This window comes from Pipistrellus kuhlii, unplaced genomic scaffold (assembly GCF_014108245.1).
Source record: "Pipistrellus kuhlii isolate mPipKuh1 unplaced genomic scaffold, mPipKuh1.p scaffold_m20_p_15, whole genome shotgun sequence".
Taxonomy (NCBI): Eukaryota; Metazoa; Chordata; class Mammalia; order Chiroptera; family Vespertilionidae; genus Pipistrellus; species Pipistrellus kuhlii.
The window spans coordinates 37998528-38141548 of NW_023425460.1; the positions used below are offsets into that span (position 1 = coordinate 37998528).

At 47.7% G+C, this 143021-nt stretch overlaps 1 protein-coding gene and 1 non-coding gene across 2 annotated transcripts; both read left to right on the plus strand.

The window, feature by feature from the left end:
• The first annotated feature begins 4282 nt into the window (after positions 1-4282).
• Positions 4283-4394, plus strand: LOC118719649. The gene has a single exon (XR_004988214.1). It is a non-coding gene; the product is annotated as a U6 spliceosomal RNA (small nuclear RNA).
• Positions 4395-42746: 38352 nt separating this feature from the next.
• On the plus strand, positions 42747-119249 carry RBM20 (RNA binding motif protein 20). Its single transcript, XM_045582216.1, has 15 exons — positions 42747-42816; positions 43611-43716; positions 69051-70140; positions 71798-71859; positions 73572-73663; positions 74253-74350; positions 85829-85972; positions 88267-88398; positions 94462-94541; positions 96256-96925; positions 103179-103274; positions 104416-105076; positions 106679-106813; positions 112995-113116; positions 117485-119249. The coding sequence occupies exons 1-15, from the start codon at positions 42747-42749 to the stop codon at positions 117593-117595; spliced, it is 3669 nt and encodes a 1222-aa protein (XP_045438172.1). The 3' UTR covers positions 117596-119249.
• Positions 119250-143021: the final 23772 nt, after the last annotated feature.

Consider the following 143021-nt stretch of genomic DNA (forward strand, 5'->3'; position numbering starts at 1 on the left):
CACATTGTTTGTTAGCTTGCCATGAAGCTCACCCTACCCATGTGTGGCACTTCCTGTCTGAGAGCTCACTTCTTGCTGCCCCCTTGGATGCCATCGTGCTGGCAGTTTCCTGATCTCTGAGCCAGTCTGTTCCATATAACAGTCACACATCTGGTGCTGTAGATGAAGGTGGTTCCATGTAGCTGTCATCTACCTCACCTTTGTTTCCTCCTTGTCTGGCCCTCACCAGAACCAGAATCTTTTGCTCAAGTCTGACTCTTCTGAGAAGTCTTTACTGAGTATATCCCTTTAACTTGGGTCCTCCCTCCTCTGAAAGCCTATCACCATATTTCCCAGGCCACCAGCAATCCATTCTGTCCTTGACTTCCTCAGGTTAAAAAAGAAAAGGCCCACTGCTTAAGCTCAGTATTGCATTCCCTAAGAGTAGAGGCCTTGTCTTCTATTTCCTGACATTACCCTGCATGGTTCTGAGCATACAGCAGGCGCTTAGTAAATGGAGAAGAGGCAGTAAATGGCAGCACCTGGAGGCTAGGGTCAGAGAGGAAAGCACTGGAGATCAGTGCCAGCCTCCTCCCTGGGAGTCGCCTCCCTGGCAGATACCCTGCAGGGATCCTGCCTGTCTGCGAGGCCTAGCGTCCTTGTGAGAATGTTGACACCCTTCAAGGAGGCCACAGACACTCCAGCCACCAGGTCACAGGCATTCTGGGCAGAGTCATGTGAGGTGGCATCTGAGGTTCTCCCCTTACAGCCTGACACAGTGTCCCTGGGGTGCAGGAGAAGGATCGCTGAAGATAGCATGTGCTGGGATAAGAAAGGGTCATTTTGATGGCCTTTCCCTCAGCCTCTGCCATGGCCCCTTCATCCTGGGCTGCCTGCTCTGTCTCACTTTTCTTCCTGACTCAGTGATACCCATGGCTGAAGGCACCCTGATGGCAGGTCACCGCCCCACACCCGATATTGCCTCTTGGAAAGGTACCTTAGATGTTGGCACACCATGGTGACCTTCCTTTAGTGACTTCTGCTCCCAGCCCCGCTGACCAGACCATGGAGATGGAGATGGGAGAGGCCAGAAGAGCCTTTAGTTTAAGGTTCCTTTGGCAAAGAGCTGTCCCCTTTGCTAAGGTTCTGTTATATGTCACTTGGTGTGCAGGGTTCCAACAACTACTTGGCCTCTCGACAGGGAACATGATAGAATGTCAGAACCTAAGCTAATGCAGAATATGCTCTGCCTCGCCAAGTCATGCACAGCCCATGCAAGAAGCCCATCGGTCATCCACTCGTCTGCACCATGTGGCCACAGGGCTCCACTGGTGGGATTTAGCCTGTCCAGAGCCACGTGATGTGGGAGACCAGGCGCACAGAGGCTTCTTATTCAGAGCATGCTCATTTTGAAAAGCATGAGGGCATCCCTTAAAAAAATACACATTCTCAAAGGGCACTTGTTTCCTTTTTCCCCTTATATGTCTCCTTCCCCTTCTCCTCCTCCCTCCCCCCACATTTCTTTTTCTTTCCCTGTGTCTTTGTGTTTACCTATTGTGCCCTTGGCATCAACCCAGATCTCCAGGTGACAAGGCAGGCTGAAGTTGTAGGTGCTACATTCTGTTACTTAGGGGCTTCAGATTTAGATACCAGGACAAAGAGACCTACAGGCGTCATCCAAGTTTCAGCCTTGGGCCAGTTAGGGAAGCGACACTGGCAACTCCCATACAACTGTTGAGCAAAGTCAGTAAGAAGTTGTTGCTCCTAGAAAACAAATATTTTGTTGGCCTAAGTTCTACCAAAGAAGAAATGTTTGGCTGCCAACAGAAAACCCAACACACGCGGTTGAAACCAGCAGGATGTTTATCGTCTACTGAGCTAGAGGTCTGAAGCAGGTGCCCAGGGTTGGTTTAGTGGTTCGATGGGGTCTTCAGGGGCCCTGGGCCTTTCATCCCCAACCTGGCTATGTCCAATGTTGTGTCATTCTGTGGTCTCCTCTTCATAGGGCTGCTGGCATGGTTCCCGATCTCATGCATTTAATGCCAGCAGCCAAAAGGAGAAGTGCCGATGGAGGGTGGGCAACCCAAGAGTCTCTGTTTACTTCTCTCTCTATCTGGGAGCAGAACTTTTCGGGTCCTTGTTGCAAAGGAAATGCTGTTTCAGATGACCACTGACACACGGACCTGGGTTGTTTGGGGTTATCTGGGATAGAGTGAGCTGTGACTTCGTTTTCCTGCTCCTGACCCCATTCCCTGCTGTTCTTTCTTAAGATTACAGAATGTGAAGAACTTTATTTCCACCTAGTTTCCCGCAGCCTGGAGTTCATAGTGGGACTTAATTTTCATCAACTGCTGTGCCAACATATCTTGTTTTATTGCACCTCTCAGATGATGTGATTTTTTTTCTTCTTCTTTCATGTGCGGGCTATTTCTTTGTCTGCCCATGGTCTCTCTTTTCAGGATGTCTGGTTATGTGGTTTTCTTTCTCCTTTCCGTGGGTGATTGAAGAACTCCCTTGAATCCACGTGTTTGCGCCGATTGGGGCGTCACAGCTGCTTGATGGTCTCCTCTGCTGTGGGTTTTGATTTTTTTTTTTTCTCTTTCAAATTGAAGGCAAGATAATCTACCAGCAAAAAGGTTGTGACTCGCTTTATTGCAACACCTGCTTTATTGCGGTGGCCCGGGACCAAACCTGCAATATCTCCGAGACATGTCTGTAAGAAAGTCGAGCCCCTACTCCCCGGTATCCATTCCTTTAATTCTGAATGGTGCATCGTATCAGCCTGGACTGTGGGCAACATACTGTGAGCATCACTTAGCCAGAGCCCTCGTGATTAGTGCCCTGTGATTGGGAGTTTGTCTTGTGGAAGGTTTGGACCTAGTGCTCTTTTCATCCTTCCTAGCACTGATCCTTGGGCAATGATTTCTCCCTAAAATAACTTAGGTTTGTACACATTCAAACACATGCACGTACTCCAGCTCCAAGCCACTCCAGTGGGAAAAGCAGGCTGCGGTTTCATGGTAGTTGTCTTTTTGATGGATGTCCCCATGTCCACCCACAGGGCCGTGACATTCCTGCCGCCCCCCTCGATAATCTGAAAATCTCCCAAGCCAGATTGCCTTGCTATAGGTCTGCAACTCTAGAATGCCACATGGGTTCTGGGTTTCAGTCTCCGGGGCCTGCATTGGCCAGCATGTGGAGGAGTCTGTAGGCTTGAAACTGATAAGGGGGGGGGGGGGGGGGGGGGGGGAGCGAGCAGGGCCATTCCGGGAGTGCCAGAGAAGATACGGTGCACCCGGGATAGGGCCTGCGAGCAGGGCCAGGGGTGTGCGAAGCGTGACGCAATTACATGGTCTTGTCTCAGCTTTCCCCTTTCATCTGCTCCCAGATGCATTGTGCTGTGTAGGGCTCCTCACCCTTTCTTTCTGAAACGCTCTCCCGAATGTGCCCAACCATTTTCTCTGTTTTCCAGCCCCTTACTCTGTGCGAGTTGCTCTTAAGTGTTGGAAGTGTTTGCGCTCCCACCCAGGGGAAGGTTTTGCATTAGAATCTAATTCCTATAAAGTTGTTTACTTCCTTTGGTGTTGACAGCATGCGAAGGTCATGGTCAGCTTTATGATCCTAAGGGTGTATCATATGTTCAGCTTGCATTCTGGGAATCTTCTAGAAGAGCCGCTGTCAGGATTCAGGATCTAGTCTGCCTTGCAGCCTTCAGCCTTCAAGGGTGAAATGCAGAGATCACTAAGGGGAGAGTTCTGGATCTAGATTCCTGCCTTGGCATCAGACCCCGTCCATTAACTTACATGCTATGTGTCCTTTGGACAAGTTATTTGACCTCTCTGTACCTCAGTTTCTCCATCTGTAAAATGGGAATAATAGTACTACAGGCCACATATGGTTATTAGGAGGATTCAATGGATTAACATTTATGCTTAAAATGTTACCTGGCAGTTAGTAAGCACCATACAAGTATTTACTCGATAAATACATCTTACTAATTAGAGATACTTTTGCTGGCTTACTACTCTGCTAACTGAAAGTTTTGTTGCAATCATGGTAGATTCGAATGCAGTTGTGAGAAATAATACAGAGAGTTCCCCTCCTTTTATTCAGTTTCCCCCCAGTGATAACATTTTGCAAAACTGTAGTACAGTATGGCAACCAGGATATTTACATTGATTTCCCCAGTGTTACGTGCACTCATTTGTCTGTGTGTGCATTTAGCACATTCGTCTGTGCGAATGCAATTTTATCACGTGTAGGTTCACATTTACACCACGGCAGTCAAAATGTTAATCAGTTCGTGTTTGCTTCGGCAGCACACATACTAAAATTGTAATTAGAGAATACAGAGAAGATTAACATGGCTCCTGAGCAAGGATGACACACAAATGTGTGAAGCATTCCATATAGAAAAAGGAAAAGATGCTAACCAGTTCCATCATCACAAGGATCCCTCCTGTTGCCCTTTTATAATTATACCCATATCCCTCCCTTTCCCAGAAACCCCTGGCAATGACTAATCTGTTCCCCATTTCTAAAATGTTGTCACTTAAAATATGCTATATAAATGGAATCATACAGTTTGCGACTTTTGAGATTAGCTTCATTCTTTCAGCATAATTTTCCTAGAGACGTTCCCAAGTTGTTGAGCGTATCGTAGTTCATTCCGTTTTCTTATTGGATAGTATTCCATGATATGTGTGTGCCACTGTTTGTTTAACCATTCGCCTAGTGAAGGACATCTTGGCTTTTCCTGATAGCTGGTATTGCAAGTGGAGCTGCTATGAACACGTGTGTACAGGTTTTTATATGAACATGTTTTCTTTCTCTGAGATAAAAGCCCAAGAGTGTGATTGTTGGGCTCTGTGGTAATTACATGTTTAGGTTTACTCCTATAATGGGTATTATGATTTGTTATTTAAATTTGTACCTCCCAACAATAAACTTATGTTCAATTCTTTGACCTATAGTAAGTATTGTTTTCATTCTTGCTAAATAAATTTAAAGGGATTTTATAATGTATCCAGGACTGTGTCAAGAGGTTGGGGAAAGAAGGAGATTTAAGTGACATGATGATGGTATTTGTCTTCAAGAATGTTTCGTCTGGGTCTGGGAACTGAGTAGTTGGAAATAAGAGCTGACATAGATGGTGTGCTGTCAGGTTATAGAAAGCTTGAAGAAGTCCAGTGGACAGCTGGGTGAGAGGGGCAGGATAGGGAGAGAGTGGAGGTGTTTGGTTTTTTTTTGTTTTGTTGTTGTTTTAATTCATTTGAATGGATTTTAGAGGAAGCGAGAGGGAGGGAGAAAGAAACATTAAGGGTGAGAGAGAATCATTGATTGGCTGCCTCCTGCATGCCCCCCTGCTGCGATGGAACCTACAATTCAGGCACGTGACCCAACCAGGAATTAACCTATGACCTCCTGATGCTCAACCTTGATGCTCAACCACTGAGCCACGCTGGCCCGGGGGAGAGAGTGGAGGTTTGAGAAAGGTTGTCACGGTTGGTGCCACCGGTGCCTGAGATTGGGAATTTGATGGTCTTTTGTATTTGAGAAGAATTTGGAATTACTTGAATTTGAAGAAAAGCATCCATTTTGCATGGAGTATGTGGCAAAATTTGGGTCAAAGGTAGGGATCATTATAGAAGCATACATTCTTTCATAGGGGTGTCCTTAACTTACAAGGACAGAACTGAAGCATGACATTTCTGGGAAACCAGCTGGATTTATTTTTAAAGATTTTATATATATATTTTGATGAGGGCAACATCTATCAGCTGCCTTCTGCGTGCCCTCCTTCTGGGAATCCCGGAAAATCCGGGTATGTGCCCTGACCAGAATCGAGCTGGTGACCTCTCAGTGTATGGCATGACACTCAATGATCCGAGCCACACAGACCTGGGCAAAACCAGCTGGACTGAATGCTGCACCACCGTGGCCGAAGAGTTAGTCTCTCGGCCAGGTCCCGCTCCGGCCTGCCAGGTCCTGGCCGATGCGGCGTCTTCCTGTGCATTGGGGTCAGTGTAATGGAGCGCAGGGGCGGCTCACCTGGAGCAGATGCTTTTCCACATTCCTCTCCTCTGGAAGGCAACATTATTTTCAGTCAAAATCATGTAATGAGCAGTCATTATTTTCTTGATCATCTCCCTCCCCCCTCCCCCCCGCCGCCCCTTGCAAAGAAGGATTGAAAAAGAAAACATTTGTTTTAAAGATACTACTTAAATACGATCAAATATTTTATATCTGGATTAAAGTTTGTGTTTACCAAGCAAAATTGTTACATCTTGCAGTTTGCTGTTATAAATTTGACCCACACACACAGAATGCCCAAGGGGTGACAGGGTGGCTGCATGGAAATAAGTTCTGTTTCTTCGCTTTACAATCACTATGATATCACTTAAAAAACAATTTGTTTCAACATTGGAGAATATGGAACCGCAGGGATCGGACACAGGAACTGTGTCCGAAGTGGAATCAAATCTAACCCATTCCAGATTTATTTTTGATATCCGTATAAGTCTCAGTTTGCATGTGTCAAAGCCAGGCGTGCTTCAGATTACCCCCTCATGTCAACATAATACTTATCAAATGATTGGTAATGCAATTATGCTGATTTGAAGTTTACATGTATATTATCATTCAAACACAATAGTCACTGCAGGAATTGTATAGCGCTTGAGCCAGCAAAATATTTTTGTTTTCTAGGAGGAATAACTTCTTACTGATATTGTTTAGAATCGCTGGTGCTTGGTGAAAAGGAAAAGACTTTTAGTGGCTTTATTTTGGTTTTAAACTTTTGGAAGACAAAGCCCTCCCTCCTTGCCGGCACTGGTTTTGGAAGTTTGGTTGACTTGAATTTGAAGCCCAGCCTTACCCTATGATTGAGCAAATTACCTTACTAGCCATAGTCAGCTTCCTTATCTGCAGAATGGTAAGCTTTTGTTGGGTTAATAATATAATCTCCCCAGGGGGACTGGAATTGGTTCTGGCGTGCAGAAGGGTCTTAAGAAATGTGAGTTGTGGCCCTGGCCAGTGTGGTTCAGTTGGTTGGAGCATTGTCCTGTGCACTTGAAGGGTCCTGGGTTTGATTCCCAGTCAGGGCATATGTCCAGGTTGCAGATTTGATTCTTGGTCAGGGCAAGTACTAGGGACAGTGCTCCCTCTCCCCCTCCCTCTCCCCCTTCCTATCCCCCCTGCCCCTCTCCTCTGTCTCTCAAATCATAAAAATCAACAACTTATCCTCGAGTGAGGATTTAAAAGAAAAGTGAGCTGTGTTCCTTTCTCCATCAGGAAGGAGGGCTAGCCCTGGACTCTGAGAAGAGCTCAGGCTGACCAGTTAGAGTCGCCTCCCTTTTCATCCTCTCTGACCTCCGTCAGGAAAAGCAGCGGTTCTGGTTAAGCAGCATGGCATTGAGTGACTATGTCGAACCCCAAGGCAAACTTGGACAAACTGCCCGGGTTCTGAGATGTGTCCGTCAGAATGCCGGCTTGGGTAAGGAAAATGATTCTGGCCGCTCCGGGGCGGTGCGGGTGGGGGATTTCAGGGCGATGTGATCAGCTTGTCTGTCAGAGGCTGAACCTCGGGGACAAAAGCCACTGTCCTTTGCTTCGGAGGGAAGAGATCCTGCAGCAGTTTCTCCGATGGAAGAGGCTTGGTTATCGGCAAGGCCTTCTGCCCGCCGCTTTCCTCTCTTTCTCTGCCTCCTCCTCATACTGATAATTGCCAAGAAATGTGGTCCAGGCCTTTTGCTGGCTTTTGCAAGCCTTTTATAGCAGCTTAGAAGGAATCCTTGGTATTCTTCTCATGTGTTAAAGATCAGGCTATTCTTATACGTAACCCAGATCATGTTAAACACAGAAACACATTTAAGTGACCCAGGGAGGTTCTAAGGAGACTACTTTATTTAGCTTTTTTTTTTTTTTTTTTGGTCATAAAAAGAACCTGTTGCACTTTAAAGGCGCTAAAGAGAATTCTTAATTTTATACAGTTTGATCTGACAAATGGTAGGTTTCCTTTTCCTTTACTTTTAAGGGAGCTCTATGTAGTGACACTTACTGGAGGACAAGGGAAGGAAGCACATTGTTTGTTATTAAAAAAGAAAAAAAACACGTATTATAAAATTTATCCTAAGAAACGACTCACGTTGTAAATAATCTCAGATGTAGATTTTTGGATGTGAAATAGAGCTTAAGGTTTTATTCTTGAATGTTTTTTATTTCTACCATGCTAACCGCTTAGCTAATTCATTTCAACTGGAAAGTACATCAGAAAACATATAACTTAATCAAGAACAAGTGGAAAAATATACTGGTTTTTACAACACTTTTTTCCTGGCCTTCTTCTCATCCTGTCAGTGTATTGCTTAAACCTGAGCATTTTTAGAAAACATAATGCATGGTCTCAAAGTCAAATATGGTGGGTCTGAAGCCTTCAGAACACAAAGAAAGCCCTCGGTAACCACATGGTTACGTAAATGGATGTGTAGGCAGGGCCGGCATCTCGAGGGTGTCTGTGCAGTCACACAGACCCCGTGCTCAGACGGGCCCATGTTCTGTCGTCACCATTTAGAAATTCTTTTAAACCTTTATGGTTGAAAGTATTAAATAAGTTCTTCCCCACCCCCCCGCCCCCATTAACCACTTCCAGCCCACTTGAAATTTTAATACTTTTTGAACAAAGGGCTTCAGATTTTCATTTTTGCACCGAGCTCCCCAAGCTATGTAGTTGGTCTTGGGTACTATCGTAGCTACCTGGTAATTCAGCTTTGACTAGTTTTGGGCTTTTGAGTTTCCAGATTAATGAACTAGACATTGATCAACCTCCTCCCCCGCCCCCCATCTCTACATGAACTTGTGAGACCCTCCGAATAGCCTTTTATTTAGATACTAGAGGCCCGATGCATGAAATTCATGCAAGGGGCTCAGCCCTTGCAGCCGTGGCAGCTTGCCTCATTCCTTGCAGCCCAGCTTCATCCAGAAAGCCATCTGTAAGATCGTTCAGCTGTCCAGTCTGATTCGTATATTCTGCTTTTATTATTATAGACATTTCTTTTCAACTACTTCAACTCTTGTTTCTCAAATGATTAATAGTGGCAATTACCAGGTTTCTCAGAAGGCGTTCACTTTTTCAGTTGTATAGCTCTGAATGCTAGTTTCTGTAACAGGCAGGAGTTATTTTTGTAATTGGGAGAGGGGGCACCATACCAATGTAAGAAAAACTTCCTTTATTTGTTGTAACTTTTAAAAGAGGAGAAGCTTATATATATATATATATATATATATATATATATATATATATATATATATATATTTGATTTTTTAGAGAAGAAGAGAGAGGGATAGAAAGTTAGAAACATCGATGAGAGAGAATCATCGATCAGCTGTCTCCTGCACATCCCCCACTGGGGATGTGCCCGCAACCAAAGTACATGCCCTTGACAGGAATTGAACCTGGGACCTTTCAGTCCACAGGCTAACGCTCTATCTACCGAGCCAAACCAGTTTCGGCAGGAGCAGCTCATTTTGATGCTGGCAGGTAGCCTTATAGAGTTGCTGGGGTTTCCATTCCTGTGGGCAGTCGGTTCAGAGGGAGAAGTGGCTCGGAGGGAGCGTGGCTGAGAGTGGGTGGTACTATTTGTGGCAAAGACATTCAGTGTTTGTAAACTTGAGGGTAATCCGGGCCTGGCATTCAGCTTTTCTCGAGGCTCCAAGGGAATCTTATGCCATTTTAAGTCCTCGGCTATCAGTTGTTGTGTTCCTTTGTCTTTCTTGTTTTAAACACTCCTCTCACTCTTCAGCAGCAGATCAGAAATGTGGGGCTCTTGGCCAAAGCTGCAGCTTGCCTTTGAACCAGGACAGGGCTGTCCTCCCTCTGATGCGGGGTCAAGCTCAGTGTGAGATAAACAGCTTTGGCCTCTAAACCCTTGCTGACATCTCACCCTGCCGTGGCACTGTGGCACCCCTCAAGCCCTCCCGCCCCTGTGAATGGCCGGGATCTACTAGTACAGGCCGGTCCAGAGTAAAGGACCAGGGGATGACCCTGCTTTCCGGTGGACACCTGCCTCCCAGAGGGCAACCCCACTGGGGTGGAGAACTGGACAACCTGGGCCCCACTCCACTCCAGCCAGCTTCTGCCAGTCCCCCTGCTAAGGGGAATTTGTGCCCTGACGTGGGGTCAAGGGGAGCGGAGGTCATGTCTTCTTTCTCTGCCTGTGCTATCTGTGGGCAGAAATGCTTTGACCAAAGGCCTTGGCAAAAGGTGGATACTTTATCTCCTGGACTCAAATATATCTTTCTGTTTGGCAGACACAGTCTTTCCCCCCCCTCGCCCCCCTGTAATTCCCCAGCACATCTGTTACCATGTTTCTCTGAAAATAAGACCTAGCGCATGGAAAGATAAGACATCCCCTGAAAATAAGACCTAGCGCAACTTTGGGAGAAAAAATTAATATAAGACACTGTCTTATTTTCGGGGAAACAGGGTAGTACTGTGGTCGGCAAACTACGGCTCGTGAGCCAAATGCGGCCCTTTGGCCCCTTGAGTGTGGCTCTTTCCACAAAATACCACGGCCTGGGCGATTCTATTTTGAAGAAGTGGCATTAGAAGAAGTTTAAGTTTAAAAAATTTGGCTCTCAAAAGAAATTTCAATCGTTGTACTGTTGCTATTTGGCTCTGTTGATTAATAAGTTTGCCGACCACTGTGTTAGTACATCTACTGTGTTCTCTATCATACTCTCTTAAATGGCTGTAAGTCATCCTCACTTTGGCTTCCATATTCCAAGTCTTCTCTTTCTTCTCCGTTACTCCCTGCCTCAGTTTCCCCAGGCTGCCTCCTGGAATGTTCTTTTATTCTGCCATTGTCTTCCTCCTTGCTGTTCTTTTCTCTCTGCTCTTCATGTCTTTCAAGGTAAGAACCACCAAAGGTAAGCAGTTAATGCAGAGGCTGGACTAACAGGGCAGATGCAGAGAAACGGATTGACATGCACGCTCATGGGAAGAAGTCTGGACTCTTGGGTTCCGGGCCTGGCTGGGCCACGGTCCTGCTGGGCGGCCCAAGCAAGTCTCTGGCTCAGAGTAAAAAGCCACACGTGTTGGATAGCATGATAGCTTTTGTTGGTCATTAGTTAACCTTTCTGGGCCTCAGTTTCCTTCCCTGTCCAATGAGGGACTGGGATGATATAGCAAGTCCTCTCCACTCGCTTAGTACAGCCAGATTAAGTTGGATAATAACCCTGATGGGTGTAAATCACTAGGGAATGAGGATCAGGCATTCAATCTCTCTGGGTCGCTGTGATAATTTTCACACTAAGTGGGTGGAACAGTTGTTTAAAAGTTAGTACTACCCTCTGAATGTTTATGGCATCGATAAGGAATTTTTAAAAATATGTATTTTATTGATTTCTTACAGAGAAAGGGAGAGAGATAGAGAGTTAGAAACATCGGTCAGCTGCCTCTTGCACACCCCCTACTGGGGGTGTGCCCACAACCAAGGTACATACCTTTGACCTGAATCGAACCTGGGACCTTTCAGTCCACAGGCTGACGCTTTATCCACTGAGCCAAACCGGTTTCGGCAATAAGGAATTTTTATTTTTATTTAAAAAAATTTTTTAAAATATATTTTATTGATTTTTCACAGAGAGGAAGAGAGAGGGATAGAGAGTTAGAAACATTGATGAGAGAGAATAATCGATCAACTGCCTCTTGCACACCCCCTACTGGGAATGTGCCCGCAACCAAGGTACATGCCCTTGCCCGGAATCGAACCCGGGACCTTTCAGTCCGCAGGCCGACGCTCTAGCCACTGAGTCAAACCGGTTTCCGCAATAAGGAATTTTTAAAAAATCAATTAAATATATGCATTTCTTGCAAATAAAAGAATAAATGGACTAATACTGCTCAGCATTGTATAATGGTCTGGAAGAGCTTTCACATTCATTAATTCCATGCCAGTCTCTCAACTGTTCCCTACAGCAGCCAGAGCAGATCTAATGCCAGGTCACCAAGGCTTAGGGAGGAGGTTATTTCTCCTGGTTTCCAAGCTCCTGAGTGGCCACTCAGGAACCAGAACCCTGTGCCAGTGTATTTTCCAACTCATGGAGGGCTATCTCATTAGGCTGGTTAGGAGCAGTAAGAAATACTTCCGTGTGAAAACTGATGATCTTTAGCTACATTAACCCCTAGGAAGTGCCTGTCCCAGGATCCCTATTTCAGGATCGTCACCCAGGAAGGAATACCTGGAGGCCAGAGTGAGAATGACGCTTCCCACCTACAGTGGGGACCTGGGTTGAGCAGGTCCGGCCTGAGGTTAGAGTCCTGGAGGCGCTCCCAGTCCTGCAGATGGGATGTGGGAAGGGGAGCCTGAGACTTCTGCCACGTCCTCTGAGTAGACACGTAGGCCCTGGCACACCCAGGACTGAAGAAGAGACCCTCTTTAGAGAGATAGAATGTTCCCCGATTCAAGAGGCTCATGACCTTGGGTCTTGTCCATGCCAGGCAGCTAGAAATGTAACCATATCTGCAGTCCTTGGAGGGCAACGAGAAGGATTTGTGAAGGAGGAGTTCATGGCAGGTGTCTCCAGTGCCATGGTGGCAACAAGAAGGCTGGCCTAGCACGGTCCCTCTGGAGCAGTGCTTTCGGTGCCTGTATGCGTGCTGGCTTAGCCATCCAGGCTCCTAGGAGCTGCCGGAGGGGCAAGACACAGAGGATTCCACTCAATGATCACCTTGTCAGAGGCCTTCCCTGGCCCCGGTCTCAGCACCAGCCTCAGGCCTCCATCCCTTTCTGCCTCTTTTTCCTTTTTCAATTGTCCTCTTAGCCCTTGTCATTGCCTAACACTTGACACATTGATCTGTCTGTTTTTCGACCTTCCTGTCCTGGAATATCATTTCCCTGAGAAGAGAGGTTTTGCTTTGTTCCCTGCGGAACGAGTCTCTGGCACCCAGAGCCGTGTCCGGCATAGACAGGCCCCTCACCTATGGGCTGAGAGTGCAGACATGTCCAACCGGGACTCTCTGCTGAGGACCGAGCCTGCTGGAACCGGGGCTGCCTCCCCACAGTCAGCCCGGTGGGCAGTGTGAGTGCTTGCCCTTGTGAAGGCCCGGCCAGGACAGGCGGGCGAGTCTCGTGTGCCGTTCTCCCCACCCCAGCCCTGCCGGCTCCCCCCTCCCCTGCAGTAACTCAGGGCTGCTCAGACCAGGCCTTTTCATTGACCAAAGGGCACATCGGCGAGCTGCTCAGCAGCCTCCTCAATGGTGTCAACTTCACAAGCAGCCTGCGGTTTTGCTTGTGTAAGCGTCTCTCTCATGAAACATCTTAATGTAGCTGAGTATTTGGATTCCCTGCTCCTGCTCATTTTACCAAGCTATAAAACGAAGGCCTAAAAATAGGTGCGATATGCAGATTAAGGCAATTTACTGCAAAGTCCTCCCTCCTCCCCCCCCCCCCCTTCACCTGCAGCCCAGTGTGCGAGGCAGGAGGCCTCACTCTCTGGGGGAAATACGTCCCTGCGACTCAGGCACCTCAGGCTCAGGCATTGGGAGGAGATGTGGGTAGTTCTGTCTCTTCCTCAGCTGAGGAGGGGGGGGCTCCCCTGCACCCCAATTCTGCTGCTGCCTTTTCTCTGCTTTGATTAATTTGTCTGTGTGTGGTGGTGGTGGGGGAGATGCTGTAATTTGGAAATAAAGTTAATTGTATTAGAAATGACTGTTACTTTTGATGACTGCAACATCCTGGCTTTTAGCTGCTGTCAGTGTTTATTTATAGTTGTTAAGCCAGAGGATGTGAGATGGTTAACAGAAAGACATAGTACAAGCATAATAGCAGGCATTTAAAAAAATAAAATTTTAGTCACACAAGGACTATGTAAATGCATTCTGCTTTAAAATATGAAGACATTACATACAAAGTTAAAGTCTTTTTTCCCCCATCACTGTCAATCTCAGATTCTGTCCCAGAATCCATCACTGTTATCAATTCGCATCCGTCCCTCATGTCGGGAAACCTGGGGCTCAGGGTGATGGTACCAGTTCCACAGTGAGGGATGCTGACGAAGTCACTATAGGGCCAGGCGTGCACCAGGGCTACGCGGTGGAATCCTCCCAGCAGCCCCGTGAGGCAGGAGGCGGAGGTGGGCACCCTGTGGTTGGTAACAGCTAAGTCACATACGGTACAGCTCACCCCTTTCATGTGGACAGTTCGGTGGTTTACTGTACATTCACGGAGTTGGACACCCATCACCACCGTCTGACCTCCGACAGGCTCAGACCCTCAGAAAAGCCGCAGATGCATTGGCAGCCGCTCCTGTTCCTGCGTGAGCAGCACCCACGCCCACAGGGCCACCTGTGCGGGGCTGGGAGCTGAGCGCCAAAGCGGCCTCACAGCCTTTGGCCACTTCCCTGCGGAAGAATGGGTCTGAGTGTGTCTCACAGGCCCGTCTCCTCACTGGCTGCTGCTCAGGGTGAGGAATCAGGACTCCTTCATCCTGTTTCTGGGGTGGGGACGTGCGGCCATTGAGTGACATAGACTTTACCTTTGTATGTAATGGTCTTGGATCTTGGGCTTCTCTGCCCACATGGTGCTTTGTAACTTGTCATGCCCGCCAGTGTCCCTGCAGCCACCGGTGTGCTGGGTCATCATGTTGGCCGGCTGGCAGGGTGCACAGAGAGGGTACATCCTTTCTTTGTAGCCAGAGCAGGTGTTTTTGCTGCTTGTGAATCATCTCCGGAGTGAGAACCCTGGGCAAGGAGGACACGGTCGCATTCCACCAAAAAGCATTTATTGAGCACCTACTGCATGTGCCCCCGGTTTACCATGATGGGTGCCCTTGGTCCCCCCAGGAACTGGGCCTCTAGCATATCCAGTCTCTGTCGTCAGGAAGTTTTAAGCGTGGGTGGGAGAAGCACTGGGAACCATCACATCACGGCAAGGGGGATGGTGGTGAATAGCTACCGAGCTGCTAACAACGTGACAGGCACGCCCTGTGAACTCGGGCAGCCACTGCCCTTTCCCTCCGCCCGGCGGGCAATCATTCTTCCCCCGTTTAATTCACCGGATGTCTTGAGAATAAATGAGCTTGGGCGGGTGCCTGTTCTGAATGTGCGAGTCGCCCTAACGTTTTGGGGTCAGCGATCCCTGTAAGGAGCTGATGAAAGCTGTGGACTTGCACCTGAGAAAAATTACTCCGGAGCGCACACCCGCGAGATTTGCAGACAATTCCAGTTTCATGCTTTTTTGTGTGGACATCCTGAAACTCATCCGGGAATCTCTGCGGGGCTGTAGGTTCAAAACACCGATCTCAGAATGTATCCCCTCGAGGATGCTGAAAAATTTCCAGATGGCAATTCACATGGCTATGATTACGAATTCTGTTTTTCAGTTATTTCTGTGTTCAAAAAACAAAACCCTACACCTTTCTTTATAAAAAACATAATTCACTAAGAGTCCCTTAGGACTAGGTGTTAGATTCTGGAACGGCAAGTATAAAGCAAAAAAGCAAGGCATTCTGATGGCCAGGTTTTTCTTCCATTCTTGTGCAGGCGGCTAAAATAAAATAGCAAACAATAAAATAGCTCATCTTCAAAGAGCACACTTGAAGCAACAACAACAAACAAAGCGCAGACATCTTGCTGGGCTGTGACTCTGGGGACAGCAGAGTCCACAGAGCTGTTTAGGGGGGACGGTGTTCCATTTGTTGCTCTTGTAAAAGTATTGTTATGGCACATCGCGGGGGCAGCGTGTGTGTGTGTGTGTGTGTGTGTGTGGAGGGGAGGCATCGCCACACCAGGTTTCCTGAGACGAGGAGCCGGGATTGACAGGCACAGCTTGGCCTGCACGCTGGGGGGGAATCTGCTGCGTGTGCAGCCTCCTTCCTGCCCCTCCCCGGGCTGGCAGGCGGCGGTGCCGCGGCTGACACCAGCCCTGCCTGGGGGCAGATGTGCCATTGGCCGCCCCATCTGCCGCCTCCCGCCCGCGCCGCGCCTGACGCAGCCCTGGGTGGAATGTCCTGTCCTGGGAGGCATGACATCACTGCCCTCCCGGCTTCTGCTCCGAGGGCCGGTGTGGCTGACCATGAAAGGGCTGAGGTTTGGGTTTCAGGGCCGCCGGGGTGTCTGTGTCACAGGCGGAATGGGAAGGTCACCGTACCACCCAGCATCTGGACAGCCTGGTCGTTTTTGTTCCCACTGAAGCCCTTTCGGAGATCTCCCCTTACCCTCCGACGGCAGGGGTGCTGTTCAGAGCACAGCACGGAGCGAGGCTCTCTAGGCACCTGTCTGCAGTCTCAGGGTGGCAGGTCCAGCAGCTGGCGGCAGGGCCGCTGAGTGCCCAGGTGAGAGTTTCACCGATGCCGCAGCCTGGTGATGACCTCCAGTGCCCACCCGCTGGAGGTGGGACCGCAAGCAAGTGCTGGGCGCTGAGTGGCCCGCCTCCTGGTTGCTGAGGTGGGAATGACCACACGTGCTCCCTTCGGTGTATGTGGGGATGAAACGACAATGCAGAGGGACTACTACTTTGGGGGTCCCCGAGACCACCCTTGTGCCATAATTTGTTAGGAAGACGTACCGAACTGACTGTGAGGTGTCATCGTCACCGTTACTTTGAAAGGATGAGAATAGGATTATCCAAGGGGAAGAGGTGCACAGAGAGCTTCACGCAAGGAACTTCCCCTTGTCCTCTCCCTGTGGGACCCCCTAAGCTCCCTCTCTCTTGGCAACAGCAGATGACGGTGCACATGGAGTTTCTCTCCCCCGAACCTCCGGGAAGCTCACCTGAGCCTTGGGGTCCAGAGGTTTCACCGGGGCTCGGTCAGGTAGACGTGGTTGAGTGACCGCATTCCAGCCTCTCAGGAGGTTATGCTAACACCACCTGGTCCAGAGCTGCCACCATACATCACATTGGCAGTCCATCTACAGGGCCCAAGACCCCGGGTGAATGGACACTCTATCAGGCAGGACAGTCCAAGGGCCTGGAGGCTGCCTCCCAGAGGCAAGGGTGAGGAGGCCAGACCTCTTCCTGGGTGAGCTCCGTTCTTTACTGAGTGGTTGACAAGGTTCAGGGAATTGCAGTCAGCTCTCATTTTTATGCCCCAGCTCAAGTGAAGGAGAGTGGCTTTGACTTTTCCTCTTCCTCCTCCTCCTCCTCCTCCTTCTCCTCCTCCTCCTCCTCCTTTCCCTCCTCCTCCTCCTCCTCCTCCAATTCTTTATTGTTGAAATTATTACAGATGTCCACCTCTTTTTTCTCTACCTCTTCTCTTTATGTCCGTGGTCTTGGGGGGGTGGCACTCACCTTGCCTCTTTGAAGTTGGCATCAAGGTTTGTTTTACCAAATAATAATGCCTCTTGTACACGTGGTGCTTTAAACCTGCCGGCTCACCCGTGCTTGTCTGAACCTCACAACATGTTGAGGTAGGGAGGCAGGAGTTATTATCCCAGTTTTACAGGTGAGGCAATGGCGTCATAGGGAGCTTGCTGGGGGCCCAGGTCTCAGGACTACACGTAGGGATAAAGGCAGCGGCTCCTGGTGTCTTCCACCTCCGTCAGCTGACCCCCTGCATCCGCGGCTCTGGTTTCTGTGCACGGCCTTGAACCCGATGGGCCTGCGTTTGGATCTGCCCCTGTCAAGCTGAGGCCACATGATGGTGGGCAGATTGCATCACTGTTCCCCTGTCCAATAGGATTTCTGTCTGAATCACATGAGATCACGCATGTGAAGCACCAGCTCCTGATGCCGATGGCTGGTGTGGAATATTAGTGCTGAGGGTGACACGTATTCACACTTTTTACTACCACTGCAACGAGAGCAATACTAACTTGTTAAGCATTTTGCTAGGTGTGTAATCAATTCAGAATGAGAAGATACTTTGAATACAGAGAAGGCCATTTATGGTATAATCATCCTTCCTTTTTAGGTAATTGCCAAGCCTAGCCGATGTTGGCTCAGTGGTTGAGCATCAATCTCTTGTTGGATTCCTGGTCAGGGCACGTGCCTGGGCTGCTGGCTCAATCCCCGGTAGGGGCAAGCAAGAGGAAGCAGATGGATTGATGCTTCTAGCTCGTTCTCTCTCTCTCTCTCTCTCTCTCTCTCTCTCTCTCTCTCTCTCTCTCTTTCTCTCTCGCTCTCATTGACGTTTCTTTCTCTGTCTCTCCCTCTCTCTTCCTCTAACTCTAAAAATCAATGAAAAAATCTTAATAAAAAAATACAGCCAGAGGGAAGCTGGTAAGGCTCCCAAACTCAGCCTGAGGACATCGAGTTTTCGACTCCTTGCTTAGATCCTTCTTGGGACCTCTGTCCACTCTTCTGACCTCAGAACCGCTTCATGGAGTCTTAATTCTGTCCATACTTGCTCCACTCAGGCATTTCTTTAGGGCGGAATCAGTGACCCTCCCCCCCATCCTTCGCCCCTTGCTGGGATGCTCCTTGTGTAGGGTGAGTAGCAGTATGAGATGAGACCACGAAGCACGAGCCAGGTGTATGGCTGAGACAACCGTCCATGTGGCTTCCAAATGCCTTCCCAGGGGAGTGACTTTCGGAGGAGGCCGCCCCTGGATAAATGATCCCTGGACACACAGAGGAGCAGGCAGCGTGATTCGCGGTTACTATGAATAGAGCTGCCCAGGCAGGGCTCGCTCCTTGGTGCGCGCGCCTTGATTAAGGTCACGGCATATCAGGGGTGCAACCTTTTTTTTTTATGACCCTTGGGGATGTCGTCTGTGATTTCTGTTTAGCCTGAGACGTACTGGCCTTGCTCTGGCTGCCCATTTCCCACTCTTTGGTGACTCAGCACTTTCTGGCTGTCTTTGACCTGCCTGTGACTTTGCAGAATGCCCAAGAACTACTCGCTCGGCTACGTTGACCCTCACTTTAGAGATTATCGCCTCTCATGCAAGGTAATGGACGTATTTTATCCCCAGCGATCCAGTTCGCTCTTAGGGAGCACTTTCTCACAAGGATGGTCTTGCCTGTGAGAGACCAGCTAATCAGCTTGTGTGAGTGTGTTGTTTAACCAGGCTTGTCTTTGTCTTGACCTTTTCAATGCACCTGGGAGCCTCTGCTGAACCACATTCACTAGAATAATTCCTTCTCTATTTTTTAAATTCTTTTCTTTTTAAAAAAAAATATATTTTATTGACTTTTTACAGAGAGGAATAGAGAGGGATAGAGAGTTAGAAATACAAACGAGAGAATCATTGATCAGCTGCCTCTTGCACACCCCCTACTGGGGATGTGCCCATAGCCAAGGTACATGCCTTTGACTGGAATCGAACCTGGGACCTTTCAGTCCACAGGCCGACACTCTATCCACTGAGCCAAACCAGTTTTGGCTCCTTCTCTGTTTTCTTAAAAAGAAAGTCAACCCTTCCTTCTGTTAAACCAGGAGGTCCTTTTCATTGTTCACTGAAGGTCTACATTCTGTCTCAAATCACTGATGGTTGGGTAAAAACTTGAAAGAAGCATGCTTATTCAAAAATATTTTCTTGATCGATTTGGTTGTTGTAGTGTCATTGAGTGTGATGAGAGGGTCTCGTTTGTGCCCGCGGGAGTGACTCCAGGAGCTAGTCAGAGAAATGGGTTTGCACTCCTTTTGCTGCTGATCCACTCTGAGGATGCTGAGTAAAAGGGTGTTGAAATTGGGGGAGAGAAAAAGAAATGGAGAAGAGACCTGGACAAGGAAAGTTAGGGCCACCCATATTGCCTTGTCCGCGTAGAAATGAACTCCTGAGTTGGCTTCTGGAGCTCCTGCTCATTTGTGACTTTTAAATCATTTACTTTCAGATAATAGTTTTGAGGATTCGTTGAACTACAGGTATTATTGGAAATGAAGTTCTCTGTTCAGTCTCTTTCCCCCATCAACATTAGATTTGTATCTGCTTCTAATTTCATGTTTGGGCCTAACTTATTAAATCTTGGGGGTGAACTTATTGTCTACTATAAGCCAAGATGTTAAAATTTTGGTATAGACCATGGTTGGCAAATTGCGGCTCGAGAGCCACATGCGGCTCTTTGACCCGAGGGTGGCTCTTCCACAAAATACCATGGCCTGGGAGAGTCTGTTTTGAAGAAGTGGCATTAGAAGAAGTAAGTTTAAAAAATTTGGCTCTCAAAAGAAATTTCAATAGTTGTACTGTTGATATTTGGCTCTGTTGACTAATGAGTTTGCCGACCACTTGTATAGACCCTATATAAAAATACCCACATATTTCCATTTCAAGAAGGTCCTTAACATACCTAAACCATAGCCCAGTCCACTGAGATGAATATATTTAATCTTTTTTTTAAAATAAAAAATAGTTTATTGATTTTGAGAGAGAGAGGGAGGAGGAGAGAGAGGGAGAGAGAAAGAGAGCTATCGATGTAAAAGGGAAACATTGATTGGCTGGCTGCCTCCTGCATGCCAGGGATAGAGCCTGAAACCCAGGCATGTGCCCTTGACCAGGAACCAATCCTGCAACCTCCTGGTGCATGGATGTCCACCAACCCACTGATCCACACCAGCCAGGGCAGCTGTTCTTAATCTGAATGTTTCTTATTTTTAAAATCAGGTTGCTGAAAGGATGGGGTGAGGCTGTGCATGTGCCTGGAACCCCTCTCCAGGAGCCCGATCACCACAGCACCACGGTGACACTGGGCTACCCAAGTTCGCGTGCAGGACTCATTTAAGCTTCGCAGTGGGTGGACTTGACTGACGAGAAAACGGAGAGGGCCATCTGCCCAGCGGCTGAGCCAGGGCTTTAACACGTTAAGCGCTTCATCAGTCATCGGTGACTGACACTAAACTTTCTGCCTGGAAGACAAAACAGGCTGGGCGCTTAATGTGTCTACCTGAGCCCCTTGTTAAAGTTTTTAAGATGCGCTTTTAACTATTATAGTTCCTGGAGCAATGTATATTTAAGGAATATAGTCATAATGTCAAGATATCTGAGAAAAAACAATAATGATACCTGTGGCCAAGAGGGTGAGTGGTTGGAATTTTTCACAGCTGGCCAAACATTAATTATATTGTGTGTGTGTGTGTGTGTGTGTGTGTGTGTGTGTGTGTATGTGTGTTGGGAGTGGTCTAATCGTGTCATATCCTTCCAGCCCCTGTTCAGAGCTAATCTGCTCTTGGAGTCACTTCCAAATAACCCAAACAGTGATGCTGGCTCAGGCCTTTGTTTTGATAACTTCTCATAAGCTGTATACTAGTATACACTGAGTGGCCAGATTATTATGATCTCTGAACGCATAATAATCTGGCTATTCGGTGTGTGTGTGTGTGTGTGTGTGTGTGTGTGTGTGTGTGTTTGTGGCCTGGTGCATGAATTCATGCATGGGTGGGGGCCAGTCAGCCTGGCCAGGGGGAGGGACATGGGTGGTTGGCTGGCTTGCCTGTTGGTCGAATTCCTGGTTGAGGGGACAATTTGCATATTAGCCTTTTATTATATAGGTTATACACCGAGTGGCCAGATTATTATGTGTTCAGAGATCATAATAATCTGGCCACTCAGTGTATGCTATTATTTGGCTCATATTGATTTAGAGAAAAGTTAAGCTTCTGTCTTCTATATGTATATTTCTTTGTGGTAAATAACTAAAATAAATGTGCTCTTTGAAAAGATTGCACGCAGCTGATAAAAATGCAAATGATTCAAAGGTGTATGTCATTATAAGCGAGTCTCCTTTCTTCCTGAGACATTCTTTCCTTTACTTGCTTCCCCTCGTTAGTTTTCTTGGGTCTCTTCCCAGAGACAGTCTCTGCTTAGGCGAACACGTATCTTTTTTATGCACAAGAGGCATAGGTTTACCAGTCCTGTGTAGCTGCACTTAATACTTGTTAGCAGTGTATCTCAGAAAAGATCATTGCCTGTCATACAAAACCACCGTGTGCTTTTGGTTTGACGGAATAGAATTCCACTGTGTGAATTCCGGTCATTTATTTGCCCAGTCCCTGTGGATCGAGGTTGTTTCTAGTAATTTGCTGTTTCCGACAGGGCTGCAGTGCACATCCTTGCTCATGCATATTTGTGCATGTGTGAGTCCATGGGAAATATATGTTTTTATTAGCAGGATGGCTGTATATCTTTCTTTCTTTTTAATATGAATACCACCCAGTGTATGAGAGTGCCCCGCCAGTCACCCATCAGCTCTAGGTTTTTTGCCTCCTCAACACCTTCCACCGGCAATAGAATTCAGGACACTGTCCTACATACAAAAGGCAGGTAAGCAAAGTTGCTAAGTGACATGCAGCTTCGTGGGAGGTTGGGGTTCTGGCCCAGGATGGCCGGTTTTATGGCTGGAGCCTTCAGCCCAAGGGTGGAAAGCTAAGGAATTTAAGCACAGCTTAGGCTAGGAAGAAACCCTGTTCCCCGCGCTTTGTCCTGACAGCACGTTAGCCGGGCAAAGCTGCCCCTTCCCTGTGCCAGCCGATCTGCCTCAGAGAGCACAAACGCATCTGCACAGAATGTTCACACTTTCCGGCTCGGAGAGGGTGAAACTCAATCTTTTGGCAGCAAACCCAAAATAACATGCACGTGGGATTGTAAAGTCACAACTTTGCAACCAGAGAGCTTGGGAAGAAGTTGCTTAAAGCAAGAAAATCATAATACGGTACTTACAAAAATTAAAGAGGTCGAAGCCCGCCTTCCCAAAGGATGTTCTCTGTCACGTGCTTGCTTGTCTACAAGGCTCTTTGCATGAAACATACCCGTTTGCCCTGAATTCCATTACTTGCTCCCTTCCCCCAGGCACACACTGTGTATGTTTGTCAGCACATTTGCGGCTCTATAGGACAAGATGTTCTGTTTTAGTTTTTGCTTTACATTTCACATTTTTGGATTAGGTCATGCAACAATAATGCTATTTATATTTGCTGTTTCTTGAGAGAGCAAGTTTAAACACGTATCTTTATCTAAAAATGAGTGGAAGGAAGGAAGGAAGAAAGGAAGGAAGGAAGGAAGGACTGGGGGTTGAGGGCATGTATGGGAGTGGGGTGGGGGGGCAATGGTAAGGTATGTACACATATAATACCTTAATAAAGAAATGGAAAAAGAAAGGAAGGAAGGAAGGGAGGGAGGGAGGGAGGGAGGGAGGGAGGGAGGGAGGGAGAAAGAAAGAAAGAAAGAAAGAAAGAAAGAAAGAAAGAAAGAAAGAAAGAAAGAAAGAAAGAGAAAAAGCTACCTCAGACCACAGAAACAGAGGGGGAGGGATGTGGCGGTTGCAAGTGCCAGGAACACAGGCTGCACCAGCAGCGTGGAAGGCTGTGTGCTGGCATCCAGGCCTGTTGAGGTCCAGCACCATCTCATGGGGGAATTGTCTTTCCCTTTTCATAAGCTTTTTACTGAAGTATAACTCACCTTTAGAAATAATAAGTGAATAGCTCGGTGGGTTTTCGTGCTGTGAGTACATCCCAAAAGCCTACCCCCAGATCAAAACACAGAACCCTCCCTTCTCCCCCAGGGTCAATAGAACGTTTACCATTCAGACCATGGGTTAGTTTGTCTGATTTTGGGTTTCACACATTAGGAATTACACGGTGTGTTCTCCTTTGAGATTTTCATTTGCTCAGTGTTATGTTTGTGCAATTCTTCCATGTCATAGCAAGGAATGGTGCTTTGTTAATCTTCACTGCTGTGTAGCATTCCACTAAATGAAGAAAAAAATGTATATCAATCTATCTATTTTACTCTTCATGGGTATTTAAGTTATCTTATTGGGTAGTTTCTAGCTCTCACAAATGATGCTGTCAGGAACATTTTTGTACAAGTCTTTTGGAAAGCATACATGCATATTTCTGTTAGATGTGTACACCTTGGGGAAGAATTGCTATATCATTGGATTGGCTTCCCAGGGGCCAGATCCCACTTATCAATAGATTCTCTGTGATCTTCCATGCATTTATTCATTCATGTGCCAGGCACTGTGCAAGACATAGCAAGGGATATGGTAACAAGCAAAAAAGATGTCGCATCTGCTCTCGGGCAACCTTCATTGAGCAAACACCTAGATGAGGTGGTGTAATTGCAGGTAAGTGTTAAAAAAGAACAAAGCAGGGTTTTAGGAGCAAGTCTGACTTCCCTGATCCTGGGAAGTGGATCTGGACCTGAGAGGGAGTGGTGTAAGGAAGGCTTCCCTGAAGAAGCACAGCTGAGGTCTGAAGGATGCAGCCAGGGGACGGTGCAGGAAGGACTTTCCATGCAGTAGAAGAGAGCACATGCCTAGAGCGGAAGGTGCCACTGGCCAGGACTGGGGGAGGGGCGAGTAGTGAGGCTGAGCTTGGGAGGGAGTTGCAGGCCTCAGTGCTTTTCCCGAACACGGAGAAGACATCGAGGTGTACCCAGATGCGGTCCCATGATCCTGGAGGAGCCGTGAGGACCTCCCCCTTGCTTCTTCTGTTAGTTCATTCCCCTTTGGAACAAGCTGAGGATGGGCTGGCAGCGCTGAGTGCAAGAGGGAAAGCTCTCAGAAGGGACCGTTAGCCAGGGGACGACCCCTCCCGGGCCTCATTTGGACTGGGTCTTGGCTTCTGGCCATTTTAGATCTTTGTGGGTTTTGTGTGTGACCCTGTGGACAAAATCAAGACATCTTCTGTGATTCTTCTGTCTCTCACATGTCCTGTTGGTTTCTGTGTATGTTTTATTTTGGCAGCTTCTCAATAAAAGAGGCAACTGGCTCCCCACCTGAAACCCTTCTTGCACCTGGAAAGCTCGTTATAGGTCTCCCCTTAATAAATCCCTCTACCATATCTGGCCCCCAGCCAGCGCCTGCAGCACTCCTGTCAAAGCGAGGCCCCGGCATTCCTAGCATTGACCTCTGCCTTCCTTCATGATGTCCCCCTTGCATAGAAAGAACCCTCCTTTATCCATTTAACCCGTTATTCAAGTCCCAGGAAGCCTTCCCTGATTACCCCCACTTGCTTTTAGTTGCCGTTTCCTATTTCTAACAACTACCATTGTTCCTGAGGACGGGAGCAAAGTGGGGGCATTTCTTTGGATGGGCGGGTCACTGAGTTTCCTAGAGAAGGTTTTGAAAAGAACCTATTTAATATTTTAACATAAATTGATTTTTGATTCATGAAAGAAACCTTTGTAATATAGCTTGTAGGAATTAACGCCAGGCAGATGTTCTTGTCTAGTGATTCTCAGTGGGTGGATGGGTTTCGTGTGTGTGTGTGTGTGTGTGTGTGTGTGTGTGTATGTGGGGGGGGGGTACTCAGAGATGGAGGTGGAAAGGGTAAGATATGAAAAGGTGCCCATAGGAAAATTCAAATTACATCCATATATAAGATACTGCTACACACCCACCACACTTACTAAAATTTTTAAAGACTGAAAATATCAAGTGTTGGTAAGGCTGTGGAGAAATTGGAACCATCATTCACTGTTGGTGGGAATGTAAAATGGTACAGCCACTTAGGGAAAGAGTCTGGAAGGTCCTCCAAAAGTTTCACAAAGATCACCATACGGCCCAGCAATTCCACTCCTAGGTGTATCCCAAGAGAAGTGAAAACATCTGTCTATACAAAGATGTAGAATTAGTAGGCGGTGTTTGAGATGTTCTAATGTCTCGGAATCCCTTCGGGGGCTGACCCGTACCTGAAAAAGTGTCTTTCCAGGAGGTCACTGCTGCAGGTGGCATCTCTGGCTGGACATGGGAAATCAGATGGGCCATCCCTTAGAATGTGAAGTGTGGCCTGGGCTCGGGAGGACCGAGGGGAGCCTGCACATGACCGAGCTACACGATGTCTACCTGGCTGCTTTAGTCCAGCTGTGGGCTCTTGAAATCTTGCCTTGTTGGTAGGAAGAGTTTTGACCATGAAAACTGCAAGAATTTGTGCAGTGGGAGGGTGTTTGTTAAACATTTCCTGGGTGCCTTCTCTGTACCAGCATCTGCCGGGCACTGCCCTACACATGGGGCATTGGTAGTGAACAGACAGAAACCATCCCGTTCTCATGATGCTGCGCTCACCCAGACTCCTCGCAGAACAGGGTTGTTCTGTAGGGCTACCTGACATCGCAGACAATCTCACATCGGGGAGAAGAGCTTATGTGGAGGCACAGGAAGAAAGAAAGTGGGGAAGAAAGAAAGCCTTCTACACAGAACTGGATTTGAGGGCTGATCTGGTGGAGGCAGAGTGGAGCTTGGGGGAGCTTTAGCATCAGTTTGAATCCCAGCCTGGGCCTTCCTGCGGGGATAGCTTTGGGCAACTTGATCTGTAAAACTTTGCTCTGTAAAGTGTAAAATAATCGCCAACAGCAGGATTGTTGCAAAGATGAACTGCAATGGGGTAGGCCCAGCCCTGGGTGCGGTGGCTAGACACCCCAAGCAGCCTTCGCCAGCGCCCCGCCTGCTCTGTTCGCAGCCCCAGCTGTGCCGTCTCCCTTTTGCTCTCTGCCCCAGAGGCCAGACCTGCTTCAGCCTCCCTGATCCTCAGCAATGCAGACTTGTCTGGGAACTCGGATGCTCCGGCAGCTTGGCATTTCTGGCCAACTGCTGAGCTGAGACAGGTTCCTCGTCAAGGCCAAGGCCAAGGCAGGAAATCTGGTCGGAGGCCCCAGGGCTGCTCACCTCAGAGCCCTAGACAGAAGGCTGTTTAGGATTTTGTAAAAAGCTGTAGCTTGGGTGTGTGTTTGATGGCCTCCACTGTGGGTTGGGGTGGAGCAATATTGACCTTGGGAGGTTCGGATGCTCCTGTTTCTGATGGGTTGTATAGGGTAGGTCCCTAGGCTTGTGTGGTGGAAAGAAAGCTAATTTATTTTTAATTAAAAAAAAAATTTTTTTTTTTTTTTGAGTCTGGGTGTTTTTGAACCAGCCACACTCGAATGGGCTGGGCAGACCTGGACCCCCGAGTTAGTGCCAGCTGGATGTGAGTGTTTCATGGGTGAGGGCGGGCCTGGAAAGAGAAGTTTGACCAAGGTCTGGATGGAGAGGAAGACTGCAGGGGAGTGAGAGGGGCCGGGTGTGGGGAGTTCTTTCTGCAGAGCTGAGCTAAGGATCTGCCTCAGGGGTGGAGCCCCACTTCCTTCCTGCCCTACCACACCTTCCTCCCCATGGGGCTCTAAGGGGTGTGTGTATGTTGGGCACTGTGTGGGCACCTTGACCTACCCCTGTAGTGGATTTTTTACCTTCATCACTCTCCTTACTCAGGAGGATGGCAGCAGATGTAACATTATTTGTGTGAAAGCATGTGAGCACATTTCCTCCAGGGGGCAGTGCTCCCATGCATAGGACAGCCAGTTAGCTCTGCTGAGTTCAGAGAGAGGGTGCCGAAGCCAGCTGGCTCCAGCTTGGGAGAGACAGCCTCAGCGACCCCTGGGTTGGGAGCTTCTGTCCAGGGTGCCATGGCTCTCATCATCTGGGATTCAGGTCCTCTGTGCCTTACTGTCTGCATTTGTCTTTTCTGATTCGGTGGGCTTTCCTTACCTTCCAGACCAAGATGGCAGCCCTCATCTTCGCTTCCCCAGAGACTCCCTTCACTTCATCCAGCTTGCCTTGTTTCCCAGCATCTCCCATCCCCACCAGCACAGACTTTGTTCTTGCCTTCCATGCCAGTTTTCATCTGAGACCTTTCCACCCCTCCTCCAACCAGAGTCCTGTGAATAAGCTAAAAAGCACACGTATTTTAAAGGATATTTTATAATTAAAATATATTTGATATGTTAATTTGACACATTTCTATGTTGTAATATAATTGCTATTGTAGCAATAATTAGCACTTCTATCCCGTCACATAATTAGTTTTTCTTTTTAATGGTTGGAATCATGTAGTTCAGGGAGTTAAAGTAAATAATGCTCCAGTCTGTTATTGCCCTTGTCCTGCTGATCTTGTATTAGGAGGGTCTTAAGCTCCTGTGGAGAGCACCGTGGTGCTTGTGACAGCTCTGAGGTTATCCAGACAGCTGGATAATTTGGCTGGCCAGATCTTCAAGCCACTCACAACTGGTGTTGGACTTAGAGCCTTGGGTGTCTGCAAATTCCAGCTCATTCCAAATGGGTTATAGGTGGACATTTCCCTTTTCCAAGTGCATCCCTTAAAGCTGTACAAACAGCAGCAGCAGCAGCAGCTAGTATTGATTGAGGTCTAGTATGTTCTAGCTAGATCATTGGATCTCAGACTTAGCAGGCATCAGACTCCCTAGAGGGCGTCTCAGAGCACAGATTGCTGGGCTCACCCTGGAGTTTCTGCTCAGTAAGCCTGGGCCTGAGCCCCAGAGGTTTCAGCTCTAACAAGTTGCAGGTGATGCTGATGCTGCCATGGCCCAAGGGTTGTGGAGGGGAGGTTCATTGTGTGTTTGTCCCTCCTCTGTGGCTGATGGATTTCTTTTACTATGGCTGGCTATCTTCCTGTGTTCTACCCCCTCCCCCTCTTGTCCCCACCAGTTTTGTTTGCCTTCTCACCTAGATAACAAATTCCCTGGATTAAATTATCATGGTTCTAAATGTGGATCCTAATTACTATTGCCATACTTCATTTCCCCTCCAGGTAGTCACTCCTCTGTCCTAATCTAACATGCCACTTTGTTGTCATAAAGCATTGGCATGTGTGTCTTCTCCGATAGCCATGACTTTCTGAGGGGTAGGCATCCTGTCTAATTCAATGCAAGTCCTTGGTGCCTCCCTGTAACAGTTGTGGCATGCTCAGTTAATATTTGCTGAACAAATAAAGCATAGCATGTGGCAAGGACTGAAAATGCATAAGAAAATCAGAGTATGCAGCACTGAAAATGTGTGCCACAGTCAATTCACCTCTACATTGCAAGCCCTCCCCTCAACCCCCCTCCAGAATGGAGTGGCTTAGAACAGTTTACTGTTTCTCATGATTCTGACCGCCTGGCTCTGAATGACCTCTCTTACATGTCTGAGGCCCCAGAAGAAATGGCTAAGACATCCAGTCCGTTCTCTCTATCCTCCTGGAGGCCCAGCCTCACGGAGGCTGGTCTGGGCTTGCTCAAGGGGTGGCGGTGCTCCCGGAGGGCGAGGTGGGAAGCTCTGAGGCCTCATGAGGTGGAGGCTTGGAAGTTTTCCAGCATCATTTCTTATGTTTTCTTTTCCAAAGCAAGTCATCAGCCCCACCCAGAGTCAAGGGATGGGGAAATGACACCCACCCCTTCATCAGAGGGCCTTCAGAGACTCTGTGGCCATATTCAATCCACCACACGGTAGTTATTTTCATTACACAATGTTCTTTCTTACACACTCTATGGTGTATAGGTGATGTGTGTGGAATTATGCACCTGAAACCTGTATAATTTTATTAACCAGTGTCACCCCAATAAATTCAATAAAAAGAAATAAAAACACTCTTTCTTAGAAAATCCAGTACAGTCATATCTTTAGCAGGGCCTCCTGGAAGAGATTTAAAAAGTTGACTCAACTCAAGGTCCCTGACTGGACTACCCATTTTCACGGATTTTCTTAGTTCTCTGTCTAACCACCAGGTGGCGGCATTGCTCAGCCGACCTGGAGTATTTCGAGCCCAGCACCAAATTCCGCCTGGAGACGCCCTTATAAAGCTGAGGGACTTCGGTCATTTTGTGTGAGTTGATCTGGGCTGGCAGTGCTATGAAGGGGGCCTGGGGTGAGGACTGTGATGGGCATTAGTGACTCCATGCTGGAAAGGAAGCACAACTCTTTGGCTTTTGTGGGAACAGAGTTAATGAAGCCGTGCCACCTCCCAGAATGGGCGATCCTGCAAAGAAGGTCCTGGCATTATCACCTCACCACAGAGACACAATCACAAAGCATTACCGTCTGTGATGAAGTGATGTTTGCATACTCATGAGCTGCCTATCACAATGACACTGTATTGATCTCATTCCGATGTTGTAAATAATTCCATACCAGTGTTTCCTCTACCCTCCGCATCATAGGTGTTTGTAAACTTAAAAAACGCCGGTATATGCAAACAGCTAATGTCATCTGTAGTCTAGTTCAGTGGTAGGCAAACTAATTAGTCAATAGAGTGGCAAACTGCGGCCACAGTTTGCCGACCACTGGTCTAGTTCATCCTATTGCGCCAATGTCGGGTCCTGGCTTTCATCATGTGATGTTCTGTGAGATGTGACCACTGGGGGAAGCTGAGCAATAGGGACAGAGACCTCCCTGTACTATTTTTACAACTTCCTGTGAATCTATAATTATTTCAGAATAGAAAGTCTTAAAAAAAAAAACAACGAAAAAAACACCTCTTTATAAATAGCCCCCACCTGGTTGTGTATGACTGGTGTTTGCATTGTTGTTTGGGAGAAAAAGCTTGAGTGTGGATTTTTTAAAAAGTTGTTTTGGTGTTCGGCCAGGGTAGCACCCTTCCTCCCACTGCAAACCGACTTCTGCAGGGCCCAGGCGACCCCCAGAGCACCTGCCAGGCTCGCTGAGCATCTGAGCAGAGGATGTGGAGCCCAGGGCGCGGACGTGCCTTCCCCTGCCTTCTGCCCCTCTGCCCTCTACGCTCTCTCCCATTTGGTGTCCCAGTAGTGCCTCACAGCACTGCACTGTTATTCCCATTTTGTGGATGGGAAAACTGACTCTGAGGGGCTGAGGGACTTGCCTGAGGCCATCAATAAGTAGTGGATGCGAGACCTTAGGTTTCCCTTGCTAATCCCTCAGCAGACTGAAAAGAGAAAACACCTTTTTAAGGGAAGCTATGCAACTTCTTTTGAAGTGTACATGTTTAAACCCTCAGCCATTATAGCATGTGTCTTTATTTATTGGCTTGCTCTATTAAAATGCAGCCCAGAATGTTCATGCAATGTTTGAAGTAGAGAAATGAAACTTCTCTTATGAATAAGTGTTAACTCTCTCTCTCCTCGCCCTCCCAATCAACGAGAAAACACTGGTAGCAACTGGTGAGTTCTGTTCTGGCAAAAAGGCATTTCCTGAGATTGAATGGAGGGCGAAAGGAGGCTGTTCTTATGTTTTGCTGACAGGAAGAACAGTGGGAACTTTCTGGGTAAAAGGCAGATTAAAACTGTGAAAAGTGGGAATAGCTTCCAGCAGGCTCTTCCGTTTCCATCACTCTGGTGCCCTCAGTACACCCCGTGGGAAGGCTGTGCCCAGCCTGTGGATACCGAGACTGGCACCAGGAAGTCATAGATAAGCATTCAGGCCTGGACCAGCAGAAGGGGCATCGGTTGGGGAGGATGAACTAGACTTGGGCTGGACGTGGAGGTGTCGGGAGAGAGCTCTCTGCTGACTTAAAATTGCCATGAAAAACTGGCTCATAAAACCCACTCTTAGAACCCCACTGGCTAGCTGTGCTCTCCTGGAATAAAGATTTCTATCTTCTCAGCCTCAGGTCCACCGCCACCCCACCCCGCTTTTTGTGGTACATAACACAACATTTGTAATTTTAACCATGTTAGGGTATATAATTTCATGTTGGTAAGTGCACTTGTAATGCCGTGCAGTCGGCAATCCTATGTAGTCCCAGAACTTTTTCATCACCCACACGGGAGACCCTGTACCCCTCAGTCCCTATTCCCCCGCCCCTGGTAACCACCTATCTGTTTCCTGCCCCTAGGATTGCCTGTTGTGGACATTTCACGTAAGTGGACTGTGGCTTTTGTACCTGGCTGCTGTCACTCTGCACAGCATTTCCAGGGGTCACCCACATTGGTTATTTCAGTCTCAGTTTTACATTCTGAATAGTTGTAAACGGCACCTGTGGGGCCTGACTAGGAGAATACAACAGGTCATGTCCTTAGGGGTGCTGTGTGCGGGAGAAGAGAGGCATATATCTGGTTCATTCTGCTGCAAGCTGATGACACGAGTCATTCAGGACAGAGCACCACCATGACCCAAGTTCACGGGTGAGAAGGTGCAGGGTTAGTTAGATAAAAGCAGGTGGTCCTGGGTGACTGACCTAGTGGGAGACAAGGTGGGCGATGGACCAGGCTCAGTGCCTTTCTGGGAAGTCTGACTTCCTTAGTGACAAGTAGGAGCCATGGAAGGCACCTGGGAGTGATGGGAAGGGTATTAGCGTAATCCAGGCAAGAATGTTGACCGGGGCGTTGGCAGTGGGAATGGCCAGGAGTAGATGGATTTGCTATTCATAGTGCAGTCTGACTCAAAAGAATTTGGCCTCTGCATGGATGTGGGGGCCGAAGGAGATAAGGAGGAGAAGATGGCCCTTAAAGGCCCAGCAGGCGGCCCTCCAGTCCAGGCCCCTGGGCAGCCTCTCTCCCTTCAGCTTTGTCTGCATTGGTTGAGTGAGACGGATTGCTAAGTAATAAAGGAGTTTTGATGACACCTTTAAGGGAGGGCTTTTTGGGTCTTCCTGGCAGAGCCCAGCTGACGGCTTATCCTGTTTTCTCAGTTGCCCTTGTCCTCCAAGCCAACCATTCAGGGACTTTCATTCTCTGGCATTAGTACAGACTTCCTTCAGGGGCTTTGGACTTTTCAGGGATTAAGTAGACTGTCCCTTATCCTTGTCCCACACTGCAGTATACTCAGGACCATAATAATGCTTGTCCCCATTTTACAGATGAGGTACTTAGAGGCTGAAAGGTTGCCCATGATGACATGGCAAGTAAGTAGTGGAGCCGAGATTTGAACCCAGGACTTCTCTTTCAAGAGGAACAGATTGTCTCCCCATCGTCTGTGCCTGCTTCCACGTTTGCACTCTCAGCTCTCTGTTGTTGAGGAGTGGGTCCCTGCCTTCAGTTACTCTGATTTTACCCATGGTGTGAGCGTTGCTTATTTTCCCTCTTTCCAGCTCTTTGCTTGTACAAGGTTGAGGATAGTTGGGGCCAGGAGGGTAACAGTCCTGACATTCATGCTCCTCCATGTACCTCAGGCAGTGACTCAGAGCTGGGGACAGCGCCTCGATGGGAGTAGCCAATGGCTTAGCCAGTGGCAAAGGGAGCAGGGGCTTGAGCATAAGAAGGGAACATAAGGTTCTGTTTCTCTCTTCCTCACCACAGGCGTTTTCTTGTCAGGACTGATTGGAGGTCCAGCTACTGGTTTTGTGTGTCCAGCCTCAGGGTGACGAGGCTGGCCGCATTCCCAGGGATTGCATTCCTGCTGAAAAGCCAGAAGGGAGGTGGCATCACTCCAACTGAACCGTGTGAGCAGCCCCTCCTGCCTCCGGAGCTGCTGCTCTGCACAAAGGAGCAGGTCCTGGTGCATCCAAAACAGCCAGTGACCCACTCAGGCCAGCTAATCCCTTCGTTAATTCCATTCAGACGGGATGAACGAGGAGGAGAGGATACAGTCTACAGAGGGTAATCAAATGCCAAATCCCTGAAGTAATTTATTAAAAAACAAAACAAAAACAGAATTCTGTTTTCTTCACGAATCCCAGAGCTTGCTTCATGAACTACCATAAAGTTAAGTATGTATACACACACACACACACACACACACACACACACACTCACATACACAGAACACTTGCCTTAAAACCATTTGGCCAAATGGTGCCCCAGCATTCCCTGCATTTGCTAAGGTCAGAGAAGCAGAAAGTGTCAAAATAAATACCAAGTAACAGAGTTCAGAAGTGTATAAGTAATCAGCAGACATTTGCCATGCATTTATTGTGTGACAAGGGCTGTGATGGGGTGGATGGAAAGATGTGTGAGTTAGGCCTTGCTCAGAGGGAGCTTACCAGTTGGGAACATAGAAAAGGCAACTGGCTTGGTAGGAAAACCTGGAAGCATTCCCAATTAGAGCTAGAAATAGGACGCTAGATATCACCACTGCTGTTCAGCTCTGTGCTGGAGGTCTTAGACAATGCAACAAGACAAGAAAAACAAATGAAGTTATGAAGATAAAAATTAGGAACAGAGTTCTTGTTATGTGAAGATTATATGATTGTGTACCTTCAAAACCCAAGAATACTCTAAGTATTATGTATAACAAAAGAGGTAAGCCGAGTTGTGGAGTATGGTATCCACATACAAAAAGCAGTAGCGTTGTTGTACAACAAAAATAACCAACTAGAAATGCTATAGGGAAAAATGTTGTTCATAACAATAAGTAAACTATATGATACCTAGAAATAAAATTATTATGTCAAGATCATGATAATTAAGTCATTATCCCAGTACATGGTAAATGGACAATGATATGTTCATAGATGGGACAAGTATTGGCATAAAAACATCTTATTTAAAACAATTATAATAAAAATTCCAGCAGGATTTCTCTTAAGACTACACAAACCAATTCTAAAATTCATTTGGAAGCATGAGGTATACAAACAAATAGGCCTAATTCTTATGGGAGGGAGGAGGGGGAGAGAAGAAAGAGTAAAAAGATCAATAAAACCTAAGAATCCCTGTGAATTTGAACTTGGCCTGGGGTAGTGGTACATTATAAACCAGTGGGAAAGGTGATTCATGCTGAGACAACTGGCTTTCTATAGAAAAAGATTAGATTGTATCTCACAGCATACAGAAAGATCAATTTCAGCTATCTCTAAACATTAAAATCAGAACCTTAACACTGTTAGAAGTTAACTCCGGGAGAATATCTTTATGACTTCAGGGATTAAAAAGAATGTCTTAGAAAAAAAAACCCCCAAAAAACACAACTCAGAAGTGAAAAGGTTTATAGAATGACTATGTTAAAACATAGCTTATGGGTGTGTAGTGTAAGAATGTGGTTTCAAAGTATACATGAGATGTTGCCTCTGAACAGAGAGGGAGGAGTGAGGATGAGACAGGGACTGCACTTGATCCATCACGTTAAAAGGAAGGAAATGTTAACACTGGCTAATTCCGGATGATTGGAATATGAGAGCTTGCTCTATTTGTCAATATTTTTGTATTCATTTCCCCCCCACCCTTAAAAAAAAAAAAAGATCATAGGCACATATACAGAAAAAAGGAAACATAAAGCAACTGCCAACCCAGATCAGCATGTAGTGTAGAAACTACAGTTGTGTTAAGGAAATTGCCTGCTTCCATGCCCCCGCCCCTTCCCCCCATTCTGATTCTGGTCCTGGCACTGCCATCTGCGGGCTGTGTCATGGGTGAGAAGCTTGGAAAACAACAGGATGCCTGCCTGCGGAGACCCTCTCCCTCCTGGCCCTCACATTTCCCCTTCTCCCCGGGGGCGGGGGGGCGGGGGCAGGTGACTATCGCTGGAGGAGCAGAGAAGGAAGAATACGTGGGGAAGAGCCACAGCACAAGCTCTGTACAGTCACTGCTTTCAGCTCTTACTGGCCTGGCCTCTTACTTCATAGGCTGCCCGATTCCTGTCAAGCCCTAGACCTTGCTGTTTTCCTTCACAGGGTGGGTCTGGGTGCCCTGTAGTGACGTGCACTCCCTACCAAGTAGCAGACTCTTAATTATCTGGGCCTAATAATTAAGTCAGGAGCGGCTTGCTGCTGACATGGATGTACCAGCTTAATTGGTCTCCATTACCGCCTAGGCGTCAGCCTGAAAAAGAGCCAGGGTGAGATGGAGGGAGGGAGGCCGTAGCATTTTGATCAAGGTGGTCCTGTTTAATAGAGAGACAGGAGTGTTGGAATCTGGCCTAAGGTATGGGCTTTTTGGCTTGTCCCGCCTCAGTTTTCTCATCTGTGAAATGGGGCCGACTGGATGAAGCCAGAGTGATCTATGAGATCATTTCCTCTTTGCAGAGAGGAGGCTTTAAAAACAAAGCGGGGGCGGGGCATTGTGGCGGTTAGTGGTACAATTTTCCACTGGGTCTGGGTGTTGGTAACTACAGTTATTACTGTTCTTAATCCAAACAGGGTGTGTAACCAAGACCTCAGTCATCTTAAGTCATTTGTATGTGTGGACAGATTCTTCCAACTGTACGTGATGTCCCTGTAGAACCGGTTTGGGTGCCAGGTGATAAGAAAATCAGAGTTGAAAGGCAGGGCATTTAGCCACAGGAATGAATTGTAAGAGACTCAGATGAGTATCTAAACTGGGAGGTAGTCGTAGCAGGATCAGATTGGGGGTGTAGACACACACACACACACACACACACACACTCCCTTTCCACTGCAGGTGCTAAAGAAACTCACGTTCTTTCTTTCTCTCACAGTCCGGTTTATCTGTTCCTCTCTCTGTTTCTCCCCCTCTTCACTCCTTTGGGCCACCTCCTGTTTACACCTCTGGGTTCCTTCTCTGCAAGGGGGTTTGAGAAGAAGGGGCTGCAGAGGCCCTATTCTGTTGTCACAAGAGGGTCTTTGTAGGATATGCTCTAGACAGGCCCCAAAATGAACCCACCACTGTGACCTGAAAATGGCCACGCTTTCTGAAACCCACGGCTGCCAAAGTCCTGGCTGTGATTTGACTTGGCAGCTTGTACAGTTCGTCACTAGCTTGTGTGACATCGTGTGAAGAGAGCATTTTCCTTGAAGAGAGAAACATGGACACACGCATTAGGGCCCTTGGTTTTCAGTGACCAGTGTTGGGAATTTTGTGCTTTATGGCAGTTGTTTTCATCAGTTGGGAGAATCTATAGAAAATTAGCAACAAGTGACGTTGTTCTTTAAATGTTTATTTGCATTAAGATGAAAGTGGTTTCTTGAAAGCTCTGTGCAGATTTATTCCTTAAGCCACGGCTGCTGTGTGTGCGTCTCTTTCTCTGCCACCCCTGTGCGATGGTGTTTTCGTAGCCCTGAAGAGTTCCTGGGTCTGGTGTGATGGCTGCCTCGCACTCCCTCTGGCACCCCCCCGCCCTTCCCCCACCCCTTCCCCCATGCACAGGGTGCTGTTTCCCTTCGGTATGATGCTTGGCTCTGAGGTTTTAGCAGCATTATTTTTGGCGAGCATCTCACTGGGAAGTCGCTCTCAAGTCCAGGCTTGATTATGTGTCCTGTTTCTTTAATCCCTGCTCTTGCACTGTTTCAATGGTATCTCTGCATCAGGATTAAAGGAGAGTCTTGCAAAAGCACCTGTTAATTACAGGCACTCACATTTCTGGCCACTGCGGTGTCTTTCTTAAATAGAGGCGAGGGGAGGCAGGCTCCATGCAACCCATTTAACACTGGGGAGTCTTTAGGATGCATGCGTGACATATGGAGCATGCATACAGGGGAGGCAAATAAAAAACAGATTTTGCCATTTTTGGAAAAACAGAAGTAAAAGCTAACTTCAATTAATTGTCTAGTACTCTAGATGAAGTCACGATGGCCTTGGATAAACCACTCAGCTTCATTAGACTTCTTCTCCTGTGTCATCTATAAACTGGGTACAATAAGAATCTACTTGTCCGTAGACAGAAGGCTGATGAGATGGTGTCTGGAGCACTCACCTGTGGGTTTTTGATGTACCAAACACTGAGCTGAGTGTGGACATAGCACTAAGATAGAAGAGCCTGGACATACTAGTTGAAAGGGATAAATACGTGATTTCTTTCAACCATTTCCTCTTGTAAAATATTGCATTCTAACCAGAAATACTTAAAGCATAGCTGCAGAGTTTAAAAAATGAAAGCAAACACCTGTGTCACTATCACCAGGTCAATGGCGTCGGAGTGCCCTGACCCAGCCTAGCTTCCTTTCTCACTTACTCTTTTTTTGTCACTGCCTTGCTTTTCTCTATAGTTTTGCCATCTGTGTTCCCTCTACTACTTTGAACTTTATACATTCCTTCTGTTCTAACAATTATGATATTTGTAATTAGATTTTAATGCTTATCAAAGCTCTTATTTCCCACTGGGAAACACCAGGTCCTGGAAATACTCTAAAAACACTTACCTGTGCCTTGCTTATTTTCTCTCGTGGTTGTGTGTTTTAATTCCATATATTTGAGAAGAACACCACGATATGTATTATTCTGCACAGTCACCGTGCATTTAGATCGACTCCTGCATTTGCCGCTGTCTTTGCTCTTCATTCTTCTTGAGTTTCCAGCTTTCCATCTGGGATCTCTTTTCCCGTCTGAAGTACAGCCTTGAGAGTATCCTTTGCTGGTAGTGAGCTCTCTCAGGTCTGTATGCCTGGAAACTCCTGGTGGAGGGATAGTTTGGGCAGTTCTGTTAATTTCCTGTGGCTACTGAGACAGAGTTGGTGACTTAAAGCAATATGTTCTTTTTGTACAGTTCTGGGGGCCGGAACCCCACAACCAGGTTCTTGGGGCTAATGTCAAGGTGTCAGATGCACTCCCTCCCGGGCTCTAAGGGAGAATCTGTTTCCTTGCCTTCACCAGCTTCTAGAGACCTTGTTTCATCGCTCCTTGCTCCATTTTCAAGGCCAGCATCATAGCATCTTCATCGAATCTCTTCTGTGTCAAATTTCCATCTGCCTCTCTCTTGTAATAACACCTGTGGCTGCATTTAAGACCCACCCAGAAAATCCAGAATGGTTTTCCCATTTGGAGACCCTTAACTTAATCACACTGGCACAGTCTTTTTGCCATATAGGTAACATTCATGGGGTTCCAGCAACTATGACCTGAATATCTTTGAGGGCCGTTCTTCTTTCTTGCATAGGACTGTATAGAATTATAGTTGGTCTGTGGTCTTTTTTGAATCCATGGTGTCTTTTAAAAGTTCTGAAAAATAACCTCAGCTATTACTTCCTCAATATTATCTCAACCCACCCCCACTTTCCTTCTCTTCTGGGACTCCAGTGAAATGTGTGTTGGACCTTTTCACTGTGTCCCCCATGTTGTAAATCCACTCTTCTGTGTGCTCCATATTTCTGCTTTTCTATGCTATATTCTGGACAACTTCTTCTGATCTAACCTCAGGTTTCTAACTCTGCCTTCTGTTGTTTTTAATCTGTTGCCAACCACTTCTGTTGGGGTTTTGATGTTACTAATTTTCCCTTTCTAGAGGTTCTGTTTGATTCTTTTCCAGATCTGTGAGGTGATTTTTTTTTAAACCATTTTTTCTTCTCTGCAGATGTCTGCAAACTTGTCGTTTACTTTTTTCATGTGGGAGGCATACATAAACTTAACAGAGCTATTTCTGAAGCCTGCCTAGGTCTGTTACTACTCTTTGCTGTTTATACTGGTTCTCTGCATTTCCCTGTGTGGATGATGATCTTTAATCTTTTGCTGGCTGTTGCCCTTAAAAAATTACTGTGGAGATGACCCGAGGCTTGGAGTAAATGTACTTTCCCCCATCTGGATGCATACAGGGCAGTTGTTTGGCAAACCAATAGAAAGCAAAAATAAGAACAGGCAGAATTAGAGATATTACAAGTTGGGGACCATTTCAGATCAAATTTGTTGTGCTATTTGTTCCTGGAGTGAAATATGTTTGATGGCAGGATTGTGGCCACATTTTCTAAGACTATTTTATCCCCCTTCCATCTCTTTTTTCCATCTTCTGCGCTGCTGGGGTACAGAACAACCTTCTTTCTATGCCTGTGGGGTTAGGGAGGAGCAGCAGGGGACAGATTGGTTCTGGTTCAGCCTAATCCTGAGAATGTGGCCTTTGGGACCCAGCTTAATGCAGGAAAAGTTTTCTTGTCTTTCCAGTGAATGTGCTCTGTGCCTCGACCTCATCACCCCTACCCCTTCAGTATCTTCAAGGCTGAAGTGACTTTGGCACACAAATAATCCTCTAGTTTCTTTGGGTTCAAGCTTTCCCCCAAAATTGGTCTGGTAGGGCTGCATGATCTTTTCAACTCCTCAGTGCTTTTAAGGTGATTTATCCAGAGTAGTTTTCAGTCCAGAGGGTTTATCTGAATAACCTACCACCTAACTCATGCTTACAGGAAACAGCTCTTACATTTTTATTGTATAAAATTATGCATTTATGTTTAGCCTTTAGGAACAACCACTGCCTTTAAGAACTTTACAGTGCAAAAAGATCAAGGGAATGTGGGACCACACGTTTTTATTTGTTTTAAGAGAGTAGTAGCAACCATATGGAAGACTGATCTGGTGTAGATTTGGAGGTGGGGTGGGGGGAAGGTGTGAGACTTGATGGATTGTCCCATTGACATGAACTTGAAGAGCCCATCTTGATTGACGCCACTTATTCTTTCCTCAAGGGTTAACTTCAATTGGTTGTTCAATAAGTGGCATTGTTGCCTTGGAAAAGTAACCACCAAGGGAAAAGCACTCTTGGCTGTTTCCCAATGACCTCAGCCTGGTCCTGAGTTGCTAAGATCCAGTCTTTTCAAGTTGGAGGCAGTTGTGAAGACACCTGGTTTTGATTGAGGCTGTAGTGGCAGCAGTAGTTAGCAGCCTCTCCCCCCTACCCCAATGCCGTGGCACTCCAACATGTGTCTGTGACAGTGCAGGCGAATTCCTGACTCTGGCCATCAATAAGGAAATATGCTTGGGCCAGGTTTCCGAGTCTAGTCTTTGGCTCACTCTCAACATCACGTTTTGGATCAAGGCTTTAAAACTTTAAATCCCAAATGTCAAGAATGAATTTTTGACCCCTTGGTCCTCCTCTCCCAAATTTGGATGGAGACCTCTGAAATTATAATTAATATGAGGAAAAGCCTATAAATTGTTGATTCAGAAAACATGGAAAGGATTTCTACTGTCTGGAAAGCACCATGCTGAGTACTGTGGAGTCTTTGCCCTCAGAATGCGGGTAATCTGGTCCCATGTAGAGAACTCAAGGATGGCCACCTAAGATGGAAACAGGCTTACAGCCCAAACCCCCTAAGGTTGGCTGTGAGAGTGGTCCATGTGTTTATCATCCCGTTACTTATGAGGTTTGATTTGGCTGATCTGGCTGGCTGCTGTTCTTTTCCTTCCCCATACCTCAGTGACTATCCTTCCCAAATCTGGCTGACACCAGTGACTGTGATTGTCCCAGCTGGAGGAGGACTATCCTTTGTTTAAGGTGTAAAGGTGGCTCTGCTGCTCCGTTTAAGACTCAGTAAAAGACAAAGTAGAGAAAGCCTGAAGACGGGAACTAATTGATCTTGTGGCCTATCACCAGGGTTCATGCAGTTGTGGTCAAAGAAACAAAAAATAATTTGTGATTTAGGCATCACAGTAGACTTAATTTCCTGGAAATCTTTTCAGAATGAATGTTGGAATTTGATTACCAACACATGGCTGGAGTGATGTGTTCTCCCTGCTAATTCTTTCAAAATTCGAGGTTCTGCAATCTTCCTACAAAAGTGAGGTTGGCACATGTACTGGTTAATGTCATCGAGAGAGCAGTTACAGGCGTCTTCAAACTACGGCCCGCAGGCCACATGCGGCCCGCAGAGGAGTCTGATCCAGCCCGCCAGGTTTTTTGGGCAGTGAGCGCAGCCGAGGTGTTACAGTAGGAATTAGTAGTTCATATAGTCCGGCCCTCCAGCTCTCTGAGGGACCGTGATCTGGTCCCCACTTTAAAAAGTTTGAGGACCCCTGGATCAGCAAACAATTGTCCTGTATGCCTTTAAGAGGAAACCAGCTTAAAAGCAGATCTGTTTCACTCTGGCTGGTGTGGCTCAGTGGTTGAGCATTGTCCCATGCACCAAGAGATCACCAGTCTGATTCCTGGTCTGGGCACATGCCTGGGTTGCAGGCATGTGCTCTATTTCCAGTAGGGTGCATGCTTGATGTTTCTCTTTCTCTTTCCCTCTGTCCCTCCCTCCCTTTTCTCTCTCTCTCAAATCAGCGCACGCACACACACACACACACACCACACACACACTAAAAAGTATATTTGTTTCCTCAAATCTTCTGCAGCATACTTTAGAGCAGCAGTCACCAACCTTTCGGACCTCAGGGACCACTGGTTGGCAGCGGCTGCCTTAGAGGGCATGCTGCCGCAGTGTCTCCAAACTGCCCCTCTCCTTCCTGGCAAGATGTCAGGCTGTTAGCTTCTAGCTCCACAACGTCCTTGTCAATGGGGATTCCTTCCTAGGTTGATTCTGAGCACAGATTCTGCCTGCTCTTATTTTTTGCTTTCTAGTGGTTTGCTATTCTCCATTCATTATCTGCGCCATTTCTCCAGCCCTGCTCTCTGGTTGCTTTGCTGAGTCATTTGATCCCAAACAAGGGTGACGTTTGTGCTCAGCTTGCTAGGAAAGCTCAGTAAAATGTGACATGGGCACGTTCCTACTTTCCTATCTTTATACTCCTCTGGTGTTTGGCCCGGGGAGTGGGGGTGATGTCATGTTTTCCTGAACATAATACTCTTGTCATTTGAGTTTTAATTGCAATAAAGAGTAAAACCAAGCTGTGGTAGACTGGGTCCTCCTGCACCTCCTCCTGCTCTTCCCCAGGGGGCATCAGAAAGCACTCATATATGCAGAGTATTAAAATACCAACTCCTTTAAAAAAATAAAATAAAATACCAACTCCTTAAACTTAGGCGAGACCCGATCCTATTACTTGCTTTGTTTTTGCACGTGGAGGAAAAGTGAGTCTGTGGTAGAGGGTGTCTCGCGCCACGTTAGAGGGTATTTTGATCTTGTACAAAAGCAGGGAAGGAAGGCAATGCAGGTGCTGGGCACAGCCCCGTTGACCGGCGAATAGAGGCGATAAAGGCAACTGGCATTCTCAGAGGAGAAACAGGACAAAGTTGGGTGTCAGCTACTCTGCTCCTATCTGGGCACCCCCACACACAGCCTCCCCGGGTGCTCTTGATGGGGCCCACGTTTTGTCATTATCTTGGTTCATGGAAAGATAAGCTGCAGCTGTCTTGGGTAGCTGGTGCCCTGTGATCTCCAACTTATGGGTAGACCCTCCTGTGAGTCATTTACTCCACAATATTGACTGAGATCCTATTTGTGCCTGGTCATTGGGCAATGTCCTAGGCATTGGGCACGGGGCAGACAAGATCCTGTTCTCATGAGTTTATATTCCAGAAGAGGGACAGGCAATAGAGCATGGAATAAACAAGGTAATTTCAGATATGATAAAGGTAGGACAAGGGGACAGAGAATGACCTTGTGACCTGCTTTAGATGTCTGAAGCAACGATGTCCAGTAGAACTTTCCGGATGCGGGAGATGTTGCCTACTGTGCTGTCCAGTTTGGTAAAAATGGCCGGTACGACTGAGGGACTGAGTTTCCAATGTTATTTAGTGGTAACTTCAATTTAAATAGCTCCATGCGCTCCATAGCTACCCATTGGTCAGTGCGGAGCTAGAGGAAGGACATTTAGCCAGAGGACAGAGGTTATGCAAAGATCCTGAGGATATGGTCACACTGAGAACCCAGCGTGGGATCTCTGTCTGGAGCCTGTGCACGGTCTTTATAGAGCAAATCTGAAAATCTTAGAAACGCTTCCTGCCTCTGTTTTGTGGGCCCCCAGAGAACCTGCAGAGGAACGAGAGTTAACCAGATGGGAGCTGAAAGCCCCTGCCCAACAAAGAACCCGCTTCCTCTCCTGGGAAGGGCTTGTTCCCACACCGTCTGACTCACACGGGCTTCCTCTGTGCAGGGCGCCGCTGGCCTGTGTGCAGAATGGCCCCCTTGTGCAGGCGGAGCCGGTTCATTCTGGGAGCAAATCCTGTCTTTGTTCTGGCCTCGCATCTTCCGGGAACAAGACGCTGGAACCCCCACCATTGCTTTTTTAGGGGGTCTTGCAGCAAATACTTCTTTTTTTTGTTGATTTTTTACAGAGAGAAAGAGAGAGGGATAGAGAGCTAGAAACAACAATGAGAGAGAAACATCAATCAGCTGCCTCTTGCACACCGCACTGCGGATGTGCCCGCAACCAAGGTACATGCCCTTGACCGGAATTGAACTTGGGACCTTTCAGTCCACAGACCGACGCTCTATCCACTGAGCAACACTGGTTTTGGCAGCAAATACTTCTTACTGCCGCGCATTCATCCCAGGGTCGGAGACCTCATCTTTTCTGGCTTACCTCTTCTCGCCCACATTAAGGATGGCAGAGCTGGCCCTGGTGAGAAAGAAAAACTGGGCTTTAGAGATCGTCTCCCTGTGAGTTGCCACTTCCATGGAAAGAGTTAGGAAAGAAAAGAGGAGAAGGGAGGAGGGGAGCGAAGAGGAAAGTTTCCAGAAGCGTTTCCAGCGGCGTCCTCAGAGCCACACGTGCTCTGGGATCCCACAGGCTGCGGGAGGCCTCTGCCCTGCTGGGCCAAGAAGCGGGCTATTCCAGGCAGCCAGTGGCTGATGTGGCCGTGGCAGCGTGTCCATCCCGTGTGGGTGGCGATTCAGCTCCAGCAAGATTCCCAGCTGAAAACAGGCAGGCGGCGGCCTCTCCCGGCTCCGGGTGCTGGAGATTAGATAGAGGAGGCCCCGCCACACAGTCTGATCCTGGGCGAACCCGGATTAGTCATTGGTTACCGCTCTCCTGGCACTTGCATACTCCAAAGAAAACACAATTACCTAGCACCACTCCCCAAAATATACAAAACTGAGCCAACAAGGATCTCAGTGGTAAAACTGGAGACCAAGCCCCAAACCCACTTCTGAGGGCTGAGCAGTGGTTCTGCCTCTACCCCCGCCCCCCTCGGGTCCTGCCTTACTGTCTGCAATTATCTCAGAGCTCCTCCTCCCCTCCCCAGACCAGCAGCAGCTTGGGGTGGACAGGCAAGGGGAAGGGAAGAGGCTGTGGACTTTGAACTGTGGCGGGTACAAACACTGTCTTGATGCTGATGATCTTTTTGTTGTTGTTGTTAATCCTCACATGAGGATATTTTCCCATTGATCTTTTAGTAAGAATGGAAGAGAGAGGCAAAGACAGAGAGAAACATCGATGTGAGAGAAACACATCGATTGGCTGCCTCCTACACGCTGGGGTGGAGCCTGCAACCAAGTTACCTGCCCCTGACTGGAATTGAACTTGGGACCCTTTGGTCCTCAGGCCGGCGCTCCATCCACTGAACCAAACAGCTAGGGTGATGCTGAGGATCTTGAACTCTCTGCTGAGAAGTCTGCTGTCATAAAATGAACCGTCGTTCACCCCTGATCCACATGCTGGCTATTCCTTTCTAGAAGATAAGGTGAAAACCCACAGGGGTCATGAGCGCTGGTCTCCACGGGAAAGCAAGCGTGGCTGTGCCTTCTGAGGGGGCCTCCGTTCTCCATCTGCCCTGTGTGTGCTTCTCCGGAGAGAGGTGCCTGCCATGGGAAAGAGGCTGTGAGCTTCATCGGACGGTCCTGATAAGCTAGCCGGGGCAGTATTAGCCCAATTGAATTCATTTGTCTCTTAAAAATACTTTTTTTTTCCTTCCCACTGAAAAATAAGCATGCTTCCTACAGAAATGTTGGGACATTCACAAAAGGAGGAAAACAATGACCTAAGATTCTGCCATCTAAACACAGTTGCCTCTGTTAGCATTTTGGTGTGTTCTCCAATAGTATATTTTTCCCCCACTAAGTTTTATTTTGCTTTTTACATGTCTATAACTATATACAAGGTTTCCCCCCAAAAATATATGCACACTTTAACGATGATTCTATTACCTTTTGAAAATGAGATGTATTTTAATAAACACTGCCTTTATAAGGATTTAAAGTGTGTATACATTTTTTGGGGGGACACCCTGTATATCGTATGTGACTTTGTGCACTGATTTTTAATTTAACCATTAAATAGCAAGTGGGAAGTAAGCATTGCTTTGGATGGCCATGTGGTAGTGCCCTTAAGTTCCTATGTATGTGGCACTTGGGTATCTTGAGCCCCAAGAACTCGGTAATTAACCATCACACAGTGAGTTGGCGAGGAGGCCAGACACAGTGGAGTGTTCCTTACGCTCGCTGGTCCTGAGCCTTTCCCTGCCTGCATCCCTCACACATGGGCTGCATACCCTCTGCTGGTGTGACTCCTTATGTTACTGTGTGTCACCCCTCTCCCACCTCCCCATGAGGATCGCTACATTACCAGCTTTGGGACAGCTCCCCAGGAGTGGAGGCCAGATTGCTCCCTTCCATCGTGTCACTTCAAGAAACTCGGTAGCATAATCAGTAGCAGTATTTGTTTGGGCTTGCCTCTGGCTTCTCCCAAACCAAGTGCCACCCCCAAGTTCCCATTGCCTTGTGCCCATGCTAGCTCCATGCAGAAGGGATTAGCCAGGGGAAACCGGCAGGCGTGATGGCCTGCAGGTGGCCTTGGGCCGTGGTGCTCTGGGAGCGGGAGGATGAATACCGTGGCTCCAGTCCCTCCTCTCTCTCCCTCAGAGTTCTTCCCTCCCATTGGGGACTGGCTTCCTGGGCACGTGTGCACCCAGGCCTCTGCGGAGGAGGGTCCTGTGCTTGGTTTAATGCTCTGCTGTTGCCATCTTGACATTTTTAAGACTTTTTAAAATTTTCACGACCCTACATTTTCCTTTCGCACGGGGCCCCACACATTCAGCAGCCTGGTTCCACGTGGAGCACCCCTCCCCTGCAGCACTCACCTGGTCCCTCTTTCACTTCCGCTGTGACTCACCCTGCACCGGGGAGGTGCTTTCGTAGAAGAAAGGTCTTTGGGATCAAACAGACTTCGTTGCAAAGGGCCGCGTACTGTCTCTGGGACTTGGGATAACTGATCCAGTCGTTTGGAGCCTCGGGGATTCTCACCTGGGAAGTGGGAATAGTGATCTTAACTTCTTAAGACTTTTGAAGGTCAAGAGAATGTATGCAAGGGTAGCATAGTGCCTTGCGTATCCACACTCAATATTACCTTTTGGCCCTCCTTCCCGGGCATCGTATACAGTGGATGCTCTGTAGGCACTTATTATATTTCAGTTTCTAATGGTTAGTTTGTGCCTCTTCATTTCCAACTGGGGCCAGGGTGTGTGTTCTAATCTCTGAGTAAGAGCGAGTACCAGGCCGTTGAGGGGCTCATTCTAGGCCCTGACTTTTTTGGGAATCGCAGGCCAGGCCATGTATCAGGGCACCTTTTTTCTTAATAATTAAGTTCACCACCTGTGTATCACTCTATGGAGCTCACGATAGCATATCCTCAGCCAGCGCTGACTACACCAGGCACTGGGTTATTGGGCACATCCTTCTTCTATAATTGTAAAGGTAGGCATGGTCTTTACCCCATTTCGTGTGGCCAATTTCAGCTGTCTGGCTCCAGAGCCTGTATTCTTAACCACTACATACTTCCCCTTTGTGGGTAAGCGGGAGCTGAGCCTTAGATACGGGTTTGGGGAGTCCTGGCCAGTGTGGCTCAGTTGGAGTATCATCCTGTTCACCATAAGGCTGCAGGCTCATTTCCCAGTTCGGGCATGAGTGGAAGACAACCAATAGATTTCCCTCTCACATCGATGTTTCTCTCTTACTCTCTCTCTCTCCCCCCTTACCGTCTCTCTAAAAATCAATGTGTATTCTCTGGTGAGGATTAAACAAAAAAAAGATATGGGTTTGGGAAGATGAGTATGGAGGAGCACTGTTTAGTAAACTATTATTTTAAAATGTATTTCATTCCCCCCCTTCCCTTCGGCAGTTATCTTGTTCTATGTATATACCCTGTTTTTCTGGAAATAAGACAGTGTCTTATATTAATTTTTGCTCCCAAAGATGCGCTAGGTCTTATTTTCAGGGGATGTCTTATTTTTCCATGAAGAAGAATACGGTACACACTTATTGTTAAATGAAAATAAAGGAAATTTAATACCTGTATATAGAATCGTAGTACGGTAGTTGTCAACACAAACCAGACAAACTGTGAATCCTACAGTATCGAGAATTTACTCAGTTATTCAATGACAATCATGTCATCATCTTCTGGAACATCATCATAACAATCCAATTCCTGAATTTCCTGGTGAATTTCTTGTGACTCCATTTCTTTCAGAATCAGTGGACCAAATCTCTCATGTTTAGCAATAGCATTCTGAGACAGAGCCTAGGGGGGCCTTATTTTCAGGGGGGATACCTTATATTTCACTCAGAAGGAAACCTGTAAGTAGGTCTTATTTTCGGGGAAACACGGTAGGGGTCTGTTCTGTTGTATGTGTTTTTTCTTCCTGACATTTCTTCCATATGTAAGTGAAATTATGGAGTGTTTGCCTTTCTCTTCCTGACATTTCATTTAATAGAATACTCTCTAGATCAGTGGTTCTCAAACTTTCTAATGCTATGACCCTTTAATACAGCTCCTCATGTTGTGGTGACCCCCAACCATAAAATTATTTTTGTTGCTACTTCATAACTGTAATTTTGCTACTGTTATGAATCATAATGTAAATATCTGTGTTTTCCAATGGTCTTAGGCTCTATAGCAGCTCTCACTCAACCTGTGGGTCAGGTTGAGAACCTCTAGTAGGGTTTATTTCTTTGTCTTGTCTGATTGCTGTGGCTAGGACTTCCAATACTGTGTTGAATAGAAGTGGTGATAGTGAGCATCCTTGTTTGTTCTTGGAGGAGAAATCGTTTAATTTTTCATCATTGAGTATGATATAGCTGAGGGTTTGTCATATATAGCTTTATTTTGTTAAGGTATGTTCCCTCTAGACCCACTTTTGTTGAGCGTTTTTATCATGAAAGGATGTAGATTTTGTCAAATGCTTTTTTTGCATCTATTGATATATGATCAATATGATTTTTGTCTTTCATTTTGTTATCGTGATATATCACATCAATTGATTTGTGGATGTTGTACCATTCTGGTATCCCTGGAATAAACCACTTGGTCATGGCATATAATCCCTTCAATGTTTTGTTGAGTCTGTTTGCTAATATTTTGTTGAGCATTTTTACATCTGTGTTCATCAAGAATATTGGCCTACATTTTCTTATTCTGTGATGTCTGTTTTGTTTTGGTGTTAGGGTAATGCTGGCTTCTAGAATGAGTTTGGAAGCATTCCTTCCTCGTCAGTATTTTTTGGAATAGTTTAAGAAGGATAGTTATTAATTTTTCTTTAAATGTTTGCTAAATTCCACCTGTGAAGCTGTCTGGTTCTGAACTTTTTTTTTTTCCAGAGTCTTTCTTTTTATTTTTTATTACTGCTTCACTATCATTGTTAGTAATAAGTCTGTTTAGATTTTTTATTTCTTCCTGGTTGAGTCTTAGAAGGTTGTTTACTTTTAGAAATCTACTTATTTCTTCTGTTATCCTAATTTGTTGGCATATAAATATTCATATTATATGTTGGCATATAAGTATTCTTTAACAATTCTTTGTATTTCTGTGGTTTTGGTTGGAACTTCTCTTTCATTTATGATTTTACTTATTAGGCTCTTTTTTTCTTGACTAAAAGTTTATCAATTTTGTTTATCTTTTCAAAGAACCAGCTCTTAGTTTCATTGATCTTTTCTATTTTAATCTCTATTTTGTTTATTTCTGTCTGATAATTATTATTTCCTTCTTTCTGTTTACTTTGTGGTTTGTTTGTTTTTCTTTTTGTGGTTCCTTTGTGTGTAAAGTTAGTTTGCTTATTTGGGATTTTTCTGTATAGCAATGAACTTTCCTCTTAGAACTGCTTTTGCCACATTCCATATATTTTAGAAAGTTGTGTGTTCATTTTCATTTGTCTCTAGGCAGTTTTTAATTTTTTGCTTGAGTTCCTCTTTGATCCTTTGGTTGTTAAGTAGCATGTTGTTTAGTTTCTACATAGTTGTGTTTTTATTCCAGTTTTGTTTTTTCCCCCCTATAGTTGGGTTCTAGGTTCACACCATTGTGGTCCTAAGAGAAGTACTTCAATCTTAATGTTTTTCAATCTTCTTGAATGTATTTAGTCCTGAATGTGATCTATCCTGGAGAATGTCCCACGTGCATATGAAAAAAAAAAAAGTGTGTATTGTGCAATTTTGGGATGAAATGTTCTACAAATATCTATCTACTCAGGAGACTCTTAACCTAAGCAGGTTCTGAGCATAATGAAGTAAGACAGAGAGTGAGGAAGAGCAAAATGTACCATTCATGACGGGAGCTCCACTGTGCACCTTGGGGAAACCTACTAGTAGATCGTGGGAGGGACTCAAGGCCTGAGCAGAAAGGCCCTGCGTCCAGGTTGGCTGGTTCCCTTAGGTCAGGATCTGGGACCGGCGCCTTTAGGTGTCTGTGACTGCGTCATGGGCCGAGAGCCAGGTGAGCCTGGGGCAGCATGTGGGCTGTGACTAAATTAGGAAGAAAGAGTCCTTGGGCTCTCTGGGGAGCATGCTGGGCAGTGGGCCTCCGGTGGAAAGCTGGACGTGAGCTATGAGACAGACACGCCTGGCTTTCACCTCAACTCCCCAGTGGTCTGCAGGAACATCATTCATTGAGTCCCAGCAGGAGAGGAGCGTCCCTGAGACCAGGAAACATACCCCCGCCCCACCTCCAAGCATGTGTGTAAAACAGGAGAACCCAGTGAGCTTTAATCCCTGGTCTTCTATAATCTATTCTGGGGAGGCTGTCCCTTGTAAAAACCATAGCCTCCGGGGTAATTCGGAGAGGGGATTATGGTGGAGACTGGGCATCACAAATGAGCGTCAGACCCCAGACAGGACGGGCTGGATGGTGGCTGCTTCACGTAACCTGTGGACAGCGGGTTTTTATTTAGAAAAACCACGTGAAGTTTTCGTTTGGGGTGATTGTGTTGTAAGGATTACAGGGTAAGATCTAGGGAGAAGAAGAGGGACACAGAGTGGCAGGCGCGTGGTGGCTCCTGGGAGAAAACTGATCAGGTTCCTAAGTAATTAAACCGTAAGTCGGGCCAAACTCACCCCCGGGCCTCTGTGAGGAATTTAGGAATTCCTCGTGGAGAGGGCTTCTCGGTTTTGTTTTTCTTTCTTTCTTCTTTTTTTTTGCGGGTATCGTATTTTCTGTGAGACATGTGGAAGGGCTTAGTTTCTCAACTGGCATTGTGGATATCTTGGGCTGGGCAATTCTTGTTTGTGGGTTCTGTACTGAGCATTGCAGGATTTTAGCAGCAACCCTGACCTCTGCCCAGTAAATGCCAGTAGCAACCTCCAGTTCTGATAAACAAAATGTCTCCATTGTTCCCTGGGGTGGGGGCATCACCCCCAGTTAAGAGCCACTGCTTAGCGCAGAAGACAGTCCATTCCTCCTGCTGAAAAGTATTGTAGTAACCACTGGGTAGGTGAAATGAGGAGTGGCCTCACTCCATCTCCTGCTGCTCCACACACAGAAAGAAAGAAAGGGTCACCTGTTCAGGAGGTTTGCTGGCTGGGAGTCAGTTTGGCGGTTAGGGCTGGGGTCTGATGTGGCTACATCACTAAAGGTCTTTTGGGGGACCTTCAGGACCAAATTGTCACACATGAAAACCCAGAATAAAAACCAAGCAAGTACCCAGCCCAGCCTGTGTGGCTCAGTGGTTGAGCATCGACCTATGAACCAGGAGGTCACGGTTCAATTCCAGGTCAGAGCACACGCCTGAGTTCTGGGCTCGATCCCCAGTGTGGAGCATGCAGGAGGCAGCCGATCAATGATTCTCAAAATTGATGTTTCTATCTCTCTCTCCCTCTCTGAAATCAATAAAAATATCTATATATCTATATCTATATCTATATCTATATCTATATCTATATATCTATATATCTATATCTATATCTATATCTATATCTATATCTATATCTATATCTATATCTATATCTATATCTATATCTATATCTATATCTATATCTATATCTATCTATATCTATCTCAAGCAAGGAATCAAACAAACTGCCATCACTAATCACTACCACCACTAACAAAAAGTAGGAAAACAAACCAGAACCGAAAGGCTTTGGAATCTTATTAAAAATGGCCACCTGATTAGCCCCCGTCCTCCCCCTGCAGCCGCATTCTCCAAAGCTGGCCTGGGTGTTGATATGTGAAGAGGCTGAGAACATGCGGCGTAAACACGGGCTGATACTGCTTGCCATTTGCACTCAGCGTGTGTAATGCGGCAGGAATGGCTCCGGGTGGCATGTGACTCCCCTTCCAGATGGGCATGCGGGCCACTGGGGCTGCTCGTTTCCTTTCGCTCTCTCCCTCGCCTCCACTCCCCCTGCGGCGCCCCTCTGCAGACTCCGGCGGGTTTAAGGGGCAGCCCGTCATGACTGGCACGCAGCGGGCCGGTAGGATGTCATTGGAATTTTCTGGGGAGGCACATGCGCGACACCCAAAATGACTCCGGGCTCCGGTGGCCTCAGGTCAGCGCTCCCTGCCAGGCTCCCCGGGCTTTTTCGGAAAGGTAAGTTTGCATGACGTCATCCTGCCTTTCCCCAGCCCCTGGGGGGGAACTGAGGGCTTTCTCTTTATTCTCCGGTCCAGTAGACCTGCTGGCCATGTTCTTGGCGCTTAGCATTCGTGCATGAGTGTGCGATTTATGTGCCCCCACCCCCTCCCGTTCAAAAAGAATGGTCACCACGGATTCCGGGGGTAGCATGTGACTTCACATAGCTCCCGTGACCCCAGTGGAATCCGAGGGCCCAATGTCGGGATGGCTACGTGTTCCTTTTACGCCAGTTACTGGACTTATTTTTTTTTAAAGAAAAGTCGGGCGGCCGCGGGAAAACAGATTGCAGGAGCGCCGGGTCTGCGGGAAGGGAAGGGGCCGCTTTCGGAATCCTGAAGTCTCCTGGACAAGAAGAGGGGGTCCCTTAAGGCCGAGGCGCTTTGTGCTCACTGCTGGAATGTGCCATGATGGGAAATGAATGTCTAGTCGCTTGCGACGTTTCCTATCTTGAGTGCAGAGGCAGAGCGTTGAATCGGGCGGGGAGTGCCCGGTTAGCATTCACCAGCCGGTCTAGTTTGCTCAGAAATGCTTGCAAGTCGCTTCTGGAGGAGCCGAGACCCGTGTTTCAGCAACGATTAGGTGTCTTCAAAGAAAGTTCAATTTCAAAGTCCCCAAGCAAGCAAGGGAGCGTATCCACGCCTGTCGCGAGGTTCAGGGGACGTACAGTTACTTGGGCTTGGATGTGATGACCCGTTAGCAGGCTCGGGCTCCACCATGCCGACGCACCTCGTTTCTTTACCCGCGGTGATTAGAAATCGCTTGGACACCTTTGGGAGAGGAATCCTGGTGTTCTGCTTGCCAGTGTGTCCAAGCAAACCCACACGTACGCACTGGTAAAATGGTGTGTCCGATGTATTTTCCATCATGGGGATTTTTTAACCTTAAAAAAAAAAAATCCATGATGTCACTTTGCCATTGGTTTCTGCCTTATGTGCGTTCGAATCTCTTTTTTATTTTCTGTGCCAGGAAACCGAAAGGGAGAGAGTTAATATTTTCACACACTCATGCCCTCCCCCACATGCCATAGCCTAACAGCTGCCACATATGATTTTGTGGAATTTGATATTTCAGATGAAATGACTTCCTTATTTTTCATCGTAATATAATAATCAATTTCCCCACAGAGCACTGTGGGCATGTCAGGCCTGGGCCGCCCCTAATTAGCAATGGATGGCGAAGCCGAGGGAAGTGCCCGAGAGAAAGGTTGAGTGAAACGTCAACTTTAACCCTTCCTTCTTGCCCCCGCTTGCTTGGATCTTAACCACAGTTGAGCTGGTGGTGGATGTGACAGAAATATCTAGAATGGCACATGCAGATGTGACTCCGGGGCCTACCCACTGGCCACTGCTGCTGTGCCCGTTATCTCCTTTCCACGGTAACTCTCCTACGGCCTCAGCTTTGTAAAATCGAGGCAGCAGCCAGAAGCAACCCGCATGCGATGTTCTCTGCTTCGGGTGGCACCTGCGTTTTGTTGGCTGTCGTCAGAAAGGTGTGTCTTCTTAGGCACCAGAACCTTCCATCCACTTTGGGGGGAGTGGAAGCTTTCTCAAATAAATAGTTTCATCGTCTGCTTCTAAAGTTCCAACCTCAAGATCCTCCTGTGCTCTGAGGAACTTACAAGAAGCAGACAGTGCCCATCTGCAGCACAAACACAGAGATGCACAGGCCTCGTATTTCACAGGGGGACACTGAGCATCTGCTGCCGAGCTCTGCCTTCCATGTGCCTGGAGGCAGTCATAAATTCAAGGGAGTCAAGCAAGTATTTGTTCAGTGCTTCTGATTTGCCTGGCACCGAGCCAGAAAGCCACTCGGAGAATTTCACAGGTTTTTAGGATGTGGGTGATGTGTTCACGGTGCTTCTGATTTAGAAGGTACGAGCGTCACGCCTGAGCAGACCTCACCTGGCTCTCTGCGGCAGACACTGTGCACGCACTCGGGGAGAAGTCTTGCCACGAAAAGTATTTACTGAACTCTGTGCGGATGGTGCGTCAACATTGCCTAGAAATCGCTGATTGCCCATGGTGTCTGAGGCCCTTTGCGGGCTAATGGAAACGTCAGTGTTTATGCTTCAGTGTAATTTAAGGCAAATGACGATGCCGTCAGTAGGGACAGAAATGGCTTGTGGGGTTTAAAGTAATGAAGAGCAGATTGATTTTATTCCTTTATAGATTGGTGAGTCTCAGGTCAAACTTTACAGTAATCCCGGAGAGCTAGTATTAAGAATCCCAGTGCCGAATTAGAATCTCTCGTGATGTGGCCCAAGCATCCGTGTTTTTTTGTTTGTTTGTTTGTTTTGTTTTTGTTTTTAAAAACACCCCAAGTAATTGCAGGGCCATCAAGTTTGTACTCTAGCGATATAGATGATTTTATTTAAAGATGTTTTAGTCTATGGTGAATTTGGATTTTTTCTTCTTCTTCATAATCATGATGTTGCTTGACTGAAGAATTTTTGGCATTCTGGAATCTGACCTTCTGTTCTCTGCATTAGTGAATGCAGTGTGAATGGAGTTATGTTTTTCTCCCGCTCAGCAAACCTGATAACATGATGCTGAGCTAATCGATCAGCTAAGTTATCTGAGGTTTTGTGAACTCAAGTGTTTTTTATCACAGGAGGCCAAATGTTGAACATGGCAGTTGAGTCTTTTTAAAACATTTTTATTTGTTGATTTGAGAGGGACATCAATTTGATGTTCTACCTATTTCTACATTCATTGGTTATTCTGGTATGCATCCTGATTGGGGATCGAACCTGGCATCTTGGCATAGTGGGACAATGCACTAACCAGCTGAGCTACCTGGCCAAGGCAATGATAGAGTCTTTTTAAAGAAAGGTAGGTATAAGTGTGATCATGTGTACCCCCTGAAGTCATTTTTGCAGTGTTTAAAACCCTCTTCTTGTTTTTGGTGCCGAAAGAAATGTACCTAATGAGGCACTTCTCATATTTCTTTCCCTAAATCTTCATGGAGAGTTAAGAGAGCTTCTGTTTGTGCTGAACGGCCTGCCCATGTGATCGGGGATAGAAGAAATTAAATTAGTTCATGCTGGCTGGCTCAGTCAAGGCAGAGATGGCTCATTAAATATATAATAGTTAATACATTTCTTATAACTCACTATAGATATTAGAGTTGGAAAGTAGGTTCAGTGGTTCTCCAAGGGCAGCGTCAATATCACGTGGACATGTTAGAAATGCAAATTCTGAGGCCTCAACCCAGAGCTCCTGAGAAAGAAGAGGGGACGAGGCTGGGGGTGGGGGGGGGGAAGGAGAGAGGGCGGTGAGCCCAGCATCTGTGTTTTGAGATGCTCTCTGGATGCCCATCAAAGTTTAAAAATCACTGCTCCGATAGCAACTTGTCATTTTATGGAACTATCTGTTAACTGGAGGTTAAACGCCTCTCTCTTAAGTCACCCAGGACTAGGGGAGTAGTTGAGATGAGAACTCAGATCACTCAGTGTAAAATCTATCTCTGCACCATGGCCAGATCACCCTAACTTTTCCATGTGTCATAAATAACAGCTTTAGGGAAATACCCACCATTCTAAAGTCATAAGGCATAAAGGAATCTTAAATGTCTGGTGTGACTCTCCCATTTTGCAGATGAGAAAACTAAGGTCTACACGGTAAAGTGAGTACAATAAGATGTATAGTTATTGGTGGTAGTGCCTGTTTAAGAAGTAGGTCTACTTATAACCCAAACAGTGGATCCCCCTTCACTTTCATATGGACTCCATTTAGCTTAAACGATGTTGGTTAAAATGTCCAGGTTAACAATCAGGTAACTCTAGAAAAAGACCAGTTATTTTGATTGAGAACTTTTAATTCTTTAAAATTAATCTAAAATTATATTTTTTATTTAAAATTGGCTTTTAAATCAAATGAATTTTATACTACTTACCAGAAAAATCTCTGTGATATAAACGACTGAAAAAGAAAGTTTAGAGAACATAGGGACCATTCATTCTTGAGCATATGTTTCATCTCAGACTCATGTGGCTTAGACACTTACATCTCCTCAGATCTCACACTGAAATTACATTTTCTTCAGATTTAGTTAAAAGGAGAATTGGGGCAACAAGTCTGTTTGTTGAATATTTTAGGATTTTATATTTGATGTGGTTGGTGGTATTTACATAATATCAACCATGTTCAAAGCCTGAATCTAATCCACATTCTCTGCAGAACTTCATCTTCAAAGCCTTGAGAAGCACACATGGAACATTTGCCCCAGAAAACAGATTGAGAATGTGATGCACAACTACTGTCTCACACGTATACACATGGATCAGGCGTGTACATAGAGAGAAATGCCTAGAGCACATGTGTCAAACACAAGGCCCGCGGGCCAAATCCATCCCGCCAGGCCTTGCAATGTGGCCCGCACCGTGCTGTCATCACTGCACTCCGCTGTGTTTCCATCACAATGACAGTTTATGACTGTTCAGTAAACCATTCGGCCCGCAATTTAGGCTGGATTTTAGATTTTGGCCCCTTCTCTGATTGAGTTCGACACCCCTAGCCTAGAGGTTCCACACACTTACCTATTACAGGCACTGTGACATGAAATGGGACATACAATTCCTGCCTTCAAAATGGTGATGGGGCAGTGAGGAAGTGAGATAAGTGGCTGGGTACCCAATTAATGATAGAAGATGGTAAGAGTTAGAAGAAAGTGTAACTGAGGCTAATGGAACTGCAGAGCATCATGGGGAATCATAGAAGGGGAACCAGCACACACTTGATGGAGGTAGGAGCCAAGGAAGTCTGCCTGGAAGAGGTGACATCCAACTGCATGTTGAAGGAGAGTTACTTGCGTGAGGAGGAAGAGGGAGGAGATTGTCCGGGAGAAGGACCTGTATGTGCAAAGACGTTGATGCTTTCATATATTGCCCTTCACAGGGGAAGTATTGGCCTGTAACCATGAATGTTTGGCTTCTTAGAGAAAGCTGTGCAGCAGTTTTAAAATGCGTATTTCAAACAGCTTGTTTCTCCATCTCAGAAGGCTCCCATGTTCTCCAGAAAAGTTTGTCGGTTGAGAGGTCACCATATGGTATGTGACTGAGACAGGGAAAGATCTCTTCTAACCCCAGAAGTCAAACCAACTCCCTGGCTTTTAGCCTGCATAAAACCAGTGGAATTCTGCCCACCATGAATTTCCTGAAGAATGGTGTGTCAGACAAAGCAACTCCAGCCCCGAATGGATTCGAGCTGCTTTTTACTGTGAAAGCCTGGGCCTGTCTCTGGAATGCCTTTGTAGAGGAGAGAGTCTCATAACGAGGCACTTTTGGTATTTCTTCCCAGAAATCTTCGTGGATAGAGTTAAGAGAACTTCTCCTTGTGCTGAACGGCCTGCCCACGTGATCAGGGATAGGAGAAATTAAATTAGTTCATGCTGGCTGGCCAGCAACACATACATCTGAGCCACGCCATGTACATGAAATCATGTTTTCTTTAGAAGCATTTCCAGGAGCTTGAAATTAATTTAATTTGTGACTAATAATAATGATAATTATTCCATATTATTCAGCAATAATAATTATCATTATCAGCCATCATCACGCTTTGCAGAGCATCTGCACACCATGTTAGATGTTTAGAACAGCTACCGGGGCAGATGTCATTATCTCCACTCGACAGATAAGGAATTAAACCTTAAAGTCATCAGACTTCAAAGGTGGATCAGCTCTTGGCGATCTTTTCGTATATAGCTTTCTCATTTTACAAAAAAAAGGGGGGGGAGGGGGTGTTGACTGAGCTCACTAACGTTTCCCCTTCGATATTCAATGATTAAGGGAAACTTAGAATATGCATTTGTTTCTTTAGGAGAAATATTGTTGAAACCAATCCTACCTGCTCTTTTATAAAACATGCATGTATAAAAGTCTCTTATTTTTATACCTTTGATAAGATAGATAGATAAAAAGTCTCTTATTTTTATACCTTTCGTAAGATAGATAGATACAAATAGATAGACAGATTATATATATATATATATATATATATATATATATATATATATAGACAAACACATGCAAATGTCACTGTGAAGATGGAGGCGAAATTGGATCAGGCAGAGGCCCAAAGGGAACTTTAACTTTATTTGTATAATTATGTATATATATATTTTTTTATTAAAAATATCTGAGGCAGCCCAGCTGACATGGCTCATAGGTTGAGCATTGACCTATGAATTAGGAGGTCATGATTTGATTCCTGGTCAGGGTTGTAGGCTCCATCCCCAGTGTGGGGCATGCAGAAGGTAGCCAATCAATGATTCTCTCTCATCATTGATGTTTCTGTCTCTCTCTCCTTCTCCCTTCCTCTCTGAAATCAATAAAAATATATTTTAGAAAAAAATCTGAGGCAAAATAACCCTAACTGTAGCATATGTTAATTTGAGATCATGGGCAATGAGTTCATAAATATTTGTTATATTCTTCATATTTGTGTTGTTTAAAAAAAAACAAATATGAGCATTAAAAATAATTACTACTTATAATACCATCATTTTATAAAATAAAGGATATTTTAAAGAAAAGAATGGTACAGAAGAAAAAAGACACAAAAAGTCATAATCTGGTTCTTGGTGGTAAATTGACATTAATTCTCTCTTTGCTTTAAGTCTTTCCTAAATGACACTAGCAGAATGTATATTATTTTCTTTGCATTTGCTGCATTGCCCATTCTATTTTTTCTCTTTATTATTCAGTGCAGAGAGGAAGGGAGAGGGAGAGAAGAAAAACATCAATGATGAGAGAGAATTATTGATTGCTTGCCTCTTGCACACCTCCTACTGGGATTGAATTGAGCCTGAAACCCAGGCATGTGCCCTGACCAGGAATTGAACCATGACCTCCTGGTTCATAGGTCAAAGCTCAACCACTGAACCACACTAGCTGGGCTGTCCATCCTGTTTTGTACATTTTGAGCCCTTCTCATATCTTCAGCAGGAAGGTAAGTCCTCTCTTGTCAGTTATAAAACTGCGAACTGCCCCTTTGTGACTATAGGTCTCCTGGCTCTGAGAATCTTATTCTGCCTGATGAAAGTATCGATAGTTCAGCGTATAATGGACCACCAGAGTATAATGGTGACTTGATATCAAATGCGTGATTTAAAATCATGTCCTGGATGTGTTAACTACACTTATTGTGGTAATCATTTCACAATATACACATGTATCAAATCATATACACCTTAAATGTATACAACATTATATATCCATTATAGCTCCATAAAGCTGGGAAAAAGTGTAAAACCACTGTGACAAGCTGCGAGGGAAAAACACAGAATAAAGGAACAAGCTTTATAATTTAGTACCTTTGAACAAACACCCTCCCCACCCCCGTACCCCCCACCAAAAAAAAAAAAAAAAAAAAAAAATTACTCCCAAGGAAGTAGGGCCAGGATTGTGGCTTTAGAAGCTCCTTTACTGAACCCATAACAGAGGACAGAACATTGGTCTTACAGTCAAAAGAGCCTCGTTCAAACCCTTTATTCACTGGATGCCCTCGGGTGGTTCATCTGACCTTTCTTGGTCAGTCTTCTTAAAGACTAGAACTAGAAATGGTTGTATCTGAACTAGAAATGGTTGTATCTGAAGTAGGTACCCATATGGCTGTCCTGGTGATCAGAGAGCTAAAACACTTATTAACACTCCAACTGAAAAACATGAAACAAAAGAGAGGTGATAGGATTACCATGCTGTTATGAATCACTGCAAGAGGTGTCATGGTGATATGAATCATCATATGGTAATATCACAGCTGAAGCCCAAATGTGAGATAACACCAGCATTGACCCAGTAATCTCAATTAGTCACAGGGGCCTAGCTAGTGATAATCCATAGTCCCATTGTTACCAAGAAGACTGCACTAACCAGAAAGTGTGTAATTTCACTCTGCTCCCTGAAAAGGAGAAAATTTGCTCGTGAACAGTGATGGGGGGTGGCCCACCATAGTAGGTAGCTCCATTAGCCCCAGGAAGGAGGAGAGTTGGTTCCAGGCCCGCCTCCTTCTGTCTAGAGATGTGACTTGGTTTGACTCACATAGTATGTCTACTTCACTGGGCTTCTCTTTTTTTCTTTTTTTTCTCCTCTGTAAACGGAGTGGGTTAAACTAAATGGTCTCTAAGGCCTCTTCTTGATCTCACATTTGTGATAATTAGTTAGAGTTTAAACTTTAGCCCCAATAGTACTGTAGCCTCATCATTGTCCTCTTTGTACCCTGGCATTTAGGGATTGTTCCCTGTGGATCTCGTCCTGACCTCAGGTCTAAGAGGGTTACAATAGAGTTGAGAACTTAGGATGTGAAGTTCAGCTTCCAGGAGGCAACAGCAGGGCAGGACTCAGCAAAAACTTGACCTCGATTGCACTTCATTTGATTTGGCCATGTTATGAAGGTGTGGCCAGACCTGGAAAACACTCTCTGGCCAGGTTCTGAGCCCTCTCACCTGGATTATATTTTATGTTCTAACACATAATAAAAATGGCATGTCCATTGCTTGGCCTGGACAGGGTCCTGAGTTGAACTGGAAGTGAATTTAAATTCCTGATTGGTTATCTTGGAAGATCCTGTGCCCAGCCAGACCTTGAACCACACTGGGCCGCGGTTCTTGGCTTTTGCTTCTGGCTGGCTGATCATCACAGGGGACATTCACACCATGGAATTTCAGCTGTGTCTTCATTATTCCACAGCCCTTTCAGTCTCCTGTTGACTACGTATCCCGTTCACCAAACAACTCATAATTCTCTTCCTTCCAATTCCAGTCCCCAGCCTGCTCCCTCCTCTCTCAACAGATGCCCATCTGTGTTTTTTACTTGCCTTCTCTCCATATTCACATCTCCTCCTGTTTTCTGCCATCTCCCTCTGTCACCCACCATCTACTCTGATGATGACAGTGATGCCGATGATGGTGGTATTGATAATAGTGCTGGTGGTAACGATAAGGGTGAGAGGACTAGTAGTAGCGGTTGTTGCTGCATTTGTTTAGTGAATGCTTACGGTGTGCTTGGAACGGTGCGGAACAATTTATGTGCACCCTGTCATTTAACTTGGAACAAGCCTATACCTTAGGTATAGCCATCTTGGCTTTAGCGACAAGGACCCCAAGACTCAGAGAGGGCAAGTACTTGCCCATAGTACCCAGCTTACAAGTGGTGAACTGGAATTCACACCCAAGTGGATGCTAACTCTGAAATCTGAGCTCCTTTCCACCCCCACTCTCCCACCCCCATCTGCAAGGTGTGTCAGTAGATTAGAAACTGCCCCCTTGAGAAGGCCAAGGTGTTATGTCCCCAGCTCACAAGAACACCTGTGTGGCCAGGACTCGATCTCTGAACGTGCAAAATGTTGTTGCATATGCCCTGGCCAATGTTGCTAAGTGGTCAGTGTTGGCCTGTGCACTGGAGAGTCATATGTTCGATTCCTGGATTGCAGGTTTGATCCCTGCCTCTGGTTGGTGCGCATATAGGAGACAACCAATCGATGTGTCCCTCTCACATCAATGTTTCTCTCTTGCATGCTGAAACAATAAATGGGGAAAATATCCTCACTCCTTGAGTGAGGATTAAAAAGAATATTGTTGATAGCCCACACCCCATGCATACCCTGGTCTTGTAACCACCATGTGGGGCTATGACTCCACCCAGGGTGGAGGAGCGTTCTGTTCCCCATCCTCCAGGAAGCTGGTCTTGCTGGTCAGTGGACACTCACCAAAGAGATTGCCCCAGTTCCCCCTGCGGTGATCCCTTAGGTCCTCACAGTGGTCCCCTCCACAGAAGAAGCTGGGGATGACAGACTACTCTTGAATCATCATGGGGCCGTGGAGGGGAAACATCTGAATTAAATGCAGATGGTTCTAGGAGGTTGGCTTTCTTTTTACATGATCATTTTTATTAAGCAAATAAAGGAAATGCCTTGGTTTGTGTACTAGCCCAAGCAGGTCCAAGACAAGTGGCTCAAGGTGTCCCACTGAGGCTCCAGGAGCTGCCTGCCCAGCTCCAGGCTGGGATCTTGGGTTGGCTTGACTTTCAAGCAGGCTCTCCTTATGTGGGGGCTCAAATTCAACCGGCATAGCAACCCAGGCACGACAGAAGGGTGCCTCTCTCCTGATAGCACCAACAGAATTTCAGGGAGTGTCCATTGCTGAGCCAGTCGGTGGCCAGGGGGCTCTGTGACATGGGATGGAGATCACTATTCCCGTTTTACAGATGAGAAAATTAAGCAACTTCCTCCCATCACATAACCAGTAACTGGCAGGTGGGAGCCCAGGTCTCGGACCACAGTTCACCCTCCTGCTGCCTTTCACTAAAAGCCGGGTCATCTTTGCATCTGCAGATGGATTACTACACCCAGGACGTTTGCAAGTCTTCGTTCCTTTTGTTCTGTTTGTTACATTTCTCTGAACAGTCTAAAGCTTGCACCACTTCCTCCTGGGCCTTGCTGTTTTGTGCTTTCCTCCGAAGGACTATTCATCACTCTCTCTGTGGGCCTATCTCCTCTTGGGAAGGTATCTCTCCATCTCTGGGTCCCCACCATTTAGCAACGTCACCCGGCACATTATAGATGCTCGGTTTACATGGGCCGAATGGACACATTCATGAACGCCCGCCGGAGTCTGCGCAGAGCAGAGGCCCCAGACCCTGCCTGCATCTCGGGGCGCTGCCTTCCTTTCAGAATAGGATGGATCCCATCATAAAACGCTGGCTGACTTTCCAGCCCCCCGGCTCACATGGAGGCGGGACACGGCCTCCCTCCCCGTGCCCCAATTCAAACCCGTCACTGCCTCCTGCTTGGGACTCGGAATAAAATGTGGAAGAGCGCTGGGGTGAATACTGAGCTCGCCATGCGGAGACAGCTGCCGCACTCTCCCGGGAGAGACAATATGGCGCACATCCTTTTGGCACTGCAGGATTAAACCATTAGAAACAGTTTTCATCTGGATGTTCTAAATCTCCCTGAATTATACAGGCAACCGTTTCTCCTTTAGGTTATATTTTATGTTTAAAACCACGGAGAGAAGTGCTGTTTTAATTCAATACAAAACAAGAAGACCTTGTAAGGGAGCAGGCAACATGCGTTTTCAGTGTAATTATGCACTGTGGATCCTTAGTGGGTCAGAGAGGAACCGTCAGCCCTGGAGGCAGTGAGCCCCGTGGAAGCCTGGGTGAGTCAGAGAGGCTGTGCCTGCCATGATGGAGGGCCAGCCCTCCTGGTGGAGGTGTGGTGGCTTTTCCAGCTCTGCATAAGTAACTCTCGGTGCAGCTCTCCCTCCTCCCAGGTGGGACTATATGACTGCAAACCGAGCCTGTGCACAGGTTTAGGAGAAGACAGGATGGATCAGGGGCATGGAACTTTGTCTCCCACTGGCTCCCCGGACACGGGACATCCCTACTGTCACCTCTGGAGCTTACAGGGGTTCAGAGGGGCTGAATCTTTGCATCTCCCCAGGGCTCAGCGAGTGCTTTGCACATTGAAGGTACTTCTCTGAACAGAGGGGGACGGTCACAGATACATATGGGTGGAAATGATAAATTGGCAATGTAATAGATAGTTCTGGGGCTTAGTGAAGGCTCTTTGTCAGGAGCTAAAAGCTGGTTTGAATTATGTGAGTTCTCATTAAGGTTGTACTGCTCCCCAGCTTTGGGCAAGTCTCTCTCTCTTTGTTCATGAAGGGGCTGGATGAGTCAGCCCCCCCGGATCTGCAAGTCCAAGCTCTCCGGGATTGCCATTGCTTGGCTGGGCAGGAAAGTGGACTTTAAGAAGGAAGGGACCTCTGGGTTTTTCTGGATCTTGGCTGAGTTCCCAGAGGGTCTTCAGACACCTGGTGAGATGGCCTGTGCTTGATCAGGACCTCTGGGAACATACGTTCATGCCAACAAGATCTAGCCAGTGTCCCGAATGGAAGCCTCTTCTGTGTATAATTTTGTTGATGGATTGCATGAGCTTCCTATTTGCTTCCCTAACGTATTGCCACAAATGGACAAATTTCTCATCTTACAGTACTGGAGGTCAGAAGTACAAAATCCATCTCACTGAGCCAAAGTCAAGGTGTCACCGGGGCTGATTTCTTCTGGAGACTCTAGGGGAAATTTGTTTGTTTCCTTATCATTTTCAGTTTCTAAAGGCCTTAGCTCATGGCCTCTTTCTCCATTGTCAAAGCCAGCATAGCATCTCCTTCCCTCTCTGACCTCTGTCTGCTTCCATCCTAGTAGCATCCCTTCTGACTCTGATCCTCCTGTCCCCGTTTTATAAAGACTCTTGTGAATACATCAGGCCCACCAGGACAGTCTCTCCATCTTATGCTCCTTCATTTAACCACGTCGGCAAAGTTCCCCTCTACCATGGAAGGTGACATTGTACAGGTTCTGGGGATTAGGATGTGGATATTTTTTGGAGGCAATTATTTATTCTACCTCAGGGATTATCCATCTGTTTCAAAGCCTAGACACGGACAGGGAGAAGAGTGTATTTGGGTTCCTACTTTGGAATGGGGAATTGTAGACCATCCCTATCTGTTTCAGCTGTATACAACAAAACCCTTTTTCTTTCTGGGTATCTTTAGATTCTATTTTTTGAATTATTTTTGAGGGCTTTTATCCATGCAATGTACACTTAAAAAGAAGATAAATTGATACACTTAATTTATTATTACTATTTTTAAAATATATACTTTATTGATTTTTTACAGAGAGGAAGGGAGATGGATAGAGAGTCAGAAACATCAATGAGGGAGAAACATAGATCAACTGCCTCCTGCACATCCCCTACTAGGGATGTGCCCACAACCAAGGTACATGCCCTTGACCGGAATCGAACCTGGGACCCTTCAGTCTGCAAGCTAAAGCTCTATACACTGAGCCAATCCGGTTTCGGCTATTATTATTATTTAAAAAAACAAAACATATTTTTATTGATTTCAGAGAGGAGAGGAGAGAGATAGAAACATCAATGATGAGACAGAATCATTGGCTGCCTCTTGCACACCCCTCACTGGGGATCAAGCCCACAAGCCAGGCATGTGCCCTTGACCGGAATTGAACCCGGGATCCCTCAGCCCCCAGGCTGACAGTCTATCCACTTAGCCCAATCGCTAGGGCGAAATGTACACTCTCGAAAGAGGTGTCCACATCTCTTACAGCCACCAGGTTCTGATGAGCCCCATCCATTTTCTTCCTTTTTCATTCCGTTCACAGCTGTTGCTGAGTGTCCACCAAGTGCAAGGCAGCATGCCGGGCAATCGACAATCTCCAAGACACGCTCCTTTCCGTCGCAGAGCTTAGGTCTAGTGGAAGGAGAAAGGCACACAAGCAGTTATTTTTAACACAAGGCAGGATGTGCTAAGTGACATTAAGAGTGAGGAACCAAAGTAGTGGGGAAACAGGAAGGTGACATCGCTTCTAGCCCCGAGGGTGTCAGATCAGATGCCCCAACTTTTTGTTCAAAAATACTATGATTGCTAAAAGTCCCTGAATTTTAGGACTTTTAAAAGATAGGATGATTGGTCTTCCTCTTTCTCTTCGGGTCCTTGTTTCAAAAGGGGTATCTAGCTCTGATGACTTATGTGAAGTCACTTCTCCTCAAGGTTGAGTAAAGTTGGGGACAGTAGGAATTTGCGAGGCAAAGCAGGAGTTGAGAAGGAAATGGTCTTATTTCGTGTTGGACGTGAATGGGTGATCTGCACCCTGGGCTGTCCTCGGAGCCGCACCTGCTTCCCCTGGCGGACCTGCGGACACCCAGGAGGCTGGCTTTCCTGGTTAGAAAGGCAGCAATTCCCCACATGTCCTCCTAGGGGTAGAGGGGACTCTCCAGCCCGGGACAGAGTTTTAGAAAATACAGTTGACTTCTCCTGGAAAAACAAAGCCAACCTCTTCTTACTCTGGTCATGGAAACCACGTTGGCACCTCATTATCGCCTCGTTAGCAAGGGCAGGCTGCTGTTGAGGACAAACCTGGTAGGAAGGGCTGGCTCCCTGTGGGCAGGGTTTTGCGTTAAGCTTACTGTATTTTTCGGACCATAAGACGCTCCGGACCATAAGACGCACCAGTTTTTAGAGAAGGGAAATGAAGAAAAAAAGATTCTGAAACAAATAGTGTCCTAAAATATTTTATGTGCATTAAAACCCAACATCACAGTCATAAACACATGTAATCAACCCTGTAAACAGCAGCATTTAGAACCATTTTAGAGCCGGGCAAGCACACAGAGACCACACAGAGCCGGGCAAGTAAAAAAACTTTTTTTTTAAAGTATATGTGTAGGCTATATTTGGACCATAAGACGCAGGGACTTTTCCCCCCCACTTCTGGGGGGGAAAAAGTGCGTCTTATGGTCTTAAAAATATGGTAATTGCTTTTCTAAAGCTCAGCCACTTAGTGCAGAAATCTATCATCAGACTCTTGACTATCCTCCTCTCCCTTTCATATTCTTGCCTCCCCACCTCCAGCATGTGCCCGGGCCCCGTGGAGCCGCCAAGGCCCTGTTGAGACCAACACCCCTGAGAGGAGCAAAGGTCTGTGACCACCTTTCCCAGGAACCCCCAGTCCTCCACAACCTTAAAATGCAGCCAGCTCTCCTGCCCTTGGAGCACAGCAGGGCTGCTGGTTAAGTGAAGGTGGGATCTCCTTCATGACTTGATTTCGCACAGGAGGGGAAATAGTAGCTCAGGGTCATTTTTATCTGGCTTCCACATGTGTTTTTTACATGCATTTGAACACGGGTGTGCCTGATCTTCTGAGAGCTCAGTTCAAACAAAACAGCGAGGCAGCCCATGAGACACACTCAGACGGCTGAGAGGCTGCACAGCCAACCACCAGCGCCCTTGCTCTTCTTTCCAAAGCCTGGCTGGCAGTGGAACCCCACATCTGCAGGTGCTCACTGTAAGTCCTCGCAAGCAAGGCCACCTAATCTCTCTGAGCATTAGGTTCTTTCCCTGCATGATTGACATATCTCAAACGAGATAACGCAATCTGGGTAAGCTGTGGCGTTGCAATCAATGTGAGACTCTCTCCTGCTTACCTTCTTCCCCATGACCTATACACACACACACACACACACACACACACACACATGCACCCCTCATCATTTTCTTAGACCAACCCAAGCAGAAGCTTGCTTTCTTCAAAGTGTCACCAAAATGGGAGAGATGTAACATGCCACACACTTTCCATGTCTCCCCGTTATTTCTGGACCACGTGCACCCCTAGCTTCTCTCCTTTGTTTCATTATGGTTAGACTTTTACTGTACAGAACCTGTGGCAGTGGAAACCCTGTTGCAGCCTTGTGGCTTCTGTGCCACACTTATTTATGTCAGCATGCTGAATATACAGCTTGGGTTGTCCTTGTTAACCCCAGCTTCAAATGCACTGTCCCATTCTTCCCTCTCAAATGTCCTGGGAATCCCAGTTCATCAACACCCCAAACATATTCCCCTATTACACCCACACCCCAAAAGAGGTATTTAGCTCTGGCTGGTGTGACTTTGTTGGTTGAGCTTTGTCCCGTATACCTAAAGGTTGCTGGTTGGTTTGAACCCGGTTCAGAGCACATGTCCAGGTTGTTCCCCAGTAGGGGGCACGAAGGAGGTGCCTGGTCAATGTTTTTCTTTCATCAATATTTCTCTCTCCCTCTCCTTTTTCTCTCTCTGAAATAAAAAAAGAGGGGGGGGGGCTGTTTAAGACACAAGAAATATGCCGAAACCGATTTGGCTCAGTGGATAGAGTGTCAGCCTGTGGACTCAAAGGTTCTGGGTTCGGTTCTGGTCAAAGGCATGTACCTTGGTTGCGGGCATATCCCCAGTAGGGGGTGTGCAAGAGGCAGCTGATCGATGACTCTCTCTCATCGATGTTTCCCTCTATCCCTCTCTCTTCTTTTCTGTAAAAAATCAATAAAAATATATTAAAAAACGAAAAGAAAAGAAAAGACATAAGAAATATGGTATCACAAAAGAGCCCTCACTATGGTAACCACATATTCCAAACTTTCTGGGAAAGGCTGTTTCCTTATGCATCCTGGGTTTTGGTCCAGAAAGCACAGTAACCACAGCAGAGGTCACGTGGAAGGCACAGGTTCAGAAAGAACTCCCCTGTAGTAAGAGTCTGTGCGAGCCCACCACTGCCTACCACCTCAAATTCATTCTTCTTTGTAAATGCTTGGTTATTCTTTGTGTGGTTGGGCTTGAGCACTGGCTGAAGGGAGCATGATTCTTGCTGCATTTGGATGTGAGATAAGGACAAGGATGAAAATGTGTTTGGTGAAAGCACGCACCTCTCATTCTGTCTGCACGTTTGAAGCCTGCTTTTCTCAGTTAACATTAGAGTACAAGGATTTTCTCAGGTCACTAATTTTTTTTTTTGGGGGGGCCGTAAATAATGACCATACCAAATTCAAATAGTTCTACTATTGGGGTTCAGGGTGGATGGGGAGAGTGGAAACCTAAGGAACATTTTGTGTGTTGGGATGTCTTCTGTCTTAAGCTTGGTGCCAAGTACACTTTTTTAATGTCTTAAATATTACATAGTGAAGCAGAAGCTTAAACACCAGTAGTAAACGTCTACTGAACATTTCCTTCTGTAGCTAATACAGTTTACTCAGTTTAAAACTCCCCTCCCTGTTCTAGGATTATTTATAATTTTCAACTATGGACACTTAAATCATGAAGTACTACTAACCATCTTTGGGTGTCAAGTTGTGTCTGATTTTTAGCCTACTTTCTTCAGAGAGATTCATAGAATTGAATTATTGGGTCAAAGCATGTGCATACTCTCAGGAGTGCATATTACGTGGCTACCTTTCACCAGAGTTGTGTGGCTTTAAGACAGTCGTGGACACGTGTCCATTCCACTTGATCTCACACCAGTACTGAATGCTATTGTGTGTGTGTTTTAAAATGTGCCACTTTGCTAGTTAAGTATTCGTTGCTAATATTTCTCTTCGATTATCGGTGAGATGGGACATTCTCTCATCTAACTTTTCTGGTGGAGGTCTACTTTTTATTGATGTGTATGTGTGAGCACAGGGTTTTGCAGACTCCCTTCTATGGGGGACCCTGTGAGGAGGGGGTGGTCTTGCTTACATGGGGGGACCCCAATTATGCACCGAGAGAGCCTCCTGGCCTCCTCGGGGAAAGCAGCTGTGCCTCTCGCCCCCTGTCTTCCCGCAGTGCTGCCAAACTCCTGGACAAGAACCCGTTCTCGGTCAGCAACCCGACCCCCCTGCTTCCTTCGCCTGCCAGTCTCCAGCTGGCTCAACTGCAAGCCCAGCTCACCCTCCACCGGCTGAAGTTGGCACAGACAGCCGTCACCAACAACACCGCGGCCGCCACCGTCCTGAACCAGGTCCTCTCCAAGGTGGCCATGTCCCAGCCGCTCTTCAACCAGCTGAGGCACCCATCCGTGATCGGTGCCCCACACGGCCACACCGGGGTGCCCCAACATGCCGCGAGCGTGCCCAGTGCCCGGTTTCCCTCTAACACAATTGCCTTCTCACCTCCGGGCCAGACACGAGGCCCGGGGCCCTCGGTGAGCCTTCCCAGCCAGCCCCCCAACTCCATGGTGATGCATCCCTTTGGTGGCGTCATGCCTCAGACCCCTGCCCAGCCGGCGGTCCTCCTGGGCATTGGCAAGACAGGGGCAGGCCCCGCTGTCGCCGCTGGATTCTATGAGTATGGCAAAGCCACCTCGGGCCAGGCCTACGGCTCTGAGACGGATGGCCAGCCCATCTTCCTGCCGGCCTCGGCCTCCACCTCGGGCAGCGCGACCTACGAAGGACAGTACAGCCAAGCGGGGCAAGATGGCCAGGCCGCCTTCCCCAAAGACTTCTACGGAGCCAACTCTCAAGGGTCGCACGTGGCGGGGGGGTTTGGGGCTGAGCCCACGGGGGGCCTGAAAGGGGAGGTGGGCCCACTGCTGCCGGGTGCCAACAGCCAGTGGGAGAGCCCCCTCGGGTTCTCTGGCCAGAGCAAGTCCGACCTCGCGGCAGGCGCCAGCCTGTGGCCTCCAGCCCCCAGCCAGTCCTACGAGCTGTATGACCCAGAGGAGCCCACCCCGGACAGGACCCCTCCTTCCTTCGGGGGTCGGCTCAACAACAGCAAGCCGGGGTTCAGCGGCACACGGCGGCGGGCCAAGGAGGAGCCGGCAGTGCTCTCCGTGCGGCCCCTGCAGGCCCACGAGCTGAACGACTTCCACGGGGTGGCCCCCCTCCACCTGCCGCACGTCTGTAGCATCTGCGACAAGAAGGTCTTTGACTTAAAGGTGAGTCATCTAAGACGGGCGTAGGAGCCACCCATGCAGCCCGGGCGGGCTCCTCATCACCACCCAACTCTCACTGTTTATGGCCAAGGAACTGGCACCTTCGGGGGCTGGGGAACAAAATGTTGCCATCTGTACCCTTGATGGCAATCACAGGCATTAGAACCAAAAGGAATTCCAGAAATGTACAAGGGCCAGTCCCTTACTTTAAGGCAAGTAAGAAATTCTTAAAAAAAAAAAAAAAAAAAAAAAAAAAAAAAAATATATATATATATATATATATATATATATATATATATATATATATTATTGATTTTTTTACAGAGAGGAAGAGAGAGGGAGAGTCAGAAACATCGATGAGAGAGAAACGCCAATCAGCTGCCTCCTGCACACCCCCCACTGGAGATGTGCCCACAACCAAGGCACATGCCCTTGATCAGAGTCAAACCTGGGACCCTTGAGTCTGTAGGCTGACGCTCTATCTACTGAGCCAAACCGGCTAGGGTGCAAGGAAGACATTCTTAACCCACGTCTTAGCTGAGAAAGCTGGAGCTGGGGGTGGGGGGAGGGGGAATGGGAAGAGAATCAAGTGACCCCACCTGGATTACAGAGAAAGGACTTGGGGCCTAGACCCTCCCACCTCCTTCAAGAAGGCTTTTCCTCTGTGGCACACGTAGGAGTTACATATATTGTGTTGGAGACAATATATTGTAGTGAGTTTGAAAGGGGGGACAAGTGAGCAGAATTTTGGATCGGGGGCAAAAGACATTCTCAGGTGTGACTTAGATAAATTATCAAGAAGGCCTCAGCGTCCCCATCTGCGAAATGGAGCCTCCTGACACTGCCCAGTGATTGTAAAATGCTTCAGCTCCAGCAAACAAAGTTCCATTCTAATGTACAATAATTTCTCCCCAAAATGTACTGATGATGCAGTGAAATATTTCAAAGCAATAGTAACAGCTAACATATATTAAACCTTCCCCGTGTACTACTCTCACTTTACAGAAGTGAAAACTGAGGCTCGGAGAGATGAAATGACTTGTCCCGAGCCCGGGGGCCCCGTAGCTAGAAAGCAGCAGAGTAGAGATTTGAATATGGGTCTGGCCCTCCCAGGGCACGTGCCTCTTAAGCTCTACTGCCTTCTGTCTCTCCTCCCATCTGCATTTCATTATGATCCCTCCTTGGTGGGAGTCACACTGCCCTGTCATTCCCCTCTTCCCGGGCCCCCTCTGATTGGGTGCATCTTGTCTCTCAGGTGGGATACAGCCTCTCACCTCTAGTCTCTGGAGGAGACTGGCTGACAGGAGAGGTGATGGAGAGCTTTGTCTCTCCTAAGCCTTTCCTAAGGCTTTGCAACTCACTGTGATTGCACCTGCTGGATTCTCTCAGCTGGATGTGGACATGGGCTGGAGGTGCGGTGGGACTGAGGTCCACTGAGTGGGGGAGAAGGAATCAGGTTTCTGAATCCAGGCTTCTGTTGAGGATCGGCCTGGGCTGTGCAGGTGGGATGGAGAGCAGGAGCTGGTCAGGAGTCCGGGAGGGAGAGGAGGCGGGGAAGAGGTGCATCAGCAGGGTTGGTTCAGCCTCCTGGTGCGCTGAGATCCTGCCTGGCCTGTGGACTCAGTTCCGCTTCTGTCATTTTTCTTTTTTTCTGGTCTAGGACTGGGAGCTGCATGTGAAAGGGAAACTTCATGCTCAGAAATGCCTGGTCTTCTCTGAAAAGTAAGTGCTGTCCAGGAGAACAGGTTCATGCACGTGCCCAAGAAATCTTCACTGAGCACCTGCTGCATGCTGTGCTTCCTTGTAGTGCTGGGAAAGAGCAGAGCGAAGTCCCTGACCCAAGGAGCTGACACTTAAGGGGCGAGGGGTCAGATGATAAATAAAATGAATAGTGAATCACATGGTGTCCATGGGGGTAGATGTTAAGCAGAAACATCAGGGCGGGGGCAGTGATGTGTGTGTGTGTGTGTGTGTGTGTGTGATCCTTGCACAGACACCTCAGGAAAGGATGGAAGGAGCTCATGGCTGTCTTGGGGACATGCACTGCTGGCCATGGAGAATGCAAGTTCCAAGGCCCTGGCGTGTGGCCCTAGGATGCTCCGGCAGCATCGGTGTGACCAGCGTGGGGTGCTCAGTGAGGAGCCAGCAAAATGCCAGAGGCCAGATCCTGAGCCCTTGGCTAATCATAAGGACTTTTGCTTTGAGTGTGACTGGAGCGTTGGTGAGCTGAGTGAACGAGGGGTGTGCTCTGGCTCTCCTGACCAGGCCCCTGGCTGCGTGTGAGAATAGATAGTGGAGAAGAGCAAAGGCAGGCGCCCGGGGACCAGTGAGGAGGGGTACAGGTTTCCACAGAGAACAGGATGCCATCCCCAAACCAATGGGGTGCAGTGTTTTGACATGAGCGCATTCAGAAGGCCTCCCTTTCTTACCAGTATTCACAATAGCCTCAAAGGTGGAAGCAACCCAAAGGTCCCCACCACATGAACAGGCAAACAAAGTGTGGTACACACATACAGTGGGATGTTACTCAGCTTTAAAAGGAAAGGATTTCATGCTACAACATGGATGAACCTTGAGGACATTATGCTCAGTGAAAGGAGGATCCCACTGATAGGAGGTACTTAGAGTCGTCAGATTCATAGAGACAGAAAGCAGAGTGGTGCTTGCCTGGGCCTGGAGCCAGGGAAATGGAGAGTTCTTGTTTAATGGGTTGAGAGTTTCAGTTTTGCAAGATGAAAAGAGTTCTGGAGATGGTTGGTGGTGATGGTTGCAAAACAATGTGAATGTGGTTAACACCACTGAATTGTATGCTTACAAATGGTGGAGCAGGTAAATTTTGTGTTGTGTACATGTTAATGCAATGATTTCAGAAAGATTTTCTCTGGCTCCCCGTTTTTTATTGTGGTAACATATTTTTATTGTGCAAATATTACGTCTAGTTCCAGAACATGTTCATCGCTTGCACACCCAATTGCCCCCACATCCATTAGGCAGCCACTCCTCATTCCCCTTCCTTCCAACCCCCAATCTGCTTTCTTTCTTTGTTGATTTGCTTTTCTGGACATTTCATATAAATGGAATCATATCCTACGTAGTCTATGGTTGCTGGCTTTTTTCACTTAGCACAGTATTTTCAGCTTCATCCCCATAACAACATATGCTACCATTTTATGGCTGAATAGTATTCATATCTCTGTGTGTGTGTGTATCACCTTTTCTGTACCTATAAATCAACCTTTTAATCTATATTCAGAGCGTTTCTTCTATCTTCTGGCTCCTGTGAATAGTGCTGCTGTGAGCATTCATTCATTCATTTTGTTTCAACATCGAGTTTAAACTATTTTGAGTCTATTCCTAGGAGTGGAATTTCTGTCATATGGTAGCTCTTTATTTAACTTCTTGAGTAACTGGTTCCCCTTTCCACCCCTCTCCAGCGCTGCTGTCCGGTGTGTTCTCGGTTCGGCAGAGGGAACTCTGTGTGCCTCTCCCAACAGCACAGCCGTTTATAACCCTGCTGGGAACGAAGGTGAGCAAAGGCTGCAGGTTGGCAGCTGGAGCCACAGATCAGCTTTCCCAAAGGTTGAACACATCATACCTGTGATAACCAAACTTCCCTTCCGTGTCCTTATGTGTCTGTCTATAAGGCACACAGAGCCCAGTGCCCTGAAATGCATGGGGCCTGCTGTCTGGGCTCTTGACATTTTCTGACCTATTTTATTTTATTTATTTTTGAAAAAGTATGCTATATTGATTTTTGAAAGAGAGAAAGGGAGAGGGATAGAAAGATAGAAACATGGATGAGAGAGAAATATTGATCAGCTGCCTCCTGCACGCCCCCTACAGGGGATGGAACCCTGACTGGGAACCAAACTGTGACCTCTTGGTTCATAGGTCGACACTCAACCACTGGGCCACACCAGCCGGGCTTTCTGACCTATTTTAGACATAAAACTTTGCTGGTTATCAACATGCCCAGAGGTATAATCATGACAATCATTAATCAATCAGTTAAGAGGGAATTTCCATTTTCCTCTCCCCATGTATGCCCTAACTGACTTTTGAAGGTAATGTAAAGAACTTGGTTTTCACCCAGTGTTGTGTCATTTATCATTTAGATTATGCCTCAAATCTTGGAACATCATATGCAGCCATTCCAGCAAGGTCATTTGCTCCGTCAAATCCCGCCTTTCCTTCAACTTCCCCAGGGACAACTGTGAGTACAGAGTATTTTCTCCAGGTCATTGTCATCACTGGGGCGTTTGCATCCCCTGCTGTGGCTGGGAGTCAGGTGCAGGGACTTGGGAAGGAGCTGGTGCCATCATGGCTTTGCTCAGTTAGTAGGGACAGTACTCCTCTACTAATGACTTTTTAATATATATATATATATATATATATTACTGATTTTTTACAGAGAGAAAGGGAGAGAAATAGAGAGTTAGAAACATCGATGAGAGAGAAACATCGAATAGCTGCCTCCTGCACACGCCCTAGTCTTGACCTCCATCCAGGAAGACATGTCCCTGGATGGAGGTCAAGACTTGTGTAATTCAGTCCAGTGAGTATGGAGACACGCAGATAAAAATGCTGACATATATTTTAAAAATCGAAGGCATTCGCAGACTTTCTAGCATTCAGCACTGGTTTAAAAAGAGTAAGTGTGTGTCTGTGCGTGTGCTTTGAAGACGTTGGTATTTTATTGACATGGACCGTTTCCTGGGAGTGGGTAACTCTGCAATGTGAAGCAGTAGTAATGTGCCTGAAAGCAATGACCTTGCACTCCTGGTATGCTGGCCCCTGGGGAAATGGCTGCTTCTATAGAATACTGTTTCTAGTTGTGTTTGTGTGCAGTCTCCTCTCTCTATAGCATGCTCTTTAGTCTCCCAACGCTCTAAAGCTCAGCCCTCCTTTTCCAACAGTTACGATGACATTTTTTCTCTCTTTGTTTTCCCACTGGGAGTAGCCTGGTCCCCAGGAGCTGTCTGCCTTTCCGTTCTCTGGGAACACATGGCAGGGGCGGGAGATGCAGAACTGCCTGTAAAACAACATGCATTTGCTAGAGGGCGTGTGTCTGTGTGTTTTGCCTGTATTTTTTTTGATTCTCGATATGAGCAGCTGCAGCCTCTTTTTCTCGTCTCCTGCGACGAGCGAGCACAAGCCCAGACAGCAGACTCCACATGCTGCCCCCTCCATGTGTCTTCTCCTCACGTGCTCTGCTGGGCATGTGCACAGACTTTCCAAGGGCAAGCTGAGCAGTGTAGGTGTGAGGCGGGGGGATGACCGAGGGGGAAGTGAGGAGGTTCAGAGAGGAAGTGAGGTCCACCTGGGCTAAGATGTCTATTCGTCTGTTTGCAATGTTTAATAGAAGTGCTTCTCGAGGGAGCCCTTGGCTGTAAGCCCAGGTTTCGGAGAAAGAGAATTTTGTGGTTTCACTCTCTGCAGCTCCATGCTCAGGGCCCACCTGGTCAGTGGCAACTTTGGGTCCGTCCCAGGAGGACAGGATGGCTGGGTTCAAGGAGGCGCGTCATTTGTCTTTAATTACATGACCTTGTGTCCCAGTGCGGGGTGCTGGCAGCTTCAGGATCTTCCCCAGGGCTGTTTCTCCATCCTGTGGACCAGGGAGACCCGGCACTGAGGGGAGGGGACTGTAACCCAGATTGGGGGGAGGGGACAGATCAGGAGGCAGGTAAGCCAGGGCTCTGGGCACAGTAAAGGGAGCTGGTGTCCAAGAGCCCCTTATAAAGGGGAGGGGCTGAGGAGAGGCAAGGACAGGACTACTCTTCCTGCATCCTGTGCCTCAGCCCCATTCTCCGGGACTGGCCAGCAAACCAGAGGCTTCTCCTATGGCTGTGGAAGCCAGGAAGTCAAGTTCAAGTTCCAGGTCTAGAGCCCACCAGCTGGGTGGCTTCAGGCAATCACTTGCCTTCCCTGAAGCTCCATTTCCTTAAATAGGGACAGTACTCCTCTACTAATGACTTTTTAATATATATATATATATATATATATATATATATTCAGTAATATATATATTTCTGATTTTTTACAGAGAGAAAGGGAGAGAAATAGAGAGTTAGAAACATCGATGAGAGAAACATCGAATAGCTGCCTCCTGCACACCCCCTACTGGGGATGTGCCCACAACCCAGGCACATGCCCTTGACCGGAATCGAACCTGGAACCTTTCAGTCTGCAGGCTAACAATCTATCCACTGAGCCAAACTGGTTTTGGCTCTACTAATGACTTTTAAAGGTAAAGTAAAAGGCTAGGTGTTCACCCGGCTTGTGTAATTGGCTATTTTGATTATGTGTCAAATTTTAGAACATCATTCGTGGTGGTTTAAGCACAATCGCCTGATGCAGTGGTCGGAGCTGGAAGGTGGGAGCGAAGCTGGGGTAGACCGAGTTGTCCTGCTCTTGTGGGATCCAGTGGGAGCACGTGTGTGACAATGACTTGTAAACCAGGCAGCGCAGAAGTAACTGGCTATTGTTGAGTAACGAGCCCCTTTAACCTGCCCTGGAAGCCCGTTCTGTCCAGGGCTGGCTCCATCCGCTAGCCGTGAGTTTGGGCAAGTCTCAGGGCTCCTTGTGCCCTAATCTGTGCAGTGATCTCAGAGATGTTGGGAGGCTGCCTTTCCTTACGTGCAGGGCAGGCACGAGCCGTCTGCTGACCTGTGATCGTTCGTGAGTACCGTTTCCTCCAGATGCCGAGAGACGGGGAGGCCATCTGGCTTGAGCCCAAGGAGAAGCAACGCCCAAGAAACATTTTGCTTCTGCACCGGAGGCCGCAGGAAGGACACGGAGAGCCCCGGACAGCGTAGGGCGATGATGATAACAGTAGCGGACATTCGAACAGAGCTTAATGCATTCTTAGCATTTTTGTGTGTATTAGCTCATTGCATCCCTCAGACAGACGTGTGAAGTGGGGCAACCAAGGTGGAGTGGCCACTAAGTGCCTTGCTCAGGTCACACAGCTGGTGAAGGGAGGCATGAGGACGTGAGCACAGGCAGCCCGGCTCTAGAGAGCTCACCACTCAGCCCCCCTACCTTCTCCCTCCCACTGAGGGTTTCTGAGTTCTCTTCCTTGCTGTGATTGTCTCTTTAGTAAGCTCCCTCCACTTCCCCCCACTCCCACCCCACAAGCTGCTTAGTAGGATCTGAGGCTGAGATACAAGTTCTTCCTGGGCCTTGGCCAACCATCAGCCATGGAGCAAGGGATAGAGGCCAGTTGAAACCAGTACCCATTCGAGTGTTTTTGCCACTGGGACAGTGTCTCCTAGGAGGAACCCAGACATTTGAAGGCATTTTCTGCAGATCCAGTGGAGGGAGAGAGGCATTGTTTGACTGTTGTTATCATCAGACATTCTGTGAGGTCTCGTTGGTCACGTGAGCCTTGCCTAGGATGACTGGGAGACAAGGACAAAGCTGGCCCCGCCATGTGTCATCAGTGGCCTGTTGGCCACATCCTCCTGTAGGCCTTGGCCCTCTTGTTCACCGTTTCAGCAAATGGAACTGATTGAGGTGTGCCTCCCTTTAGGCAAACCTGAAGAACAAAAATATTGACATTGGAAGACAGGCTGAGACAGGAAGGGCCGGTGAATCTGCTCCTGACAGATCATTTACAAGGCTCCTTTAAGAGCCGGGGCATCCCTCATGGAAATTACTGATTTTCCCCCCCCTGCCTACAAATACTGACCTCCAAAGATAATCAGCTACATCAGGGCAATTACTCTACTAGCAAAGGACCCTTTGCCCAGTGAGCTCCTTGTGCATATTCATTTCCACAGTCTTTCCTGCTTTTCGTGAAAATCGAAATGGAAAAGGCAAATTTAACGAGCGGTGGAAATTCCTCCCGGATCCCCCTGCGGCCCCCATGAGAACCCATGAAATCTCTGCTGGGCTTTCTGCAGAAGCGTCTCCTGGGCCTGGGCCAGGGCTTTTTTCATCCCATTCCACTTCCGCACACCTTTCCAGAAGCACACTTTGCTGCAGACCAGCCAGGGCCTCTGCCGTGGTAGCATCCCTCTTGCTTGTGCAGCCAAGAGCGGTCCCTGCTTCCATGGCTGCCTGTTCTCAAGCAGAACGCAGTGACCGGGACTCGGGGCCGGAGCCCTCAGACAGTCTCCGAAGGGTCACACAGGGTAAAACGATCGTAGATCCTGTCTACTGCCCCCGCCAGCCCAGGCCTGGCTGCGGAATTGACACTTGTCTCACCTCTGTGGCAGCACCAGCCTCCCTTTCCCTGTCTCTTGTTGACAGAAATGGGGAGGGGGTGACCTGTGTCTGCCCTCCAGCCCCTCCTTGCCCATCCCAGGGTCCCTGGGGGAGGGTGTTCGGTGTCGCTGGAAGCTCTGCCATTGACTGAGTGGTGGCACTTTGTCTTTGGCTGACAGTCGTCATAAATAGAGTAATCAGGTTTCCCCCAGCGGGCCTTCAGGGCCTTCTCAGGCCGTAAATAGTCCTCTTGCACCTGCCCAAGAAGGACTTGGCCTGCTGGCTGTCCCCATAAAACCGCAGGGAAGCTTTCACAGCCACCTTGGGGACTGTTTAGTGCCAGCGCCACAGATGGGCCTCTCTGGCCTGCCACAATACAAATCGTTTTTATGGTTTCTTTCTCACCGGGCCACCGCACGCCAGGAATTGTGTGTAAATAGGGAAACCGAGGCACGGGGAAGCTTAAGTGTTTGTGGGAAGCCAGAGGTCGCCCGTCAGGTGGCAAGCTGCTTCCTGGAACATCTGGCTTCCCCGGCCCACGGGGTCTCCTGGCTTCCATAGCCCGAGGAGGAGCAATTCATGCAACACATGCTGCCCACCCCTCTCCCGCCAGCCCAGCTCCGTCCCTGCCCCTGTCCCCTCCGTGGGATCACCTTGTGCATTTTCAAAGAGAACAAAGAGCCAGGAGACAGATGTGGGTGGGTTTTGTTCTCTTTGTCTTTTTACAGGCATTCATTCTGTTTTCTTGTTGCCAAAGTAGTACAAGCACCGTCTAAAAAATTCAGTCGCAGACATGTAAACAACAGAAAATTTAACCCTGCAGCGAAAACTAAGGTAGATGTCTTTTACTCTAATGATGGGTTTCTGGCCAGTGTACATCTGCTGGTGCAATTACCAAGAGTATGCATTTTTGCACAAATCAGATAACACCATGTAATCTGTTGTGCAGGATGGTTTATTTCATGTAACATGAGCTCACAATACGTATTTTAATTGATTTCTAGCCATCTTCTCACAAAACCCTAGCATCTATATCACATTGTCTATTATATGCATTTATCACAATTTATCAAGTCCATGTTTGATTGATTTTTCAGTGAAACCTGAGTTGTAATCACAAACCCAGCTCTACTCCACCCACACAGATTAAGTTCCTTCACTTCTCCCAGGCACATGTGTCCACATACGCAGTGATGGGTGTGGACCAGATGACCTTCCAGTTTTAAGATTCTGTGACTCTAAGGATTACATGTTACACCACCCAGAGACCCTAGGCTAGTCTGGCACCAGTAAAGGTAGATTTACTCTAAGTCAAAGCTAATGTGCTTTATAAAATATTAGAAAGTGTCAATAAAGACATCTGTGCCTATCCTCCAAGAGCCATAGCTGAGGAACCCACGCCCTTTTGCAATCTGTACAATATGTTCTAAATCAACACCACGAGGAATAAATATTTGCCCCGGTTCTGTCCTCACGTGTCCCCAGCACAAAACCAACAGAGGCCCGCAGCCCGAGTACCAGGTGAAATTAGGACACGCCTAAAGGAGATTAGTGTGGAGCTCAGAAATTGTTTATTGAAGATCAAGCTCATATTTGTGGCTCTAGCAAGCACTTGGGCAGACTTCTCCCCGCCCCCGGGCCGGTTGCCCTCAGCCACATTTTTATTGCAACTCTGTGAGTTATTTGAACTGGGCCTGCTCTCTGAACTCACCTGCAGAGCCTGTCCCCACCTGCATCAGAGGGCATGGAAAGGTCTGAATCTTGCTACACAAGAGTGTTTGCTCCTTTCATATTTCCATCCATAAAGAGTTTGTGGGTGCGGCAAGAGGTCTGGGACCCAGCCACATGAATCATTAGAAGCAGCTTCTGGTTTTAAGGGAAGGACCCTGCAGGTGAAAATGGACATCCCAGGCCCCTGATCACTCAGGGGTGGGGTGGGGGTTAAGCCTACTGAAGCATTCCTCAGGCTGGGAAAGGATCTGTCCCTTTAGATTAGTCATTAGGGGTTTTGTGACAACCTTTGACACTTCAGCTCTCTTAGAGATTCCGCCTGGGATAGGAAAGTTTCAAAGGCATCTGTCCCACATGCGCCTCCCGGGAGCTCAGCAGGCAGAGCAGCAGGCGGGAGGTTAAGGGGGCCTCTCAGCACCTCCCACCAAAAATTCCAGTTGGCCGAGGTCTTAGGATTCTCTCTAAACCCATCTACTCCTGCTCCAGAGCACAGCTTTTAAAATGCATTTTTTGGGAACTTTTAATTTTAATGTAATTCAGAATTATAGGTAAGTTTAAGGACCATCCATAGGCCTTTTACCCATAGTCATTCGGCCCACTTTTCCTTCTCTCTGTGTCTTTCTGTCTCTCTGTGTGTGTCTCAATCGTCAATCAGTCTGTTCATTTCTATCTGTCCGTCCATCTCTGTCTCTTGTTCTAGTCATTTATCCATCCACTTATCTACCTCTGTTTATCTTTCATTCATCTATGCAATCATCTATCTATGCCTGTTTTTTCTTGAACAATTAGAGACAGTATATCTCTTCACCCCTAACTATGTCAGTAGGAGTTTCCCAAGGACACAGCCTTTCTCATACATAATCACCAGTGCAGTTATACCCCCCTCACCCTCTCAGGCTAAAATCACCACGGCACATTCTCATACCGTGGGCAGAAAGGAGGCAGCTGACACCAGGCATCACACCGAGGCACTTTACATACATGTGGCACTCCTGTCCTCGGAACAGGCGTGTGGAATCAATTTTTATTTTCCCTGTTTTATAGACAGGCCAGCTCAGGCTCAGAGAAATTCAGTCACTTGACCAAGGTGGGTCCCTGGGGAGCAGATTCAGAACCAGGTCTATCTGACACTCCCATGGCCCTGGCACTGGTGTCTGCAGACAGTGAGGCACACACTTGATGTGTGTCTGCCCTTGAAGAGGGTCACTCAGGGAATGGCAGAGCTCATTAGCGAGGTGCTCACTGCTTGGGGCTCATCTTCAGCCCTATAAAGATGAGGCCACCACCGACACAGACAGGCATATCTGAAAGACGGACATGCTTGTGACTGTATTTATGCTGACACAGACGCTCACACAGGAAGGGAGGACACAGGCTTTCTGTATATGCCCAGAAAGTTGGGGAAAGTTATCATTATCCTGGATCTTAGGGGTTAGCTTGGCAAGGCTTCTGGGAGAAGTGGGACTTTAGAACTTAGAGCCACATAAGCATGGATATTTCACATCTGGAAAGGACTTCAGACGTATAGGCCACCTCCCTCATTCCAGACCCTGGGACACTAAGGCCTAGAATGGAAAACTGGTTTGCCCTGTCACGTACCTAATCAGTGAGTCCAGGCCCCCTGTCTTCCGGAATTAGGTTCGTTCCACTACATCAGGAAGTCTGAGCTTTTTCCCAGCCAAAAGCCCTTTTAATGATTTACTCCCATCTCAGGCAGCCACTATCCTGCATTCCATGTTTGGAAAAGTACTGGATCTGCCAAAGTACTTATATTAGTGAGTAATTAACTAGCCACACATTTTTATTCATCAGAAACACAGACACGACAGTCAGATTGTCTAATCAACCTAAGATCTAACTAGACTGCCGTACGGATTGAGTCAAGAAACTCTATGACCTCAGCTCGGGTTTTTAAAATGTCAAAGATAATGACCATCCCTTCAGAGATTATTATATAGAGATGCCTAAGGACGTGCCAGAGAGCCTGGGCTGGGAATTCATGTGCAGCATGATGCTGCTCAAGGGTACTCGGGGTTGTCTGTGCCCCAGTGAACAAATTTTACTCTCGATGGACCACCTAAAGTCCACTCTTCCTTCCTCACCTTCCCATCTCCCTCCCTCCCTGATGTTCTCATTCATCATTCAGATTTGCCAGAACCCCTACAGCAATAATAGCTATGTCTATATAAAGTGTTTAAGAATATATATATATATATATATATATTGAATATATATATATATATACATACATACATATATATATATGTGTGTGTGTGTGTGTGTGTGTGTGTGTGTGTGTTACAAATAAAATATGATTTTGAACCTATTCGGGTTTACCAAAGAGATATATTAGCTTGATGGCAGAAAAGAATGCAGCCTGGACTGTCCTAAACAGAATATTTGCAAAAACATATGCATGCACACGTTGGAGATTTTGTGGGTTCCGTGCCAGTCCAATGCAATAAAGCAAATTGTAATAAAGCGAGTCACACTAACACTGTTGTTCCAGTGCCTATGTTTACTCTATGCTGTAATCTATAAAGTGTGCAACAGCATTTTGTTGGGAAAAAAACCACAACAATGTACATGCTTTAATCTAAAAAGGCTTTATTGCTAGAAAATGCCAGCAGTGATTATTTGAGCCTTCAGAGAGTCGTATCTTTTTGTGGGTGGAGCGTCTTGCCTACAATGTGTGTAAAAAAACTCAGCGTTACGGCGTGCAATAAAGCGAGGTATGTCTGTAACACATACAACATTGTTTTATAATTGGATGGGGTTTGTCACATGCAAAGAAGCCAGTCACAATGCAAAGCAAACCCTTAACACAGAGATTCTCAAGCTTTTCACATCTCGGAGATTTCTATTTCATGGCTGGCTCAGAAAATGGTAAACCAAAGAAGCTGCTCGTGGTCACTGGAGGACCTTGGCCTCCAACTGAGGGGTCAGTATCTTGGCCTACCGAGATCCCACCTGCAGTTTGCCAGTTGGGAAGCTCCACATGAACATAACTAAGTGGAGGAATATTAAAGATCTCAGGATTGCCTTAAAGGACAACACAAGACTCGGTAAAATCTAACTTCTGTTTTTGACTGAGAATCTTAGGAGGAGAAAAGTGCCCAGGAATGCATTTCAAAACTTCAGTGCAAACCTTAATTGAGGCCCATTCATTGCAGGGCCCTCTAACGAGGTCTGCAGCATGAATTCATCTCGGTCTTGCGCGACTGGCAGCTGCGAGGGTGTTTATTCTTCCGAGGCCTGGTCCACCGCCCGCAGCAGCTTTTGTGGCACTCACACGCCAATGAAAGCCTCTCCAGTTGCCTTTCCAGCCTGGAGGAGACAATGAGAGAGGCGCTGGCCCTTGTGCCGGTCACTAGGCAACTGGAGAGGGGATCGGCCCTGAACCGCCCTGCGTGTCTGCTCTGCTGTCCAAGCACACGTTAGCCCAGGCCAAGCACACAAAGTCACATGTGGCCGGAACGTGCCCAGCTGGGAGGCAGTGGGTCAGAGTGCCCAGCCTCAGCCCTCCTGATGATAAACTCAGAGGGCCAGCCACTTTGTCTCAACTGGGTCTGTGTCTTTATGTGCACCACCGACCCTGACGAGAGGCTCAGATTCTGCCTCTTGCGTGCCCTGCTCCTGTCATCCTTGGGGTCCCACCTGGGTCCCACATAGAGTCCTGTTCTCGAGGGGAAAGTGTTTGATCGCAAATGGGGAGATCTGAAAGGGGTACTTGGGGTTCTCCATCTCAGGGCTGAACCATAAAAGGAACTTCTTACAGACTCTAATTGTCCTCAGCCCAAATGGGAGAAGGGAGGGCTTTTCATGGTCGAATTACCCAGGTATTAGCCCTGTTAGCCCTACAACTTCCCCACTGTTGCCTTAACAAGCCAGCCCCCTCATTCATGTAATTAGATGCTGAAGTTCACTTTATCGTAGAAAATGGTGATTATGCAAATGCAGGCTATGCTGTTAAAGTGTGTTTGGGGTTTGGAAAATTGCATCCTTCTCATCCATGTTGGGTTGGCTTCACTAATTCTCAAACCTTCTGGAGACTCAGACTGATTAAGGTTTGCACAGACATACTTCCTTCCTCTGGAGCTTTGATTAGGCCTTGGTTTTGGCTTCCAAACTGTGTTCCTGAGAGGTGCCTTGGGACTGCTGGCTAGAGTGAAGCAGCAGGGTGCAGAGCAGCGACTCTTATGTGTCCTGTATGTTAGGCTGGTGAGCGAGCTTTTGTTTGAAGAAAGGATTCCAAAGGTCAACAAAGCTTTGAAAGCCAGTTCCTTAAACCGCTGTTACTGTGAACGTGTATGTCAGTGCATTGGGGTCCCACAAGTCCTGTCTATGCTCTTGTCTTCCTTATTGGAATTTTAAAAAATTATAAGTGAGGCAATAGGAGGTATATAAGGAAAAGGTTAAACATCGCTTCCCTTCCTCCCTTCCCATTCTGCTCAGTGTTGATAAGTATCTTCCCATAATGCCTTTCACTTCCGTGCTGATATCCTTTAATAGCTTTTCCTTTGGGGAAATTTTTAAACAGAACAGTCAAGGCTAGTATAAGTAGCTCGGTAACCCCATCCTCCAATGCCAATAATTATCAAAATTTTATAACATTTGCATCATCTGTCTCTTTCTCATATATTTTTAAATTTTTATTTTTTAAATTCGTTTTTATTGATTTTTAGAGAAAGAGGAAGGGAGAGGGAGAGAGAGAGAAACATTGATGAGAGAGAAGCATTAGTATCAACAAACTGCCTCCTGCACACCCCCTGCTAGGGATTTGCCTGCAACCCTGGTATGTGACCTGTTGGTGCATGGGTCAGTGCTCAACTACTGAGCAACACTGGCTGGGCTCTTTCTCATGCATTTTTTATTTATCTTGTTTTGTTTTACAAAAATAGCATGCTAATCAGCAACCTGTCTTTTTTTTTTTTAATATATTTTATTGATTTTTTTTTTTTTTTTTTTTTTTTACAGAGAGGAAGGGAGAGGGATAGAGAGTTAGAAACATCAATGAGAGAGAAACATCAATCAGCTGCCTCCTGCACACTCCCTCCTGCGAATGTGCCCACAACTAAGGTACATGCCCCCGACCAGAATTGAACCCGGGACCCTTGAGTCCGCAGGCCGACACTCTATCCACTGAGCCAAACCGGTCCCGGCAGCAACCTGTCTTTTTACTTAATTTATCTTAAACATTATTTCTTGTCAGTTCATCTACCTCCTCCTTTTAATGGCTATGTAGTTTCCCGTTGTTTGTTTGAACCAACATTATCTCAATCCATTGTCACCTATTTTAGACATCCAGGCTGTATCAATTTTTTTTTTTTGTGATCTTATAAATTACTGTGACTAATATCCATGTACATAAGTGTTTACATACTGACGCATTTATGGATTTCCAAAAGTGGGATGGCAAGATCAGGGCTATGTATGTGTTAAGTCTTATTAACTATTGCTCAAGTGTAGTCTCGAAAGATTGTGGATAACCTCCCACCAGCAACCTTGGCCCATTTCCTCAAAGCCCTGGTTATGATTGTTCATTAAAAATGCTGTGAATCTTTTGTGTAAAGAGATGGCATGAAATCCATGTCTTACATGTGTGTGTGAATGAATTCTTTTCTGCATTAATTTTGTAAATTGTAGTTTTGCAATCGTTATTTGGGGGAAGAGAGCCATTAGGAACGACTGGAATAGAGGCCAAGAGGGAAATGTCTTTTGCAGACCTGCCACTGCTCTTTGTTTCTATTAGTTTGTACAGCGGAAAACGGGTGCTGGCCGCGTGGTGCATATCTGCAATCTTCCCGAGGGAAGCTGCACTGAGAATGACGTCATTAACTTGGGGCTGCCCTTTGGGAAGGTCACCAATTACATCCTCATGAAGTCTACTAATCAGGTAGGTCTCGGCACTTTCACACTGGTATGTACCAGACAGATCACAAATTGGTGGTCTATTCAGTACTCCATATATATTATATATTATTGTTTTTTTTAAAGAAGCTGTCCTTAGCATAAAGAGGTATTGCACAGCTGGACTCCCTTTGGTCTCAGCCAACAAACAGAGGTGACATTCTGTTTTCTCTTACCCTTCTTGTGATGGTTACGGGCCTTTGTAAGTTGCCGAGAAGTGAGAAGGTGCTTTAGAATGAGGTGCTCAATAGCATAGAAAAGCTAACTGGCCCCCCAAATAGAAATCCAACCCGCTGAGCTCATGCTGATCTTGCCTTCTAAGCTTCTCATAGCTGAGGGCCTGGGTTTTGAGCCAGCCAGCAACTGACTTGGGAGCAAGAATTTTCACGGATCCTTGGTGTTACCCTCTGAGGCCCAATAGGTGAGAATTGATGGATGCCTGGAAAGTCTAGGAACTAAGGGAATAGACTGAGTCCTTGGGAGTCCGCATTTGTCTTCATTTCTAACGTCAGAGGGAGAGTTTTACAGAGAATGCTCAGAAATAGGAATTTTTGTTGTTAATAAATATTTTTGTGTTGTAAATCAGAGGATTAGGCATAAAAGAAATTCTTAATTAAAGCATGAACCTTGGAGACTCAAAGCCATATCAGATCCCCAATGGTCTTCCTCCATCAGCCTGGGCTTAGATAGCTCACCTTGTCTCTCTGTTCCTACTTCTCACAATTCTATTTTGGGTAAATATCCAAAATTCAGCTTGTAACAGCAGTGCAATGAAAGTCATTGAATTAATATTATTCACATTTGACAGGTGAGAGCTAGAGATGCTAAAATGTTTGCGTGAACAAAGAGGCAATTGGAAAGCTGGGTGGCAGAATTTGAATAAAACTCTAAGTAATCTTGACTCCTACTCTCTCATACTCTGCCAAAGACTGTGACAGCATGGAGGAAAGCATATCTCAATTAAACAACAAATGTGAGGGAAGGAGGAGGATGACTTTGTTCAAAACAGTGGGAGAGTTGGCATTCACAGTTAGGGCCCCCTTCTCACAGACCACTTCCTCCTCAAGACTGAGGGACGAGATCGGTACAAACCAAACAAATCTAAGAGATAATAATGATAATGAATTCCCCACAATAGCTACTGGGATAAACAGACAGGTCAGTCAAAACAGGCTACTTAGAAAGTCTTTATAGACACCAACTGAACAGAAAAGACCATTTCTTTGGTGTGTGTGTATGTGTGTGTGTGTGTGATCACAACAGTTAAATAAAGAGGAAAGCTGCCATGGAAACAACAGGGTTTTCCTCTCTCTTTAACTCACAAAGACATGACCTTCTTTTAAGCCTAGAGAGCCCCTGAATTTTTTAAAATATATTTCTCTTTTCACAAAGAAAGTGAGAGCTCAATACTCAGGGCCTATGCCTCTGTCTTCTGCCATTGCCACCGTTAATGGACAACTTTTGCAAGGATTGGCCTGAGTCCATTATGCAGTAAATTCACTCTCTCCCGTGTCACCCCTTCCCCTGGGAAGCTATTGGTAATGGACCCTCCCATTGCAGAGGGACTCCTATGGCATGACGTAGCCCAGGATGGACATACATAATTAAGAAGAATGTTTGGTAACCATGGGGATCCGAAGAGGGGTCATCTTATAATGAGCTCTTTTGGGGAAGTTAATAAATAGGTCTCTTTGAGCAGATGGGATCAAAGAGAGCTCTTCCTTTGCTGTTTTATTTTTTATTTTTATTGAGGTACAAAATACATGCTCTAAAGTGCACTAGTCTAAGGGTAAAACGCCATTAATTTTTTTACATGTGTACACCCATGTAATTACCACCCGGGTCAAAACATGGAACATTTCCAGAACCTCAGGTTTCCTCATGCTCCCTTTCCCAGTCAATTACCCCACCCCACCCCAGGCAGACCTTGAACTTCTAATACCATTGATTCGTTTAGTCTGTTTTTATTTAGTTATTCATTTTTATTTCAGAGAGGAAAGGAAAGGAAAGATAGATACATCAATGATGAGAGAGAATCACTGATTGGCTGCCATCTGCAAGCACCCTATTGGGGACTGAGCCTGCAACCTGGGCATGTGCCCTGGCCGGAATAAAACCATGACCTCCTGATTCATAGATCTCTGCTCAACCACTGAGCCATGCTAGCCAGGCCGTTTTGCCTATTCTTGAGCTCCATATACTTGGAATCAAACCTTGTACTAAATGTAGCTTGAGACCATTCATGCCAAGTCCAATGTATGCCCTGCCATTCTTTCCTAGGCCTTTTTAGAGATGGCATACACAGAAGCTGCTCAAGCCATGGTCCAGTATTACCAAGAAAAGTCTGCTATGATCAATGGGGAGAAGTTGCTCATTCGGATGTCTAAGAGATACAAGGAATTGCAGCTGAAGGTAAAGCATTCTTTTCTTCATTCATTCAACCAACAAACATCAACTGAGTGTCTCCTCCTTGCCAGGCATGGTCCTAAGGAGAAGACAGGAAAGATGCAAAACTTACCCACTGTCTTTGAGGATGTCACACGGGAAGGCAAAGCATTATAACATGACAAGAAACATGCTTATGGATATAAGTACAGAATGCAAAGGGTTTCTTGAGACAAGATGACTAACTACCTGGGACCCACAGGGGATTTGTAGGGGAGGTCTTGGAGGAGGTAGAAGTTCCAGGCATAAACCTTGAAGGTAACCTCCTTCTCCATCCATACAGGTCTTCAGTAATTTTCTTCCTCTGTCACCCTCCTTGATCTCTTATTCTCTCCTCCATTCTCTGTAGTTATGTCTTCAGCCTCAAATAAATCCTTCTGAGCCGCACATGACTGAATTGGCCACTGTCAGAACTCAGGGATGAATTCAGATTAATTCCAAACAGGGCTTCTTTGTTTTTTTTGTTTTAGCTTATCCTACATTTGTCTTTTCTTTCTTGTTTTATTTTATTGTGAAATGCAACATACATAAAGAAAAGTGACTAATTAAGCATTACACAGTTTTAAATGCACTAATGGGTGAAATCCCCTAAGTCCCATAAAAGTCAAGGAATAGGACATTGATGGCACCCAGAGGCCCCTCATGCTCAACACTCCCCTCTCCACTCCTATGACTTTAAGGATCATTTCCTTCCTTTACCTTACAGTCCTGGTACCCAAGCAATGTGCCTTCCTTAGCAAGTACCGTTTAGTTATGCCTATTTTTGAACTTTATATGAATGGATTCATACAGTCTGTGTTCTTTTATGTCTTGCTTCTTTCACTCAACATTATGCCATTCATGTTGGGTGTGTTTATTTTCATTGTTGTATAAATTTCTATTGTATGACTACAGGTACATTTATCCATTCCGCTGTTGATGGACATTTTGGATTGTTCCCAGTTTTAGGGTATTAGAGACAATGAATACTACTGTGCACATTCCCAAACATATTATCATGTAAACACATACACCAATGTAAAGCTAGGGGTGTGTACATAACTAGGAGTGGACTTGCTGAATCACAGGCATGCATAGCCTCAAATTTTCTAGGTAAAAGCAAGCTCTTTTAAAAATTAGTTGTTCCAAATTTATACTCCTAGTAGTAGTGTCTGAGAATCTACATTATTTTTTAAAAATATTTTTTATTGATTTTTTAATTGATTTCAGAGAGGGAGATAGAAATATCAATGATGAGAGAGAATCATCCGCTGCCTCCTGCACAACCCCCACTGGGGATCAAGCCTGCAACCTGGGCATGTGCCTGGACTGGGAATCCAACTGGTGACCTCTTAGTTCCTGGGTTGATGCTCAACCAGTGAGCCATACCCGGCTGGGCAATGGTCCACATTCTTGCTAACATTTTATCTTATCTGAGTTTTTAATTTTTGCCTGTCTGAGGAAGAGTGTAATGGTTTGTCATGGTTTTATTTTTTATTTTTTTGATTATCAATTGATATTGATCACTTTTTTTCAATATGCTTATCGCTATGCCATTTGGATCTGCTCTAGTGGAAAGTTTCTTTTCAAGGCTTTTGCCCATGCTTTTCTCTTAGATGTGTCCTCTTAATGGTCTGCAGGATTTCATTAAACTAGAGCACTTTGTCCATTTGAATTTATTGTAATGAATGCTTCCTTTGCATTTAAATCTACCTTCTTAGTTGGTGCTCTCTGCGGTTCCATGTAATACAGATTTTCTTGTCACTTCAGCTCATTCCACATCTACTTGGGGTCCAATTTGTTTAGGGCCCTCAGCCTTCAATCTGCTTTCATGGTTAAAGTCAGAGACAACGGCCGAATGGCTGTTTCTGGCCAGGACTCGCTTTCTGACAAGTCCGTATATGTAGGTCGGGTATATGTCAACCAGCCGACAAAGCCCTGATTCTGCTTTGCTTGCAGTCTTGCTTCTGAAGTTCCTTTGCCAACAGTTCTGTCAGAACCTGGCTTTTTTTTTTTTTTCTTTTTCTTTTTTTCTTTCCCTTCTGATTAATGAAAGCACATGGCTTTTCTCAGACAAGTGAAAAGGTGTTTTCCCCAGTGGCTCCCACAGATGTCCCGAGAGGCACTCTCATCACCCTACCTCATTCTCCACCCAGCCAGAGTTCCCATTCTCCCCAGAGGCCTAAAGTTGAATTTCCATACTGGATTCCCAGTGGAGCTTTGGTCTCCAGATGAACTGTTCTATTAAGTTGTAATTAAGATTGATAGCAGTACTCAACTTCTTAAAGCAAGGTACTGAGGCACCCCAGTACCTTACCAAGGGAGATAGTTTGGGGTGGTGCCGAAACCAGGGGTTAAAGAGGTCATGTGGTCCACTTACATTCAGCAAATGTGGAACCCACTGTGCGCAGGAAGTGGGCCTCTCCATGGTTGCAAGCTTGTGGAGGCGCTCACTGTCTGGTGGGAGGAAGAGCAGGTAAACACAGAGCCACCCACAGCCATGTGAGCTATGCCAGATTGAAGGGTGGTGGTGCCAACCTAGGCTCTGCCCCTTCCTGCTTTGATGAACTTGGACAAGTTGCTTCACCTCTGTAAGCCTCAGTTTCCAGATCAGTAAAGACTATATATTCTGAGTTCCTTAGTTAGAAACATTCCCCCCCCCCCCCCCCATACATTGTCTCTCTGAGCCTCACAATCCCTCTCTCCTGTGAGGTGTGCAGGGTGGATAATAACCGTCATTATAACTGTCCAGCAATAATAAGTGTACATACCTTTGATTGAATCCTGGTGCTCAAGCAATGTGCTGAGCACTTTATGTAAATGCATTATCTCCTGTAATTTTGACGTCAGCTTGGTCAAACCGGTATTATTACCTCAGTTTTACAGATGAGGAAACTGAAGCTCATAGAGTTTGGCAGCTTGCCAAGACCATAGTTACCAGAAGAACCATCATTAAAGCCTAGGACAGTTCTGGGTTTGCACTATAGCTGCATCTCTGTATTGGGTTCTTGAGAACTTCATAGTCCACGTGAAAAATCAGAGAGAAATCAGGTGATTTTGTTATAGTCACCCGGGCAGGAAGCCGCAGGGGTGGCGTTCTAACAGCTTCTCAAACTGCCACGCGGAGTTTGTTAAAATTTCTGTTCAGAAGTTCAGGGGCAAGGCTGTGATCCTGCATTTCGAACAAGCTCCCAGGAGATGCCAGCGCAGCGGGACCTCAGCACTCTGAGCAGCAACGGGCTAGGACACGCTGCTGTCTGACCTTTCATTGGGGCTTCCTGCTCCCCACGCTGTCACACTGCCTCTGTGAGAAAGCAGCTCACAGCATGTTTCAACTCCACAGCAATGCATGCATGATGGCCCCTGAGATGACATCAGCGAGGACCTTTTTATGTAAGGAACGGAAAATTGTCTCAGTTTAACATACTGACTAAAGTTTTCAAAAGGTGGGGGCTGGATTTATTGGCTCGTGTAAATGAGAAGTCCAGGAGTAACCCTGGCTGCAGGTATGGCTGGAATCAGGGCCGAGTGATGGCATTAAGACTTGGCTTCTCTCCTTGCTGTGTCCTGCTCACTTGGCTTTTTTTGAGGGGGTCTCCCTGGGATGCCCCTGGCAGCCCCAGGCTCTCTCCTCTAGGTGGCGTGATGGTGTCATTGACTTCAGCAGCTCTGGCTTCTCGCCCTCCCATTTCCTTCAACAAGAGCGAGCCAGGGTTTTCCCCAGTGGCTCCCACAGATGTCCCGAGAGGCACTCTCATCACCCTTAGGACACGTGTCTGTTCTGGAACCAGTGTGTGTGGTCAGGGGATGGCTGTGCTGGGATTGGTGAAGTCTCTGTCACCTGCTGCATCTTTAGAGCAGGGGTAGAGAGAGGGGAATGGCTCCTGGGGAAATAGACAGCAAAGCACTATATCCATGCATATATCCAAACATGTCAGGGCCGGAGAAGCTACCCCATGGGGAACCACCAGGGCTTGCAGAGGTGGAGGGAAGTTTTGATTGGTTTATCTCCCCTAATCTTAGCTTTTGCTCACCAGGCAAAGTGGAAGGGGAGAAAGAAGAGAGCTGAAAGTACTTGCCATCTTATGTCTTGAATATTTCTTCATGCCATAATCTTATCTCCCTACCTGCTCTTTGTGGGGAAGGTTCTAGTCCTTAGGGCATTTGGGGCAGAACCTGTCCCCTAACAGGTGTCCAACAAGGGCATGGAATAAATGAGAAAGAGAAAACCTTTAGGAACACACAGAAAGTATTTTTCTTCTTACAGACCAGACAGGAAAACGGAATTGTTTTCTGGTTTGTTCTATAGAGACTTCTCCAGGATCACGGCATCTTACATGCAGAAGGGAACTTGGAGTAATTTAATCCAGTGTCTTCCAGTGACTGATCAGAAAGCTGCCAGGGCAGTTTGAAGGTCCTCTTGCCCAGGGATCCCTCCCTGGCTCAAACATTTCGTATCCCTTTCCTGTGTTCCAGCCCTGACCTCTCTTCCTGAAGCCACAGGCACCTCCTCCTTCATTCTCTCCTGGACTTGTGTTTCCCTAACCCAACCCTCAGTCTCAACACTAACACAGATAAGCTGGAGGACTCAGAATTCTATCCCCTCTGGATCACGTACTCACTGCATATCTCTGGCCCTGGTTTTCCCAGCTGTAAAATGAGATATATGATCATACCTAACATTCACGTAGCTATTTCACAATTCTTTGTAAAACATATAGAAAAACATCAAAGATTAAAAACAGCCATTGATTACATTTCTTAATAAAACTCTTTGTCAAAAGTTGACATTACAGACCAAGCATTTTTAGATTTATTGAGATATAATCATATACCATAAAATTCACCCTGCTCCATACATTTTAATGGAATGGATGGATTCTGTGTAGCCTGTTGAAAGGTGTGCTTGCGTTTCTTTTATGTACATCAATTTCTTTTTTAAATTGCTTATTTCTTTTTTATATATAAATATTTTTATTGACTTCAGAGAGGGAGGGAGAGAGAGAGAGAGAAACATCAATGATGAGAGAGAATCATTGATTGGCTGTTTCTTGTATGCCCCACCCTGGAGATAGAGCCCACAACCTGGGCATGTGCCCTTGACCAGAATTGAACCTGGGACCCTATAGTCCACAGACTGACTTTCTATCCACTGAGCCAAACAGGCTGGGGCTAATGGTTTATTTCTTGTTATTTTGGTATTGTTTTCTGTTCTGGGTTTAGGAAAGGGTGTGGTTAGGATTTGGGGGCTGGGGTTGGTCCTGTCCTGGCACAGCCACCAAAAAGTGAATTCTGGAATGGGTGGGGCCTTTGAGGGCCTGGCATCCTCAGCTGTGAATCCTGGCTCCCAGCCTGCGCTGCCCATTCGCGATTTAGGTTGAGCCCCACATAGTGGAGGAACACGCTGGAGTAAGGTATTGCCTGGGTCATAGAAAGGATCTTGGAGTTGAAATGCCTATTGTCAATCCTGATTCTCTAACCATCTGTGACCTTGAACGTGTTCCTTGACCCAGCACAACTACAGGACTCACCATTTACCTGGGTCATGGTGTGGCTGGTCACCTGGGAGCTGTGCAAGGAGAGCTCTGACTCTATCCCTCTGGGTCTCAGCTTCCACTTGTGTCAAATGTGGACGCTGCATTCAATGATCTTCAAGTCTCTTTACAAGTTACAATGCCTGCCTGCCCCCTTCCCTCCACACCTTCCTTCCTCTCTCCCTCTCTTCCTCCTTCTTTCCCTTACTTTCCTTTACGTCTCAGATATTTTCCTTTATTCAGGAAGGGATGGGAGGCAAATGTGATGAACTGAGACTTTTTCTCAGCACATGAATGTGCTCCTTCTTCTCCCAGCTCAGTGGATGCCATGTTCCCTTGACCACTCAGCCCACTAATTATGCTCCTACTCCTCATCCCCTCGGTTATTAAACCTTTTTCTTCCCTAAAAGGCACTTTTCCCCATTGGTGGACTGGACCATGAACCCAAGTCCTACCTGCGTCCCTGTGGTGTTTGCAAGGCTGTCTCTGGTCTGATGACCTCTCTCGCTTTGTCTAGAAACCTGGGAAAAATGTGGCTGCCATCATCCAGGACATTCATTCCCAGAGGGAGAGGGACATGTTCCGGGAAGCAGACAGGTGAGGTCCTAGGTGGCAGGGCAGATGCTGGGCAGTTGGAACGTTTTCCTGTTTCTCATTCTGAGGGTATTTGAGTCATGCCCTGCCTTTGCCCCTGCCCTGTTCATCAATCTCTCTGCACCTACCTTTTCATGTGCCCAATGGAACACAATAGTCAGAAATGCTGCTCAGGTTAAATCGCATGAAAATGCAAGATGCTAAGCTTCCTTCCAGCAGCTCCTCCTTTGTTAGAAAGGACTATAGGAGGGGATCTTTGGTACTTGGCTCTTAGGGGCAAGTCTATACTTTGCTAAAACAGCCTGAAAGTGTGTGTGTGTGTGTGTGTGTGTGTGTGTGTGTGTGCGCGCGCGTGCGTGCGTCTTCTAAACAGAGGCAGCTCTTGATTTTTGATAGCTAAATGTAGATGTAGGAGCAGGAGTAGAGATGACCCCCCCTAAAAGTAGCTACGTGACTCATCACTATGAACACTGAATGCATTCAGTTTTCCAACTTATTTCTCCCAACGGAAGTGGTGACCGCACACAGCTGTGGCTACAAGTTTGCCATTATCGCTGCCCTACAAAGGGGGTCCCTGTAGAGAGCCAAGGTGGAGAACAGCAGGAGTGGGCCCCTGGCCTGCGTGCCTTGTGGTTCTTACCCAGGGCAGCCACAGAGAGTGCTCTGACATCACTGCAAGGTGCTGAGCCCAGGCTGCTTCCCCTGAGGTCCAGGCAGCCTAGCCGGGTGCTAGGGAGCCACGTCTTCGTGTCCCTACTCAGTGAGGGCTGATGGTTTTCCTGGATTGAGGAACTACCAGGAAATTAAAATGGCCATTGCTTTCAGAATATGGGGTATGTGACTCAGTTTACCTGCTAAATAACCAAATAACCTTGAGAGAGAGAGAGAGAGAGAGAGAGAGAGAGAGAGAAGGAAAGTGTGAGTGAGTATGTGTATGTGTATGATTTTGTATGTAGCTGTTTATGTTTAGAATTTTTGTTTCTTTCTTTGTTTTTTAAACCATGGTTATCTGTGTGTTTGTTTGTTTTTTTAAAAAAAACCATGTGCAAAGCCATACTGTGCCATCTGCAGTTCTGCGGTAGGAGGGTGGGGGAGGGGTGACCCAGGAGACCTTGCTGGGAACCTTAGGCAGGTCGGGTCCTGTTCTGTTTTTCAGTTTCTTCATCTGAAAAATGACCAGCTCAGGGCTCTAAGGTCTCTGCCAACCCCAAATGCCTTCCTAGTTCTTTGCTTTTGGAATCTCTGAGCCCATCCTTTCCTCCTCGCCCCCCAGCCATTCGCTCCCTTATTCCATGCCCAGGATTGAGCAAACTGAGATGAGAAATAAGGAACACGGAGGCCTAGCGGTCCCCTTTATGCTGATAGAGGTGGAGGTGGGGAAAGGCTTCAGTCATTGAACCTGAGAGCCAGGCAGCCTTGCCCACCAAGCCGGAGCAGGCAACCTCACCCCCATCCCCACCTGCACACCCACGGGAAAGCTGAGCTCATTTCCAAGAGGGAGAGCTGAGCCAAACCAGCCTGATTATTCATCCCAGCTCCAGGAGCAGGATGGGCGAAGGGGCAGAGCTAGCTCAGGGAAAACCCTGCTGCCAGAAGCCAGAGGAGGAAGCGTCCTGATAAAGAGTGTCTGGCTGACGGGGTTATGTGCACAGACGAGTTATCTGAGCAGGATCTGGAGGGGTGCAGATTCTAAACTCCCTCCTTTGCTTCCTCACAGATACGGCCCTGAAAGGCCGAGGTCTCGCAGTCCTGTGAGCCGGTCACTGTCGCCGAGGTCCCACACGCCAAGCTTCACCTCCTGCAGCTCTTCCCACAGTCCTCTGGGCCCCTCGCGGGTCGACTGGGGCAATGGCCGGGACTCCTGGGAGCACTCCCCCTACACCAGGAGGGAGGAGGAGAGGGAGCCGGCTTCCTGGAGGGAGAATGGGGAGGACAAGAGGGACCGGACGGATGTGTGGGCACATGATCGCAAACACTACCCTAGGCAACTGGACAAAGCCGAGCTAGAGGAGCGACTGGAAGCAGGGAGGGGCCACCGAGAGAAGCACCCCAGGTCTGGGTCCCCCAACCCTCTTCACTTGGCATCAGGCTACAAGAGCCGGGAAGACGGCTACTACCGGAAAGAGCCCAAAGGCAAAGCGGACAAGTATGTGAAGCAGCAGCAGGATGCCCCCGGGCGGTCCAGGAGGAAAGACGAGGCCAGGCTGCGGGAGAGCCGGCACCCCCACCCAGATGATGCGGCCAAGGAAGATGGGCTGGAGCCCAGGGTTACCAGGCCCCCTGAGAGCACCAAGTCCAAGCCGAGTGAGAAAACCAGAACCAAGAGAGCCGACAAAGACCAAGAAGGAGCTGAGGACAGAAAGGAAAGCAGGATGGCAGAGAATGAGGTAATGATGCAATCTCCTCCCGGGGGAAGAGAGGCGGGTTCCCACAGGGAACAAAGGGACTAGCAGGATGATCAACAGTCATTGAATGAATGAAACGCTCACTGAGTGTTTACTCTGTGCCAGGCCCTGTGTGTAAGCTTTTTTCTCCATCAAGTCTTTTCATCCTCGCAGCGATCCTACGAGGCGGTAATGTTAATAATGTTATTATTACTCTAGATGAGAAACGGAGGCACAGAGAGCGTAAGTGAGTTGCCCAAGGACACACAGCCGGGAAAGGGCAGAGCTGCAGTCACACCTAGGTGACCAAATGCCACAGCACCTGCTGTCTTTCCTAGAAGTTAGGGAGGGACGGGATGCAAAGGCCTCCGTGTTCCTGTTTGCCCAGGTTGGAGCACCCCGAGGCTTTTGCGCCCACAGACTCTGCCAAGGGAGATTAGATCTCTGGTCCACTCTGTCTTCTCGCCTGCCCAAGGCATCTACCAATCCTGAGACCTCGAAGGGGGCGGTAAAGGAGAAGCAGCCACCACCCATACATTATACATGGTGTGTCTCTCTAGCCTAGGGGTGTTGAACTCAATCAGAGAAGGGGCCAAAATCTAAAATCCAGCCTAAATTGCGGGCCGAATGGTTTACTGAACAGTCATAAGCTGTCATTGTGATGGAAACGCAGTGGAGTGCAGTGATGACAGCGCGGTGCAGGCCACATTGCAAGGCCTGGCGGGATGGATTTGGCCCGCGGGCCTTGTGTTTGACACATGTGCTCTAGCCACTGTCCACTGTGTTTTGCTTCCACTGTAATAAAAACAGGCAGCAGTTGGCCGGCCTCTGTCACTGAAGCATCTGAAAGGCCCCATAACCTGCTGCGTGACTTCAGCTCACCCAGTGGGTCAGCAGGAGGACTCTGGAGGCGAGGTTTATGTGCTAACTTGGCTTACACTTCTTGCTGGAACTACCTGCGTTTCAGCGGGAGAGGGGCAGTGGGGGTTGAGGGGTGTGCACAGAGAACCCAGGTTGGACTATCCCGCACGCATATCATCTAGTCTGACCCAGGAGGGGGTGGCAATGCCAAGCCCAAATAAGGAGCCCAGTTCTCAGCTCCATGCACATTGAAGAGTCACGCTTTCGGCCAGCGTGTTAGCATGCCACTTTGCAGGTAGTGTGCTCAGTCCAGAGGTGAATAGGACACAGTCCATGTGGAGGCAGAGACCAAGGTCTGATGGTGGAAGCAGACCTACAGAAACCATTTGCAGACAGTGGAGCGGATAAGCTGCTCTGTGGGCAGTTAGCTTTGCACAGAGGCGTACCTTTGAGCTGAGCATTGAAAATGGGGAAGACAGTTCTGGAAGAAGCAAGGGCAAAAGGGAGAAAGACAGGCTGAAGAACCTGGAGATACTCCACATGACTATCTTTAGGGCATATTAAAGAATCATGTTTCTACGAAGTAAAATCTTGGCTTCGTGCAAACATAAAATGAATGCGTGTCAGAGCTGCTTAAGTCATTAATGAATGAGGAAACCAGTAAGATTTAAAAGCCAGTTCAGAGGAGAAGGTAAAGATCAGGCCACATGTGGAGGCAGTCAGGAATGTGGACATGGGTTTGCTAACAGAGGCAAGCTGACCTCTTCCACGGGGAACCTGGGACCAGATAAAATTCTTTGCATCTCTATGGATGAGAATCGCTTACATGACTCTCGATTATCTGCATTCACAGGGTTGTAAAGCAGCTCAGTTTAAGTGCAAGTCCAGACTCTCACAGAACCAGATACCCAAAGGGTGTGCTGGCAAATGGCCCAGCATTCCATGGAAGGACACCCGGTGATCTTTCTGCCCATTGCACGTTTCCACGATTTGTCCTGACTGGCCTAGTAGGGGGAATGCCAGGAAAGGAGACTAGGAAATGGGTAGAGGGGACGTGAAGGACCACGTGGGCCCCACTGAGGGCTTGAACTGGATCCTGAGGACTTATGGACAAGTGGGTGTGTTTAAGAAGAGTGTACAGGGGACTGGTTCCAGGGCCCCTGAAGATAATAAGATCCCAGGATGCTGACATCCCTTATGTAAGATAGTGAAGTACTTGCATATAACCTATACATATCCTTCCATAAGTTCTTAAATCATCTCTAGATTACTTACATAATACCTAACACAACGTAAATGCTAAGTAGATAGTTGTCATCCTGTGCACTTTAGGGATTAATGACAAGAAAAGAAAGTCTGTACGTGTTTAGTATAGATGCAACGACGCAGTATATGTCAACAACAACCTAACTTTAGTTTTGAGAATTTCTATCCGATGCGCAGATAGAGGTTCTCCAACCATATATACCTCCAACCACATATACCTGGAGATGTCCAAGGTGTTGGCGACAGGTCAGTGACTCAAGAAAAGGCACGGAGGGACCGAGAGCACAGGCTCATGCCTCCAGTCTGGCACCATCTGTCCCCACAGCAGAGGGAGGAGCTGCCCCTTCCCACTCCGACCCACATCCTGAGGCTCTTCTTTAGAGACTCCTGCTGAGTAGCCACTCCTCATGGGTCCGCACAACCCTCGCCCCCTTAAGGGGACACACATGGTGGGTCCCCCTGAGAGCCCCTGATGCAGAAAAGATTCAGAAAGCCCTGTGGGTTCCCTACAATCTGTCCCTGGAATTGGTCTGCCTCTCCGAGCCCTAGAGTGGGGTCAGTAGGGACTAGTAGGGGTTCCCCACAGACTTCTTCTGTGGGTCTGAAGCCAGGGGCGCAGCACACGGTGGTGGAATACTACCGTGTTTCCCCGAAAATAAGACATCCTCCGAAAATAAGACCTAGCACATGGGAAGATAAGACATCCCCTGAAAATAAGACCTAGCGCAACTTTGGGAGAAAAAATTAACATAAGACACTGTCTTATTTTCGGGGAAACAGGGTAGCAGAACAGAGTTTTCCTCCTCGCTGATCTCAGCTCTATGTTGTGATCTTGAGAACAACCCAGATCCCCAACCGGGCAGCCCAGGGCTCAGATTACAGACAGGAGGGACCGGACTTGGGAATGAAGGCCACAGGGCTGAAGAGGTGTCCTTGCCTTTCTTCTAATTTGCCAGGCACTTCCCACCACCAGGCGCACCCCTGCGCCCACCTGGGTCCCTCCTCACCTCTGCCTCAAGGCATTGTCACAACCCCACAGGTTTATCAGGGCCACTGCACCTGATCATACGACACTCCTCTTCTTCCCTGCTTTCCTTTCCTTGGTGGCACCCATTTCCTTCTAACCGATCCCCTAATGCCTTTATTTGTTTTATGTAGTGTCTGTGTCCCTCCCCTCCCCCCCTCCAAGTGTAATGCCCACGAGGGCAGGAGTTTTTGTCTGCCATTCTCACAGCTGTGTCCCCCGTCCCCAGGTGAGAGTGGGCGTTCAGTGCGGACCTGTGGAAGAAGTGAATGACTGGACCCAGACTCTGGAAAGCCAAGGCCTGGCTTCTGAGAACCAGGTCACACCCTGTGCTTCTCTCCCTCAATTTCCTTGGTTGTGAAATGGCCATGATCACAGGGCTGCGGCAGGCCTTTAACGAGCATGTTAACAACCCGCTGGGTCTCTGGAGAAGGGCCCGGGCTGGCAGCGCTGCTGTCTGTGCTCTCGGTGCGGAGGGTGGCCAGGTGCAGGCAGGAGAGCCACTCTGACCGCGAGGCCACAGGCAGGAGGAGAGAGAGCAAGGCCGTGGCTGGAGAGACCGTGGGAAAGAAGGGAGAGACCTGTTGGGAGGGAGTTGGGGGCTACACACCCAGATGCCCAGGGAGAGAAGCCAGGCGGGACACCAGGCCAGATGGGATGAGTGAAGCCTGGTGGAGCAATGGGACCATGGCAGACCCAGGAGGAGGCGCCTTGTGCTGGGAGCAAGCAGCCATCCACTGCTCAGCTCCATCCTGGGTCTGCCATTCTGGGGAGCATGCCCTGGGCTGTCAGATCTCTCGTTCCTTCGAGCAAGACCAGAGCCCAGCTATCTGTTGAAATTTCCCACGTGTAAGAAACTATAGACCAAAACATGCCGGGACAGATGGAGTCCAGAATGCAGCCACGGGTATAAGCAACCCACGGGAAAAAGAAATGGAAAACTACTTCTTCTCCATTCAGAGCCCAGCAGAGACCCAGGCACATGGAGGCAGGTGCAAGCTTGTTATTAATATTCCCTCCTCCCTCTCCTGCCAACCTCCATTGTTTTACCCACCAGGATCCATGGAGCACCCAGCATCGATGCTTCGTTGTGAGTGAAGCTGAAACGACCTCTGATCTCGAGGAGCTCATGGTCTAGTGCCATGGTTGGCAAACCGGCTCGTGAGCCACATGCGGCTCTTTGGCCCCTTGAGTGTGGCTCTTCCACAAAATACCACGGCCTGGGCAAGCCTCTTTTGAAGAAGAGGCGTTAGAAGAAGTTTAAGTTTAAAAAATTTGGCTCTCCAAAGAAATTTCAATTGTTTTACTATTGACATTTGGCTCTGTTGACTAGAGTTTGCCGACCACTGGTCTAGTGGAAAGACAGATGAATCAAAGAATTCCTCAAATGAGCAGGAGAGTGTGAGGGATCAGGGCTAAGAAGGAGATGGAGGCACACAGTGCTGTCAGTGCCTGTAACCAATCAGAGGCTTCCCTAGGTTAGGATGTGATGGTTGCGATTTGAAGGAATGGTGGATATTTACCGGGTGGAAAGGAGGGAACAGCATGTGCGAGGGCCCAGGGGCTGGAGGACTGCTGCTGGAACAGAGAGACTGGGTTAAAATGGTCAACAAAGGCCACGTCAAGAGGGGCCTCGGAGGCAGGTGAAGGATGTTTGTGCAAGAAGAGGCAAATGAAATGTGTAAGCAGAACGGGGCCGTGAGGGTATGATGGGTTTTGTATTTTGGAGTGATCATTCTTGATCGCCTTGGGGAGAATAGACTTGGGAGGTAAGGAGGAGGTCTAGCGGTGGCCATGGCTCTGTGGTGACAGAGCCCCTGCTTGCCACCATTGGGACCTAGTATCTTAGTCCATGAGCTGGCGCGGGCCATGGTGCATTGGTAGCATGTGTCTGTTCCCCTTCAGCTACTGCTGTCACCTGGAAGTTGTGCCAAGACCAAGGCCAGGGGTGCATGGAAAGCACTGCCCTGTCTGCTGTGTGTGCAGGGAGGAAGGGTAGGCTCCACTTGGTGGGGTTTTCGGCCTGCCCTGCCCCTCCCCGAATGAGCCAGAGAGGCTTTCCTCACTGTGTTGACCTAGGAGTGTGGCTGCTGTAACTGCTTGGGAAGGGGAGGGTTATTTATTTTGACAAGGGAAGGCCATGGGTAATGTATGCAGAGAGATAAAAACAGAGCACAGCGGTGCCCTGTTGGTAGACGCTGTGGATTCTGATGGTTAACATGGCATTTGGACCTGCTGTGTACTCAGGTTGGCTCCAAAGACGTGAGCAGGGATTTTGGTGGAATGTTGTGCTCCAAACACTGAAAGAATAAGGGCTTGAGGGTTTGAACTGTCCCAGCCTTGTCCATAATAACTCGCTAAACCAGTTAGTCCTGAGCTCCTGTCCCAGCGGGCTCCTCTCAGCTCCGGAGGGGTGTGTCTGCTTTGAAGGAATCAGAAGTCGAGTCATTTGTTTCAAACCAACCTCAGCCAAAAATGTGGAGAAAATGCAACTTGCCATGGGGTCCCCAGGAATAGTCATTGATTTGGTGACCAAAATTTAGATCACGGAAGAATATCCTCCCAAAACTTCTGAAGCAGAAGTGAGGAGACTTTTCCTACAAAACGTCAGATAGTAAATAGATACGTTAGGCTACGTGGACCAAGGAGAAAATGGAAGATATTATAGAGGTACTTATATAATCGTTTAAAATGCAACTACTTAAAAATGTGAAAAGCACCACTAGCTCCCAGACTATACAAAGAGACACTGGGTCAGATTTGGCTTGAGGACTATGGTTTGCTGACCCCCGTGCTAAAGGCTGGTGAGAGACCCAAATTCTCAGCCAGACGCTTGCTTTCAGTTGTTCCGTTTCCCGGATGAGAACGGAACCTCCCTTAGACCGTGTGACCTTGAACAAGTTACTTAACCTCTCTGAGCCTCAGTTCCCTCATCCGAGCAATGCAGATGATCAGAGCCTTCTTCTGAGGGGTTCTGTGAGGAGAGAAGAAACACGCCTTGGCAGCTGTTAGCTGTGCTCACTATCGTCGTTTCTCCCGGTGTTCCTTTCTCTCTGGGCCTCTGCTGACTGTTGATTTGGTTTGTTCTGTTCTTCCTTTGGCAAGGTTGGAAAGGGGGATGCGGAAGAAAGCCCCCCGTCAGTGGACTGGCACGAGAGGGAAGCAGAGTCCTTTGATCCAGAAAATACAAGAACCAAGAAGGTAAAGTTTGTCGCAGAAGCTGAACGTGTAGCCCTGTCTGCACAGCAGTCACCGGGGACCAAGCGACAGAGTGCCCGTCCCGCCTGGTGACGCCTGCTCTGTGGGACGTGCTCGAGGGCCCACCGTGGTTCCATGAATGAAGCCGCGTCCCAGCTCGCCCTGGAGGGACGGCTCTGCCCGCGTACTCTGTGTACTCCTTACGGGGAGATCTTGACCACATGCCTGGGCTCTGCCGTACTCTCCAGCAAGTTGGCTGCGCTCGTACGAGAAAAACATGTACCCAAAAAAGACTCGGGCTTCAGAGCCAGGTGCCCAAAATAGGCAGGTCCCTTGAGAGAGGCTGGGACAGGAAGGGGGGCTCTGGGCACTCCATCTGGGGCCATGACCTCAACAGGCCCAGACCCTGGGATTAGCAAGACATCTCCTGAGCTCGTAAAGATTGTTTTACACAATTAAAGTGAAAAGAAAACAAACAAACAAACAAACAAAAACCAGTTATAGTGCAGGGGCCACCACCAGCTCAAAGAAATGTCCCTGGCATGAGGCCAGCTTCGTGCCTTCCCGGTCAGAGAGGCGGAGGGATGGGTGTCACTGGCCAGGAAGCTGATCTCCTAAATCTGGCTCTTGGGCCCGTAGGCTGCTGGGAATACTAGGGGACAGCTTCAGGGGAGGGGCTGACTATGAGCTGGGCTGTGGAAGTTTCCCACTTTCAGGGAGAGGTACTTGGGGAAATTTTAGGGCGGGGGGGACTTTCCTGCAGTTACATTTAGTGATGCTTTCTATTCAAGGAAATCGCCCTAGCAAGTTGATCTATTTAGAGTGTACAAAATTAATCATCCATCTGAAAACTGTTTATTGAGCACCTATTATGGACCAGTGGTTGAAATGCGTTGTGTCCCTTTAAACAGTGGTAGATTTAAGCATGAAGGGTTTATTCCAGACCCTGTGCTGTTTTGAGCCTCGTCCTAGGGATGAATCGGTGGTGTGGGACTCGAGTGGTCCCCAGTAAATGTTCCCAGGGAGAGGTAAGAATGCTCAGGATCACTCTGGTTTGAAGGGGCCTGGGGCCGAGGCTCGTGCCCTGTGGCGGAAGACCGAGCTCTCAGCCGCCCTCTGACCTCCACCCTGCGCTTTCATTCAGGATCAAGCCTGGGAGAGCGGAAGCGAAGCGGAGGACGAGAGCTGGTACCCCACGAACATGGAGGAGCTGGTCACGGTGGACGAGGTGGGGGAGGAAGAAGACTTTATCATGGAGCCGGACATCCCAGAGCTGGAAGAGATCGTGCCCATTGACCGGAAGGACAAATTGTGCCCAGAAATGTGTCCCTGTGGGACAGCCGCCTTACACCTGGACTTGACCAAAGATTTCACCAAGGAGGGGGTCAAGGCCATGGGCAACGGGGCCACGGAAATCAGCCCTAGCTCTCCCAGAGAAGGGCCGTCTGCCCCCACGGGCTGTCCCAGTGACATGGACGTGGAAATGCCTGGCCTAAATCTGGAGGCTGAGCAGAAGCCAGCTGAATGTGAGACTGGCCTCTCGCTGGAGGGTTCAGATTGCTACGAGAAGCAGGCAAAGGGAGCAGAGAGCTCAGATGTTCGTCTGTCCCCTGCACTCCGGCAAATGTCTTCCCCCAAGCCAGCCGAAGAGAGGGCCGGGCAGCCGAGCCCATGTCTTGATGACAGCAAGGCCACGGGGACTCCCGAAGATGGGGCTTGTGGAGGCAGTCCCCTGGAAGAGAAAGCCGGCCCCTCCACCGATGCCGACCCCCAAAGCCAGGCTTGCCAAGGAGTGTCGACCCAGGGTAACTACCTCCCTCTTTCCCTGTGTGCATGGGCGGATGGGCCACGGCTCCCCCGGAGAAGGGACATGGGTAAGGTCTCAGCCAGCATGGGGGCGGGTGCAGAAAGTGAGCTGCCAAAAGCCTGGTTAAACCGGTGGAGCTTTTAGGCAAATGGTGCAGAGGAAATCAGACAGCAGGTCACATGTGTTCTGAGAAGCAGACTCAGATAGGGCAGCCTTCTCTGAACTTATGGGAGCCCAGATGGACGCTGACAGCGGAAATTAGCCAAAGTTTTGAATTATCAACCAAAGTTCCCTGGGGACAGCCAGCGGAGCTCTGTCTGCAGGACAGAGGACCACCCAGGCTGCTATTTCTGTGAGGCCCCAGGGAGGGGAACGGGATGGGCGGGGAAGGGGCGGAGAGACAGTGGGAGGCCCAGGAAGGAGCGGGCAGGGGAAGAATGAGGGGCTCACCAAGGGGGGTGCCAGTCCCCCATCCCCCTTCCTCCCGCCTCAGACCCACTTTTCTCCAGGGTCCGATGGTGAAGCAGGACTCGCCTTGGGACCTTCCGCCGGAGGGGATGCTGTGTCTGTGCCTGGCACTATGACATCATGAAAAACAGAGTTTAAAATAGGCTAAGCCCTGTGTCCTCTGCCAAGTGGAAACTCAGATCCATCCCGGGCTGGGGGGCAGAAAGGGGGAGTAGCCGTCCCACGTCCTCCCAGGGAAAAGGAAGGAGAGTCCATGTCCCAGGACGCCTGCAGCCTTGGTGGCGAGGTTGAAGTCGGAGGGACAGGCTGGAGTCAGGGGCAGAGACTTAGGAGAGGCGGCCCAGTCCGCACTCCTACCCGGGGCTGTGCTGGCGCGGCTCTGGGAGCCGGGCTCCGGCTTTCCTCTGTGTCAGGCTGACCTAGCTGTTTCCACCTGCGTGGCTCCGAGTCTCCATGGAAACTCTGTCATGTGCTGCCTCGTTGCTAGAGAAACGCTGGGGCCTGGGCTGATTCCAGAGAAAGGCCAAGAATAAAGGAGTGAAACGTTCACCTTGCTCCACTGGACCCTCCACCTCCCCCCCCCCCCACACACACACACGTACACACAGACACACACACACTTTTTTCTTCTCATGGTATAGGTCTCAGCATGCACTGGCATGCATGGCTCTCTCGCTTACCCAGGGTTTGAGTTCATGTTTAATAACATGAGCGTGGGCTGAGAGAGAGGCCTGGCCTTTCCCAGCTGCCCCGGTGCTCCTGTGGACGTCAGCACCCTGTAATTGCCTTCAGTGGTTCTTCCTCCTGCAAAGATGGGGTGATACGGAGTTGGGGGGAATAGGTGTGTATCATCCCCACCCAAGGCATCAGCAGCCTTCCCCTCCCCCTCCCCCAGGCCCTGTGCAAAGATTGGCTATGTTGTCCTGTGTGGCGTCCTCTTGGCAATGGGAAAAGCTCTTCAGTGATAGCATTTGGGTTCTGTCGAGCAGTCCTGGTCCGACTCCAGCCCCGTGTAATGAAGCGGTCCCAGGGGCCAGCCCTGATCCCGCAGCCGCGCGGCCAAGGGCATTGCAGGGGTTCGAGGAGGCATGCCGTGTGTCACCAGCTCTTGGCTCTGGCTCATGTTTTGCAGAAAACGCCAGGTACCTGGAAGTGAAGTCCCTGGACGTAAGGTGCCCGGAATACACGGAGGTGGAGCTGAAGCAGCCCCTTTCGTTGCCTTCCTGGGACCCGGAGGATGTGTTCAGCGAACTCAGCATTCCTCTAGGTAGGTCCTTCCTGAGAACTCAGCCCCAGGAAGTGGGCGCTCCCTAGGAACACCTAGGAGCTCAGCACGTGGTCCGAGTCTGTTGCAATCACCTACGCTGGCGAGGTGCTACCTTAAAGTCTCTTGCAATGGCAGTCGCCCGTCACAGAGCAGAGACTCTGGGACCAGGCCTTGAACGCACTCCCCCGGAGCCAGAGCTTAGGGGGCTGCCTCCCTACCAGGAAAGGCTTTCTCCCTGAGCGGCAGCCTTACCAGGCAGGGAAGCAGAAGCCCCATGGATGCATCTTCCCGATGGCCCCTGCCCCAGCCCTTCCCAAAACAGGGCTGCCTCTCCTCTCTTTAGGGTGATTAGCTCTCTGGGGCAATGATGCTGAAGGGGCTGTTGGGGGCAGGCTCTATGTCATTGACAGTGGGGGCACTGAGGAGAGAGGGACCTGGGTCCCATCGTTTTCCAGTTATTGGGTGAGTACTTATCCTCAGGCAAATCATACCCAGGAATGGTTTTTGTCTTGGGGTATTTTTCCCCAGTCACTCCAAGTCCTTTAGTAAAAAGCCGATTAATGAGAGAGGGAGAGGAAGAGAGAGAGAGAAAAAGGGAGAGGGAGAGGGAGAGGGAGAGGGAGAGGGAGAGGGAGAGGGAGAGAGACTTTTCTCAGAGAGCTTGGGAGTGGGAGGTACTGTCAGGGTTCACATGGCCAGGGAAGGTAACCCAGCCAGAGGCAGAATAGAGATCAGGTCTCTGTCCAGAGGGGTAGCTGGTGGCGTGAGGGGGGAGGTCTGCAGGGTGGGAGACACTAATGGGGGATGGCTTAGCTCCCAGACAATGGGTTGGGGATTCCTGGGCCTTCGTTTCCTCCTCTGTAATATGGGAAGGGATCAGACTGGTGGTTTTTTAATGGCGGGAGGAAGTGTTGGAGTGGGGCGGGGAGGGAGGTTAGTAATAGAGCCACCTAGGACACATTTTCTAAAAGGAGAGTTAACTAGGGTTTCAGGATAGGGAGTGAAGGTCCTTTAAGAAGGTTCCGTGGGAGCTGCTGACACCACCGCTAAGCCAGTGATGCCCACTTCAGCCAGCGCCACCTTTGAGTCTTTGTGTTGACCCTGAAAGGTCGGAAAGCGGCGAGACAAAGGAGTAGCAGCTGCTCAGAGAGGAGCTTGGGAAGGTGCTCTCAGGAAGTGGGCAGTGTGTGGGCTATGGGATGGCCACTGTCAATGACTATGTATGTGCCTGCTCCATCAGGGAGGTCAGTATGGAGGGTCACCCATTTCGTCATGCTTCTCTTTTGCTTTTCTTTTTTTTTTTTTAAGTTTCTTATTCTTTCTGCTCTCCAAGTGCATCTTTTTCATAAAGTGAAAGTGAGATGGAAAAGGAAATGTCCTTTTTTTTTTTTTTTTTTTTTTTTTTTTTTTTTTTTTAAGGGATAAATTTGCTGCGTAGCCTCCAGCGTGCCTCAGGATAAAAAACTAAAAAGAAGAAACACTGACACACTGACCGACTGCACAGGGGGCCTGGGTGTTGTAATCCTGGGGGACAGTGGCGAAGGCCGCCTTTCAGGAAAAAGGTGCTAGACAGTTCACCCATGCATTCTTCATGCATTCAGTCCGTCAGCAGCACCTACTGTGTGCATGGCTCTGTCCTGGGCACTCTGGGGGTGAGGGAGGGACAGAGAAATGTAGCACAAGTCTCTAGTCATTCAAGAACTTGGAATCTAATTGACACACAGAAGCAAAAGATAACAAAATCTGCTACCTTATATCATATTTTTTATTATTGTTTTTCATTACAAAAAAGTGTGAAAGATTACTGTAACAGATTTTAAAACTAAGAACCACATACATATTGAATGTCATATCTCTTCCCCCAGCCTCTCCCCAACTCCAGAGGTAGCCATATCCTCAAAAAGTTCTCCTCCCATAAAAACAGGATCACACTATATACATAATGTTCAACAATTTGCTTTTTAAATCTAACAGCGAATCTTAGAGGTCTCTTCTTGTAGGTACATAGAAAATTCCTTCTTTTTAACCATTGCAAATACTCCATCTTAAAGGTGCACCGTAACTTATTGAACCACTGTACTGGTGAATACTTAGGATGCTTTAAATCTTTTCCCCCATTATTAAAATAACTTAGCTTTTATCATTTGCCATGCAGGCACCATTCCTGGACTGTTGCATATATCATCTCCTTTAGCTCTCTGAAAACTCCTATGAGGTCGGCAATATTTTATTCCTGTTTCCCAGATCAGAAATCTGAGATGCAGGGTTACAAAGCTGCAAATCGGCCAGGACTGGGGCAGGGATTTCAATCCTGGTGGTTTCACTCTAGGACCAGGCTACCTCCGTGCTCTGCTGCCTCCTAGGCGAGCTGTCCCCTTTGTCCGAGTGCCAGCGTTTCTGAGGGCAGCGTCCTGGCCCTGGGGGTTGTGTGGTCATATGTATTTGCAACTTAGATGATCATAATTGCTGCTAAATTGCACTCCAGAAGGATTACACCAGTTTTAACTGCTACCTTGAGTGAGAGTTCTCATTCTCCACATCCCAGCCAACATTGGATACTACCAGCTTTTATTTTTTTTAATATATTTTTTATTGATTTCAGAGAGGAAGGGAGAGGGAGGGAGGGAGAAAAACATCAATGATGAGAGAGAATCATTGATCAACTGCTTCCTGCACACTCCCCACTGGGGATCGAGCCTGCAACCTGGGCATATGCCCTTGACTGGAATTGAACCTGGGAGCCTTCAGTTCTCAGGCTGTCGCTCTATCCACTGAGCCAAACCAGCTAGGGCTACTATTAACTTTTAATTTTCACCAACCTATTAGGAGGAACGTGGTATCTCATTCTGATTTTTGAAGCACCTCTAGTGAGGTGTAATTGATGTATAAGGACAAACACACATTTAAAGCGTACTGTCTGATCAGTTTTGTCAAATGCATATACCTGTGAGATCATCACCACAATTGGGATAATGAACATATTCATCTCCCCCCAGTTTCCTGATACTCCTTTGTAACCTTCTCTTTTCATACCTCAATCCCAGGTAACCACTGATGCCAGCTTGGTCGCTAACTACTAGTTTGCATTCTAGAATTTTATAGAGAGGGAACATACGGGATGAAGATTTTGGCCTGGCTTCTTTCACTCAGCGTCATTGTTTTGAGATTCATCCGTACTGTTGGGGTGTCCCCAGTTGGCTTCTTTTCATTGTGCAGGAGTATTGCACTGTGGACACCATGTTTGGTTTATTCATTCACCTGTGGATGGGCATGTGGGTCGTTTTGGTTTGGTGCTGTTAAAAATAGTAGTTTCGTACTGTACTAGATTATCACTTTGAAACCCATGATCTCATTGATCTCTGGGGTGGAGTGGGGTGTGTGGTACTATTTTCTGCATTTGACAGGCGAGGAAACTGAGGCCCAGAGACTTCCCTACCACCACTGGGTGAGTTCAGGTCAGAACGAGGGATTTCTAACCTGAGACCATGCTGCCCTCCTTGGCGTTGTTCATCTATAAATCAGGCATCAGGCATAGTCACAGAAGCCTGCCATGCCAGGTTATTTTGAGGATTTAAATGAATACTTGTGAGGTTTTAGTGTCTTCCCTTTGGAGGTCCTTAGGAAGGGTTGCCTGTTGTTATTATTTGTTCCTGAAGGCGTTATGGAGACCTACTATGTTTCCTCTTACTCTGGCTGCATAACACTTCACCTCCAGGGTCGGCCACCGTTGCTGAGGGACTTCTAGAAAGGTGGGGAACAGAGAGGCCTGGGTTCACCATGAGGAGGTGGGCATGGGGGAAGGGTGGGGGGCTCTGGATGACCCCAGGCAGTGCGAGCCTGCCAAGGCCTGCTCTTAACCAGAACCAAAGAGCATTGCCTGCAAAAAGCAATCTTCCCCTCCACCCAGCCCAGGCTTCGCTGGGATGACAGAGTTGTAATTACCCACCAGGAGCTATTATTAGACGGCAAATGCCGCTTTAATTATTGCGCTTAATGAGACTGAAATATGGGAGAACCAAATATGGGAGAACCTGTCCGGGCTGTGGCAGTGCTTCTTGATGCTGCCGCTTCCTTGGCTCTCACATTCCAGAGGTGACCTGAGGCGGGGTGGCCTCCCAGTGCCTGTGGCAGCTCCCAGGTACTTGGGGGAGTTACCAGGTGTCTGGGGATCCTCCCCATCAGACTTCCCAGCACTGTCTCTGCACTGCCTGGCACTTCTGAGCGGCCGCTGGGCGGGGCAGTGAGGAGAGCGGCTGCCAAACCATGGAGTCTGGCTCCCCGGGCAGTGGCAGTGAAGGATGGAGGGCAGGAAAGCGAACATGTGGGAGGCTGGCCTTTGTGGAGAAACATCTAACATGTGCAAACAGATTTTCTGAGCACCAGGAAAAATGAGAGGCGCTTCCCTGTAGCACCATTTGTGGTGTGATTAACCAGGTTTCCCAGACGAGGAAATGCATCTCAGGAAGTTGAGTAGCCTGGTTGGTGTGCTCAGTAGTTTATAGCGTCAAACTCTGAACCAGGAGGTCACGGTTCGATTCCCAGTCAGGGCTCATGCACGATCCCCAGGAGGGGGCGTGCAGGAGGCAGGCTGCCAATGATTCTCATCATTGATGTTTCTCTGTCTCTCCCTCTCCCTACCTCTCTGAAATCGATTAAAAAGTATATTTTAAAAAAAGAAAAGAAAGTTGAACAATGTAATGCACCTGAGATCACTGGGTAAGGAAAAGAGCTAGGTCTGTGTTAACTCTAACTTCCATTTTTCTCCCACCACCCTGTGGTACACCCCCCCCCCCCCACTCCCCGCCCTGCTCCTCATTCTCCACCCCCTCTCCCTCCTCCCACCATGGCCAGCTCTCTGCTCGCCCCCAGGAGGGCAGTGGGAGCTAACCAGCTGGCTGTGGCTGTGGCTGCAGCAAAGCCCAGCTGCAATGTGTCAGCACATGCAAGGAGGGCCCGGGCCTGCGTCCTGCGCTGGGTCCTGCCTCCCAGCCCGCACGCCCTGCTCTCCAGCTGGCACCGTGCAGTCAGGTGCCTGAGAACCCGGGGCGTGGGAGGGGTCAGCTGACTCTCCCAGGCTGGCACACAGGTCCTCAGCGCCCGTCTGTGCCCTCTCAGACCCAGACTCCTTCCACTCTGCTGACAGCGTCCTCGAGAGGGAAACTGCGCCCCTAAAACACCGTGGTGGAGGCAGGGGCAGCCACTGTCCCCTCAGAGATGGATTTCCTGGGCCAAGACACTCGCTTCTCTGGCTGTCGGGCCACTGTTTTCTTTCCTTAGAATCCAAAGGCCTCCCAGATTCTAAAATGACACATGAGGTGCTATGAATTGATGGTTCAGATGTAAAGACTGGAGAAAGGCGGGGCAATGTTTATGGTACACTAGGTCCGTGGTCGGCAAACTGCGGCTCGTGAGCCACATGTGGCTCTTTGGCCCCTTGAGTGTGGCTCTGCCACAAAATACCACGGCCTGGGTGAGCCTGTTTTGAAGAAGTGGCATTAAAAGTTTAAATTTTAAAAATGTGGCTCTCAAAAGAAATTTCAATTGTTGCACTGTTGATATTTGGCTCTGTGGACTAATGAGTTTGCCGACCACTGCAAAAGGAGGAGACACGTTGCTCTTAGGGGGCAATTAAAACTGCCTCCCCGCCTCCTGAAGAAGGCTCCCCTTATAGATAGTGTGGAAGAAAATGTTTTGATTGAGAAGACTCTGGGCGAGGTTTCCTCACTTGCGTTTATTTAAAAAGTTTTCTCTGGTGAACATCATTCTAAAACAAACCAGCGAAAACGAGAGCATTCTTCCAGGGTCCTGGCCACAGCCGCTGCAGAGAGGAGCAGATGACAGAGGAACGACGCCCAACAAGTGAAATGAATGAAACCTCCTCCCTCCTCCTTTCCCCAGAAGCGGGCTGGGACCAGGAGAGCCTGGACCTAGTTCCCAGAGGCCCTTGCAGAGCGGCAGAGCGTATTCTTGCTCAGCATGGCCATGCCTCCTACTCACAGCCACTGTGAGTGAAGTGGGTGTTGCTCTCTTCCTGCCAGATGAGGAGACAGAGTCTTGGAGAAGTTAGGTCACCCGCCAAAGTCAACAACAAATGAGGGGCGGAGCTCTTTGCCCCTCAGGGACACGGGGGCCTCCCATGCCTTCCTAATGGCCTACCCATGTATCCCCCATCCTTCTGCAGGAGTGGAATTCGTGGTACCCAGGACCGGGTTTTACTGCAAGCTGTGTGGGCTGTTCTACACCAGTGAGGAGATGGCGAAGATAAGCCACTGCCGCAGTGCTGTCCACTACAGGAACTTACAGGTAACCAGTGGCCATCCTTGCCTGGCACCGGCGCGCTCTCTAGTCTCTGTTTCCGAGTTCCTCTCTCCCTTCGCCACACAGAGACCTGACTCCACCGGGCCGCTGCACGCCGTGGCTGCCTCTCCTGCGCTCTCAGAGCATCAGCCTTCACGGTGGCACTTGCCACGCTCTGCTGGGCCGGGCACTTTGGTACCTGCCTCTCCCTCTGTCCTGAGTAACGAGCTCGTGTTCACCTGGCCCATGGTTGGGCCGACCCCTTTCACGAGGCCTGGGTGTGGCTGATGCGGAGGTTTCTCCGTGTTTCTGTTCTCCTGTGTGGTGCCCCTCATTGCTGGACTAAAAGCCACTACTGCCCACTATTTTAAATGTTCCGATGTTGCAACTATTTGTCACAGCAACAAAAAAACAACAACAAAAGAATGCAGACAGAAACCCTGCCCTCATGGATTTTCCAATCTAGTGTAGGAAATAAGCAATAAGTAAAATAAGTTTTATAGTACATGAACAGGAGATGTATAAAAAAATACTCCATAGTTCATCCAATCTAAGGTGCCATCGGTTGTAAGACACACTGTTTTTTGATACCAAGAAAAAAATGTTGAAAATTAAACAGGGAGACTCCATCCTCTGTAAAATGCCCCTCAGTTTCAGAGATGTTAATGTTGGGGGGAAAGCATCTTAAAAATCAGTGAAATGTTGCTCTGTAATATACACCTAACTAACAGGTAGCATATTAGAAAGAGGTTTTCATAATTAACTTCTGGCATAGGCTGTGCTTAGTAACCTAATTGAAAGCGGGGCATATCAGAAAGCATGGGCTGTCTTCTGTTTTTACTATTAATACATCCTTTGCTTACAGGAATCAGACTGATTCTTGATATGCAAGGTCTACACTCAGGAAGACCCTCAGGGTGGCAGCGGGCCCTAATTCCAGAGAAGGCGTTGCTGTCTCAGTTAAATTGTTAGAGTGGCCGTGATGGGAACTGAATCACCTGGCCACAATTTCGGAAGTATACACATTAGCTCAGCTATTCCGTGGAATTGGGGTTATACCTGGGAATAGGTAATTTGAGAAAGTTCACCCCTAGTGAAGAAACTCAGAGGTGGGCCAGTTCTCTTGTGTTATATTTGAGGCCCAGAGAAGCTATGGCATGTGTCTGACACCACACAGATGTGTGACATCACCACACAGAGGGTGAGTTACCAGGCCTGGAAACAGATCATCTGATTCTTAATCACTTTCCTCTTTTTACTCTATGAACCTGGTCCTGCAAACTGAGACCCGTAATGGCCTGGGCCACCATCTGCAAGGGACTGTCATTGGCTGTGCCCAAACTCGGGTCATTTAAGCCTCCTGATTTCCCTCCAGAGAGCAGCTGTCCTGTGGCCAAGGAAGCCATGGGGTGTGAGGCCCAGGTTACGGCCCCTCCTGGGGGAGGGCAGTGAGGGCCTGAGTTGGCCAGACTAAGAGCTCACACTGGGTTCACAGTTCACACAGAGTCACCGAGGGCAACCATCCACCCTGAAGACATCACCATTCCCCACCCCAACAAGATGAAATATGTAGAATGACATTGATGGGTGGGGTCTTGAAGATTTTTCCAAACCTGGGTCCTTATACTAGCTGGCATCTTCTATAAATGCAGCTTCCTGTACCCACTGTAAACCTGCTTATTCATTCTCTCTAGAGCTGGGCATGAGAATCTGAATTTTAAAAATCTTTCCAATGGATTCTGATACCTCAGTGGAAGAACTTTTGATATTATGAGCTAGACCCCACAGCTCAAGGTCACCCAGGAACTTAGAAAGAGTGCCAGGGCCTCTACTTCTAAATCCCGTTTCTCCAGGGTAGTGGACTACACTGCATTCTGGGCCTTAGGGCCACACACCCCCTTCCCTCCCAGGCAGACTTGCCTCCCACTGCAGGGCAGAGCCATGCCTGTGGTCCCTAAGCATGTCCAGCCCAGACAGTGGCTAAGCCCCTCACACCTGCCAACCACAGTTCAGGTTTCCCTGTGCACCTGTCAGGGAGCTGGGAGCCTCCACCACAGGCTTCCCAGATAGGGTTTCTGTCCGTGACCTTGACAGACTGTCTCTGTCCACATAGTCTGCCCACCCCACCCTGCCCCAAGTGATAGGTGTGAAGAACTCAGACCCACGGAGCAGGTGCTGGCTGCCACCCAAGTCAGGCAGCTTGTAAGCTTAGCTCCCCCATGCCCCCACTTCCTGGAAGCCTTGGTGGGGATCGGGTATTCCTCTTCGAGGCGGGGAGCAGATGGAAGGAGTTCTGTCAGGGCAACCCCTGCCCTGCCTCCCTGCTGGTCCCGGCCCTGAGAGAAGCCCCTCGGGGAGATCCAGAACAACAGGTGGAGGCAGGACCAGATGGGAAAACGCGATACCTGCTTGGCTCCAGGCCAGTGAGGAGCATGCCCGTACCCCGCACACTCACCCACTTGCCTCTCTGTGCTCCCCTCCCTCTTCCCAGGCTGAGGCAGAGAGCATCCGGCTGCCATCTAAGCCTGGCCTGCAGGGAGGCACGGCCTGCCCCTCTCCCATCTGGCTCACCACCTCTCAAAGCCACCCATGGAGAGGCCAGGCCGACCCAGGCATCCTGTGCCCGTCACCTCTCTGCCCCTCAGCCACCCTGGGAGGAGGAAGACACGTTTCCCCCCAAGTAGCAGATTGGGGTCTGAGGCTGGGCGAAGATGGGCGACTCCCTTGAGCCAGATGATGGTGCCACTCGTGCTAAAGAGCAGCCTCTCTGAGTGTTTACCCGGTGCCAGCGCTGTGCTAAGTGCTTTATGGTCCCTCTCCTGCACTTCCCAGCAACCTTATGTGGCCGTTCCGTTATGACCCACACTTTTTATTTATTTATTATTAGTAGCCATTTATTGATCAACAATTTGATATTGTTATTTCAGATCTTCAGAATTTGCCCAGATGGAATCACAAGCATTACAAATGTTTCCTTTTCCCTTAAAGATAAGGATAGGAGCAGGTGGAAGGAGTTCTGTCAGTGTAACTCATGTCAGTGCAGTTAGTGACATTTGAGAATAAATTAACAAAAAAAAATTTAGTCTTATCATTTATTGGAGACAAACACTAAGTTTTACTTACATTTCATGGGGGGGGGGGGGAATTCCAGTGTAAACAATAAGTCAAAGCAGTCCTTCACTTGCAATTTTAGAGATAAACATAGATATGTCATGCTCTCCAGCCCTACGTGGCGATGTAGTCTACAGTATAAAGCACTCAGAAAACCGATCTGCAGTTTTATATGTGCTACACGGAGATCATATCCTGTAATGTATGTAGAGAAGGCTGTGTGTCCTCAAGGGCCTTATGTATATACATACAATTTTAATAACCTTTAAAACAAAGATCAAAGTTCATTGAAGTCCTGTTGCATTAAAAGTGAAATAGCAAAGGAGCCAAATGATCGCTTGAAGTTTAAAATCCCTACATTGTCCAATTCATACGACCCACACTTGACCGAGGTCAGAGATGTTGCATGACTTGGCCTGCTGAGATGTAGGATCTGACTCAGGTCACCTGACAGCGGAGCCCACACACTTGACCATGTGCTGGGCCTACCCCTGCCAGCTCCCAATCCGGGGCTATTTGTAGCACCCCTGGCTGCCCTGCACACAGAGGGCCCAGCTGGGGCCCCGACGTTTTCTATGCTGTCTCCCTGTGATGGATCCAGAGCCTGGGAGCGGCCCAGCGTGTGGCTGGGGGCCAGTCCCAGCAGTGAGAGTCCCGGGTTGTGAGGCAGCCCAACTGCAGGACAGGAGTCTGTGGAAGGACCTCCAGGCCACTCCACCTGCCCGCCTGCCCAGCAGGAAACAGGCTGTTAGGCCTCTCAAATGTCAGACGTTGGTGTTGTCTGTCCCCATTCTTAGGGGACAGTGTTTCTCTCCCCGGCCTTTCCAGCTTCCCCCTCCTCCCTCTTCCTCCACACGTGGTGGATGTGCTGCCCGGATGCTGGGCTGCTGGAAAACAAGGAGAGGTGTCCTGAGGACTAACTGAGAATAGATTAGAGAAGCAGTGAGAACAGAGCTTGCACGGGATAAAGGCTGTGGAAGTGTCTGCTACTGTTAGGAGCTGGCCTTTCTAGGTTTGCTACAGGAGACACACGTCCCTTATGCCCTGACATAAAGGGGGAGAAAGCAGATGGCTTAGCCTGGGTGCCGTGGCCCCAGCAGGATCTGGGGAGGCCGGGGAGGAGGCCGGGGAGGGGTCCCACCCACTAGTTGGGGTAACAGGAGAGAGAGGCCAAGCTCACACCGCCCACTCCTCTCCTCTCTGTCCTGCTAAGTCACCACTGACCCTCTTCCTTCCTCCTGTGTCCCTCTCTTCCCGCCACAGAAGTACCTGTCCCAGCTGGCCGAGGAGGGCCTGAAGGAGCCGGAGGGGGCCGGCAGCCCGCGGCCTGAGGACAGCGGCATCGTGCCCCAGTTTGAAAAGAAAAAGCTCTGACGCTTGGGCCTCTTGGAAGCCGGGAGGGAGGGCGCCCACCCAGGTGGGACCTTCCTGCCCGCCAGGATGGGAACTCACGCCAGAGAGGAAAGGACAGCAGGCTGGCCACGGGGCCCGGTTCGTTCTCAGAGACTCAGGAAAATGCGCTGAAGTGTTTCCCAGAGGCCTCACCCTGTGCGTCCAGCACTCCCCCCGCCCCCCACCCCCGTACCCTGGGGTCCCCCACTCTCTCCCTGTCACTCTCCTTGCCTTCAGACAGTCTTTTCATTTGCTTCTCTCTCTTCTTTCCTCCCTCTCCCTCCCTCCTTCCCTCCCTCCTTCGTGCCAATGGTTGTTTTCTTTTCATAAAAGCCAACTTCTCAGGGATTTTCAGTGTTCAACTTCTTGGTGGGCCAGGCCAGGCCAGGCCGAGTCATCCAAGGAAAAGATTTCACGGAAACTCCTGGGTCAAGAACCGCTTCGGTGAACCTGGGCAGTGTCTCTGGCTTGGCACGCCGCGCGGGCATCTGGGTGGGGTCCCCCGTCCCAAGAGAGGGGCCCCTTCCACAGTCTGTTGGCAGAAGCTGGGAGCTCCTCCAGCTGGACCACCTGTTGGAAAAGGCCCTGGTTTTATGAATAACGCCTTCACCCTCTCAGTTATTCTAGACGTCTGCCAGGCTCATGCCTTAAAGGAAAACGAAGTGAATTTTACAGGGGGAGGAAATGAGCCCTTCGTATTGGGAGCTCCGATCATGTCCCCGAAGCAGGGTCCCCTCCACTTGATTTCAGGAGGGGCCAGGGTTCGTTCTGTCCCGGACAGAGAGTTGGGTGTAGATTCGCACCCATTAAAGATGAAAATGGAAGCATCCTCCCCATGCCGCCGAAACAGCAGTTGGTAAAAGCTTAGGCTGGATGCCGGCCTCTCTGCCATGGGTGTCACCAAAACTAGGAAATGGCATCTGTCCTTGGCTCACCCTTGGTGCCTGCACTCTGGGCTTCCCCTGTGGAGTGGTTTTAGATGGTGTCTCACGGGTAGGGGGTGGAGGGCAGAGAAGCGAGGGAAAGGAGGCTGCAGAACTGAAGAGCATTTGAGGGTTGCCGGTGTTTGTAGGTAGGCCCTTTCCGATTTGGCAGAAGGTCAAGGGCCTCTCAGAGTTGACCCCAGGGGCACACTTTGATATCAGATGCTGTGAAGAACAGAGCCCTTGCCCCCAGCAGGTTGTCTGACTCTGGAGGGCAGCGCCTTAGGCCCCAGGTGGACTGCAGGTCTCTAGTGGAAAGTCCCATTGGAAGGCTTTGGGATAACGGCCTTGGGGGAAATGAGGCTCGGCTGCCCTAGAGAAGCCAGGAGAAGTTCAGAGAGCCTCGTGCTACTCCCACAATGGAGATACTCACCTGGAGGCGGCCTCTCCGGCTCTGTCCCTGGAGACAGTCCCAGTGGTTTCTGTTCCTGACCGACTAGGAAGAGGTTGATTCTGGGTGGGATTTTTGTTGTTGTTTTTGCATTTTTCTTTTTAAGGTAGATAACACTATACCGCATATTCTGTCCTCCACTAATGGCAGAAGGGTAGAGAGATTGTCTGCGTTCGACCCTGACTTTTTATCAGTAAGGAAACTGAGGCACAGACAGGAAAGAAACATAGAACACAAATAAAACGATCACATGTGAACCCTGGGGCCAACGGCCACCGACAGGGAGAGACCTGTGGAGAACCTGGAAACAGATGGGCCGGGACAGGTGTGGTGAGAAGAGGCTGCGGGAAGCAGGAAAGCTGATCTTGGCACCTGGCCACTGGGGGCCTCAGAAAGCTCGGGGTTTGGGAGCAGGGTTGGAAGATGATGACTCAGCCCAGAACTGGTCCCCTGGCTGCCTCCACATGCTTTTTTCTCACCTGGCATTCTGGAAGCCAGCCTCCTCCATTTCTCAGAAAACACTGGGCCCAGTGTGTCTGTCTGCCCACTGGAGGGACATCCAGGGCCAGCTCTCCCGCCTCCCGGCCAAACCTTGCTGGGAAAAGCCTCAGCCTCATGAGAGGCTAGGACTGTGCATTTTCAAAGACGCTGGCAGTCTTCTTCCAGCAAAGGGGAAGCTGACCCCACCAGCTCATCCCTCCGCCCTAGCAGCGTTTCCATGGAAACCTGGATAGCTGTTCAAACAGCCTTGTTCCTGAGTAAAGTAATGGCTCCCTTGCTGACAGACTGACCTTCTCCATATGGCAAAGCTGGAGAGAGCCTGTGGGAAGGAGGGAGGAGGTGCGCTCTGCACTCAATCAGAACCTTCAGTTACCAAATCATCTAAGAATCTTTGTGTGTGTATATGTATAGATATATAGATATTTATTTTTATTTAAAAATTTTTATACTATTTCATTGGCATTGTCCTTCACCACTCTCTAATTTTCTCTTTTTATTCCTACGTGTGTCATACACACCACAGTATTAAAGGCAACCAGGAATATATTGATTTATTTTTTAAAGCTTTTAATCAGTGTTTGTCAACCATTTCAAAGATTGTTCAAGAGCAGCTGCTACCTTGAGCAACAATCATCTGTTCCCTGGGTTGATGTCACCAAAGGCCTGAGTAATTTTTTTCATGGTAAACACCTGAGATAAAGTACATCCAGACAGTATTCCCAAAGAATTGGTAAATTGGATGTCGGTGGGAGTGTCAGGGTTTCCCTCCCTTGGGATGTCCGAGGCTGTGTTAGATTCTACTTGAACTGGACCAGCGTTTATTTTTTGAGCTTATGAGAAAAAGAAGAAACACTAGTCAACTGAAGTTTGAACTTGTAAAGTTTTGAAGTTTGTTGAGTGTCCCATAAATTGTCGGCATTTTTCCTGATCTGTATAACTGACCGCAAGTGCTTGTTTTTATGAAAGAAAAGAAAGAAAAAAAAAAAGATTTTTTAATAAAGAGAATTTGAAAGCTTGGGAGTAGCTGTCCGTCATGCAGGGATCCCTTGACTGTTAGCTGGGGAACATTGACACAGAGGCCGGGGCCTGGCCCCTCTCTGATCTGGAATGTTCCTAAAGGCCTGAAAAAGAGGAGACACAGAGCTTCCACCTGGGACTTTGGGGGGACTCGGAGATTCTCAGGGGAGAACCTCGGAAAGGACTGAGTCTGGGAAAGTGAGAAGCTGGGGTCCCTTTTGGAGGATCAGGTAGAAAAATCTCTTGGTCTCTTATAAACCCCTATCCTGCTACCTACTGCTCCCCAGTCTTCTGGTTGAAGTTGCACTGCACCAGACTCGGGCCATTTCTGGCAATGTCATCCCCTGTGGGGGTGGGGCCTCACCCGGCACTTGTTAGCCTGTGACTTCCTAAGTCCCACTTTCTTGGTGGGAAGGGATAATGGTAGTAATCCCCTCCCGGTTCCTTCAGGGTTAAGTTAATCACCACTGCTGCACAGCACGAAATCTAGTTTGCTTTTGCAATCTGTGCCCTGAACTACATCTCAGTGGTTCTTGAAGTTCTTTCTCCACCCAATGCTGGTCTCCGGACCTCAGTGGGCCAGCCCTTTGAATAGCCTGAGACCTGCGAGCCCTCCCCTCCTCTTGGCCCTGACCCTGAGTTCCTGGGGAAGGGACTGGGCAGTCTGGCCCCAGAAGACAAAGTGAGCAGGGCCGCTGTAGTTGGTGGGAGCAGACTTAGATCTGAGGAAAGTGCCGGTTCAGCGGGCCCCACTCCCAGCCTAGGTTACCTTCCTTGGGTGGAGCTGGCCTCCAGTTCCCAGCCAGGAGGGTGGAGAAACCTTTCTGCAACTGCCGGCTGCTCCCCAAATGCTGAATGGGTGTCCTATTCCCCTACATTCAGGAGCCAGGATGCCTGGGGGTGCCCCTGGTGCCTCGTCTCAGCGTGTCGCTCCACATGGCACAGCTCTGGGAGGTACATGCACATGGTATTCTGTAAGATAGCTCTCCCAAAGCTGTGCAATGGCAATATTCTGCTATAGAGCCCGCAAGTTGCACCTTGTCCCATGCCTGGTGTTCCCATTTGCTCACCAAAGTTCCTGGGGCCCTAGAATCTGGTTCTGATCCAGTCATCTGGGCTTGACATTCAGAGCCACTCTCTGTACTCGCTTCTCTCACCAGGAATCAGCACCGGACTGCCCCTCCCTGCCTGCCGCGACCTAGGCACTGGTGTTTGCTCCTTACAGTTTCCCAGGATCCCAGGCCACTTGGGTACTGAGCTTGGCTCCTGTCTGGCCTAAGACCTCTGTGCCCCTCTGAGCATCTATTGGCCATCTACCTAGGCAGTGATGGGACATCTGGGCTCTTCCCCCACCCCAGTCTCCTTTCCCACCATGGTGACCCTAACAAAGGAACCTGTCCCAAGTGGATTTCCAAGCATGTCAAAGTTGGATGGCCCCAGAGACCCCCAAGTCCTGGCCCTTCCATTTGCAGGTGAGAAGACTGAGGCCCAGAGAGGGAAAGTGACTTGCCCAAAGCAACACAGCTTATTAGTGTAAGATCAAGACTAGAATCCAGAGCTCCTGGGCACTCCTGCTGGAGACATGGGATTTAAGTTCTTTCCGTTGCATTGTTTCATGAGTTTTCCAAGTCTCGTCCTCGCTGGACTTCGGCACTCAGAGAGGACTCAAGAGAAAATAGTCTGTTTTTGTGCTTTATGAGAATCAGAATCACCTGGGGAGCTTGTTAGAGGGATTGCTGGAGCCCTCCACGGAGTTTCTGCCCTACCAGGCCCCGGGGAAGGCATTTACATTCTAGGAAACTTCATGCAGGTGGAGTTTGCTGCTCACCCTTTGAAAAACACCACCCTAGAGGGGCGACTTTCCAACAGCCCCTGGAATATTTGTTTTACCGGAGGAAGGGCAGAGAGATGTGAATGGAGACCATTCAAGGTAGGAGACACGCCAGCATGGAAAAGTCTAAAGACGGGAGACAGAGAGGAGGCGTCTAAGCCCGGCAGAAGGAGCTGGTGGGAGCTGATGGTGGTAGGGGGTGGTCATCAGACTGGGTCGGGGCACATGTCAGAATTTTTTAGTTGGCTTCCTACTTACAGTGCTTGGGCAAAGTCAGTTTTCCAATGGTCTCTTTATCCCGGTTCATGGCTGAAAGCACTGTGTTCATTAAGACTCCGTGAGATCTGCTGAGGGCCCTGACCCTCGGGCAGAGGGCTGGGCACAGTCAGCAGGCCTTTGGGGAGACTGGAGTGCCCAGGAACAGGAGCTTCCCCTAGGGCCATGTCACTGCCAGCAAGGAGCCCTGGAGGTCACACACTTTGTCCCCCGCCCTCCATGAGCCAGCTCTAATGCCAGTATCAGCCCTGCAGACTCCTGAGTGTGGACGCCACACTCGGTGTGTACACTGTGGGACATTGTCCCTTGGTCTCCACAATGTGACAGATAGGTATTGTTTTTTGTTTGTTTGTTTGTTTTTAATATATGTTATTGATTTTTACAGAGAGGAAGGGAGAGGGATAGAGAGTTAGAAACATTGATAAGAGAGGAACATTGATCAGCTGCCTCCTGCACACTCCCCCCTGGGTATGTGCCCACAACCAAGGTATATGCCCTTGACTGGAATCAAACCCGGGATCTTTCAGTCCGCAGGCCAACGTTCTATCCACTGAAACAAACCGGTTTTGGCAACAGGTATTGTTATTCTCTCACTTCATAGAGGGTGAAAGGAGGCTCAGAGACCCAGAGTGGCTTGCCCAGGGTCCGACAGCCAGTAAGCGGCAGAGTAAGGATTCAAACCCAGGTTTGCATGACTGCTTTAACCACTGTTCTCCACTGCCCGTCTTGTGCCTGCTTCTCCCTGAAGCCTCCAGACCCTGTGTCCCCCAGGAACAGTTGTCTTGGGAGACTGGGGTGCTTGTGAGTGACCTGAATTGTTAAGTTCCTGAAATGGATCTCCTTAACCCCTCCCCCCCTCACAAAGTAGTTAAAGAATGTCCCCCATCCAGCACACTGCGGGGAACACAGGCAGGAGGGCCTAAGCACCAGCAAAGCGGTTTCCTCCTCCTCCTCTTCCTCCTCTTCCTCCTCATGGAAGAGAGTTTGCCCAGGGAACTGAGTCTGGGAGATGAGAGAGGGAGGGACTCTGGGGTGGGGGCTCCACCTCCTCCTGCATCAGAGAGGGAAGGAAAGCACGTGTCCTCTGTTCTCGGATAATTCGGGGTATAAGGGTGTGACCAAAAGGGGATTCCCGGGGCCGCAGAATGCGAGCCGGACTTTGCACTTGAGCCACTTCTTCCTGATGAAATTTCATTGCTTATTTACCTGCCACCACCTCCCAACAAGGAGTTGAGATGATGTACAGCGCAGCCATGTGTGACCAGAGTAAGCCAACTGAAAAACTCTGAGTGAGGACTGAGGAGAGGTTAAGAGTGGCAGGTGTGGAATTGTGGTGAAGGAGCATGAGATGTGACTAGGAGCCTCCTGGGAGGCAGAGCAAAACGGGGACACGTGCTCCCTTACTGGGCTCTCCATGGGAGAACAGCACAAGCCTTCCCGTTCGCCTGGGGAAACTGATCTACTGGACTCTGTATTCTAGAAGGATTCTCTGCGGTGTGGGCAGAGGTCCCGGGAGGCTTGGAAAAAATCCTTAGGTATCTGGCAGGCCAACGCTGGAGAAGAGCACAGTGGGCGCCCCTCTGGGGGAGACATTAGGCTGGTTCCTGGTCTGTGCAATGTGGTTCCTTATGTCAGGTGACACCCCGGGTGTTCAATGACCTGACCTCTGCTCACTCCTGTCCAGCTCACATGAGCCAGTGTGCTGGCTTGAGTGTGTGTGTGTGTGTGTGTGTGTGTGTTCAATGACCTGACCTCTGCTCACTCCTGTCCAGCTCACATGAGCCAGTGTGCTGGCTTGAGTGTGTGTGTGTGTGTGTGTGTGTGTGTGTGTTTTCTCCTTCAAACTGTTTTCAAATGTCTCCTGTTACTTGGCTGAGCTTCTGAGGGCCATGCCCATAGACAAGGAAGAGGCCATTGCCATCCCTGCCACCTGACTCCCAGCACCTGCGCCCCTTCTCTTACTCCCCCCGCCCCCCGACAGCATGGTGCTCTGGGTGGGTCTCCTCTCTCTCTGGTCCTGGGGAAAATCTCACGGGCATTTACTCTTCGGGGTTCCCCCATGGTCTGACTACAGCCAACCAGGAAGGAACCCCACCTGACTGGGAACTACCTCCAACCTGTCTGGTAAGGACTGGCCCTGGGGATGGGCCAGGACTGGCCCATTTGCCCAGGAGATACCTCACCCTCACTTGTCTGCAAGGCCAAGAGGGAGAGAACTTTCTGGCTCAGAGACAGGTCCCTGTGATGGGAACCAGGACCCTTGAGTCCCTGTGTCAAATCCACAACACTCGCTCAGGCTTGGGCCAGTGTGTGCCTCCTACACGTTTGATGTGTGCCTTGTGTTTGCTTGAGGCTGCAGCAAGGAGGTGGTGGACACTTCTGTCCCTGTACTTTTCACAGCTCCGGGGCTGCCTGCCACAGGCTTGCTGGGAGCCATGATTCTGTCACCACCTTCCCCGTGCAGTCTCCTGTCTGCAGAGGACAAGTCCCGCTTCGTGGAGCAGGCTTACTCAGGTGCCATCCTGGTCTCTAGCCCTGCTCCTCATATGCCTTTGCTAGGCATCAGCCACACCTGCTTAATGCCTACCTCATCTCCACCCTCCTTCTCACCCCCAGAGCCTCCTTCATGGTTCGGCTGTGCTCAATGCTCATATGCCAGTAGTCAACAAACTCATTAGTCGACAGAACCAAATATCAACAGGACAAAGATTGAAATTTCTTTTGAGAGTCAAATTTTTTAAACTTAAACTTCTAACGCCACTTCTTCAAAATAGACCCGCCTAGGCCGTGGTATTTTGTGGAAGAGCCACACTCAAAGGGCCAAAGAGCCGCATGTGGTTGGTGAGCCGCAGTTTGCCAACCACCTTCATAGGTCCCCAAACAGGCTCCTCAGCTCCTTGGTTTTGCACGTGGTCTTCCCACTGCCTGGAATGCCCTTCCCTTTCCTCTCTATTTGGAAACTATTATAGGACTTTCTTTCAGATTCTAGTGAGTGTAACCTTCTTTATGAAGCTTTCCTTGACCCTCTTTGACCTCCTGCAGGTGTTACTGCTCCATCACTGTGTCCCAAGGCACAGTCCCCACCTTTACACATACACAGAGGTCACCTTATTGCTATCAGGCTGCCTTGTGATCTGTTTGTGGGGTTGTTTCTGCATTAGCCGCTGAGTCTGCTCCCCTGTGCCTGCCACAGAGCAGCTATCAATGATGGTTAGTGAATCTGCCCGACCCTGGACTGGCTGGAGCAACAGAGGCCTGAGCCCTGGATCTCTGCCCAGCACCAGCTGGCTGGAGAAGCAGGGTGTGTCCATGGAACAGTGCCAGGGAGCACCTGCCCTCCACCCCCCTTGACCTGTTTATTCCTCCTCAACTCCCCCTCCTCCCACCCAGGTTCCCATCCACCCAGCACTGGGAGGTGGCTTTGATAGCTGGTGACACAAACCCTGCTTGTGTTGCTCGGAGCTCAGCCTCTTAACAGTCAGATTCACCTACAGCCACAGAATGCGGCCTCCTATGCCAGCCTCACCTCTGTGTGTCTAAACCTATCTGTCCTCACTCGCTCTGCATCCCCACCTAGCCAGGCCCACCCAGTTCTCAGGGACCGTTCCAGGCGGATCTGGGAACAAGGCACAGTTTATGACAGTTGTGTAAACACAGGGTGGATGGCCTTGGCTCACCTAGGCCACCACCCCTGCCTGGTGCCCACACCTAGTCAATGCCTCCCAAAGCCCCAGGGGCTGCAGGGAGGCTTCTCTCTCTCCTGTTTCCAGAAAACGCTGGGGCTCGGTCGGGGAGCGAGATTTCACTGCCTGGAAGAGAGACCTTGGTCTAGATTGATTAGGCTGTCCAGGTGATTAATAGTTAACCTGACTGTTCCCACTTACACACACACACACCCTGCAGCCAGGCCTCACCAGAGAGCAGTTCTGCTTGGGCCCTGTGCCCAAAGCCCCCTGGGAAATCGCCTCTTAGGAGTCTCAGGGCTCCTATCCACCTACATAGGTCCTTCCTGTCCACCTAAAATCAAGCTTTCCTGACTTTTCCCACAGGCTCTGCGGTCTGAGCAGGCTTGGCCGATTTCTAGAGTGCAGCCAGCCTTGGGGGCTCTGTCCTGGGGTGGGGTTTGCAGATGAGATTGAACTTTGGCTCCACCTGTGTTGACACTGATTTCCTCCACTCCATGGTGAGTTCCTGTGAGCACAGCCTCCGCTCTTTCTTTCTTGGACTCCCACCGCCCTGCGCTCTGTGAAGTGCAGGGCACGCTCAGCGGGCTTGGCTGCTTGTGTGATCCTGGCCCAGGAGCAGCATCCAGCTCCATTAGGTGGGCGTTGGTTAGCCAGGTTGCATTCCACCCTTATCACCAACGGCCTCCTAAATTCTCCAACTGGTCCTTCTCCAGACATAAGGACCCTGAGATTCCAGGTGGTTGCTGAGCAACTTGGAAGCTATAGATCCAAACACCAGGGCTCAGCCAGGCGGCTAAAGTGGGGCTCCCTCATTCCCTCCGTCTGCAGACTTCTCCTTCTAGCTCTTCCTTTATTTTTTCCAAGGTCCCAGGCCTTCTCACCAGAGGCCACCTTCCTGCCTCCCCTCCTTCTCCACATCTCCCCAGAGCTGAGTCCTTCCTTCCCAGGGAAGGCCACTCTTTTAGCGGGTTGTCCATCCTTGGGTGGTTAGTTTGGGGCAGGTGGGAGGGGTGGGGTCTCCAGCTCCTGTGGTGCCCTGACCTCAAGCCAGCCAGCACAACCTCTCTCCCTGGACCTCTGCATCCCAGGAAAACAGGCCATGGTCAGGCCCGCCTGCCTGCCTCCCTCCTGGTGCTATGTGTTTGTGCCTATGTGTACGTGTGTGTGTGTGTGTGTGTGTGTGTGTGTGTGTATGCGTACATGCATATGAAGCTTCTGAAGACCTGTGGTCACAGTTGATGGTTTTAAAATCTGAGCCTTCAGCCCTACCTGGTTTGGCTCAGTGGCTAGAGCCTTGGCTTGCAGACCAAAGGGTCCTGGGTTTGATTCCAGTCAAGGGCATGTAACTTGGTTGCAGGCTCCTCCCTGGCCCAGGTTCTGGTCAGGGCTCATGTAGGAGGCAACCAATTAATGTTACTCTGACATCGATGTTTCTCTCTGTCTTTCCTTCTCTCTTCCATCTCCCTAAAAATCAATGGGAAAATATCCTTGAGTGAGGATTAACAAAATAAATAAATAAATAAATAAATAAATAAATAAATAAATAAATAAAATCTGAACCTTCCCAAGATGTCCACTACGGGTTGCACCCCAATCCTGCCTCTTGCTGTAGCACAGTGCACCTCATCTCTTTTAATCCACACTGTGATCTGTCTATTCTCTCGATCCAGGCCCAAGAATTATTCTTGTAGGACTATTCAGAGTCTCTTTCCCTTTCTCCTTCCTTGCTAAATAAAATCCTACTGCCAGGCCTTTGCCCCTCCCTCTCTTTATTATTGAGCAAAACTGGTCAATCTGCAGGGATGGGAGGAACCAGAGGAGTGGGGATGTGGAGATGTCCTTTGACGATTGACTCCCAGAGAGAAGAGGGAGAGAGGGAGAGGGAGCAGGAGGGAGAGAAAGAGAGAGAATGCATTTGCTTTGGGGAAGATGCCAGGGAGGTTTTGTCGTGTTTTGGTAGAGAGTAGAAAGTTCCAGATGGAGAGAAGGGTTCTGGGCCACTATGGGTATTAGAAACCCAAAGAAATTGAAGCAGGGATGGAAGGTTACAGTCTATGGATTACAAACTTGCTTTCAGTATTCTTGGAGAAACACAGATAATAGTTTTCATCAACTCTATGACAGTATTGATTGTAAGTTTCTTTTTTATTTCTTGTACAAGTAGGAAAAAAAAAACACGGTCAATCAAATCCTAACACACTGTATTCTTATCAAATCATTAGTTAGCTGCAGCGTGACTTCAGGGCCTGCAGCCAGGTCCTATACAAATGTTTTCATAATTTCCCCCCACTTAAATGAATATCTGAAAGATGGGCAGACAGGCACGTGCCGACCCTCCTACACACTCCCCCCACCCCCACAGTCTGGACATCTGGGTGACCAGGTGACCTGATTTCAATTCTCCTGTGTATGTGTGGGTGCTTGGTGGCCTTGGTGCCGGCAGCTTACCAATTGCTCTGACTATGCCAGGCTCTTGAGGAAAGTATAGCCGGGGATCCCACACACAAAGAACGTGTTTGTGCAGGCTGAGGCGGGGAGAGGGAAGTTTTACAGCGGTTTTTAGAAAGAAACATGGTAGTAATTAAGAGCACTGGGACAGAGAAGAAAGGAGGTTTTATGACAGAGCCCCCAAAGACTGCCTTCGTTTATGGGATGTACAAAGGAATCTGAGCAAAGCAGCTGGAGAGGGAGGAGGAAATCTGAGAGACACCAAGAAAGGGGGTTGGTCACCAGAACTGAAAAGTTGAATTGATCATCTGTAACCCTGATACATTTCACTGGGTAAGTGCTCAATAATTCTGAGGATCAACAAGTAGAAGGTGCAGAGTGTTAAACAGTAAATGTGAAAAGGTCTAGACAGGTGGAATAGCACCTGAGCGAGTGCCATTTTAACACTGCAGTGCCTGCGGGTCATCCTTTCCAGTGGCTTGTAGGTAGTCGACCCAGTCATTCTCCATCACCAGATTCTAACATCTGCATCCTCTCAGCCTTCCCCCCACCTCACTAAAGAGGGCCCTCTGGGCTCTGATTCCTAGGTCAAGTTTGACTGAGAGGAAACATGCACAGTCACAGCCCCTCCATTGTGACAGGAGCCACGGAATGAAGCACTCGCCCCTGGAAACACACACATAATTTGACCAAACCTGGGCCTGGCTGCTGGGCCCTTTCTGCTGGGCTGCATTAATGTGCTGTCAAACTGGCTCCTGCCCGGGAACCTTCTCCTCCTCCAATTTGAGCCACTTCCCTGCCTGACACCAGCCTCAGCCTCCAGCAGGAGCAGGCCTGGCCCTGAAGCCTGGATATTATTGCCAACCTCTCTTACTCTCCTGAACCGTACAATGGGTTGTTTTGGCCTGTGCAGTGAGTGTCGCTTTGCTCATCTTCCTTGGAGAGAATGGCCCCTTACAGAAGCCCTTTCTCCTTGATTTGACTGATCTCTCCCATCCTTTCAGACAGGTGCTCACGGGATTCAAGCCTGACTGATCAGAGCACCTCATCCAAAACACTTCAGGGAGGGGAATATGACCCAAATAGGACCATGAAAATCTTCCCTGGATTTTTGGCAGAACTATCCCAAAACAAATAAACAAACACCATGCACTCTAACTCTGGGGTTGCTAGCTCTAAGTCAGGGTTTCTCCACATGTGGTCTGCAGGTTCCTGAGAGTCCCCAACAACTTTTCAGGGGATCCCTGAGGTCAACACTATTTTTATAATAATATTGAGATTTCACGGTGTTGACATTTGCACTGATAAGGCAAAAGCAATGGTGGGTAAAAATATTGGCACCTTGACGTGAATCAAGGCAGTGGCACCAAATTAAATTTGCAGTCCTTGTTTTCCTCATTGCCACACATTCAAAGGGGGGAAAAACTAGTTTTACTTAAGAAATATCTGGATGAAGCAGTAGAAATTATTATTAAACCTCAACCTTTGCTTCCATGTCTTTAATAATATTGTGATGTGATGAAATGGAAAGTACCCATAAAGCCTGTGGTGGCCATGAAAATGTGCTACTCAGATCTCCCGCTGGACATCTGCTGTCTTCTGGATCAGACATTTGTGCCCAGGCCATGCTTCCCGGGTCTACTCCCAGACAATGACTGAGCACAGTGGGTGCATTGCTGCAGGTTCATTCTTGGGAGACAGAGACTGCTACACTGGTTGACTTTGGGTTGAGGATTGCTCATTGACCTGGCTGAAGTTTTATTGAACTACTAGAGGCCCCGTGCATGGGATTCTTGCACTGGTTGGGGGCATGGCCTGCAGGGATTGGCCCACTGTGAAAGCCCACTGACCACCAGGGATAAGCTCCTGTGTTGAGTTGTCTGCCCCCTAGTGGTCAATGCATGTCATAATGACTGGTTGACTGGTCATTCTGGTCATTCTGCCGTTTGGTCGCTGGGCTTTTATTATTATTATTATATAGAATACTACAGTCCAAGACTTTTTCTACCTGATTCTCTTTCCTTTCCTCTTCCTCATTTGGTAGGCTAGCATTCTAGTCTAAGGAACCTCTTACTTTCCCTGGCTCCCACCCCTTTATCCTTCATGGTGCTAGTCTAGCATTCACATCTAATCTCTTCCTGGTGTCTATTTCTGGGAGGTTCTATATGTAATTTTGCTTTGCTCATCTTCCTTGGAGAGAACGGCTCAAGAAAAACACTCCATGTGATTGTTTGAGCCATGATCTAAGCTAGCCATTTTTTTTTTTCATAGAATATCATTTTGGCTGAAAAGAATGACTGACTGGCAAATTATGGTTATTCAGACTTGATGTTCACCAGAAGTTTTCTCAAAAATGAATGAAGGACTCTGGTCAAGTAGCTCAGTTTGTTAGAGCATCTTCCTGATAAGACAAGGTTATGGGTTCGATCTCCAGTCAGGACACATATAAGAAGAAACCAATGAGTGCATAAGTAAATGAAACAACAAATCAACGTATTTCTCTTTCTCTCTCTCCTTCTCTCTCCCTTCCTCCCTTCCTCTCTCTCTCTCTAAAATAAATCCAAATAAAAATTAAAAATAATTTTTTTAAATGAATGACATGAGCTTATAATTTGAAGGAAGACAAATAATGGTTTTGTTATCAATGATAAAATTTAAGCTTTGAAGTACAAATTGGAATCTTGAAATGTCATATTCTCTACCATGAGCTTAATAGCTTCCCAATGCTTACTCGTTTTTCTGATGAGGTTAAGTGGTGATATTAAAGAATGTGATTTTGGGATATTATATAATGAAATGCATCAACATTAAGAGATTAGCAAAACCCAGTGAATTAATCTTTTTCAAATAATCAATCCATAATGTTTTAAAATCATGCACTGGTAAAAATCTGTTCAAAGTGCAGGACAGATTAATGAATTTTAACGTACCATAGTATGAAAATGTTATTTATATGTTTCTAGATTCCACATTGTAACTGCCTTTAAGAAACTACCATTTTTGACCCAGCCAGCATGGCTTAGTGGTTGAGTGTCAACCTATGAACCAGGAGGTCATGGTTCAATTCCCAATCAGAGAAAATGCCCAGGTTGGGGGCTCATTCCCTAGTGAGGGGCGTGCATGAGGTAGCTGATCAATGATTTTTCTCTCATCATTGATCTTTTTCTCTCTCTCCCTCTCCCTTCCTCTCTGAAATCAATAAAAATTAAAATAAAAAAACTACCATTTTGAATTTGGGTGTAGTATCAAAGAAGCATGGCCACAATTATCTAAAAAGGTTATTAAAATATTTCTCCCTTTTCTACCTACATATCTTTGTGAGGCTAGCTTTTCCTCATATACTTCAACTCAAATAACATACTACAACAAATTGAATTCAGAAGTGGATAAGTAAATGGAGCTATCTTCTTTTAAACCTAACATTAAAGAGCTTTATTTTTAAAAATGTAAAAAAAAATGGTGACACTCTTCTTACTAAATACTCTTTTTTGGAAAACAGAATTTTCTCATAGAAGCATGTTATGTATGTTAACATGTAATAGATTTATTATTGCTATTCTAAACGAACTAAGTATATACGTTTAAAAAAATTCTCAGTCTTGTTTTCTACTGGAGTTAAACATTGATAGCTGTGATGCACACAAACAAAAGTTCTTTGAGGTCCTCAATTCTAGGAACTGTTGGAGAACTATAGACTCAGCCAGACAGCTGCCCTTTTGTCATTATGTGGTAAGAACCTGTTTGAAAAGGCCAAGCAGAACTGCAAAACAAGAGAGCCACAGTTCAGATATATACAAATATTTGGGAAAAATTCCTAGATGCGCACGTTGGCAACCCTGAAGAAGGCTTTCTGGTTATTTTCTTTGCTTCAGCCAGATTGAGTTGGGCTCTCGTTTGCAACCAAGCGTACTGACCAATAGCCTCATCGGTCTAATAATGGATTGGCCCAGACTCTCTGTCAATGGCTCATGCCTAGACTGAACACTCTCTGGATGACATTGTACTTTTTGTTGATTTTAATTGATAAGTGCTTAATTTTCACATGCCTTCAACATGTGACATGTCAATGAGTTTCCTATAATTTAACTCACCTTGCATGTAGATATATACATTTTATTTCAATGTGGGATTATTAGATGTGCATTAGGACCTCTAAACTCTGGAGATCCTTAAAACATTCCCCCAACTATCCTCTTGATTCATTACCATTGACAGTATCAGGGGCCTGTATACCATATAATCCGTAACAGGACCCCGACCCCACCCTGTTTACCCTGCTACCTTTCACCACCCCAGTGCAAACTCAGGTCTGGTACCTGAGATGGTTCATTTATAACAAGTTCCCCAGGTGATGTCTATGCTTCTGGTCCATTCATAGCATCCTGAGTAATGAGGTGCTAAGTCCTTATTGTTCTCAGGTTTGACATTCCCAGTTTGTACTCTTTCTTAGGAGTCATCAAAGTCTAGAACATGCAACCTTCCCAACCTCCCTTCCTCTCATTCTAAATCAATATTTGTGTATTTGTGATTATAGCTAAATAGATATAAATCACTCCCAAACAAAGTAGCAAACTCTGATCCCATTGCCTTTCTTATACTTTTCCCCCTGTTAATAATTACCTCTTTTTTTGTTGTTGTTGTTAGTTTCTGTTGACCCCAATGGAAAGGTCTTCCCAGTTCTGTAAATAGAATTTTCCACAGTCAAATATATCTCTGTTTTCTTTTGTTTTTGTTTTTGCCTGGAGCTTTCCTCTAGGACTCTTTCTCCTCTTGAGCACTTCATCCAGTTCCAGTTGGAATCCGTTGCTCTGTGGACTTGCCACACAGCTGTTGCCCTGGACTGTCACTGCCATCATCCCAGATGCCCTTTGAATCCCTGTTGGGTTGCATGTCCTATTTCCTGGAACCATATCTTTGGGTTTTTTTGTTTATTTACTTTTGTTTTCAGTAGAGCATGCATTCAAATAACTCCTGAGTAGCATGGGAGGTAATATTTTTGAGGTTTTTCAACTCTTGAAGCACCTTTATTCTACTCTCAGAATTGAGCAGGACTCTGGCCAGGTAGAGATTTCTGGGTTGAAAATCATTTTCATTTGGAACATTGAAAACATTGCTGCATTGTCTTCTAGTTTCCAGTCTTGTTTTTGAGAACTCCCATGCAATTCTTATAACTGCTCCTTTGGTTGTGATCTGATTCTCCTCTCCCTCCTTTCTGCTTTTCAGGAAGCTTTTAGGGTCTTCTTTATATCCTGAGAGTTTTACATGTCACTGTACTGTACTTTGGGGTGTGTGTGTGTGTGTGTGTGTGTGTGTGTGTATAGAAGTTAAATTCATTCTCCTGTGCCTGGAGACTCACATGAATGTTGTGCTTTGACCTCCTGGAGACCTTCCTGAAGGCTACCTCCGCAGCTAGGTCAGTTTTCCTAGCTGCTGAGTGTTGTGTTTGGCCTGTTCTATGAGGAGCCAAGTGGCAAGTTACGTGATAGCCATGAACCCTGTGCTGCCCATGCTTTGCCCTACAGTTAGCAGAGATTAGGTCTTCCAGTCATAAAACTCCAGGGTACCATGGATATGCTGGCCTCGGTGAGTGGTCTCACTGAAGCAGTGTACAAACTCCAAACCTGTACCCAGTGGTCCTGAGAGCTGTGCTCCCCAAACTATGTTTCATGTGGACCCTTGTGCCCTGAGATGCAGCTCCAAAAAAAAGATGCCATAGTTAAATAAGCTAGGGAAGGCTGCAATCTATAGAGCCCCTCTCTTGGAGATTCTCAAAGAAATCTACATACTAAGGATTATGAGGATTTACAATAAAGTAATCTGATTAACTTGACTTGATCCAGTCTTTTCCCCAACTGTTTTACCATACCATCATTTTAATTCAAGGAATACTTAATGCTACGCCATGAAATACTGGACTTTAGAAAATGCCATTCAGCAGTACTGTAAACCCCACAAGTACAAAACTGTGTCAGCTTCATTTTGTACAGTATGGCCAGGGTAGGGCCTAATACAGTGCCTGACACATAACGGACCCTTGACAATATCCGTTGAGTAAATGAATGAGTCAGTGAATGATTGATCCTTTTGCAAGTCCCTGACGCCTTGATACTTTCTCTAGTTGCAAAATGTAGTGCATCAGTTATGTGGTTTTGCAAGCATAGAATTCTGTGCTGTGGTCTGTTGTCTTTTCCAAATGATACATTTTTGAGGATGCAAGGAGATTTTAGGCATTTAAAACGTGTTCCCTCTATGCACAGGGCTGGGGGAGAACAACTGTTTCCCATTAACCCAGCTCCACGGAGGCCCTCCCCATCCCCTCTGTCCCGCTGTGGATTGGGCTGGAGAAGAAGCTCAAACAAGCCCTTCCCAGTGGTGTTTCGTTTTCGTGTGGTTGGCAAAGAGCTAACGCTGGGCCGGTTGGGCAATAACGATGCTCCCGGACCTCCTTCTTGGGAAGGTGCCAGGCTCAGCCTACGTGTCCATTTCTGAGAATAAAAGGGCACCAGAAAAGGGAGGGAAATGTTCTGGGAACCCTGAGGTTTAGAAAGTATAGTATTTGGGGGGCTGTGGTGAGAGAGAGAATCTGAATATCTTCCTCTATGTTATCCTCCAGTTCAGGAGTAATAAATTACAGCCTGAAGCCAGAGCCTGCCCCCTGCTTATTTTTATCCTGCCTCGTGGGGGAAGAAAACATTAAGAGAATAATATTTTGTGACAGGTGAGAATTATGTGAAACTCAACACTCATTTTCAACAATGGCATACATAAAATCTCATTGCAGATCGTCAGCATTAATACATGATCACTTCCAATAGATTTAAATAATAGAGGTCATTAACTTGGAACCCCATTAAGCAAAATGTCTTTCCTCAGAAAATAATGTTATCCTTCTCATTAGGAGAACTGTATTTTTTTTTTTTATAGAACTGTAACCATTGTTATTAGATTTTGAATTTCATGAATAATAACTTCATAGAAATTGTGTTTTCTTTTGCTTTTTTACTCTGGGAGGGAGGGAGGAAGAGAGAGTAAGAGAGAGAGAGAAAGAAACATTGATTAGTAGTTGTTCCATTTTGTTATCCATTCTTTGTCATTGGTTGATTGTTGTGCTCTGACCCAGGAACAAACCTACAACCTTGGTGTATCAGGACGATATCCTAACCAACTGAGCTACCTGGCCAGGGTCTTTTGCTTTTGAAGTGCCTATTTTGCTTTTGAAGTGCCTCTTGCCTGTGAAACCTAACCTATTTACAGAAAAAGTTTGTAGCCCCCTGCACAAGTGGATTATCTGCTATGTTAGAATGCTTTGAGCTGTCATATGTGGCAGGGGAGACGGTCGTTTAAGTGATTCATCTAGTATTCATTTAATCAACAACTTTTTATGGGAGCCTCCTATGTATGAGGCTATGAGTGTACAATCGGTAGACAAACTTGCCAGGGTCCCTGCTCGCAAAGAGTTTACAATCCTGAATCAGGACACTGGAAATTCACCAGCCGCCATGCACTTGTCTGTGGGATGAGGAGTCAAAGTGACACCTGACAGCTTTGGAGTGTAAATGTGTCATCTTGTCAGTGGGTCACCTTGGCCAGGATGCAGCTGCTCAGAGCTCCGACAAGTTCCGGGAGGCGGATCAGGAAGGAGGATCAGGTGAGCACCATGAGACCAGCAGCGGAGAAGCCAGGTCCAGGAAAGTCAACCAAGACAGGTTTTCTGTCATATTGGTTCAGGCAAGAGGCCAGAGAGCTGGCCAAAACAGCACCTGCAGGTGAAAAACAAGGAGGTGAGCAAGGCTGCCTGTGCTGGGGCTGTTTCACACTCTAGGCAAGGGCACAGGGATCCTCCTCTTGGGAGGCTGAGCAATTCTCAGACTTGCTCCTTCCTTTAGATCAGAATTCTCTTTTCTGATGGCCGCAGCCTCCAGAGGACTTCACAGGGGGGAACTGGAGTGCTCCAGGCTGTTGAAGTCTTGGCCTTTGGTCCAGGCAGCATCCGTTGATGGCCTAAGAGTCTAGACTACACTCGGTGTTCAGCTTGGCAGGTATCAAAACCTACTCTGCAACCTTTTTTCAGAGAAAAACATTCCAGAGAGGGCATTTGGGTACCTCAGTGACCACTCCCCTCCCCCTCCCCCCCAACCTCCCATGGAATTCTGAGGCTCCAGGATCAGGGGCAAAGGTCAGAAGCAGAGCACCTTCCCAGGACATCCCTGCAGCTCCCCCCTTGGCCTCCTGCTGCCAGAAACCACCCAAGAAATGGCTCCGAGGCTAGTCACAGACTTAATTCTATTTGCTGGTAAGCACAGGTAGAATCCTGTGAGCTGTTCTTGCTAAGCCAGGGGGCAGCCTGGCAATGTGGAAAGAGCGTGGGCCTTCAGGCTGTGTGAACCTATTGGAGCCCTGGAGCTCTGGTTCTGCCACTCAGCAGCATCCCTGTCATTTGACCTTGGCAAGTGACAACTTCTTATATATGCAGAGAAGATAATAATTGTACCTGTTTAAAAGACATATGTAAAAAGAAAAGTAAAAGTCCTCTTCCTGCCTAATGAACTCCTCCTCTCGCATACATTATTAATGCTTTGGTTCAAATACTTTCACACTTTCCCCTAGGTTTATCCTGACACAGATAGGAATGTATGTATGCATATGCATATTTTCACAAACCAAAAGTCATTGTGTATATTGGCCTACAATTGGATTTATTTCTATTCAACAACTTCTCACATACATGATTTCAAGCCCACTTATGCAGAATGTTAACTCTTTTCAATCAACTGGGTAATATTCCCTAATGATATAAGGTAATCATGCAACCTACTGGTGGACATTAAGTTTAGTACAGATGTTTTTCTATTACAATAATCCTTGCTGCAAGTGGACATACATGTTTATAAATCTATGTTATTATTTCTTTAGGAGGAATTCCTGAGAGTAAAATTGCTGGATAAAAAGTACATACATTTCAAGTATACACATTCGATTCTGCCAAATCCCCCTCCTCCCAAAGTTGTGCTAATTTATGTTTGCACGCATAGTGGGTGAGAGCACTCACTTCTACAGATCCTTCCAAGCACCTGGCTCTATTAATTTTTAAATTTTTGCTTTTTCCCAACAACAGCGAGGTTGAACAACTTTTCATGTTTGTTGGCCATTTGCCTTTCTTGCATGAATTATTTGTTTATATTCCTTGCCTATCTTTCTGTTTGGGTGGTTCTTGCTTGTAGGCATGTTTTTGTGCATTAAGTGTGGACATCTGTTGGCAGAAAGAAAGGACACTGTGTTTTTAAGCGCCTTGGGGGCGGGGGAGGACATCTGGAGCAGGTACAGAGGTCTGAGGTCTGTGTTTGATATTAGGGTGTCACCAAATATTTTATCCTTCTATCTGCTTTCAGACTTTATCTATGCTATCTTTTATAATATAGAAGTTTTAAATGTTTCCCTATTCAAATCTCTGTATTGTTTTTTGGTTTTGCTTTTTTTTTTCTTCTTCCTGGCTTCTGGGTTTCCTGTCTTACTTAAGAAGTCTTCTCCATCTTGATGTTGTTACATAAGCAATCCACTCTGTGTTCTTATAATACTTTTATGGCTCCATTTATTTACATTCATAGCTTTAGTATTTCAAGAATTCCTATTTGGAGTAGATAAGGAATTCGTGCTACCAGCATAGATGATGTGGTTCTGAGGTTTTCTTCTCTCATCACTTGGAGTGCATTAAGGGACCCATAATGTTTTCAGTTTAAAAAAAAAAAATGTTTGATGTGATCCTATCAATGTGCTCATTTATCTGAACAATTTTACAAGTTGTTGATACTGGTTATTAAAATAAATGTTATTCCTGTGTGATGGGATTGCAGATGCTTTTAATTTTCCTCTCTTCTCAACAGTATTTTCTTGTTTTTCTGCATAAATGAGTATTATTAGTGCACTGGAATATACTTAAAAATAAAAGTATTGAGAAGAGTGCTATTAACCCAATACCTCATGCATAGCCTAGACCCTGGCCTTGAAAAGAAACTAACCTGTAAACTTCTTGAGGGTAGTCCCCTATTTCTTAGGAACCCCAACTTCCCCTGGACCTAGCATGTGGTCAACAGCCCCATGAAGAAGTGTGTAGCTCGATTGGTTAAATTCCCCTTCTAACTTTTTCCACAGAGGGTATGCTGGGAAAAGGTAACAATGTCAATATGAGTAAAGGCAACACAAATTTATGTTCCAGGCCAACTCATCAACACCCGTGATCATTCCTAATTACCATAGTCTTCAAAAATAATTCAAGACCAACGGATTAGCCCTCGCTCTCCCAGAGGTTAATTTGGACAGTGTCTTCTACCTTTTCTATAGCTTCTGCATTTCTATTCTCGGATTCAATACTTGGGCCAAATATTGATATGCAGAGGACAGGTATGACTGTGCCCACCAGAGCACTCATGGACTCTAGATGTTTTTTTTTTTTTTTTTTTTTTTTTTTATATCTGTATGTTCAGGATATTGAAGACTTCCTTCTTTGAGCACCAAGGCTTTATATATTTGAAACATATGGAAGGAAAGTTTTCTATTTGGTGCTTGCCTTACTTATTAGTAGTTATGGAGTGCAGCCATTTGAAATTTCCCTGGAAAAGTCCTTATAAGTATCAGTTACTGACTATGCTCCTACTGATGGCCGTTGGAGCTATTGACATGTATAAGCAAATGGCTGGTGTTGCTTTTCAAGATCTCCTTTCTAGTTTTTCTTTCTCTTTTCTTGCTCCCTTGGTTGCCTATTAATGTTTCTGTCAGTCCACAAGTATGCCATACTCCCTGCTAGTCTATTCTTTGTTATCTGTGGTAGGCCAGAAAGCCAGAAAACCAAGCATATTCTCATTATGTGTAAACTAAGAAAACATATGCTCCGAGACGCGATCTAAGGAGCTTTACTCTGAATAAAAAATATGTGATACACCATCAGGCAAAATAATTTCTTTGGATTACTCAGCAGTCTTTGGGGGTTTTCTTCCTGATTTTCACATTGATGAAAGTATTGGTCCTACGTTATAGATGAGGAAAGGGATGCTAGTGAGACAAGGTGACTTGGTCAAGGTCACATGGTAGCTTTATGGCAGAATAAGCACTAAAACCTGGGTGTCTTCCTCAGTGGCATGGTCCTGGCGGGTGTGGCCCTACCCTTGCTTTCTTGGATGACCAAGCGGCAGGAACTTGGGTGGGGCAGAACACGCTATTGCCTCTTCTGTGTTTGTCAGCGAAAGAGTGGGCCAGCTGGAGAGCCTGGCCTCTCTGGGAGTTTTACCCAAACCCACAATCTACCTAGATCCCTTCTGCTAACAAAGCAGGCCTCTTCATGGTCAGAAACTAGAGCCTGGGAAACAGCTGTGTTTACTTCCAGGGGGCTAGTTTATCACTGCCGGGGCCTGGCAGGGATTGTTCAAGCTTATCTCCTCTAGATAGCCATGTGCTGAGGGCTGCACAGTTCTGACCCAGATAGAAATCAGCTGCAAAACACGAGTCCTGAACACACACACACACACACACACAACCTCCCTTCCCTCCTTCCGCCGGGCGATTTAAGCCAAATGCAACTCACTGACCGTCCTTTCCTCAGTAGGCCAACTCCTTCCCAGAAGGCTGTGAACTGAGCCAAGCTGGCAGGTCAGCAAAGGTCTCAGGGCACTCTGAGCCAGGACCGTTTCCCTGAGCTGGATACCTGCCTCCGGCCCCATATGCCTTGTTCTCATGTCTTTCCTGCAGGGAGATGGCTGGGTAAGAGGGCACATAGGAGAGAGAGGGTGAGCATCAGGCTGAGTAACAGTCAGGAACAATAGGCAGCTTTTGACCACTGCAATTTTATGCAAACCCTGCACCATTTTATTCAGGGAAGGAAGCCCTTATAAAAATGGTGGAACCTCAGTCTTTTCTTTTTAGAAATTCCATTCTGATTGCTTCAGGTGGTAGAGAACTAACAAAAAGTTCCCGTCCCCACGGCTCTGATCTGGCCACTGCCCTTTCAGAAGCCTTGAATGTCTTCCAACTACCAGGCCCCATAAAACCCAAGCTATCGTTCAAGACCCTTCATGGAATGGCCACAGCTTTATCTCCCAGCCCAGAATCACCCTCTCTCTGCTCTGCACATGCTTAGTCTTATTCTCTACCCCTTCCAGTACACTTATCACTTTTCACTGCATACCCTACTTATTTTTATGGGCCTTATCATCCCTACCCGTCTAGTCTATGAGCTCCTTAAGGGCAGGGCCTATGCTTATCTTTGTACTCTGAGTTCTTGCAACGGCCCAGGCTGTTCTGCGGTGCTCAATAACATTCGTCTAATTAAACCAGAAACTCTCTAAACAAGACATCCAAGTCCCCGCTGTCCACAACAGGAAGGACATGGTCACGCCATCCTGCACAGAGAGCATGTTCGATAGAAACCTCAAAGTCATGAGGCCCAACCTTTGCCTTTCTGAGACGGGGAGGCTGAGCCCCAAAGACTGGGCTAGGAACAGTGATGTTATTCATGTGAGCGGAAGTCACTTTCCTAAAGTCAGACAGGTAGAAGGTGTTAGACCTGGGGTTTAAACCTAGGTCTGCTTGACTCCCAAACTCAGTTTCTGTTGTATAGGTTCCCCTCCCCCTCACTTTTTCTCTCCCCATCTCCACCCCTCTCCCCCTCCCCTCCCCCCCAGCAGCCCTGCTGATTTCCCAGAAAAAGGCTCTGGCTGACCAAGGCCAGCGAGGGATTAGGCACTAAGGCAGGCGGTACCTGGCTCCAGTCCCATCTGAGCTCTGTGGCCAGAGAAGCTATTGATGAACTCTGCCTGTCCCAGGCCTGGCAGCCCAGCTCCCCCAGCTGGGTCTTTTCACAGAAGAGCCGTTGGGCAGGCGCTAGAACACCACACAGAGCCTTTGTCCAGAGGGCTCCGTGTTTTCCAGCGAGAAGTTTGCATTGGCCATGCTTTTGGGGATGGAGGAAGTAGAGGCCTCCTGCCTCCTGCCCACAGGGCACTGCTCCAGGAGGGCACAGCCTGCAGCTCCCAAGAGGGAAGAGGGCAGAGGGGAGGGGAGGGAGCTTGGGCCACGGGGAATCCAAGTAGTGACTTGGGAGAGAAATGGCCTGGGTGGTATTCGGGACAGTGGGTTAGGAACAACTTGAATCAGATTTTGTGTTGCTAGGCTACCGTGGGCAGTGGACACAGCTCAGGCTGATGGGTCACTTAGGTTCAGATCCTGCCCCTTTCCAATTGTGAGGCTTTCAGCAATTAAAAAAAAAAAAATCTTTCTGAGGCTCAGTTTCTCCATCTGTTGGAGGTAATCGGAGTATCTTGCTGCGGTTGGTGAGGATCAGGCATCCTGGGATGTGCGGGGCACACAGTAGTCACCCAATGCATGCTGGTCTTTATGACTGTAAATCTGCCCTCAGTTCCCAGATTTGTGAATAAAAGGACCGCGCTGCAGAGAACACCGGTCATGGTGACTGAGGAAGGGAAAGGAAGTCATTATGAGCAGACCCACAAGAGAGGAGGTCTGCCCCAGAAACCGGTGGGGGGAAGACAATCTGTTTCCAATTAGGGAGCAGCCAATGGAAGGACTGTGCACTTCAGAGTTGTTGATTCATCAGTGTTTTAAACTTAGCATGTGTATGTGTGTGGTTTGTGTATGTGGTGTGTGGGATATATGGGTGTGGTGCTTACGTGTGTGTGCGGTGTGGTATGTGGGTGTATACAGCGTGCGTATATTGCGTATGGTGCGATTTCAGTGAGATTTCACCTCATACTGTCAGCCTTGTCGTTCACCTTCAATGGTGCTGTTAAAAAAGAAATGTCAACTGAGTACATTTGAAAAGAGGTCTGGTTTTATTAAGTGTTTCATAATCGAGCGGCTTCCCATTTAGCAAGTAGAAGGGCTGCTCTGAGGGGTAAAATGGAAGGTGTTTGTGGGAAGTAGAGTGGGACAAGGAGCTGCTAACAAAATAAAAGGACTATTTTTAGAGTAAGATGTGTACTTTTGGGGAGAGGGCAAGGCGAGGGGTTCTATCACAAAGATTGCCTCTTCTTTGTTTGGGGAAGATTGAGAGGGCTCACTGGACAGATTATTGTCATGGTACTTAACCAGAAAATTCCAGGTTGATTAAGATTTTATTTCTAGGAAAGGCTGAAATAACAATTAGGTCAGGTATTAAATGTAGGTTTGGTATGTATGTTCACACAAGTTGACATCATTTGGGGCCTGTAGTTTTCTCTTTAACATTGCTGAAGAACAAAGAAAGGAAAGGCACATTTAATATGTAAAT

Coding starts and splice junctions, on each gene's coding strand:
- RBM20 (XM_045582216.1), top strand. CDS start 42,747: ATGTCCAGTAGAACTTTCCGGATGCGGGAGATGTTGCCTACTGTGCTG. Junction 42,817..43,610: donor CAGTTTGGTAAAAATGGCCG/GTACGACTGAGG, acceptor CATTCATCCCAG/GGTCGGAGACCTCATCTTTT. Junction 70,141..71,797: donor AGAAGGTCTTTGACTTAAAG/GTGAGTCATCTA, acceptor TTTCTGGTCTAG/GACTGGGAGCTGCATGTGAA.